Below are 144,179 nucleotides of genomic sequence, written 5' to 3' on the forward strand. Positions count from 1 at the left end.
ATCATCTTTCTACTTTTCTATGATCTGCTCCATGATCTCAGTCATCACAGTCATACTGACAATTCTGATCTTACCATCTTCAGATCTAAAAGGTCTTCACTCAATAAGATCTTTTGTCAAACTTCACAAACTCGCCAAAACTCCTCCTACCTTGCGGCTAAGAGCATCTGCTACAATGTTCGCCTTCTCTAGGTGGTAAGTGATCATGAACTCATAATCATTTATGAATTTGAGACATCTTTTTTGTCTCATGTTAACTATTTATGCACAAACAGATACTTGAGGCTTTTTATGGTATGTATAAATCTTGAACTGCTCACCATACAAGTAATGCCTATAAATCTTCAAGGTAAAGACCACTACTACTAATTCTAGGCCATGAATAGGGTAGTTTCACTCATGAACCTTCAGCTGACGAGATGCATAAGCAATGAATTTCTCGTGTTGCATCAAAACACACCCCAAACCAATACCCAAGTCATCTGTGTACACGATAAAACCACCTTACCCAAATAGCAAGGTCAACACTGGAGTAGTCGTAAGCTTCTCTTTCAATGTCTGAAAGCTCTTCTTGCACTTGGCGTCCCATATGAACTTCACTCTCTTACGCAGAAACTTTGTCATCGGCAAGGCGATTCGTGAGAAATCTTGGATAAAGCGTTTGTAATACCCTGTCAATCCAAGAAAACTCCTAATGTCACCAATATTCTTAAGTTGTTACAACTTAAGAACTGCATCTACCTATTAGGATACCAAAATTTATCTATTGGAATCTGAGAAATTTCAAAATTCATCCTAAGATTCATAGAAAATTCACTCACCTTAGAAGAATCCACTAAAATCTCATCCTTAGAGATAACATGGCCCAAAAACATCACATGATTAAGTCAGAACTCGCACTTAGAGAGCTTTACACATAATTGATGTTCTCTAAGGATTCCCAGCATGATCCTCAAGTGTTATTTGTACTCCTCCTCACTCTCTAAATAGATCAGGATATCATCGATAAAAACAATCACGAACATATATAAATATAATTTGAATATCATATTCATAAGATCCATGAATGTTGCTAGGCCATTTGTGAGTCTGAATGGCATAACCATGAACTTGTAATGCACGTATCGGGTCTTAAATGTCATCTTGGGGATGTCCTCTTCCCTAATCCTGAGCTGGTGATAGCCCGATCTTAGATCAATCTTGGAAAACACCTATGAACAACCAACAAATTGTGTTAAAAAATATTTATCTTAGTGATTCTTCCTTTCTTTCAAGGTATAAATTTGGAAGATCAAATCACAAAATTACAAGTCAGGATTTACCTTTGTGTTTTGTATTTGATCAAATAAATCCTTGATCTACTGCAAAGGGTATTTATTTTTTTATTGTGAATTGGTTCAGCATCTTGTAATCGATGCATAACTGCATGAAATCGTCATTCTTTTTTTATAAACAACACTGGTTCTCCCCATGGTGACACACTTGATCGAATGAAACCTTTTTCTGTCAATTCTTGTAACTGCTTCTTGAGCTCATCCAGCTCAGCTAGCGCTATCCTATATGGAGCTTTTGCGATTGGGGCCATTCCAGGCACCAATTCTATAACAAAGTCCATTTTTTGCATAAGGGGTAATCCAGGTAGCTCCTTGGGAAAAATATCTACAAACTCCTTCATGACCTCTATATCCTTTAACGAGGTCAATTTGGGTTCGACCAATGAAACACAAGCAAAGAAGGCCTCACAACTACACTCAACCATTTATTGAGCCTTTACCGTTGATAGCAACTTTGCCTTCTCCATCGGTTTAACTACTTTATATTAAAAAATGGATTGATCCTGGTGAATAAAAAGTATCCACCTCCCACGACACTCCATACAAGCATAGTGCTTGTGTAGCCAATCCATCCCCAAAATCACATCATAACTGATTATATCCAGAATGATCAGGTTGGCAGATAGGTTATGCTCTGTAATCAGTACCTCTACCTTAGACAAGTAATTATGAGTGATAGTCAAATCTCTTGACGGTGTAACTATCTCTAAAGTATAACCCAAAGTAATAGAAGGTAGATTTAATATGAAAGCAAAATTTGTGGCAACAAAAGAATGTGTTGCTTCTCTATCGAACAACACTCTAGCACTATAATCGATGATAGGGATGGTACCTTTAATGACATCCGCATCCTACTCCAACTCAGTTGTTGTGGTGGCATAGACACTACCAGTAACCTTTTTTGTTGAGGTTGTCCTCCAATTGTATGTCTTTCTCTATTGTTCTTCCTTTGAGGGCACTTCCTAATAAAGTGACCCATCTCGTTGCACTACAAGCAAGCTCCTATGTCTCATGGACACAGCTTCCGTTCATGAGCCCAATGACACTTCGGGCACTGAGTGTCCTTCTGCTACTAGTGCCTCTTGCCTGGTGGCATGAATTTCTTCTTGTCGGATCTCTTCTTGTCATCGCTCTTCTAGCCACCAGACTATTTTCGTGACCCGTGTAACGATCTTTAGGCCAGTGACTCTCAGGCCAGACGGCCTTAGAGCACTAGATACAGAGTATCTCTCAGACTTAATTGCTCGAGTCACTAGACCTTTCATTTTCATGGTTTATGTATAGTCTTCTTCTTGTCATGTGCAATGTCTATATCTATTAGGTTTTTCTATGAAGTTCATGTAATGGGCTTTCAAGTCGGTGGCTCCCAAACCATATGGCTTTAGGGCACCAGGTATAAACACCCTTCAGGCTCTACTCGCTCGAACCAAATAGGCCACAGATATTGACTAGACAAAGAAGCAATCTCTTTCGATATCCTTTTCATCATGAGACTCAAACACTTCAACTTGTTTTTAAGCTCCGCTATTGGAGATTCTGAAGCCATCAACAACTAAACGTATGCTCTTTTTCTTTTGAGCTCATATTTCTTTATATTTTTTATTTGCTTAGTTTTTTGAAAACATATTATGCATACTTATACTTGTAATTCAAAACAACTCTAACATTCAAATACTATCTTTTCTTTGGATTTTACATAAATAACCATTCTTTCTATATTAGTTCAGAAAAAAAATCACATGAGGCTTAAAAAAATTTAAAATGTCAGATTATGTAAAAACATTCATATGTGCTAAAAACTTGTTTCTTAAAGGCCTAATTTTATGAGTTTTTATCAAACAGCTATCTGAACAGAAAAAAAAATTGGGTGTGCATCTAATACCATCCCCCCATTCTTGAATGACATTGTCCCTAGTGCCATACAAAAAATGCAAACATGCAATTCATATACACACTAAAGAACATAAAACAAATATATACTGGGAGAAAAGAAAGATACAACTTGTTTACGTGCAGGGCTTTTTGAGCTGATAATTTCCTTGACTTTGCACCACCACTATGCATATACAAATGCATAGTGTTTTGCCGGTTTGGCCAATGGTATGCTTCTAAAACAGTGCCCTATGTTTAGTAACCTGCAACTCATACACTGAAGCATCAAATAATAAAGCATACTTGCATGACAAAAAGAAATCCAAGTAAAAATAAAATCAAAATAAATAAAATAAAATTTTATTCCTACTATGTACATATGATACACAATCTTCGCTCAGATCCTATCATGTTCTTCAATGGAGTTCTGGCATATTCAGCTCGAAATCCATAAGTTCCTTGCCATTGGGATTCATCACAGGTTAGCTCGGCAAACTACCATCGGTTCTCCTCGTTAATGCATTTGCTAACTAACCCATTTGTGTTTCAAGCTTGGCAATGGAATGGGTATGAGAGTTGAGCATTTGGTTACATTTCTCCATAGCATTATGACTGGAGGTTTTCACCTCCTGCAATGCTTGAAGAATTTTTTCCTCAAAACTTAAACTGTGGAGCTGTCTTCTGAGGGGTAACCATGGGAAAGGTAGGAGAGAGCTGAGGGTAATTCGGTATCTAATATGACTGAGTGAATGTATTGGGCCTAACTTGATGAGACGAAGGGGTAGGAATTGAGGCTTGTTGGTTCCTCCATAAAAAAATAGGGTGATTTTGCCAACCCGGATTGTATGTAGACAAAAATGGGTCATTCATGGATTTGGTGAACTCCTAAGTAGCCTGAACTTGTTCATGAACAAAATCAGGGTATTGAGATGTCGAAGGGCACTCAGTGACAACATGTGCTAGACTGACACAGAGAGCACACACTTGATGAATGGGTGATGGGCCTGCGAGAAGTTGATCCAGCTTCTGAGAAAGCATATCCACTTTGCTTTGTAGCTCGGCAGTCCGACCAATCTCTAAAACACTACCCCGCTTGGGAATGCTAGGTATGGGTCTCTCGGTACGAGAGCTAGAGGCATGATGTAGGGAGTTTTCGCTCAAAATATCAAATAACTTCTATGCCTCATCTTTGCTCTTCAACATGAATGTGCCCCTGCATGAAGAGTCGATCATCTAACGATTCTATTCAGATAGACCATCATAGAAGCATTGCACCAATTGCCATCTCAGCACTTGGTGATGGGGACACTTACGAAGAAAATCTTTCATTCTCTCCCAGGTCTCATGGAATTGCTCACCCTCTAGCTCTAAGAAGCTAGTGATGGATCGCCTAAACTAATTGGTTCTACCTATGGGAAAGTATTTCTTCAGAAACTCCTTCGGCATTTGATCTCAGCACCCTATTTCTATAGAATCTAAGGACTTTAGTCAATACTTGGCCTTGTCTTTCAATGAGAATGGGAAAAGGGTCAATTTCAAAGCATTGTCCTCAAAATTCTGAATCTTCATTGTAGAACATATTTTGAGGAACTCGTCAAGGTGCCTATAGGGATCCTCGTGACTAAGACCATAAAATGATGGAAGCATCTGAATCACACTGGCCTTAATCTCCTAATGTGGCACCCCGACATTGGGTCTCCTGATGTAAGATGCCTGAGTGTACTCTATGGGTAGGAAGTACTCCTGCAACGGACAGGTTTCGTTATGTTGCTCCATTTGCTTCGCCATCTGATCCAAACTTTTAGATCTTCTCAAAATATGCTCTGGTTCTAGATTAAATGGGTGAATAGGAGCCCCTAAAGTTCTCCGCCCCTGCATACACTGGTACCAAGACCAGGTGTGTGGGTTGACTAACTCTAACTATGCTAACCTATCTAACTAAACTAAACAAAATCACAAAAACACAAAGTAAATAACAGTAACTAAGTTAAGCAAAGTCAGAACAATTTAGATAATCTAAGAAATTTAAATAACACAATCTACACTAATTCACAAAATTAGCAAATACAGGAAATCACAAACTATATTCTCTAAAACCCACATGTCTATTCGCTCCTTTAGGCATGTAATTCAGTGAATCCTAGAAAAATAGTACGTGAATCCTATATGTACTAACTAAGTGAAAACCTATATTCACTTACTAATCCTACTAACTAAAAAAAATAAAATTAAAACAACTAAGTAACTAAATATTAATAAACTGAAATATTAAAAATAATAAATATCAATCACCGTTCTCCGGCAACAGTGCCAAAATTTGGTTGTACTTTTGCAATGGTATTTTTAAAATGATATTTTCAGTAAAAACTTTGGAAAATCATCAACCAAATGATATAAAAACCGACTTTCCACTTTCGTGGTGAGTATGGGTCGAATCCACAGGGAACATGATGATATTCAAAATTAAATCTAAATATTTTAATTTATTAATATTATAAAATGTCTATAATGAAATAAAACAACTACAATTAAGTCATACATTACTAAAAAATGAAAATTAACTAAAGCAAATTCTAAATTAGGTTGTTCAAGCTTCCTTCAAGTCTGCAAGGGCATTTTTGTCCTTTCACAAGCTATGGCTTTACACCTGTGGCGTAAATAGTCCTTTTGACCTGCAGTGTACTTGTCAACCTAAGATAAAATAAAATAAAAAGTCAGTAGTGAAATAACTATAATTAATTCAAAATTACCACTAATTCTAATAAAAAAATAACTCATAAAACTAAATCGTAATTTAAATAAAAATAATCTAAAATGTAAATTCTGATTAAACTAATTTATACTAAACTAACTGAACTAAATTCTGAAACTACACTAACTATTCTGTAGAAAAATCAGGATAATTACAAAAAACTAACTAACGAGTAAAATGTTTGTTTTGCCCTCACTATAGTGCATGAATCACTTTCTAACAGGTTTTCGAAAATAGGCAGTTTGAAGTGTCAAAACAAATCCAAAAATTCTAAAATTTAATTTGTTGGATTTCTGGCATGTACAGAAATTTGACTTTTTTTACAGATTTCAAAAATGCATCTGAAAACTCCAGATATAAGTGTTTTAAGATCAATCAAAATCTGGAAATTTGCCTGTCCCAAAATTTGAACTTCTGAAGAAGCAGTTTTTGAAAAATGTTTAAAAATCCAACCAAATCAACTCCAGATGAGTTGAATTTGGTTTACAAACAGAGGACACGTGAATGAATAAAATAGAAGCAGTTTTGCTTTAAAACTTGGAAATTTTTCACATAAAATAATGAGTGCCACAGACTGAAAATTTTGGGTTTTAAACTCAATTCAAAATCAAGTAAAAAGCACTCAATTCATGCACTACTGATTTAAGACACATGCAATTACAGCCAAATCAGTTCTACACTCTGCTAAAATTGCAGAAACAAAACTTAATTATATTAAAGAAATTAAATCTACAAATTAAGACCTAACTCACATTACGAAGCAACAAATTAATGCTAAGACGACAAGTAACTATAATAACTAAGCTAACTAACAAGTGAACTAATGCTATTGTTAACACCTAATATGTTAGTCGTCCATTATATGGAACCTATTCCAGATTACTAGAAAAAGTTATGTCTATGAAATAGAGAAATAAGCATAGAAGACCTACCTAATTCATCACACTTAAATTAATGAACCTACTTTTTAATGTGAATTGTCCCCTATGTGGGACCTACTTAGCATTTAAATAATTAACAAAATGAAATGAATCATGAAACATACATGCCTAACATAAATAATATGCAAGACTAATTATGATATGAAATGCAATATTAAAAATGTCTAAGTCAAATATTTCCTAATCTTAAAAAAAATGTGCAATTAACTATACTAAGCTAAGTAGTTAAATGAAAGGAGGCATTAATACGTATTTAGGTTAGATTGGATTCAGGTGGGGTCCATGACATCTTTCCTTGGGGAGGTACTTGCCTTTTAGAGCCAAAATTGTCAACCCCAAGTGGGCCCACATGTTTTTGGCTAAAATCTCTTCATTTAGAGATAATCCCCTTCTTAAAACAAGTGAATTCAATATTTAAATGAGGTGATTCAATTTTTGAATCACTTTACTTAAATAGTGAAGGAAAGGATCTCTCTAATCTGATGTTCTCAATAAATCCTCAGCCTTTCCACTTTGGCTCCCACAAAATACTTTGGCTCCCACAAAATTTAGAAACCTTCTAAATGCCCAAAAACGCCTATGACTTGAAATCCCAAGAATGCCCCTTATAAAAATTTGACTTCTTAACACTAAACTAAGCTAAATGACTACTTATATACTATATTCTAGATGTTATCTAATTATAATGCAATGGAAAAAATTGAAGTAAATAAGAAAAACATGAATGCTAAGTTTGACAAAAATAATATATGCATGCTATCTAATTAAATGCTATCTAATTAAGATAGGATGACCTAGCTATACTAAATACATAATTTAGGAATTTACTAAATCTAATGCAGACTTACTAAAACATACCAATAGCTTGGCTGAACCAACAATGATTGTCGTCCTCTTGGAGAAGATGACAGCCCTATAGACTCGATTTTATAAGTAATAAAAAACTAGCTTTAATTAACAAAATGAAGCAAGTCCAAAACCCAATTTTATTTATACCAAAACACTAACTAAACTCAATCTTAGGGGATTGAAAACTGAGATTTTAACCTATTGTAATCAACTAAAAAATTAGAATACAAAAAAAAATGGCTAGACTATGTCTAGCCGATTTTTACAAATTGGCTAAAAACAAGAATTAAAATGAGTTGACACTTAAATTAAGACCAAACTCGATCTTAAAACTGAAAGAACACATGAATTACAGATGCTTATTTGCTATAAAAAAATCAGAAAACAAAATGACTTGGGTATGACTTGACTCAACTAGGCTTGACTCGATCTAGTCTAGAAGAAGTGGATGAGAAAACACACCTCAAGGGTTGTCCGACGATGGAAGGGGGAGAAAGAGCGGTTGATGGAGTTGGAAAGCATGCCCAGCACACTCCTTGATGGTTTGCCATGTTCCCTTCGCTGTTGCACTCGTCCGGAAGCCGATTGAGAAAAGAGGTTGGAAAAAAGAAGAGAGACGTGTGGGGGAAGAGCACGGCTGCTCCTTGTTGATGCAGACGGCACACCACCAAGGAGAAGCTCAGTTTCGATCTGCAGCACATGCAAGACAATATAGCAGCCAACAAAGAAAAATAAGAAACAAAGTGGCAGAAAGAAAATGAGAAGGGAGAAGAGAAACAAGGAGAAAAGAAAAAATGAAAAGGGTGAAGAGGTGAGAGAATGGAAGGAGGAGAGAAAAGGGACTAGGGGGGGCAATTTTTCCAATGCCAAAAACGTCTAACCTAATTTTTTGACACTATTTAAATCTCTAGATTGTTGACTGATTCTAAAAACTACCTAATAGCTAAGTTATTTCTAACTAAATGCTAACATTAGTTAACATTTATAACTAGGTACTTAAATGCTTGATAACAAGAGGGTTTTCGGAAAAAGCTCATTAAAAACATATTGGATCATGTGGGTTTATAGATATGTAAGGTTTGGATCCAGTCCAAGATCTAAATTTGAGCTCTTGGGTCAAATATGGATCCCATTGGTCGTGAAAACTCTTCCAAAACCCTAAAAGTATTCTAATTCCCTCGTTTTAACTTCGATTCAAGTAAAATTCGAATAGTGGCTCTTTATACCTAAATACACCAATACATGGGTTCTAATCCTTCAAAACACGTAAAATGCATGAATATTATATGAAAATGATGTGCATTTCATGCATCATCACTATCACACATCAATTTCATACAATTCATATATTGTACACTGATTTACAAACTGACCATATACATAAAAGCATGATAAAAATTGAATCGTATAGGCTCATAATTCATTAATTAAAAGCAATAATTAGCAGAATCATACTATTGTTACAGACTCTGTCACAGTTCACACAAACCTCAGTCTGATAAACAAGAATTCTGGGTAATATCTATATGTGTTCCCTAGCATCTTTAATTTACAGATCCAAGAACCCTCTCATATTTTAACAGTAGAAATTTTCTTACTGAAATTGGGTTTTTTGTCAACAGACAAAGGCATGGAATGTTGTTCCCTAAAGAAACAATGATTCAATATCCTATCTAAAGGCCTATAATTTTCTTAATTTTTCTGATAATAGCCTTATGTTACCCTTCACCTGAATCCATTTTTGTTGCAAAACTCCTTACCAATATTTTTTTATTTATTCTAGACCGAACCCCTATTAGGGAATTTCACAGGTCCTAATTTTTTGTAAGTGACAGAATTCTACCGATTTGGATAAAGTTCTGGTACTCACTAGAAAATGTTATAATTTTTTCTTTATTTTTCATAGATTCCACATATTATCTTACAACACATCCAAAAATTAGCTGAAAATTCATAAGACAGATTTACTGGATTTTTTGTGCTAGCATCTACTAGATCATGCTTTGTACACAGGCTAAATTTCTTGGTTTATGTTACAGAAACAATAACTCTCAAATAATGAACCTTCTGGCCAAACCCTATTTACTGGGACTTCATATATATGTTTACACGACCCACGTAAAAGGATTTTGTCATAATCTAATTTGTTTGAGTGCTAGAATTTTTTCATTGACGTTGCTCAGTTAGAAAAATACAAACAGCATATATCCAATTTTCTAAATTAAAGCATTTATATAAATAAAAAAATTTAAATACATCTAACATGAATTATTATTTATGGTACACACATAATCTATCAAACATGATGTTGTAACATGTTAAAGAAATCAATACATGCTTTCAAACATAATTGAATTCATGTTTTGTCAAGATCTAATTCACACCTTTAGAAAAATACTATTTTTGTGAAACCACACGGGATTTAATAAAATTGATTTTATTCCAGATCATTTAAAACCTCTTACACATCATTTTTAACATCATACATCATTTAATCATGCATATAAATCAGTAACATGCACATTCAAAAATGACCCTAAATTGAATCTTGTTTTCAAAGAAATCAATATTTTTGAAACATATCATCATAAGGTATGTAATATACAAACATTTAAAACCTATCTAATGCAAGATTTATGTCCGATCCACCATGGATCACCCTAGATCTTGATTTCGCATTCTTTATGTACCCAAAATCCATTTATAAGCTTATACGATGGAGTTTCAACGGATTACATGTCTCCTCCACTTGATGAAACCCTCAAGTGCAGCTCTAATAGTTGTTGGAACAATCTCCACCCAAGAGGAAGAAGAGGAAAAAGAGAAAATAGGAGACTAGGGGGAGTTTTTTTTTAACTAGAAAGAGAAGATATAGGGAAGAGAGAGAGGTGAAGAAGGAAATATGAAAAGAAAGAGAGAGGCAAGAGGGTGGGGCATCTCCTCTTGTTTTATCTTTCCTTTGTTTCAAGCCATGTCACTGCCTTGGGTCCCACTTGGACTCAGGAAGCCCTTTTTCCCTGCTGAGGTGGCATCTAAATCCTAAAGCAACAAATCTAGTGAGTTCTCTGGATCTAGAATTGTAACAGCGCCATCACGCTCTGAATTACCTTGCCCCCAAGGTCTAAAATTTGAAAACATTTTTTTCAGATCAAATTCGCATTCCCATATAATTGAACCCTTTCCATCATAGTCCCATTTGACTAGGTATTTTTGCTTCATGCGATTGTATTTTTGCAGTCTCTTAGTCTTCAAGATGATAGTGAGTTGGGGCATAGTCTTCATCATGAGAAACATCCACAATGGTTGGAGGCTCACCACGAAATGGTTTAAGGCGAGATATGTGAAACATATGGTGGATTTTCACTTTTTTATGGAGTGCCAAATAGTAGGCCAGGTTTTCTACTCATTCTTCAACCAGGTATGGTCTATAGTACTTCAGCTAGAGCTTGTGATAATCTTAGCCCAATAAAGTATTTTGACCTCTAGGCCTTCTCTTCAGCTACACCCAATCTTCTACCTCAAATGCCCCAATCAGATCGACCCTTTTCATAGATCAGTTTTATGTGTTATTGAGCCTTCATAATGTTCTATGTCAAGATAGTGAGAATTTCATCTCGCATATTCAGCGCATGATCCACTTCAAGAGATGTAGCATTTTCGTGCTCATATACAGCCACTAACGGGGAAGGGAACTCATATAATGCCTTGAACAAAGTCATCTCTATAGAGGAGTGATGACTTGTGTTATAGGCATACTCCGCCCATGGCAAAAAGTGTCATTTGTTTGGGCAGTCTCCTACAAAGCAACAAAGATAAGTCTCTATTGCCTTGTTCACAATCTTCATTTGCCCATCCATTTAAGGGTGGTGAGTGGTGTTATAGTTCAATTTGATCCCACTTAACTTGAAGTATGTGGTCCAAAATTGACTCAAGAATATTGAGTCTCGATTGCTCATAATGTTCTTTGGCATCTCATAGAGTTTTACCACATGGCTCACAAATTGCTTTGCTACCAATTTAGCAAAATATTATCATGGCAATCTGATAAAGTGAGCATACTTAGAAAACCTATCCACCGTAGTCATAATGATCTCTTTTTGCTCACATAAGGGCAAGGCTTCCACAAAGTCCATGGATATATTGTGTCACGCTCGCTCAAAGAATGACAAAGGTCGTAAAAAACTGGGTGGTTTCATCGCCACATATTTATTGGTTTGACAAATCACATATTGACGCACATACTCACGAACACAACCCTTCATGTGCAACCAATAAAAGACAGCTTTCACCCTTCGGTATGTCTTGGATACGCCCCCATATTTTCCACAAGGCATGTCATGCACCTTGTGTAAAAGATCCTGAATCACATCGCTCTCCGGTGTCAAGTAAATTTGTCCCTTGTAGAACAATACTCCACCTCTGCCTGTGTGGTTAAGGTGACTTTCTGGGTTCTTATTCAACTCACACACAACTTTTTCGATTCTACTATGGCTTGTTTGGGCATTACATGCCTTACCCCATACATTACATTCAATAGTGGTGAGTGTGTACAAATTTCATGCATCTTCAAATCGCTAGAAAAGTGCATCGGTCGCTTTGTTCTTTAAGCCCTTCTTGTACTAGAATGCGAAGTCATATCCCATGAGCTTCGTGATTCATTTTTACTGGTTGACAGTGGTTATATGTTATATCAATAGATATTTGAGGCTTTGGTGATTGGTATACACAATGAACTTGCACCTAAGAAGGTAGGGATGTCACTTTTCTACCACAAGAACCATTGCAATCATTTCTTTGTCGTAGGTAGACAAGACATGACTCTGGTTGGGCAAGGTTTTGCTTATAAATGCAATGGGGTATTCCTCTTGAGAGAGGACAATACCTACCCTATTGCCACATGTATATCATGAAAACCTTAAAAAAATCAGCAAGGCAAGTACGGGAGCTTAGCACATAGCTTCCTTCAACCTCTAGAATGTGTCATTGGATTTATCGATCCACATAAGCTATCCTTCTTCAAGAGAGAGGTAAGGGGTTGGGATATGAGATCGTTGTCTCTCACAAATCTCCGGTAATACCCGATCAGCTCCAAGAATTCTATAAGTGCTCTTATTGTTTGTGGCTTGTGTCACACTCGCATAACATCAATTTTGTCTGGATCAGCTCAGACTCCTTGGCCGGTGACAATATGGCCAAGATAACTCACATGTTGTTCTTGCTGTTGTCCAAAAAAATACTTAGACATCTTGACATATAAGTGGTGCTATCATAGGTACTCAACACAACGTGTACATGTTGCAAATATGCATCTCAAGAACAGCCATATACCAATATGTCATCAAAATAAACACAAAATTTCAAAGCATAGTTTTGAAGACATCATTCATTATGTGTAACGCCCCAAAAATATTTAACTCAAAAAATTAGAGGGAAAAAATTTAACACAACAAAATTTTCTTATTAAGAGTTTTGCTAAATATCTTGGGCAGGTTACAGGTGGTTAATAGAAACTTTCATACCATAAAGAAAAATGTCTTAAACATCATTTTGATCAATTACATGCCAAGCAAAATTTTAAACAATAAAAATTTTTATTTAAAATAACATTCCACAAGATATAAGTAGAATTGCATGGTCCCATGGCACCACCCATAGCGATGTCTGTATCTGCTCCATGTTGATCATTCCTTATCTGAAAAATTTTAAATATTGGGGTCAAACTACAAATAGTCTGAGCAAGAAACATAGTAGCAATATAAGTGTTCATAGTGTGTGTACAAGTATACGTACAAAGCATCATAACACTAGGGTATAACATTTAAAACACATTCAAGTCATATGAAATTCACCCAATGTAACATCTAGTTATCTAGCAATTAAAAGCATCATTTATAGCTATGCATCATAGAACAGAATACAATCATGTTACAATAATCATAATATCAAGACATGTATCTCAAAAGATAAAAAAAAAATGACCAATTATATCTTTAGATTTCTCTTTTTAACTTTTCCTATGAGTACACACATGCTTAGACATAGTAGTGGACAGAGACCATATAGGGGTTTGTTATGCTTTTCTTAAATAACCCGAGTGACTAGTCATACAGATATTTAGAGGGAACGGTCTGTGACCGAGAGAGTACTCACCAATGGCAAAACCTAGAATAGGAAGCATCCCGAGACTTCTGCAAAAGACATGGATCTACCACCTAGAACACATTGATAGTCCTGACCCCCTAACTTCGAGGATTGAGGACCGGGTGTGACGCCTCCACGGTGTTTGTATCGTCTACCCTCTCCAAGGTAGACCACATGTTCGATAACATATATTGTCTTTCAGGTATACCCAGAATTCAGTAACTTAGGTTATATGTGCATATATTAATTTGTTTATTTCTTGGTGTGAGCCATAGCACCTCAAAGGATTATCGCAATCCCAAATCTACACCCGGGGTGATCTAAATGTATGCACACCATCAAACTCAATACACATAAGGCACCACCATAATTTTCTCATAATCATAGGCTCATATATGAGTCAAGCATCTGTGCATGTATATATGTAATAACAACATGCATATCTCAACAAAAAACTTCATATGATGCACGTTATGTGTTACAATTGAATTGATATACAGCATACTACACCTAATCATTGTTTAGGGTGCCTAATTCATTCTATAAAAATCATCAAAATTGCATGCACAATATATTTGCATGTACATCATATGCAACTAAAATATCATATGTGCTCATTTGCTTATATTACTTATTTATTTATCGCATGTATGTTTGGGTGAACATGATTTGCGTACATTCATATAACCTATCCTGTGAGCTTTTGGTGCTTTTAAACCAGTCGAGCGTCGAAAGAAAGCTTTGGTATCTTTAAACCAGCCAAGCATTAATTTAGGTTATATGTGCGTGCAATATTTAATTGTATAAGTTTAGGTGTACGTATTGTACCCCATTGGTCTTTTTCAACCATATGCCCAGTCTCGAGTAAAACACACAGGTGCAGGTATCACACCATTGCATCATAACACATTCATAGCATGTCACACATATAAATCTCATAAGTGCTTGTGTGACATCTCAAAGGTTCTGCGAAACTGCATGCTCAGTTTTGGGCTTTAGCATAATCATGACCCTGCAATTTTCATACTATGCAAATATCAAGAACATGCATTTAACAAAAGGTGGTCCATACCCTAGACATGGTCATGACATTCATATGTGAATCACATACCAAATTTATATGTGAAACAAATAGCATTATTGATATCTCATTTTTTTGCAATATCATGTTCATGCGATAAAATTTGCATTTTTGTGAAAATATACATGTGCACACTCATTCTAATAGCATAATCATCAGAATAATAAAATAAGCATAGTTTTATCATTTTATCGAGTTTCTAAATAGAACAACCACCTGATTGAGTGCACGACAACACTTTTGAGGATCCAATCGTGCAACCAATCCATACCAGTAATGTGTATTTCATTTCAAATATATTATTCAATTTTTCTAAAAGAATCTTGTGACTGAAATAAGTGACACACACACACACACACACACACACACACACACACACACACACACACACACATATATATATATATATTGTCTGGGCTGCGGCAGACCACCCTCGGTCCTATCGCTCACCCATCATGGATGTGTGTATTACACCAACGACCAGTAATGCATGTTATTGGTTACATATCTTTTTCCTTTTATCTATATGTATATATTTTTTTGAAACCGCAGTCGGGCTGTGGCAAAACACTGTCAGTCATACCGCGATACCATTGAGATTTAAACTTGCAAAGTTTCGACATATGGCAGTGTACACAACCTGTTTATTTACATACATTTTTTTTTTGAAAGGCAAACTAAGCTGCGGCAGACCCCTATCAGTTATGCAATATATTATTGGTCAGGGCCAGCAGCGCACCAGCAAGGTGACATGCCCTGCTGCTAACCCAAAAAAAAGAAGGCCGGCATCGGGCTGACCCCCACTGGAACCGTCCAGCCAATCAGATTTGTACTGACTAACCATTCCAAAGAATAGACATGCTTGGGTCGGGCAAACCCCTGCCTATCGCATTCCAACTACATGACCTGCATTACGGTCATGACCTCAATAGGTCGTAGGCAGCTGAATAGGTCGGGGAAAGACAGACCTCACCGTAATACGTCTCCACTAGGTGACGTGTTCGCAGTTGCAATGCACAAAGGCTAAAAAAAATGAAACCAAATAAATGGGCGGGGTCAAACAGACCCCTACCCATTCCCATTTGTAACTACACATAACATGTATATTTTTTTTCATAACAGCAAACCAAGGAAAATGCACTTCATGAAACAGACTATATATATAAATTTTCCAAAATCTAAATATGAAAGAACACTAGTAAAATCATGCATGATTCAATGAATGTATAAGTTGTCTTTAATCGGATTCTAAGTCATGACAGAAAATCACTCAGATCTAACGTCATTCATATTTAAATTTTTGAAATCTAATTGGAAGGAAAAACAAAACAAACTAATGCATGATTATATACTATTTAATCCATGGAACTAAATGTAAACATGCCTCCTATACGATAAACTGATTTTTTATTCTTTATTTGCTTCTTTTATTCACCTATTCTACATGCATATTAGTGTGATCTTACTCATGTACAATATGTTATCGATCTCACCATTTTAATAGACTTGCATATTGACATGTACCCCAGCACTATCATGCATGTTGGCCTCATTGATCACATGTGAGGCTCAAAGATCCTACATGAGCCATGGCTAAGACCCATGGTTGAATATATGTATTTTCATACATATATTCAGATGGAGTACAGCATACATGTGCCTCATGGCATCATGCACATGCACAGAGACACTATGCCCTTTACCTCAATCGACAAAGCGAGAAGCCAAAAAGGAGACCGTGTAGGTGGATCGGTTGGTTGATCACCCTCCTCCAAGCTTCACCTAATCTAGCACCTCCAAAACGTGTGGAGGAAGAAAAAGAATAAAAGAGAAAGAGAGAGAGAAAGAGAAGAATAAGATAAGAGAGAGAGAGAGGGGGGGGAGAAAGGTAGTTTAGCATGTGATGTTGTCCTTCCCTAGTGAGCTCACACTGAAAGGGAAAGGATGAGGGGGTGCAACACTCTCCTTCCCATTAGATGTTCCTCGATCAAGGTAAATATTGAATAACTTTATTTTGCTTATCTTTTGGTTTTTAATTGCTTACTTTGCTTTCTAGAATAAGATATATGCAGTTAAGGTAGGTTGAGTGTGTGAGTGTGGCCCTTTCCTTGAGGACCACTCACGTAAAATGGAAATAGAGAGGGGTGCCACCCCCTTTCTATTTCAGTATGCTTCTCACACTCAAGGTAACTCCTTGAATTTCTTTCTTTCTTTATTTATTTTTCCTCTTATTATTGTTGTAATTTCCTTTCTATATATATATATATATATATATATATATATATATATATTTTTTTTTTTTTTTTGAATTTCGTCTCACATGCCAAAATAAGAGAGAAGGGGGTCGATTTTCCCGTCTTTGGAAGGTGGGTCCCACTAGGGGGGCGATCCACCCTATCTTCTATAAATTTAAATTTTATGTTTAATTTTAGTATTAATTAAAACTCTCATTTTAAGTTTCCTAATTTATCCCAGATCCAAACTTGGATTCTATTCTATTTTGGATCAACCAAAAATCCAAATCCAATTCTAAAATGGATTTCGAATTTCTCCAAGATCCAATACCAAAACTCCAGATCCAATGTAATTGGATCGGATCCAAAACCAAAAATTACTAAATCTAATTTTCCATTACCCCCTAAAAAGAACAAGACTATATCCAAATTAATTTTTTTGCCTAACCTACTTGCCTTAAGTAGTTTTTCTTGATTTAATTAACAACAAAGAAACGTGGAGGGGCATCCCACTAGCGAACCCACTAATATTCAAAAATCCTAAATTTAACTCCCAATAAAAAAATCAAACTTTTAATTTTTGGTGAAATTTGAATTCTACAAAAATCCATATTTAAATTTTACATTTCATAGAAGTCCTTCTAATGACATGAATATCAAGTTTATACCCATTATCCTAAATTCAAATTTCTAAATGCAATTCCAAATTCTCACCAATTAAATTCTAAATCACACGAGATTAAATTTGAAATGCACCTCTAATGAGATTTAAATCCAATTTACTTCTTAAATTTTGAATTTTCCAAATTCAAACTCAAATGAAACTCCAAGTTAATTTCACTAAAATGCCAATTTAAATCAACTTTAAATGAAATTCATTTTTTTTTAAATTCCAATTCCTATGAAATTTAAATCAAACTAATTGCAAATTAAACCCAAATTTAATTGAATTAAAACCCTACTGAAATTGAGATTAAATTCACATTGAATGCTTGTTTTTAAAATGGATCGAAACACTTCGAATTCAATCTAGATTCAAATTTATTTTAGGTTTTCAAGTAGGGTTTTGGATTCTGAATCGAAATCCAGTCTGATGCAATTCATCAAGTAGTTCCTCGATGACCGAGATTAAAATCTTGTCTTTCACTGTGATGTCGTTCAAGGCCTGGTAATCCACACAAAATCTTTATGTGCCATTATTCTTCTTTGCCAAGAGCACCGCTGAGTAGAAAGGACTCACACTAGGACAGATGATCCCTTGGCCCAACACCTCTCCCACAAGTTTTTCAATATCATTTTTTTAGGAGTGGGCGTACTGATAGGGCCGCACATTTACTGATCATGTGCCCTCCTTCAAGGGTATTCGATGTTTTGGGGACCATCTAGGTGGTAGCCCATATAGCTCATCAAACACGTAAGAAAAATCAGCCAATGAATATGTCATATGAAAGGGAACATCCATGGGGGGCGAGGTGTTTTTCGACTCCACCGCTTGGGCGATGAGCAATTAGGTACATTGGGTGCCATGTAACAACTTTAAAGCCACTTTTTATTGCACTTTCTTCATAGTTGAAAGTTTGATAACAGTGAGTTTAACCTCCCCTCCATTCTTCCGAAAAGAAATATCCATATTGGATAAGTCTTAGGCTATTTTTTCCAATGATTATAGCCAATGCATTCCAAGGACCACACCATGAGTATTTAGGGCATGTAGATCCACTACAAGTTTAGTACCACGTCCATACCAATGCATTCTAAACACCATGGATAAGTAGGACGTCTAGATCCACTATCTTACATCCACATTATGAATAGGACCATATCCACGCCCATATATAGACATCTCCTTGGACATACCAGACTTGGATTGGCCACCCGTGAATTAGTTGTGGGCATCAGTAGGCCAGTTCGACTTCTACATTACTTGAAGTCTCCTTTGCTTCTCATCATGAAGTTGGACCACCTTGTAGGCCTCTTCGAGACTCCTTACAACTAGAATTAGGACCTCAATGTGAATGTCTTTACGCAGTTTGTTGATGTATGACCTGAGCAAGGTCTTCTCGTCGACTAGGGACAAAAGTGTGCACAGATTCTTGAAATCTGCATGATACTTGTCCAAGATGCCCTTTTTCTTGAGACTTTTTAGCTCTACATGGTGATTGGCCTGTGGGCCCAAATCTCCGCATGATTTACTCAACAAAAAATCAATCCAAAATGACTTTCTATGTACGGTGTCCAACCACTCATACCATCGAAGGGTGCTACCCTTAAGGCGGGCGACCACTTGTAAAACACATGTTTCTTGTAGCATGTTATTGCAAGTGAAGAAGTGCTTGAGTTTGAATACTCACTCATGCATGTTCTCAAAGAAAATAGAGGAATATCAAAACGAGGTTTCTTACCTATACACCGCGCTTGCTCAAATAGCAGCGCCCCAAAAATCAAGTTGTACGGGTCCTTCATGCAGCCATTGGCAAAAGCAAAGCCCTAGTTGGTTGCATTCTCCGGTGTGTTGAGCGGGATGGCCTCAATGCGATATGCAAGGTTTGCTTTTGCCTTTTCAATATGCTCCAAGCAGTTGCCTTGCTCCACGCTCGCTTGTGGTTGCCAAAAATATTATATTTCACTTATCTTGAAATGATTGTGGCCTCCACCTGTTATGATATGTTCTTGTTCTGCTTTGCTGGGTCCACTAACACACGTTGCAATGTCAGATGCAACGGCATACTATTTTTGTGCGATGTGATTGAACCTATCTAGGCTCACACAGGGGGAGAGATAGTTTGTTTGTGCTCTGGTACCAGTAGTCTATTGCAATTAGCTCATTGCATGCTTTGTTTGCATACATATATAACTCAAGCAAAGACTAACTATATATTCTTCTGTTATAAATATAGTTTGAGTCTCTAAACCATACTAGTTTTTATACAGGATGATCCCTACAACTCCTATTATAAATGATCTTCCTGACCACCTCCTAGCTACAATCCTCTCTCGTGTTCCCACTGAAGTTGCTGCAAGAACCTATTGTCTCTCCAAACGATGGAGAGATCTGTGGACAATGGCCACCACCTTAGAAGTAGATGAAACACTCATGTGTTCATCACAGAACAAAATGAAGGCTGCCGGCATTCTAAATAGATACATGCAACTCCATAAAGGCCTTGTGACAAGGTTCATTTTGAAGTTTATTACCAACAATGCTTTCGACCCGCAACTTGATCAATGGATCCAGTATGCAGCATCCAATGGGGCGAAAGAGCTCGACATCGATCTTCGGGTGCCGAAGTGGGGAGATGTAGTTCATCGGTATTGTCTACGCGAACACATACTTTCACGGGGATCTTCTGTAGAGATTCTCAAAATGAAGAATTGCACCATGGATCCCTTATTGAATCTCCATGCGCTCTATAATCTTAAGACAGTGGTCTTAGAAGACGTTCGATTGTCTGGTGACATGATCCAAACACTACTTCTTCAGTGTGAGAGTCTGTCACTAAACAATGCTATCTGTTATGGTGAAATGGGTAATGCAAACCAGCATATTGGTGCAAAGAGAATGAGTAGACTGACCATCCTTGATTGCTTTGACTCTTTGTTGGAGGGTTATGAGATCTATGCACCAAACCTTGAGGAGTTTAAGTTTAAAGGAAACATGGTGAAGTTCTCTCTAAGGAGTGTGCCCAAGTTGGAGAAGGCCACAATATCAGTCAATGAACAGATAGGGATCAACAGTGGTTTCAAAAGGGCCTTGAATGAAGTCTGTCATGTTAAGTATCTTTCACTGGGTTTCTTTATCAACTATTGTGACCTCTTAGCAGTAGAAGAAGGCCAACCACAAGGGCATGTACCCTTGAAACCATTTCCATATCTGAAGGAACTGACTGTGTTGAGTGGTCTTGAGACTTCCTACAAGAGTATAACTGACTTTTTGATAAGCAATGCTCCTTGTTTGGAGAAGTATGATGACTACCCTGAACTCATGCTCTTCAAGGGGCAATAGGGAGGAAAGTTGGTGAAGGTTTGTTCTGAGTGAGGTCATGAAGAGAATGTAAGAATAAGATGTGTTGTTTGGTTGCTTTCTTTGCTGTTATCATAAAAGAGAAAATACGTTGATTGTAAAACAATCCAAACCATTGAGCATGTTATTCAAGGTGTTTCTTTATTTCAATCAATATAATTATTTTCCAATAATTATGAAAAAAAATAAGTTTTAAATTTATCTGATGGCAGTGGTCTCACAATTAAGCTTAAAACAGGGATAGTATAATTGGATTAGCTTAAGTGCTCTACTAATGGACCATGTTAGGAAGTCTTTGACCAAATTGGGGGTTGTCTGAGTGGTCTGGGGCTTTGGCCGGGTGGCCAAGGTTTGATTTTCATCGCTCTCCTCTCTGCGTAAGTCGACACCTAGAATAGGCCTCAGGGACAGGGGTCCTAGTCTTAAGATTTACGCCACTAGCAGGTCTTCATGTCGAGTGCAGTTTCTTAGGGTTATAAATCAGAAGAAAAAAAAAGTCATCACCAAGGCTCACCTGGTCAAGGGCTTGAAAAAGGTTGGCCTTTTATTGAACCATAAAATTCCAAGAGCAGGAGTACAGGTGCAAATGGATCGGATTCAGTCGGTCCACTCTGTTTTCTTTTTTTTAAAGGCAAGCTGGGTTAGGCAGACCCCTACCAGTTATACAATGATACCATTGGGATTCGAACTTGCAACATCCCAACACAAGGTGATGTGCACTAGCTGCTCCTATCAGGGAATACTGGTTAAGTCGGTCCACTCTGATATGGCACAATACTACAAAAAATAAACTTTAGTATGGATTTAATATATAACCATCATGTATTCTCAAACTGATTTGGACTTACGTGGTCCGACTCTTTCTCGATTCAGATCAACGTTTTTATCGGGTCTATTTTTGGATCTGAAACACACAAATCCCTTTGTATTTTTTCATGTAAAATACCTGTTTATTTGAGATGCCACAAAGAGATTCAATAGTACCATACAAAAGTCAGATTGGGTCAAAATATAATTCACTTGGATCTATTTTTTATTCAGTTTTGGATTTGAATCTATTGCTTAAATGCCGATTCAGATCAACCATGATCTGGACGGTATTCAATCTGTTTGCACCCTTCAATAAGGGGAGACTCTTGTTAAACCCTTTTTATCGTTTTAAGGTGACCTGGGAGAGCTCGGAGGGGTTTGGCAAGTGGAGTTTCAAAATGAACAGAGTTTGACCGGTATAATCCGTCACCTTCTCGTCGACCGGCTCAACCAGTATCCCCTGATGCTGCGACTTTCAGAAGCAGCGTATATTACCTGAATTGCCACACATAATTACAAAACCACCACAAGACCAGGATCATGGATCGCGTTTGGTTCCGTTCTTTGACCCGAAGGACTTCTCTTCTAGTGATGCGAACGGTTCAGGTTGATCTTGATCCGATGTTAGATCCAAATTTTAAAGAATGGGTCTGGATCAAGAACTGGTTATGACTTGGCAACGTCGATATGGCAAGAGATGCCAAGAACCCTTATAAGATCCAGATCCTATTAGATTTTTTTTTATTCTATCCCATGGATCCTCGTGTATTTTGGGTTCAAAAGTCTGATGGACTTGAATCTAAATTTGCTGGAATTGGTCAGGTCTTACACAAACCGAGATCATACCAACCCAATAGTGTAAGGGTCTGGACTTACTTTGATCGACCCGGTTCTCTAATTGGGTCGGACTCGCAAGATACGGACCAGTATCTGGCTTGAAAATTTATAAGCTGGACCCATCTCCTACCCAACAACCAATTAACATGAATATTTTCTAGAGTTGCTACCAGCACCTGAAAGTTCAATATGGGACCAGACCCACTGCTAAGGACGTAAACCCTTCAGATTCTGACTAGCTTAAATAGCTAACCTAATATATATACATTTATTTTGGAATCTAAATGTAATAACTTCTTTTATCAAATCTAAAATTATTAATTTGGATGTTATTCGCTCTATCGAATTTGACTAAATAGATTAATTTTCAATTGGATATCTAACCTAAATCCGAACCGTCGACAGAATTTGGGTTGGATGTAACTTTGTGGGAAGCCCTACCGACCCCACATTTGATGAGGAAACTTTCTTGTCGTAATATCATTCAATGAAAAAGGATAAAATGGTACTTTGACATTAAAACCCCCGCTAAACCCATTGTCCTTCGCTCTCCATCTCTGAAATTCTCCTTCAAATAATCGCTGATTGTCGTTTATATCCACTTTTATGTTTCTAGATGTTTTTTTATCATTTGGATCATTTTTAATATTTTGGTTATTTTTTAATGGATCTTGAATCCAATATTCAAATTTATTCAATTAGGATTATTAATGCAGAAAATGAACATAGTGTACAATTAATTTGACACGATTCTCTAAAAAAATATAATTTTTTATATTCTTCTGATGTCCAAACTCGCAAATATCTGTTAGGACCTTTTTACCCTTTGCAACTACGAATTGAAGCATTAGTGCGATAAAATTGTACGGCCTGTCGGCTAGGTCCAACTCCCACTTTAGAGGTGTCAATGGGCCTGGTTTACTCAGACCGGACCCGAACCAAACCCTATCAGGTTCGGGTATGGTGATAAATAAGAAGACCCAATTAAGACTCGGGTCCAAACCCGAAGGTCCGATGAATACATGGGGTATGGGTTGTGAAATTTTATACGAGGCTCAGACCCGACCCGAGTTTCATTTAAGGCCCACAATTTTTCATTGTAAAAATGTAAAAAATATGGTTTATCAAGTTGGTTCATGTAATTTTTATGAGGTCCGAGTATGGTTTTTCTTATAGTGGACCCGATTAGACCCGAGTCTGCACCTGATACCATACCCGAAAATCTGGTCGAACACTAGTTTCACCTGGGTCTAAACCAAACCCGATCCGTTGATACTCCTATCCCACTTAAATTCAGAATCACACATTTTTTATGCTGACCTCACGAACTCACATAAATTTATTTATGCATTTGCGGTGAAGCTGAAACCACCAAAATCACAAATATCATACTATTTCGTATATACATTAATATTTTACATAAATATATTTGTGAAACACCTCTCATAAATATCCTACCTTTTTTCATATACTTCACGAAATGCCATAAATTTATCTGAAACTCTGCTTACCACTAAAATCACATAAATTTATTTGTGAAACTCCACTTACCACTAAATTCACAAATATCTTGCTTATTCGCATATACTTCACGAAATCGCATAAATTTATGTGTGAAACTCTACTTACCACAAATTTTCAAATAGCCTACTTATTTGCACATACTACATAATCTCGCATAAAATTATTTGAGAATTGCCTTATGTCATAAATATCTTAAGTATTTGCAAAATTATGACAAATATATGATATTTTTAATTTTTTATGAATTTCTCGAATCATATATAACCCCGTTATGGTCCCAAACCTGGTTATTTTTGCATAATCTAGGGCTTTTTTATCTTTTGTCCCCAACATGCTTCCCTTTCAGCAACTATTCATAGGAGACACTTTACTGTTGAACCATCTATGATATATTTTTTTGATAAGCATAGTGTTCCCTTTTATTTAACTGTTGAATCAAATATTGTTCATTTTTGTTTAATGGCTAAATCAAACAGTATTCCCTTTTATTTATTTATTTTAAATAAAATATTTTTTCAGTATTTTCGGTAAGCATAATGTTCTTTTTTTTAATATTTTTGAAACGCAAATAGTTTGTTTATTTTTTGCAGTGCTTGTTCAATATTCCATGTCTTGTTATTATAGAAAATTTTGAATATTTTTATTAATACAATATGGCCAATAAAAAGAAGATTGTGTCGAAGGGGTTTACACCCATATCATCTTTTAGTGTTGTAGTACAACAACAAAAATGTACCCCTGATAATCACATGCAATTGCGCTCAAACAGTGAGATGTAAAAAAAAACCTGAATTGATGTACAATGAACAACTATAAATTTCAAAGTGGCCCATATCTAAGGCAATATTTGTAGGCACATTTTTATCTTCCATCCCCAAAAGCATCTAAGGAAGGGAAAGGTGACCCATTGGCTGGCACTGAAGTTGTTGCTAACCTCAATGCCCGAATAAATAAAACTGGAGATACAACCACCTGCAGTGGTAGCGGTGAGAGGGCAGAGAAGGTACTTGACTAAGAAACTGAGATTAATGTGGACCCTCCACAAGAAGTAGATGTAAGTGAGGGTCATGTGGCTGGATCGGATGTGAACACTGTTCAGGAGTCCGATGCTGCTTCTCATGCGGAGAAGAAAGTGTGAGCTCCGACGAAGAGGTCATAGCGGGAAAGAAGGTTCACTACTCATGGATAAGTATTTTGTTAATTTGTTGTTTTGTAATAATCAGTTTCAACTTTTCTTTCAATCGATGATTAAATTATGATATAAATATATATATATATATATATATATATATTAAATCATTAATTAGTTTAATGTTGTCCCTATCTATTAATGTAATTGATTAGTTTGTCATATATGTGTGAAACATGTAGAAATTCATTAAAATTGATTTATTTCAGTAAAATTAATTTAGATTACAAGATTCTTAGGCAATTGATTTAGAAGAGCCCACATCTCGCATACACTGGTTTAGTTAGAAACAACCACATCAATGGTTTTTAACACTAACAGAGAAAGCGAAGGAGTTATTGGATCGAATGCATTTTTGCAAATTCTTGAAGATCACACCATAGAACATCAGTCACCCCCTCTTAGAGGTTGTTGTGTAGCTTTAGAATCCGGCAACCAACACATTCTAGTTTGAAGATCTTGAGATGACCATCACGTTGGAGGATGTGACACGAATCACCGGACTGAAGTGCCATGGGGAGCCAGTGAGTGGGCAGCGGTGGGGTGATTTTAAGCAGTTGTATAATATTTATTTGTAAGCAAATGATTGTATTCAAAGGTGATAAGATCATGTACTCATAGCTTAGGAGCTCATATGACCCCAATAAGGTGAAGAGGATAAAGGTAACACTACTGTGTATTGGAAAGAAGGGTAGTAGTAGGGTAGATCAGACAGTAAGAGCATTCTTACTATACTTCTTTAGCTTATGCTTATTTATCGTCACTAGTGAGAAGTCAATTCAGGCATCGTACATTGAGTTGTTGCAAGACCTAGATTACATCGATTAATATGCATGGGGAGCAGCCTCACTTTGTAAAACCCGCAATTTTCTTGATAATTAAAAATGACTATATGGTGGTATTGATGTGATTATGATTATATTTGAGCATTCTTAATGGTCGTGATTTTCTTGAAAATCTTGAATTGGTGATATTCTTGATTTTCTCAAATTTTTGGATTTTCTTGATTTTCTCAAATTTCTTGATTTCAATTAATTATAAATTTTCATCTTAAGTTATGAATATCATTTCAAGAATAATTGAAAAAACTAAAATATTTGGACTAAACAAGAAAGTAAATGATTTCAGACTATGGATTTTGGATTTGGATCTAATCTCATTGAATTGGACCAATAGTATCAGGTATCATTATTGTTTTGACAGAATTTTTGGCCGATCAGTGACTCATCTATTAAATCGAATTCAATCTTGACATTTCTCATTTTAAGGGCATCAAGATCGACTATTTACATACCTAAATTGGTATTGATTTGAGTATTTTATCATCGATCAAAGTTTATACCTAATTATAAGTCAAAAATTATCATTTTTCAATATCAACTAAATTTTTTTGCCAATCTGTATGCTTACGATTAAATCTAAGACCACCACGGTGATCTACATTTTGAGGGCTATCAAATATACTATTTAAACATCCAATTCTGATGAGTCTTTGGGTTTGTAGGCCTCTCAGAAGGTTATCATATCATTAGAGTGCAATTCAGGGTAAGAAGTCCCTATTTTTCTTTTATAGCTTAAGTAATTTCAAATTTTAATTTATTAGGTCCTATAATTTATTTTTATTTTTTTTAATAAATATTAACTTCTTATATTAGAGATGGGACTCTTGTCTAAGCTCATTTATAAATAGAGGCCCTCATAAAAATGATTAATAAGGTTAGTTCTCTCTCTTTCTTTTTTTCTTTTATTTTGGGTTTTCTCTCTCCTCCAAAACATGTAGGAACTTTGGAGAACCCTTGCTCAGCCATTACATCTGCATTGAGTCATTGGGTGGTGGTGGAATAAGAGTGGGATCATCCGTTTCTTCGTTCTAACCATGAAAATCGATCGTAGACAGGTAAGATTTACATAGCCGATGTTTTTACACCCTTGGAGTATGTATGATTGAAGTATTTTGATTTTCAACAACTTTTAATATGTTCTTGATTTGTTCTACATGTTTTTTTGGTGGAAGAAATAGTTTCTTGAAACAAAAAATTTAAATATTATATTTTTTCCCAAAAACAATTTTGAGAAACATGCGAAATTAGGGCTTTGTCATTATTTCGTATTAGATCTAAGCATATTATGATTCTTTATGGTGTTATTCATGTATTAAACTGTATTAAGTTATATCAAATAAAAAATAATCATATTCTAAAGGTTTTATAATCTTAAAAAGGGTTTTTACAAAATCATTTTCTGAGAAACCTAAAGCTATGATTCATGATAAACTTTTTTTGACCAGTTTTAGAAAAAAAATGATATCCCTATGAATACCAATCCAACAAATCTAAATAAAATCACTACAATTATATACACATCTTGATCTTGAATTTAGAATCTTGTTTTTTTTTATTTTGGATCTGTATTGATGCAGATATATCTATTTTAATAGAGCTTCAATTTCTGACTCTATTTATAAGATGATTTTGATCCATCTTTGATAAATATTATAAACGCCTATGAAAAATGACTTAAAATATTTTATAAAAATTTTGGGTGAATCTTAATACCTAATATCAAACTGTGTAAAAAGTGTTTTTTCAAAAACATCCTCAAAAAAATTTAAGAAATACTTTAATCTGATTAAAATCCTGCAGATTATAGATTCTGGACTGAAACTTTGTCAGAATAGGGTTTCGTAAAAGATTTTTAATTATTTATATATTTATTTATTTTATGAACGGTTTATTGGGTTGTGTTGTTGATAGGTACAGGTAACCACGATAAACATACTATAATTTTATTAGTATTTTGTTATGCTTGACAGATTTTATAAAATTGGGTTACCAGAGATCTGAATTTGTTTTAACAACTTATACTTGTTTTTAATTAGCAACGTGTTAGAAGCTTATGATTTTGATATATTTCTGACATGTATTGCATATTATTTGTGAGTTCATGTCATATTGCATCAAGATTAATGAGCTAGCCATGTGAGAAGATCTGATTGGGATGTTTATGTGAATCGTACGTGTAATACATGACTTCTTTCATATTGTTTTGCAAATATATTATTCTGATCGATCTTAAAAGGCATATTCCATTGAAATATAAATTATTGGTAGTTTGTATGGCATAAACTGAGTTTAAGTAATGTGTATTCATTTTGTTTAAGCATTATTACAATTGAACGTAATTAGAAATATGTAATTCTTTCCGGCTTGGGCTTATGAGGGCTTAGATCGGGGAAAAGGACTTATGTGTTTTTTTATTTACGGGCCAGTTATAATGAGTTCTTTAAATGTGTATGTTATCATAGATATTTTAATTAGGTTTAATATGATTTCGGGTCTGAAAGTTTAAAATATTAATTATAGTCATATCGATTTGATTGGTAAGGGTTTATGGGAGCTCTTATCAAGAAAGTTGAGTTATTGACTTCGATTATTTTTTAATGTTTACTTTAAATTTTTCATAAATTCAATGTTTGAATCATATTTGATCTGAGATAAATATTTATGATAGAGTTAATGGTAAGATTTGTTGTTTCTATACATATTGCAAGTGAGATTGTGGACCTGTTTAATTATAGCAGTTTGATTGTGTAAATTTTATGATAAATCAATTATGAGCATGATTGTAATTACAAAGCATGTAAAAAAATGAATAGTGCGCATGTTAATGTTATTTCATGTTGGCCATAGATGCAGATGCATAATGACGTATATGTGATATTTTTGCATGTTTATCCTAGAATATTGGAAATAATATAATACTGCATGAGTGGATTGTTATATAGCATGTTAACATGATTTTGGACTTTTGAGAATGCATGTTATGATTTTAGTATGCGATAATTGTAAATACATGTAGAAAGTGTGATATCCTACAGAGTTTGATGGGCACTTGGTGTGTTTGATGAAATTAAGATAATAATGGTTTCATAAGAGGGAACAATAAGATGAAAAGTGCACTAGCCTAAATGGTAGTTGCATGTGTTACTTGTGGCTTAAGTTAAAGATACCCTGTGATAGCCCTTTCGGGTATGCCTTGTTTCATCGAGGTATGCTTAACTGGTTGCTTGTCAACGATCTACCTTAGAGATGGTAGAAGGTATGAAATTCCCTAGACCCTTCAATTTGACTCGCGAGAGGCATTTCCTCATCAAGTCCTCCAACTAGGAAGATTAGGGGGACCAAGACTGTCAATTTGTCCTAAGTGGCAGTTTCTGGGTACTTCTGCAGAAGTGAGTGATCATGATCATCCTTATGACGCTGGTGTCACGCCTCTAAATAGAGTTCTCTTTGTGTGGTCGTTTTCTCTCACGGTTTTGGGCTCCGTCCTTGAGGGATACGACTCAGGGGGGTACTCGGGTATAATAAAATATATAGCATAATAAACACCCAAGCTAGTCAGCCTGTTTCGGGTTGGTCTACGTCATACCCAGGTAGACCAGAAAATCAAGATTAAACATAAATTTCTTTCTCATATTGTTTTATTGCACTTTGTTTTTCTTTACTTTACTTTATATTACTGCAAATTATTCTTGTTCTTAAAAGTTGGTGAATTCATGCTCATTGATATATGTCTTGTTCTCATTTGAAGTTTGATGTTAACATATTTAAGATGGTTATTCCATACTTGCTTATGAATTTAGAATTCATGAATAGCTGGTAGAAATTTTATATTTGCCTTGTTGGTAGTTGATGTAAATTCTGAGATACCTATATCATGCATGCTTTATGTGTTGTACATTGCATTAGTTGTGTGGACTTTACTAGGACTTTTTAAAGTCTCATTCTTTCAAAATAAAATATTTTTCAGAAGATATGCGATGGCCAAAGCGAGTGCAGAAAGCTGGAGAGGGTTGTGCACAATGATGCTTTTGATGATCCCAAAGGCTTCTTATTTTATTTGAATTTTAATATTTTTTGAATTGTTAAAGGACTATTTAATTTGATATTTGATTATTAGTTAAATTCTGAATTTTACTTACTTTGTGCATAGTCAATGTTTATTAGGATATGTGATGGTAGTAGTCTCTTAATGTAATGTGTTCGGAGATTTAACCAAGAAATCAATTTATAAAATTGATTTTAAAAATCAATGTTTTTTTGTTGTGTTTACTCACCTAATAAAAATATAAGGATTTTATAATTTGGATGCTTTAACTTTGAACCTTGTTCTACAGAGTTACTAAATGTCAGTGCATGCGCAAGCTGACTCCCTAGAGCTTGATTTAATTAAGGCGAAGCCAATGATGAAAAACTTAGTATATTAATAAATTCTTTTATGTAATGGTTCAATCAGATTCGTTAATAGATGATTTTGTACTGGATTTGGTACTAGGAGGCTAAGATAAGCTCCCGCTTGCACTCAAGTGGGTCGTCTAGTACTTGGTATGGTTGGAACGAGTCTGTTGATGAGACCGTTGCATTATTACATTTTAGAAAAAAGAAAACAGAGAAAAGAAAAGAATTGATTTGACCTTATAAAAAATTTTGATATTTTTGGTTTGAAATCGTTCGGGCCATTACACACTTACACATTTGTATGCAAGTTTGAGCAGCACAAAGAGTGAAGAAAAAAACCTTTTTGAGATGTTGGTGTTGTTGGAGGTATTTGTTCCTTTATTGTATCTAAACTTTTGATTTATAGTTATTCCTAAACTTAAATATTGTGTTTTGATACATATTGTGCATTAATCTGTGTTAATCATTGTTATGCAGGTTTGGATACGGGAGCACATATCCAGTGAAAGGCCCTAAATGTGTGACATTTCTCATGAATTTTCACGTGCCACAATGTGGAGTCGATTATGCAATGAAGAAGGCCGTGATCGAAGATTGGTGGGTCCTCGTATGTCACGTGTCGAATGCGCTACATCACTTCACAGGCTGACTATGACAAATATAAGTGTTGTTGTTGATATTTTGTATGTTTTTTTAATAAATATATGGATGTAGGACTTACTATAAAGAAAATGTAGGTAAATTGGTACTCCCATGAAGGGAAATTGGAGGAGGAGGAGAATGTCGATGTGGTTGTGTGGGTGAAGGCATTGCCAAAAAGGATATTTGGATGTACAACATGAATAAAATTGAGCATCAAATGGTCAACCGAGTAGTTCAACAGTTTAGGTTTGTTCAACAACCACCTAGTCCCCCTCACGCAATTAGCAAATTTTTATCGCATTCTATGAAGGATTGGACGAAGGATTACCCTATAGTATTCCTCTCTAAACTTCAAAACTGCTGCGAGGGTGGCGAAGATATCGGCTTTTCATCTATGACACATGCCACCAATAATGATTTTATAGCCACCTAGCAGGTTGCAAGTTCTTCAACGACAAAGTGAGGCATTCAGGGAGAGGACAAAGTTAGAGAGAAGCACAAAAAGATTGTAAGTGGATTAGAGGGAGAGTTGGCTATTGCACTTGAAGAAATTTGCATGTTGAAGAATATAATACATACTCAATAAGATATGATACATACTCAAGTTTCCCTTTTGATGAACGCAAATACAGTCATTAAGGAACTACGATCGTGCCAATCACAGCATCTTCAACTGTAGAAATTCATTTGATTGTTTTTTATATTTTTTGTATATATTTGAAGATCAACATTGATTACTCATTGATTTGTATATGTGTCATTGATTTGAATGTTTATATGTTTAGTTTAACAGTAGATTTCACCAAAACTAAAACCATTGATACTTGGTCAGAAGGATAAGAACAGATACTAAAATCAATCTTTTTGATCGGTCATAATATGCCCTGGTGATCATCGGCTAGCCTTCATCAGATGGTCCAAATAGGCATGAAACATCTTGAAAGACACTTCAAATGAACCATATAATGCAACCTTAGTGTATTCTCATCCATGCCATGCTTGTTTGTAAGTAACTTCCACACCTTTCTCACGAATGATATCATTCATGATTTCTCTTAGAGTTAACTTTGAATTATCGTGTATGTGCTTGTAAATAACACCTGAAATCCACTTGAAAGGCACTTTTCATTACAAGGTTGCCCAGTGATCTACCACATGTATGTGTACTATTATACTTCCTCACTTGAAAGAAGCATATTTTACTTTTATGCAATAGAATTTCTAGGGGAAATCAATTATCATATATGTGTTCTTTCTCGTGCATATGACAATGACTATTAATGCAGCTCTTTAAGAATTTTGCTTTAGAGTGATCGTTTAAGTTTGTTATTAACCATTGAAATTGTTTGCAATCATTAAGTCTTTCATTACGCAATTGCTCATACAAATCAGATGTCACTGATTCAATAATTTGAAATTGTTATTCATTGTATGAGAACTCATTGAATGAGAACCAAGGGTTAACATTCTCAAATGCCATTGGTGTATCGCTTTCACTCACTATTATTTATCCTATGTCATCACTTTCTCCATCCACTCTTATCAATATGGTATGCTCATCAGCATCGATATCATCTGATTCTTCACTATCAACATGATCATTGCTACCGCTAATTGATTATTCTTGTACACCAACTAAATCAAAATTTAATGTATCTATTGCTTCATTGGCTTCTATATATGCACCATTCCTACATTTTCAACATTCAAGAATAACCATCAAAATATCACATACATCTCAACCATAAATTACATCAAAATTACAACCTGTACCTACAATTGTCGTATGTCTGGTAAGGTTGCATGTCATTCAAATTACTGTGATAAAGATCATTGGCGCTTCTTTGCCCACGTGGTTTCATATCCTTTGCAGTGATTTGTTGATTATGTATAACATCAATATCATCCACTGTTTAAGATAGTTAGATAATCAGCAAAGGCCTTAGCTCAATAGATAGTGCCTGAAATACATGCACATTCTTCATGGGATTTGTATCATTTCATTGATCAACTACTCCTTGTTTAACTACTCATTGATTAACTTTACATACTTCTAAGTAAACATCACCACTAAATAACATCAATTCTATATCATCATTATCCTCAACATCTATCTGTATTTCTTGGTTGTTTAAGTTTAGAGAATAAATATATCGGAGGCTCAATAAGTCTACCACATATTCGGTTTTACGAGACATCAAAGCCGCAAATTCTTTAAAGGTAATATTTTTTGAGACCACTATAGATTTTCAATTAGTATAATGAGACTTACGTTAGTGTACTTTAGGCCTTTCAGACACTATCATTAACTGCCCACAACAACCACGATAGTGTACTTTAGCCCTTTCAGTGCTTCTGCACGGTGAATCTTAACCCCATTACACTAATACAAAAACAATAAATAATTAACTAATTGACAAGCAAACAATCATAAATCATTTATAATAATATATATTTCTATGGAAAAAAACGCAAACATAGTAAACCCTAAATGGTAAATTCAGTGGCTGAGAAAGTCGATGACAACACAAGAAAATATACAAAAATTATTCATAGCAACAACCAAATACAAATACGCATGGGAATATTCAATGATCATGAGTTGGATCCATTCACACAACTTATTGTAGGCTTCTATATTAAACAGAAATATGCATGGGGATACACATGTATATATTATACGAAAGTCACCTTTCGAACCTATAAATAGAAAAGTCGATCACAAGGATGATTGATACCACGACCTCCTCATAATGCAAAGCCAAATTACACAAAAATTGTTGCAAGGGTTCTATAGAGAAGTTTTTTGCAGAAACAAACAAAAGAAAGAAAACCTTGAATAAAAAATGAGTATATATATGATTCGAGAACTTCATAAATATTAAGAAAAATTGCATATAATAAAAAAATGGCAAATATTTAGGTTGGATATTTGTGATTTTGTTGTTTCCTTTTAAGTGGAGTTTTGCATATAAATTTATGTGATTTTGTTAAGTATATGTGAAAAAGTAGGATATTTATGAGAGGTATTTCGCAAATATATTTGTACAAAATATTGATGTATATGAAAAAGAGTAGGATATTTATGATTTTGGTGGTTTTAGTTTCACCAAAAAATCGTAAATAAATTTATGCAAGTTTGTGAGATCCGCATAAAAAATTATGTGCTTTTGGATTCGAGTGGGAGTTAGAACTAGTCGATCGGGGTACAATTTTATCCCAATAAGGCCTCAATTCGTAGTTGCAAAGGGTAAAACGGTCTTAATGATATCAAATATTTGCGATTTGGGTAAAAGGGTCCTAACAGGGTAAAAGGTTCTTAAAAATTATAGGGTTTTATGAAATCGGGTCAAATTATCTTTACAGTACTATCATTTTTCATAATTAAGAAGAGTTTTATTTTTAGGAGTTTATCAAATTAGGTAGTTTATTAGGTTTGAGATTTGGGAGACCTCATCCATAAAAAGATGAGACCCTGTCTAGTGTACATGCATAAAGTCAATTTCATAAATCAATTACTTTTCCAGTTTATTTGATTTATTTTTTGCTTTGCATTAATTTTTTATATTTTTTTAGCTATTTTTTATTATTTTCAGCTTTTCCTAGGAAAATCTCTTAGATTGTTAGAATTTTTTTGTAAATTGAGCCTTCCAGGTTTACATCAATTTGATCTCAGAGCAAGAGATCTCAATCTTATGATGATGTCATGAAGCTGTCAATTGGAGAACGTGAAAGAAATTGTGGCTAAAGTGAAGAGCGCAGTGATGGATTTGCTTGTGGAACTGATGTCTTTAAAAGTGACCATGGAGATCAACAAAAGTCTTACAATTCTAAGACGAGCGGTTCAATCCAACGACGAGAGGTTGGGGGTGATCTTACATTGATGGGATGAGACTCGTGGGAAGGCGCTCATCAATAAGATCAAAACTGCCTATGCACGTCCACCACCACCACCACCACCACCAATCCAGGCCGAAAGGGGAGGCTGTAAATCCCAAGTTGTTGCCCCTCCCCCTTTGTTTCCTCCTCAAAAACAGGCTGGGGAAGAGGCTGTCTTCGAGCACCCGCCTCCCAGTGATCGCGCACTGGGAAGTGGTGGCCGACTTGAGCCTATTTTCCCATGCGAGAAACATCGACGGTGAGCTGGCTCACCACCCCTTCATCCTCTTTCCAACCCTACTGGGTGGGAGAGGGGTTGCTCATCGGACCATCAGGCAATACTAGGTGGCAAGAGATCCCTTCCCGCATTGATGGCCGCCTTGCCACCACCGATGAGGGACACCTTGGCCACCGGTAGTGAAGAGCTGGCGAACTTGTTCCAGCCCTACTGTGTGGGAGACGAGTGGCCCACCAGTCATCCACCACCAACGCCAGGCGTCGTGGGCCGGCGAGGTCCCTTCCTGTTGCCGGTGGGACCTGTGTCATCACCGGCGGGAGGGTCTAGGCGGGTGGAAAACTCCACTTGGGGTTTCCCAAAACGGGTGGAGTCCCACATGATAGGGATTGAGGGCGAACCGATTCACACCATAAACCGAGTTATTACCCGGTTCTAGGTGTTTGGGTCTCAAATTCAAGTTGGTTTTCGCCGATTTTGACCCCCAAACACCTTGGTTTTGGGTACTATGGGTTCAGCTGAGGGTGTTGCACCCTGGATTGGGCTCAACTTCTTAATTTTGGAGTGTATCAACAACTATAGACAGAACGCGAGATAATAGAGCGAGAGGTCAAGATCTTGCATTCATGGACTTCTTTACATTTGATCAAGCTTACATTGGAGTCATTCGATCCGTTTGATCTGAATTAGAATCAGGACCTATATGATTATAGATGGTTCAGTAAGAACATTTCGGTATCTAGATACAAAATGGAGCAGATGCTGCATAGAGTTTTTAGAGCAAGAAAGCTATCCAAATTCATATTATGGATCTCTAGCCTACAAAGTGAAACAGAATTGGAAAAAACATAAGAGAGATCAAGACTTGAGAACAAGTCTTCTCCAACCCCGGAGAATGATGCAGGAGTGGAACAAAAAAACCTGGTTCATACGGATCCACTTTGATGTCTTTGGATTTTTTATCATTTGGATCATTTTTAATATTTTGATCATTTTGTAATAGATCTTGGATCCGATATTCAGATTTATTAGATTAGAATAATTAAAAATAGTTTTATCAAATTAGGTAGGGGTGTCAATGGGTCGGGTTTGGTTCGGGCCCAGATGAAACCAGACCTAGCCTTGATTTTTGAGTATGGTATCGGATCTGGACCCGGGTCTAATCAGACCTACCATAAGAAAAATAAGACCTGGAGCAAAGATTCTGTTGTCGAGCAAGATTCGGATGGGCCCAACTGGTCCAGAGAGATGGCCAGGCCCCCTGCACTAGGACAAACCATCCATCTAGTGGGTGGCTTATCCAGCCAACATTCTTGTGCTCTAACACCTGAAAAACTATTGAGGGTGAAAATAGCAACAGATTGAATGGAAAGTCTTGTGGAGGGGATGCAACGGACTTTGGACATGTACATCGATGGGGAGCAACATGACAAAGGCATGAGGTTCAAACATGATCATTATGGGTATTATTCTAGTGCTGGAGAATATGGTGTCTTGGTAGAAGAGGCCTTTGAGGAACTTGGGGTGTCCACCTCGAAGCCAGAATTCTTCGAGGCTAGATTCATTAGGAAATAATAAGTTTTGAGTTCTCATTCATTTCGGGGTATTAGGGACACAGATTCCCTGTTTTCAAGCAGAGAAGGCTTAGAAAGCCTTTCTGGCTATTCACCTAATCACAATCTTGTAAAGAATGTTCGTCGAATGCGTTGCCTAGAAAATCTTAAGCTGAAACTGCAGGAGTTTGATGCAGAATCATCCCTTACAGTGGAAAACTAAGTTGGTGATTGAAAAAAATGGTAGTTCAGGTAGAGAAGTCGATTCAGACTGTTGTATTGAATTATCCAATCTGGAAAAAATACAAGATGTTGTCCCATGGTAATTGAGATGTTATCGACGTTATCTCCACCGAATGTCTAGGTCTTGATTTTAGCTAAAAGGAATTCATAAAAATATGTGGCATGCTTCATGAAATGTATCTTTCTTGATATGCAACAAATGATATAGTAAAAAAATGAATAGTAAATGTGAATGGTAACTTCCAGTACTCTTCCTCAAGTTGGAGCATTTGGATCTAACATACCCAACTTTTATTTGATGCCCGGGCGTTGATATATAGATTTGCACACTGTGAGGTTGTAGGAACGAAGTGGATCCGGATCATGCCGTTTTGGACCTTCTCTCAGATGAGGTGGCAATCGATTTCAATATGTTATGTATGCTTGTAGTAGACCAGATTAACAACAATGTGCATAGCTGCTTGATTGTCACAAAATAAGAGCATAGATTGAAGATAAGGGATACTAAGATTCACCAATAAATACTTGACCTAAGTCAATTCACAACTTGCTAGTGCCATCGATCCATACTCGACTTTTGCTGAGGAGTAAACACAATGGTTTGTTTCTTAAATTTTTAAGATATAGGATTGTTCCTGATCATGACGCAATAGCCGAAAGTGGATCTGTGGGTCATGGGACGATATGCTCAATCTGAGTCAAAGTAACCTATAATTTTCGATGTGCCAGCTGACGACATGAGGACTTCATGTCCAAGAGTGCCTTTGATGTAACATAGTACTCTTAGTGATGCCTCAAATTGCAGCTTATGCGGTTGACTCAACATTTGACTTAAGATATGGACAACAAATAAAATATCTAGTCGTGTGATGGTGAGGTAAATGAGTTGCCCAATCAAACATCGATATTTGCTAGGATCCTCTAATGCAACACCATCCTCATTGTCGAATCTCAATTGTAGATCCATAAGTAAACTAATGGTCAATTTTTCGGATAACCCATGTCTTTTAAAATATCTAAAGCATATTGTTTTTAGATAAAAATATGCCCTGCCACTTCAATACTAAGGAAGTATTTGAGGTGACCAAGATCTTTGAGGCAAAACTAATGACGGATAAGAGATTTGAGCTCTTTGATGTGAACTTGATTCTCGCCAGCAATAATAATGTCATCGACATATACCAATACAAAAAATTGACTTTGATTCCTAATTCTGGAAAACAAAAAATAATATGCCTTTGACTTAACAAAACCAACTTGCTTCAAATAAGTGGAGAGTTTGGCAAACCAATTTTTAGAGAACTTCCTTAAGTCTATAGAGGGACTTCTTATGATGACAAACTCATTGCACCCCCTTACTAGAAAATTCAAGAGGCATTTACATGTAAACCTCTTCATCTAACTCTTCATGAAGAAACACATTATTTGGCAGCGACAGCAAAGAGGCAACGAACCATGATAAGCTTAGCTACCGGTGCATAGGTCTCGTTATAATCGAAACCTTTGGTCTAAGTTCATCCCTTTGCAACTAATCGTGCTTCATATCGTTCGATGAAATCATCATATCGATATTTAATGTTGTATATCCACTTACACCCAACTGGTTGTTTTTCTTCAGGTAAATCCACAACAAACCAAGTATAGTTTTCTTCAAGTACTCAAATTTTTTTGGCCATGGCATCACACCAATGTTGGTGCTTCATGGCTTGTATAAAGTATTTTGGTTCAAAATTGTGAGTGATGGCTGCTAGGAAGACTCGGTGGTGGTGAAAAAATTTATCATATGTAATGTAGTGACTAAGAAGATAGCGGGTACTTGGAGCTACAACACACTGAAGCACAGGGGCTGCATGATAACACTTGTAATCATAGAGATACGATGGTGGTTGGTAGATTCTTTTGGATTTTTGAACTCTGGGGTGGAAGATTCAGTATTGACGGGTATGGGATCCACAACGTCTGGGACAAATGGATTGGGCTGTAAAAGAGGATCTCATATTTGTGAGACGTTATGATTGGTAGGTGCGAGTGGATGGTATTGGTTTGGCACTTCATGTTCTTGGGGCTCAAAATTAGTATAGGCAAGATATTTCGATCATCATTATCAGGAGTTTTATGATCTTGAAACGGAAATTCAGTCTCATAAAACTTGACATCTTTGCTGACAAATATTTTATGAGTTTTAAAATAATAAACTCTATAACCCACTTGACCATAAGGGTATCCTACAAAAACGTATTTTCAAGCAAGATTGTCAAATTTGAGGATGTAATGAATATTAAAGCATAGCAAAGGCACCCAAATATTTTGAGGTGGTCATATTTGCATGTTTTGTTATGGAGAACTTCATATGGCGTTTTTTCCATCAACGGTTTGGAGAGAATGTGATTTATAAGATAAGTCACAGCGAGAATGCAGTCGCCCCAAAATTTGATGGATAAGTTAGCCTAAAAACGAAGAGCCTATGAGACATTTATTAAGTCCCTATGTTTGTGTTCGATGACCTCATTTTGTTGTGGGGGGTCGTGATGCCGCTGTGTTGATGATTAATCCCTTTTTCTCGAAGATATGATTTCATATCGTTCAAGAAAAAATTAGTACCATTATCAGATCTAAGATTTATATTAATATGGGTTTGAATTATCATAATAAATTTTTTAATGATATCATAGGTCTCAAACTTATATTTTATGAGGTAATACAAAATGCATCGATTGTAGTCAAAGGCGTAGCTAGGGGGGGGGGGGGGCAGGTGCCTCCCGAAACAGTTGAAAAATTTATTTTATTTTTGAAAGCCCAGTCCTAGCCCAGCCCTGATTCCATATGAAATAGATTTTTATCCATTTTTGTAGCCCAGCCCTGACTGCAGCAAATAGTTTGATTTGTCCATATGAAATAGATTTTTATTAATAATTGTAGCCATTTTTTATTTTATCTCAAAAAAAAATCGGGGGCACTGCCCCCAAACCCCCGACTATCACACAAATAATTTTTTTTTTGCTACACGCCTGTTTGCCCCCTCCCCCCCTCACATGAATCCTAGCTACGCCACTTATTGTAGTCATCAACTATGGTCAAGAAGTATTAAGCTCCTCACATTGCTGGAGTTTGATATCCTCCTCAGATGTCATGGTGAATTAACTCGAACAGTTTGAATATCATGCTGGAGTCGTACAAAACCAGGATTATCTTTCAGGTTGAAAGAAAGGTGGAGATTTTGAAGAGAAATCTTTTGGAAGGTTTTGTAGGTGCCTCAATACTGCACTTTTTACTTATAGAAATTCAGCCCATTTTTAAAAAAATAAAGAGGTTTAAATTGGTGATAGCTTTGAAATCTCACAAGGTACTTGGCAATCTGGATGTGAACAAGGACCAATGCAATCTGGATCTCACCATACCAGCACACACATGCACATGCACGCATTCACACACACACACACAAGAAGCTCATAGGGGCTGCAAGGCCTCAAGGAGGCATGCAAGCGTTAGTCAATGAAGAGGGCAATTGATTGAGTAACTACTCGAGCCAGTTATTTTGCTCGGCTTTTCCAGTTTTGCCAGTTTCCGTTCTTTGTTTCCAATAATATTGACATGGAGATGTATGCCTAGGTTGAGCCTTTTGAGGCTTAGGCCAAGGCTAGGGATGCACACGAGCCAGGCTCAAGCCGAGCTTGACCTGGCTTAGCTCAGTTCGTAAAGAAAAAATGGTTGTTCAAGCTTGGCTCGAGCTCGAGTCAAACTTGAACAACTGTGGCTAGGACTAGGAATCGACTCAACTCGAGCTGAAAACCTTCATTCTAAAAATGTTTTTAAACTTTTTGAAAGATGTGCAAAATGCTTTTTTGAAAGAAGAAAACAGTGATTTGAAACCATGCCGCTTCCAAAGATGATCAATGACTTATCCATTAGGGTAAGACCTTTCTTTGTGTCAACATTATGAACAAAATATACACATAAATCTATTTTTTTTTAACTATGTGAACCAAGCTTAATCAGACTTACCGAGCTTATTTGAGCTGGACTACTGCCTGTTCAAGCTTGGATCCTTTACGTGTACCCTTGTTCAAGCTCAGCTTATTTATTTTTTCGAACTAGTTCAAGCCGAACTAGCTAGGCTCGTTGTGCATACATAGCCAAGTCCATTCACACATGGAGCAACCAAGATATTAAAGGAACATGCCAAACCCGTTCAAGTTAGTCCTCACCAGAGTTACCGGAAGCTTCTTAGATAGGTGGGAAGCTCGCTTCCCAGAAACTCGCTTCGGAAGCACGATACTCCTCGCTTCCGAAACTTGATGAGAACCTCGATTCCCCCACGCTTCTCCTAGGCTTTCCACACACTTCATTTATTCATCTTATATGTTCTCTTACTCAACTTTTCGTGTTTTTTATGTGTTTTCTCTCACTCTTCTCACTCACTTCCATGTGCTTTCTCTAAATTGGTAATCATCATTTTTAGATTTTGTTAAAAATTTAATTCTTACACTAAAAAATCATGAAATTTAATATTAGTCACTTTTACTCGCTTCCCGCTTCCTATACATTTTAAAATGCATCGCTTCTCGCTTCCGCTTCCCGTATCGTTTCTCGCTTCTACTTCCTAGTCTGGCAACCTTGGTCCTCACCTATAAAACATGAAAAAAAGTACCGTCCATATAAATCACAAGAACCTTTTCATTTTTAGTACATAATACTCACCCTTTTTTTTTGGTCTACAAATACAATGAGATTTGAAGTAACAATTTCTTTAATCACAACAATAAAGAGAACTAAAATCTTGCATTCAGGTGCCAGCATAAACTACGGCATCTCATTGCTCTGCAAATCAGTACAACTGCCTCCATAAAGATGAGGAACTAGGCAATCTAGTCCGAACTCGTATTCAATCCCAACAATGATTCTCTTTGTTCAATATTTAAGCGAGGCAACAAAGTATCCAATTCAATAGCAGCCTGTTATGAATTTAGCATTAGTTAAATCCAACAACAAAATCAACCTGTTTTGTAGTAGAAATAAGATAATGGTATATGTATTTTTGAGAGAGACCTGTACTACCTCATATTGTATGCACTACAATGTGCATCTATTTCACTGTGTTAATCGAACAGGCCTGTGGGGCTTTGGAGCTGAAATTGAGAGAAAAAGTCAGGTAACATAAACACATCAGAGGTTCTGTCTGTGTTTGAATGTGATGGACATGCACATCCTGATATTTTGTATACATGTAGAATGTACATTTCACCATGAAAATGCATTTTTGTTTTTTTGAGTATCAGTTTGCAGTACATATTAGGGATAATCCATTAACCTACCATTAGGATTACCCTGCTCATAAAAGCTTCGGAAAAGAGAAACAGCCTCTGTTGCCATAATTCCTCCAGTACATTTGAAACCCTTCCCTTTCAAAGCCTTGCCACTGACAACAATGTCATTAGGTAAGGACAGAAAGATTGCTTATGATTTTACAAATAGTGCATATAGAGACAATAACGTAACTAAAAACAAAGAAGTAATATGGCCCAGCATGTTAAACAATAGCAAAAAAATGGAATCTACATTCAGTAAGTGGTCAATAAAAGAATAACTTATCCTGAAAATATTTGGGTACAAGATGGACATGAAATCAGGTTGAGATATAGCCGTTTTGAAATTCACCATTAAGAACAATACATGCAAGGATGTGAAAATGTCATTACATAAACGAATATCTACAATAAAAAGAGACAAGATGCCACCTAAAGCTAGTGTTTTACCATCCAAAAGTTTAAACCCCATCTTTTCAACCTTTCTTCATCAACCAGGTCCGGTCAGACACCTGATATGGACCAGAGAAGATATCCAATCCAATAATATCCTAGATAACTCACATTAGGACCTGTGTCCAGCTGGGTCTGTATACACTCCCAAACATGGTCCCTTTTCATCTTGGATTCTTTTTTCCCTTACCCAGATCCTTCAATAGATCAAGGTCCTCTCAGATACCCAACCCAGATCCAACCCATTGACAGCACCACCACACAACTGATCCATGTTCTGCCATGTTGAAATTTGGTAACATGAATTTTAGTATTACCTATGAACTCCTTAAAGCAACCCAAGAACATTTGCAGTTAAGAACCAAAGTGCAAAATAAACATGTAAATTATCAGCAGTCAGGAGCAATTCAAATACCTTGACAGCTGGTTAGAATCACTTGAATGCAATGATAAGACCGATCCACAGCCTCCAAACTTATCATTTGCACATCCATAGTAGATTGCCCTTATGCCTATGAGATATAAATGACAAGGTTATCAAGTGACCACATTAATGAACCCAAAACTGAATACAGTCAACTTCACAAACCGAGTATGGATAAAGCGGTTGCACACATTATACAAGGTTCACATGTAACATAAAGATCACATCTTGAAAACTTCTCTGCAACATCTGGTTGTGCAAGTCCAGATCTTTGCCATTGTTCCAGCAGCTTATCAATTGCTTCCATCTCAGCATGCCTTGTTGCCTGCAGTCATCACCAAAAAGAGGTTGAAAGCCCCAGAAATTGCTGCATGAAAATATACTATTTAGATGTTACTTGGATTGACCATGCACACAAACAAAATTGGCCATCAGTTAGTGAAATGATTTCCAAAGCCAAAAGGTAAGGCAAAAGGAAGCAGAACATCTTCTTTCAACTTCATATCTGACCAAGTGCAAATAAACTAACTAGAGTACCAGGTGTTTAATCATGGTGAGCACCTCATTATCAGTATTAACTGCAAATGTAAAGGCAACATCTCACATGAACGACCAGGACGGAGGGTGTACATCTAAACTCAGTATCTGTAATCACCAAACTGGTTAAATTAAAATTATATTGATTTTCTGATGCATCACAAATGTGCATTTCTTTGCTAGGGTATTAAATAGGCAAAGATTTCTTTGAGTGGACTGAATAAAGATAGTGTATTCCCTAGGATGGACTTAGCAGTCCATACAATAGGAATCTGTGTATGTGTGTCCACAGACTTATTATGAAACATGCCCTTGGTTTTTAAAACAATTGGAAAAGGAGTGCAACTTTTGAAAAAATAAGAAGCTAGAATTACACAGTAGAAAATAAAAGCTTTTAGAAAATAATGCCCTTCATAATGATTATCTTTTGTAAGATGTTAACTAAATATTACAGAAAGGCATAAAGAAGTAGGCCATACATTTCTTGTCTCGCTGGTGCGGTTGCTCCCACTAGCAACGATCTTTCCATCCTCAACAATCACACAACTGTCGAAAGAAATTCCAAAGGGATACCATAAGTATTGGGACAAAAAAAAAAAGAAAAAAAGTTGATAGCATAGTTGCATGACCATTTAAAAAAATATTTATAAAATCTACAACAAACAGATGCTGTCATTTTATTTAATAATCTGAAAAACAGTGCATATGCTAGTTTTTGAAATGCCTACTTTGATACATCTGCAAGTTCTGCATTAGAGAGATCCAGTTTCCAAACGTACTGATATTTACTAGTTACAACTATAGATAAAGTTGCAATAAGTAACAGGCTATGTCACAGGGATTCGGCCAGACAAGTGCCGCACCCGCGCCGGGGGGAGTCCCCGGACCCCCCTTCTATATATATATATTTGTTTTTTGCTGCACCCCCGCACCCAAGGTTTTTGAAAGTGCCGCACCCCCGCACCCTCACCCATGTGACATAGGTAACAGGTCTTTAAAGTGAACATTCATGTTTAATGCATCCTATACGTTCCAAGTTAAAATGTCACCAACATTGATTGCTTTCTGTTACTTATATGTCTAAATTTAGAACAGATCTCATAAGACTGACCACAACCATGATCGATAAATTGTTCAGAAAGTCATCCTGAGGCTGAGATTAGCAGCATAATAACCTCCACTTGAAAAAACCACAAGGCGTCAAAATAGCCATATAGAATGAGAAGGATCCAAAATCCAGTTTTTAACAAAATCCATAACTAACCCCTATAGAAATTGCAAACACATGCCAATAAAAACATCTTCCATAAACCTTCATCAAATTGATTTGGCAGTTATCTTATTCGGTGCTGAAAATATAGTTCAAAAATATAAATACAACAAAGAACACCATCATATGCCACCACTTACTCTTCACCAACATGACTGAAACTACTACATCCACTAAGGCTCGGATTGGGAGCCTAGAGTTGTGGGGTGTTGGAGACAATTTGTAGAATCACTCTCACCTATTTGGGATGAAGGAAATAGCAAGAAACATGAAATGATGGCATTTGGTTGCAAAATACCTCAACACCACCCCAACCCCCTGTTAAAATGTAAACTGCAATATATATATATATATATATATATATATATATATATATATATATATAATTTAATATTATTATATTTTCTTTTATTATTTTATTTTTCTATTTTTTATTTTCTTTTTTAGCATCTAGTTCAATAGAAACTAGATATTTTGATCCAGTCAAGTTCCTGTTGGAACTTGACTGTGCAAGTAGCTGTTGGACTGTAGTCCAACAGCTATAATAAATGCTGCTGGACTATAGTCGAACAGCTATAATAATAAATGCTGTTGGACTGTAGTCCAACAGCTATATTAAGAGACGTTGGAATCCAACGTCTCTTTTTGGAGAGCTCAAAATGAGCTCTCCTCTCTCTCCCATTTTTTTGTGAACCCCTTCAATGTAAAGTACTATGCTTCTTAAGCATTTTGTTCATGAATAAAGTATTATTTATTTTTTAAGTGTTCTTCCCTTTATACCCTTTCAAGGGTCATGCTTGTAGTGTCTCCAATAGACACTTGTTTGTGAGTTATTTGTGCATTTGTTGAAGACCACCATTTTATTACATGGTATCAGAGCTACGAAATCCTTAGATCTTGAAGTGCTTCCGCCTCGATTTCCGTGCCACATTTACAAAAGGTGTTTCATCACCTTGTTCTTGGCTCAAGAAGATTTGTTTGAAGAAAGGCGAACTTGTGCTACAAAAAAATTTGGTTTTGTATCCTCTCTTATTCCTTTGTCTACTTTTTTTGTTTTCTTTTTATTTTTCTCTCTCTCTCTCCTCCTATTTATTCCTCTCTTACCCTTGTAAAAGATGGATGACAATGATAAGATCACCATCATTCCTATGAAGCTAAATGATACTAACTATGTAATGTGGGCTTCGATTATGAAGCACCACATTTGGGGAAAAGGTTTATGGGGTATAGTGGATGGTTCCGATTTGGAACCTAAACTATCTCTTACCAAGAAAGAGGGTGATAAAGAGGTTCCTCTAACGGAAGAAGAGAAGAGTAAGGCGTTAGCCACTTATGAAAAGAAATGGAAAGAATGGAGGATAGGGCATGCAAAAATTATGTCATGGCTCATCAATAGCATAGACATTAAAAAATGCTCTAGTCTAGCTAAGTTTGAGCATGCCGATAAGGCTTGGGAATACCTCAAAAACATGTATTCCCTTAAAGATATTGCACATGTATGCAATTTACAAGATAAAGTTCGGACAATGACTCAAAAAGATAAAACTATTCGAGAATATTATAATGAGTTGTCCGAACTTTGGGAAGAGTTGGCTCTTCTTGAGCCCAAATGGCATTGTGCCGAAGACATCGAGCTTCGCCAAAAGCAACTCGATATGGAACATTTCTATCAATTTGTGAATGGTCTAAAGCCGGAGTTTGAATCCACCAAATCAGCCCTTTTACATCGTGGAAAAATTCCTTCTATTGTTGATACTATAGAAGAGCTCACTATGGAGGAAAATAGACTTAGAAAAAGTACTCCAAAAGTTGATGATGACTCCGTTTTAGCTGTATCTAGACCAGGGAATCATACTTGTACTTACAAGCCGCCTCATTTTGGAAGGCAAAACGGCGACTTTGATAAAAGAAAAGTTATTTGTCATCATTGTCATGAACCGGGGCACTATAGGCCTCAATGTCCAAAGTTAAAAAGAAGAGAAGAAAAAAGAGTTGCATCTGTTGAATCTGAGTCAAAAGATCAAGATGCACCTATGTCTATGGCTCAACTGATGGAAATCCTTCAACCTCTTCTCAAAGGGGTATCCTCCTCAACCGAAGCCTCAACTGGAGCGGCAGTTGCATCTTTCTCCGGTCCAGGTAACTTTCCTTGGCTTTTAGATTCTGGTGCTTCTTTTCATATGACCCCAAATGTTAATAGTCTATCCGAATGTCTTAAAAATAACTCAAGTGTGTCAAAGGTTTTTACAGCCGATGGCAAATCTCTCGAAGTAAAAGGAATAGGATGTTTTGAAAATCTTCAAAAATCCAAAAGATTTTTTATCCCAGAAGTTAGATATATCCCTAAACTTAATTTGAATCTCTTATCTGTCTCGCAAATATCTGATTATGGATGTAATATCTCCTTCTCTTCTCATGGTTGTTGGGTACAGGATCGCCAGTCAGGAAAGCTGATTGGGGAAGGCCATAGAGAAGGAGGACTTTATTACATGGACTTTTTGGAATTACCAAAGAATGCATTTTGTTATAATATTCAGAAATTAGAATTGGATTTATGGCACAAAAGGCTTGGCCATCCTCATATGTCTAAAATTCAATATTTTCCAAGTTTGGAAAAATTTTGTAATTCTGAAAATTTTTCTTGTAAAGACTGCATTCTTGGCAAAATGAAAAGGTTACCATTTCTTAGTAGAACTTTTGTTTCCTCACGACCACTTGAGTTAATACATTCGGATGTTTGGGGCCCCGCACCAGTTATTTCCAAAGGTGGTTATACATATTATGTCATTTTTGTTGATGACTTTTCTAGACATACTTGGATTTATTTTCTTAAACATAAATCTGATGTCTTTGCTAACTTCCAAATATTTCATAAAATGGTTAAAAATAAGTTTCAAAATGATATTTCTGTTTTTCGCACTGATTCAGGGAGAGAATTTATGTCCAACGAATTCAAAGACTATCTCAATTTACATGGTATTACACATCAAAGATCATGTCCACACACTCCACAACAGAATGGCCTAGCCGAACGCAAACATCGGCACATTATGGAAACTACTAGGACATTGCTAATTGCAAATCAAGTTCCAAAAAGTTTTTGGGCTGAAGCGGTCCTAACTGCCACCTACCTCATTAATAGGATGCCATCTTCCTCATTAAAGAATACAACTCCAATAGAAAAGCTTGTTAATTTAACTCCAGATTATTCTAGATTAAGAGTCTTTGGATGCAAATGTTTTGTTTTCACTAACAGAAATGATAAACTCTCTCCTCGTGCAATCCCATGTGGCTTTTTAGGATATGCTGATAATCAAAAAGGCTACAGGTGTTTCGATTTTCAAAATGACAAATTATATGTGTCAAGAAATGTATCTTTTTTGGAAAAAGAAAGCTTCTTTGAATTTGAAAAATCCAAGGATGTCACTGAATACTCGTTTTTAATTGATCCAACTTCAAAATCCAATGAATGTGATGTTGGATGTGACCTTGACAATGATCAAAGTCCTATTGTTGTTGAAAATGATGATAATGAAGAGCAAATCCATAGGGATGTTAGTCTACAATATTCAAGACGTAGAGAGCAAAATCTTCCATGTGCATTACAAAAATACTCTGAAGTCTCACCTAGAAGAACGTCTAGAATCTCTAAACCTCCAGAAAAATTTGTGTCTTATGAATCTTTTTCACCCACGTATAGGGCCGCCATTACATTAATACAATCATATGTTGAACCATCATCCTATTCTCAAGCAAAAAATCATATAGAATGGATAGAAGCCATGAAAATAGAATTGGATGCACTAGAAAAGGCCAATACTTGGACGATACAAGATATTCCTCCGGGTAAGAAACCTATAGGTTGTAGGTGGGTATACAAAGTCAAAACCAAAAGTGATGGGACCCTGGAAAGATATAAGGCCCGTTTAGTAGCAAAAGGATATGCCCAAGAGTATGGCATCGATTATGAAGAAACATTTGCTCATGTGGCCCGTATGACCACTGTTAGAACTTTAATAGCCTTGGCCTCCATTAGAACATGGCCTATTTTTCAATTAGATGTCAAAAATGCTTTCCTGAATGGGAATCTCGTTGAAGAAGTATACATGGAAGCCCCACCTGGTATTAGTATCCCTAAGGGTAAAGCTCTTCGTCTAGAAAAAGCTCTTTATGGTCTTAAACAGGCTCCAAAAGCCTGGTATGACCGATTTAGTCATGTTATGCTTGATATTGGTTTTCAACCTTGTTTAACTGACACTGCTTTGTTTGTTAAGAAATCTGATGCAGGCATCATTATTCTTCTTCTCTATGTGGACGATATGATCATCACCGGAGGCGACAAACAGGGAGTTGCAAATATCAAATCTCTTCTTAAAACTCACTTTGAAATGACTGACTTAGGTTTATTAAGATGTTTTTTAGGCATTGAAGTTGTTTATTCCTCTCGGGGGTATTTGATATCTCAATCTAAATTTGCTCTTGATATCGTTTCCAGGTCTGGAATTACAGATGATAAGAAAGTAGACACTCCAGAAGTGGTCAATGTTAAAATGAAAATTGATGATGGAGAACTTCTTGATGATCCTACTCCTTATAGACAACTTGTTGGAGCTCTTTCTTATCTTTCCATTACTAGGCCAGATATAACTCATGCGGTTCATACAGTCAGTCAGTTTCAGCATGCTCTCACCTCCGTGCACATGGGAGCGATTTTGCGTATTATTAGATACTTAAAATCCTCTCTTTCACGAGGACTCTTCTTGTCTGCTTCATCTTCATTAAATTTAATTGCATATACTGATGCTGACTGGGGAGGTGATCCCAATAATAGACACTCAACTACTGGTTTTTGTGTGTTCCTAGGTGAAACCTTAATTTCGTGGAGGTGCAAGAAGCAGCAGAAAGTCTCTCTTTCCTCCACCGAAGCTGAATACAGAGCCATGGCAACCACCACTATGGAGGTTGTTTGGCTCAGACGATTGCTAGCGGATATGGGAGCTAAAGCAACGCAAGCTTCAAAGATGTGTTGTGACAACAAAAGTGCGATCTACATTGCAAGCAACCGGACATTCCATGAGCGCACTAAACACATTGAGATGGACTGTCACTATGTCAGAGAGGAATACTTACATGGAACCATTGATCTGCCATATGTTACATCAGAATATCAATTAGCAGACTTCTTCACCAAGCCTCTCGCTGCTCCCAGATTTCACTTCCTCTTAGACAAACTTTCGCTCATTGTACCGTAAGTTTGAAGGGGAGTGTTAAAATGTAAACTGCAATATATATATATATATATATATATATATATATTATTTAATATTATTATATTTTCTTTTATTATTTTATTTTTCTATTTTTTATTTTCTTTTTTAGCATCTAGTTCAATAGAAACTAGATATTTTGATCCAGTCAAGTTCCTGTTGGAACTTGACTGTGCAAGTAGCTGTTGGACTGTAGTCCAACAACTATAATAAATGTTGTTGGACTATAGTCCAACAGCTATAATAATAAATGTTGTTGGACTGTAGTCCAACAGCTATATTAAGAGACGTTGGAATCCAACGTCTCTTTTTGGAGAGCTCAAAATGAGCTCTCCTCTCTCTCCCATTTTTTTGTATATATAGGGGTGAACCCCTTCAATGTAAAGTACTATGCTTCTTAAGCATTTTGTTCATGAATAAAGTATTATTTATTTTTCAAGTGTTCTTCCCTTTATACCCTTTCAAGCGTCATGCTTGTAGTGTCTCCAATAGACACTTGTTTGTGAGTTATTTGTGCATTTGTTGAAGACCACCATTTTATTACACCCCCCCACCCCACCCCAATTATACATTTTAACTGCTATAGTCTATAGGCAATCCTCAATAGAGTGCCTCTCTAACGCCTTCCTATGCTTCTTTCATGACTCTAGATCCTTCTATTTTTGCTGTAGAAAAGAAGTTGAAGTTGGCCCTTGAACAAACTTTGGCAGTTGATTGGAAACTGGATGGGAAGGAGATAAACATGCAAAAGAGAACGAAAGGGCATACTCGAGAGGAGCGTGAGAGATGAGCTCTCAGTTGAGTAGATAAAAGAAGAGGGTGTGAGATAGATGGCCTGGGAGTATCTGGACAGTCCATTGCTGCTGCTGCATGCACAATTTCACTGAAACATTGTTGCTGCAGGCAGCTTTGATGTACATTTTCACCAAACCACCAACACCTTCATTCAGAAACTTGTGTCATGCTTGAAGAGTTGACTTGCTTTACCATGTGGAAGGGGTGATTATGTGCCATGCTAATCAAAAGCTCCTGTCTGGCAGACACCTTATGAACTCACCCATTGAGTGAGGTTGGATCATCCCAATCCGACCCAATAACCAGTTTGATAAACTTGGGTGGAAAAGTATTTGCTCAGTCAAGACTTGCTTGGTCTTTGACCAAGTTTAGAGAGGGTCAAATTGGTCTGAAGGGGACTGATTTATGGTGACTAAACTGGTGGGACTGATTCAAGCATAACCCAAATCAATGATAAGCTTAAACTCTGTCTGATGACACATTAGCCACTATTCTTATAATGCATAGTCTTTATCCCCCATTCATTTCATATTGCACTTACAAATGAACCAACAAGTATAATATGAATATATATTGTCATTTCTGGTTCATAATTGTTCCTGTTTTGGGTTTCAAAAGCCTCACTCTGTTTGGGAGCTGCCACTAAATTCTGGTTGGAGTCCTATGAGAGCTTTCAAACAAAGAGGTGGAATTGCCAAAACCACCAAAGTTCAACTCCCTTATTTACCAAAACCTAAATTTTCCATTTTGATGCCAACTTTCAGCTCCCAAACACAACATAGATATGTTGCAGAATAGTGTGCATTGGTGATGATGATTGTAATACATAGCAGCAGTCATAATCATGCTAGCAGCAGTAGTAGAAGTAGTTTCTTTCTATACAATGTTCATAATGCCAACCTCGTTGTGATGCTTCTATTCCAAAGTTTAGCCTACAATATCATGTAGTCACACTGTATATTCCCACAAGTCGTCACATAGGAATCAAATTCATTGTACAGTTGAATAAGCAGTAAAAGATCCGCCTCTTTGAAATTTGAAGTGCACTTGGTGAAAAGAAAAACGTTCGCAGTGATAGATCAAGAAAGGGAAGCAGGCTTACCCGACAGGTACTTCAAGGTTGTCCATTGCATACTTTGCCTGTGAAGGGAAAGAAGCACTTAGGAAACCAGGAGGCAGGTACAAGAGCCACACAGATAATTGGCATTTCAAAACATACTTTGCCTATGAAGGCAATGAAGCACCAGACTACGAAAGATACAACACCACATAGACAATAGGCATTTCAAAATACTGCCTAGAAAGGGAGATAGATGTTCATAATAAACTCCAACCAAATAATAGATTGTGTAAATGAAGTGATATTTAAGATCAGAAGGCATTAATGCATGTTAGAATTATCAAGTGCCTTTGAGTGAAAAGAAAAAACAGTAAATTCTAATATATATATGAAGAGAAACATGATATACTACATCTGTATAAACACTATCTTGGGAAAATCTTACTGATTCCAAAAGTCTCATATATTGGATTACATGAACAAGTTTCTTCTGTGAAAACTAAGAATTAAAGAAAATTTTGAAGAATTCCTTTTTTTTCTCTTTTGAGACTTAAAAAAATCTTAAATGTGAAAGTGGAAAAACTAAACATGAATTAGTCTGTATCTAACATAATCAGATGTTGAAAAAACAGGAACCCAAGTTTGACATTCCAACCTAATTGGAAAAAATTTATGTGTATTGTCCTTATCAGCTTAATCAATTTGAACCATGGTTACCATGTTCTCTACCCTGGGCTGCTAACTGTTCCCCCTGATCCATCGCCCGTTCCAAACGTATCATGAACCCGGGGAAGTAGGCAACTCACAACATCGACCAGCATGACCTCGGCTCTAAATCACTTCGGATTAAACTTGGACTGATAGAATTGGCAAGACTTGATCCAACTTCGGTTAAACCAATACAGTGATCATATAATTCAAGCAATAAATCAGCATTCAACTCATGTCTACCGAAACGGCAAGACCTGATGCAGCTTCTATTGAACTGATACAGTGGTCACATAACTTAAGCAATAAGCCATCATCCTTACATTCCAAGAATGCAAATACATGCACATATTCTGCATTGCAATGATACCAAATACATAATTCATTCAATATAATAACAGGAAACCTTATCATCATACCATGTGATCATATATGGCATTGTCAATCACGAGTTTGGATGCACAGGCATGCTACCAAGCAACCAGATGAAATATCAGAGGCTCGTGAAAAAAAAGGGTAGCCACGAAGGTACCTCTCCAAGTGCACGCTCCATGAATGAAAGACGAGTCTGTGAGTCCTCCTCTCCCACCGAACCCATGATTCACCAACCAAGAAGATATCTGAATAGATGGGAAAAGAGGTAATAAGATCTATCAGAAAATATAGAGCAAGGATTTTCTGAAGGAAAACCAGAGAGAGCGGAGACTAGAAAGAGGGAGGAGAATTCCTGCCCGATAGTTATCGTTTCGGATCCGGGTCTCCCCTTGGTTAGGGCCTGTCTATGATTGTGCTTGATATTTGGGTGTCCACAAAAGTCACCACGACTATTCTTTTTGGTGGGAATCCTGTCAATGGGGGAAAGAATGGGTCTGGGGGAGAGATTTGATGATGGTGGGGAGATCGAATCTCACCCTTTGTTAGAAAATGGACGGAATCACAAGCAAGGTCAGCTTAACTCAATTGTTCTGTTTTTCTTGGTTTCCCGTGTTTCTGTTCGTCCGTGAATCAGCCAAACGCAGAATTCATTTTCCTCGTTTTGGGACAAGTGGGTGCCTCCAGGCATACCAAGATTGGTGAAAAAAAGGAAGAACATGTAGCTGGGTTTGAGATTTTCATTTTATACTTTTCAAAGGCTTATCTAGTACGAAAAAGTAAAGAGTCTGATCACGATATGGCCTTTTGAATGCGCATACTTATGTTGGGGTTTTGCCTATCTGTTATCTTACATTTAGTAAGTTTGTCATTCCCTTCAAAAGTTTGGTCTTAGATGAAGAGTTTACAGAACTTCACATGGTTTAAATAGTGTTGCATTTATGGTCCAAGTGAATTAGGGCACTTTGGATTTGGACTTAGACTTAGATTTGGGTTTCAATTTGATTCAGTTAGCTCAACTTGAATCGATTCAGCTTAATCTTCATCATGGTCATATTCTTGAACTTTGACCAAATTTTTTGCTCTTAGGGCAGTTTTATCCCCAAGGCCTTGACTGACCCTATTTATGAGGTTTGATTGACTATTTTGGATCTTAACTTGGTCTTATTACACATTGTTCCTCTTTGACCTTGATTAGAACCTACCCAACATCTTGGGCATGGGACATTTATGGTCAAACAGACTCTTGACTGTGACCCAAATTTTGTATGTTCTTAACCCTTGTAGGGTCTTTTTGGATTGGGGTTTTACCCTCTTGGTATGTTGAGCACACATAACCACTAGATTTGCTTTGACTAGCCGTTTGGGGCTTATATATATATCATAGCCCTCTCCCATTCTCTCTATCGCTCATTCATCATCGCTCTCTCATGTTTTCCTCTCTAGTGAGGTGTTTTAGGCATTAACTTAATCAAGAGTAAGCTTGTAGAGCTTAGAGTGTGCACAACCCTAACTAAGTCAATAAACTATTCAAAGTGATTCATGTCAAGTTGCTCGGTCTCACCCAGTGCAGGGAATGGACCGACCTTCGCAAGTAGAAAATGTTTGATTGTATTCTGAGAGCGAAGTTGTACAAATAACTTGATCCTAAGTAGAAAACTATCACTTGAAAGATAATGCATTTAACACGTGCCTTCGAGCACACATGGTTCAAGCTCAGTTACCATACTCACTGAGTTTTTTTTTTTTTAAATCAAATGATAGATTTGCAAAATAGCAACTGTGAAGGTTGGAAACCATGAGTTGCCCTAGTTGTCTCAATTCGATGGTATGAATTTCAAGAGGTGGCAACACAAACTTCATATTTTTCTCATAAGTGTGAATGTGGTGTATATGCTTACAAATGTGTGTCTAGAAGAATTGGAGAACGAGACCATTGTTGAGAACGAGAAAAAAATAAAATAAAAAGAGAATGACTTTGTATGTTACGGCCATATCCTGAATGTGCTTTCGAACACCCTGTTCAAACTACACTCAAAAGTCGGTACATTTAAAGAATTATGGCATGTGCTAGTGCAAAGTTGATTCATGTATCATATATGTAACTAGTGCAAGACCTATATCGCGTCGATGAAAATGCATGAAAAGCAGCTTCACTTGCATACATGTATGCAAGTTTGAGTCATGTGAAGTGTGGAGGAAAAAACTTGTGTGGCATGTTGGTGTTGTTGGAGGTACGAATATTGGTTTGATTTATTTGATATAAAAACATAATTCTTTTATCTTAAGCACTAGTTTATAAATTAATTTATATAATGATCCTTGCAGGTTTGGATATGGGAGCACATATCCATTATAAGGCTCCTTGAGCGCGACCTAATCCCTCAATTTTCACGTATTGCTATGTAAAATAGGGCATGTTCATAATGCAACCTAGACTCCGAAGAAGAGGAGGAAGCGAATGATAGATGGGGGATGAGTCCTTAGTTGGGAAGAGCCCAATGCACTACAAAGTTGCACTAGCTGACTAGAGTACATGTAAGTATACGTGAAAGAAGTGGTTATATTTTTATAACTAATGCAATATATAGCTGTAGTTATGAATGAAACTTGATTTTGTAGGTAATGTGGTGTCCCTATAGAGACTCTAATATATTGGAGGATGTGGTTGTCCAAGCCATAGACATCACAATAAAGGACATTTGGTTGCACAACATGAATGAAGTTGAATGCCAAATAGGCAACTGAATTTTTGATAGTTTGGGTATGCTCAACAACAACCTCGTTACCCTTTCATAGTTAGCAAAAGTGTATTAGCCTGTTTGAAGGATGATCGAACGATTACCCCATGTTGTTCTCCTCCGAACTTGAAAACTAGTGTGACGATAACGATGATATTAACTTACATTTCATAGCATGTGTCAGCCAGAAGAACGTAGTTGCTGCCAACCAAGTATTGCCAAACAATTTCAATGTAAAGAGGGGCATTGAGATGATAATGTGCTTATGCATATATTAATTATGTTTATAAATTTATTTTTATTGTTAATTTATTACCTTGTATATTTATATATACTTTGGTTACAAATAAAAGAAATAAGAGAAAATAGAGGCGAGGAGATAAAAGCTCAAAAAGACTGCAAGTTGAGATTATACAAACTTAACTCTTGCAAGAGCTAAAATCTGTAAGTTACAAGATTTGTTTGAAGCCAAGGATATGGTGCTCTCTAGTAAGAACATCATTATACATAGTCTATAAGAACTTTTGTGAACTCATACAGCATTGATCTCAAGCAAGGATAGGGAGCTTGAGGAGCTAAAACCACGAGGGTAGTAGTTGCATTATCCACAACAGTCGCTATCTTTAAATTTCTTGCAATTGTTATCAGATTCACAAATAGTTTTTTTTTTGTATAGATACATTCACACTAGTTGTAATTTGTATATTGTTTTGTTTGTATAAACTTTTGTTTCATTTTTTGAATGTATATATTGTGAATGTGTGAATATATACATAAATTTCTAACATTTCTTTTTATTGTTAATGTATAGATATATATAAAAATTATAACTATATTTTTTTATTATTCATGTATGGATGTAAATACAAATTGTAACTGGTTTTTTACTATTAATATGTAAATGTTTGAATGTATATATTGTGGATGTATGAATGTATATGCAAATTATAACAATAATGTATATACTGTGAATGTTTGCAATAAGTGATAATTACTATAATTGTAACAAATGTATTACCTTATACAAATTTTGAATAAATGAATGAATGATTGTAGGAGCAGGTTGTAACAGCCCGACAGATTTCAAACCAAAAATACCAAAAAATTTGTTTTTTCAAAGTTAACATGTTATTTATTTTTATTTTTTTCTAATATGTAATAATACAACAGTCTCACCAACGGACACGTTCTAACCATACCAAGTACTAGATGGCTTGCCTGAGCGCAAGCGCGAGTATGTCTTAGCCTTCTAGTACCAGATCAAGTACATAACTATCGTTAACAAATACAATTGAACCATTACATAGAAAAAATTATTAATTTAAGACTTTTATCATTGACATTGTCTTAATCGAATTAAGTTCTAAGGAGTTAGTCTGCACATACACCGATATTTAATAGCTTCTTACAACAAAGTTAAAAAATAAAGCATACAAATGACAAAATCCTTAAGTTATCATCTATGTGAGCAAACACAGTACAAAATATTGATTTGAAATCAATATAATATGCTACATTTTTTGTTAAACCTCCCAGATACATTACATTTTAAAAACATTGTCATTCAATCATCCATAAGAAAAATTAATTGAAATATAAAATAGTTTCATTAAATATTAAACCATTCAAGCCATTGTTCAAAATTAGATAAATAAATAGTCAATGAATATCAAATTTAAATAGACAAATAGCTACTGGGATCTCGAAAACATCAGCCCTCTCCAGTATCATGCACTCGCTTCATTGATCATATACCTAAAAAATATTTTATTTTGAAAGCATGAGACTTTGAAGAATCTCAATAAGATTCGCACAGATAATGTAAGATACAATACATAAAGCTTGCATAATAAACATCAATCACCGAAGACTGCATTCAACATTTAATCGACGGATAAACGATTTATAGGATATTCATGCATTCATGATTCTGAAAATATGTACAAGTATAATATAACAATTTCAAGCATACATAACTGCATTCTAAATGAAAACAGATATTTAATAATATGCATGAATCCACATAATTATATGAACATAAATAAAAGAGTGAAAAAGTAAAGTGAGCAAGTATTTTATGTTTCACTTGATTACCAAAAGTGTGTCAGGTATGCGTAGAATCAACATGAAACAAACTAGACTACTCGGGTGTTTATTATGTTATGTGTTTTAATTTCTCGAGTAGCTGACTAAGTCATCTTCCCTAGGAGCAGAGACACACTATTAAAAGTAACGATGTGCTTAGAGAGAATATACTCAGGGTGTTGCTTTGTGTCACAACAATGATCATAATTACTCACTTCAGCAGAATTCCAAGGGACATGCCCACCTAGGATATAAGAGAAAGTTCTAGTCTCCCTAAATTCTCTGGGTTGGGGAACCGCTAAGGCATTGCCCCTCATAGCATAATAAAAAAAAAGATTCAAAGAGTTTCGTACCGCCTACCCTCTTTAAGGTAGATCATCATCCATTCTGATTGAGCATACCTCGGTAAAGGCATACTAAAAAATACAACTCAGGGTTATCTTTATTAATTAGGTCATAGGTAAATGCATATACCATTTAGGTTAGTGCATTGTCATCTCATTGTTTCTCTCTTTAAAATCATAAATTATTATTTTATCGAGCACCCAAGTACCTATGCAACCCTGTGAGATTTATATCATCATGCATGCATTTCACAAATATTGTATTTCAAATCATAACATGCATTCTCATAAGCAATGAATCATGTCAACATGTTATTTCATAATTTATTCATACAGTATCACATAATTTCAATATTTAAAAATAAGCATGCAACATTATCACAAATATGAATCAATCTGAGAACTATAGTTCTAACATCACTGTTAAATTATTTAGGTCCTGTAGCTAAAGTAGTTCAAAACTGCACAACTAAAATATGTGCATACACAAAGCAACAAATATGTCTATATTCATTTTTTGGCATGCTTTACAAATGCAATCATGATCATACTCAGTTTATCATGAAAATAAAAATATTTAAGTTATCATAAATAAATTTACTCATAAATCTCAAATACCATTTATCTTAGAGCATTTTTCTCAAAAACAGACCATCCTTATACCACAACCATAACTTTCTAATTGCAATCTAACTCACATTTATCTCTATCATAAATATTTATATCAAATCTGATATAATTCAAGACTGCATTTCTGGAAATTTTTAATGAAAACATCAAAACATAACTAGAATCACAAAACCCTGACTTTTTTTATAAGAGCGCCCATAAACTCTCACCGAGCAAATCGACATGACTCTAATTAATATCTTGATTTTACAGTACTCAAATTATATCAGACCTAATTAAACATCCATGATAACATATTGAATCAAAGAATTTATTACAACTAACCCGTAACAAAAAACACATAAGTCAATTTTCTCGATCCAAGCCCCCATAAGCCCAAATCCGGAAGGCATATATATTTTTAATTATATTCAATTGTAGTCATGCACATAACTTAAAAAAATCATATCCTAACAACATATGCATTTAGAAGAATTGAATTTCAAGAAAGAGCCCAAAAACCTAAATCAATTTCTAAAAAATTTAAGAGTTTGATTCTCTCAAACACAAACTATTAAATCTTCATTAAGTCAAGCATGAATTCAGATATTAAACAAGCTAAACATGTTGAACAAATCATATAAATAAAAATACTCTATTTTGGAATCAACCAAAATAGTTAATTTACAAGACAATAAAAAATTTGTAATATCTTTCATTTACAACTTGCATGAACTTAAACTCAGATATTTCTAAATGTTTAGCCCTTTGTTTATGATTCAATATGGTTTTCAAACACTAATAATATATAGAATATAAAAGAAAAACAGTAAATTCACAAGATCCAAACACGTTAGTGACTAATCACAAGCATAAGTCATCAATAAAATTTGGATCCCTCATGACCTATTTTTATAAAATCTGTCAAAAATAACAGATCTTATATAAAATCGCCATATTTTTATTGTAGTTGCATGTACCTGTCAAAAATACAACCCAATAAACCGATATAAAAAATAATGAGTACAAACATAATTTAAAATCTTGTACAAAACCCCATTTTGATAAAGTTTCAATCCAGAATTTGTAAACTGCAAGATTTTCATCAGATTAATGATTTTTTTGGAATTTATAGAAAACTTTTTTGGCAAAACCCTTTTTACACAGTCCATTATTATATGTTCACCCATTTTTTTTGTAAAATAGCCAAAGTTGTTTTGCTTGGGCGTTTATACCTTTCATCAGAGATAGGTCGAAATAGTCCTATAACCAGAGCTAAAAACTGGATCTCTATTAGAATAGACGTTTATCCCTCAATACGAATCCAAATCGGGTAAAGCAAGATGTGTAGATTAACCCAATATTTTTATTTAGATTTTTCTGACTGATATTTGAAGTGATATCGATTTATTTTCGAAACTGATTAGGAATAACTTATCAAACATCTTAAGCTTGGGTTTCCCATAAAACGTTTTTGATAAAAAACTTCTTAAGACCATAAAACCTTTGAAAACTCAATATTTTGGATTTAATCAGATACAATATGGGTTAATTTATGAATATCACCAATAATAATAAAGTTATGACTAAATTTAATATGAATCAACAAAGAAACCCTATTTAGGCATGCTTTTCAAAATCGTTTTTATGAAAAACTCATAATTCATATTTTACGAATCCAAATAACAAAATTTCATAAAGAAAAAACATGTATAACAGATCCAGACATATAAATATACTATTGAAAATAAATATAACTTATATATGCATGCTTAATATACATAAAAAGCATTTACTACGTAAATCTTACCTGAAAAATCAATAGATACTTAAGACAAAGAAGAAATTAGGTAGTCTGATCTCTACACTACAACCACCAAAGTTTGTGTTGGTTTAATGACTGCACACACTACTCCAGCCCTCCTAGACATTTTTAGGAGGAGAGAAAGAAGAAAAACAAGAAGGGAAAGAAGAGAGAGAGAGTTTCGGAAAAAATGAGAGGAGTGTGTGAGAGGGGTTATATATAACCCTCTCGACAATCCCTAATCTAGTTAAGAAAGGACTCTCTCTCTCCAAAATCGTGTGGAGGGTAAAAGGAGTTCTTTCTAAAAAAAATATTATCTTCTAAACTCCTACCTCTTTAGCTATTTGATTTTTCTTAAATTTTATTTAATTATGATTATTAGGTTTGACTATTCAACAATTATCCATTAACAATTCTAACTAATATTAATTCTTCAAGAGGTGTGGGATGTCCCACCCCCTTTAAATTCTTAATTAGTAATTTAATTAAATTTTTTAATCAAAAATATTAATGATCACTTTTTTTATTTATTTGTTTATTTACCTGAATTAAAACTAGATATTATTTTAATTCATATAGACTCTTGGATACAAATGGAGGTCGACATAGGACGTCCTCTATGAAGGTCCAATTCATAATCATTGGGTCCAATAAATGTTTAAAATTGGATCCAAACCAAACAACACCCTATATCCATATTGGATCCAAATGTCGATTTTGGATCTAGAACCGAAGTTTAAGATTTAAAACCAATCTAACTCCTTTAGTCTTCATACTTTAGCCTTTTCAATTATTCTTAAAATATTCTTTATAACTTAAGACAAATGTTCATAATTAATTGAAATCAAGAAAATTATGAATTCACCTTAATAGTCATAAATGCATCAATAATTTATTATTTATTTATTTTAATTATTAAATAAAAATCTTGAGTTTTACACAAATTCATTCATTTTTCATTACATGAATCAATAATTGTATGAGCATACTCATTTTTTAATAAATAGAATGAATGATTGTATGTGTAGATTCATTTTTTAATGAATGAATGAATGAATATATATATATATATATGAGAATGCTTGTTTTTTAATAAATGAATGAATATATGTATGAGCATATTCATTTTTTAATAAATCTATGAATATAAATACACATCAGAGTGTGTGAAACTATGGACATTCACACATCATAGTTGTGAACCTTAATTAGGGCATTCGCAACTGATGGCAACCTTATCAATTGGAGGACATTCACACATCATAATATGCAAACCTGCGACATTCGCAATTGGGGATAAACTTATTAATTAGACAACATTCACATACCAGAATGTACGAACCTTAAGACATTTACAACTGAAGACTTAACCTTATCAATTGGATGACATTTACACATCAAAGTGCATGAACCTTGGGACATTTGCACAATCAACACATGTTTGTGAACCTGAAACTATATTTATGAATGTAAACACGTATTTGTGGGTGTCCATCTTCTAGAAGTGTGAAGGTCAAGACGTTCGCATAACATATTTATGAATTACAACATATATTTGCAGGTGCCATTTTTTAACTTTAGGGCTTGTCCAAGATTGGACATAATGAATAAACAAAATAGACAGAACACACATTTTGTCTATTCTGTAACAATTGTACTTCATCCAACGTTTGGTGGCTTGTTCATGGAAGTTATGTTCTTTATATCAAACATTTGTTTTACGTTGTGCAAACAACTTGGACACACATGGATAATGTGTTGGATAACTATGTTTTGGATCATATGACCTGATTTGCCCCAATATTATCCATGTTTTGACATGTTTATTATGGATTTTAGCCCTAAATATGGATTTTGAATTGGATCTAAATATGAAAATGTATAAAACTTATGTAAAACAAATACACACCATATTTTCGATATACAAATGTTATAATTGGTATCATATTGGATTCAATGATGAATGCATGTAAAAAATCATTGATGTTTGCCCTGAATATGGATCTAAATATCAAAAAGTATAAACCTTATGTAAAACAAATACACAACCAAATTTTTGATATCCTAATGTTATAATTAGTAGCCAATCGGATTCAATTATGAACATTATGTCAAAATTCATTGATTTTTGTTTCGAATATAGATCTGTAATTAGATCCAAATACAAAACAATATAAAACCTTGTTAAACAAATACGCAACCATATTTTTTATATTTTAATATTATAATTTCATTTATTCAAAAATGAATTTGCTTATACAACACATATATTGATTTCACTCATTCTAAAAATAAACATGCTCATACATTCATATATGCATTCCATTTATTCAAAAATGAACATGCACATACAATCATATATTTATTCTATTCATTCAAAAATGAAGTTGCTCTTACAATTCATATATTCATTTCATTCATTTCCAAATAAATTGGTGATACAATCATATATTCATTTCATTCATTTAACCTAATACCAATGACCATAAATGTGGCGAAGAGAGGGTTATCGTATTGTTGTTTGTAGGAGGGAGGCTTGCAAAAGTGGGGTTGAGAGAGTGGGGGAGGAAAGAGGTTAGGGAGAGAACAGAAGGAGGGTTTCACAATTTCTTCTTGAACTGAACATGAAATCTTTCAATTCATTTGGCTCTCATACTCAACTAATTTACTTACCGAACACAAAACCATACCGATGCCCTCAAAAGAACAAAAGATAGTGGAGCACCGCGAGGTGGGAGAGGACGGATTCAGTGTTTGGACTAAGTACTTTGCAAGGTATTTGGTCCCTTTAAAGGAGGATGGAGGTGGGGTCAGGTGATTCTTTTTGTTTTCATGAAGGACGGGGAAACTACTCTCAAAATTAGACCTAGTTGTGCTTAGCTAAGTCTGACTTACTTATGATTGTTGTCTCAACAGTGTAAACTTGTGGTGAACCCTTTGCCCTTAGGGAGTCGCCAAGCTTTGGTTGAAAAGGGGTTTATCTCTTACCCTCATTAGTACAAGGGGTTGATGCTCATGGGATGGAACCCTAATCACCTGTTTAGTGGCCAACACCCCTTCCACTCAGCCAAACCCTATGGGGCCAGATCATGTGATACTTCAAAAGACAAATTTTTTTGTGTTTTGAACTCATCACCCTCTCTTAGCCTTTTCACCACCATAAAAAAAAAAAAAACAGTGGGGCCCACCCGTTATAAATTATGATAAAGCTGTGTTGGGGACATTAAATGTCAGCCGTTCGTCGTTGTAAGCAAGCTGCATCCTGATACTACACCAATTAATGAAGCCCCTGCAGACTTACCAATGTCTCATTGCGAATCGGCAGAAAATCGATAAGCATCACCCTTGAAAATTTTTAATTTTTGTAATATTTTTAAATATTATTTTAATGGTTTTAATACCTGTCACGTAATATTTTTGTATTGTTTTTTGGCCAATACAAAATAATCAAATTGAGTATAGTTATCGGGTCGGGCAGATACAGCTGAATCGTTAGCCAAGCGATTCAGGTCCAATACCGATACTGACAACATTGAGCTTAACTTGTCCAGCTTGGACACGAATGTCACGTTACACATTATATATGGCTTGCATTCGTCCTCTTTCGTCCAAAACCTGTACCAATGAGATGTCCATCACTTGTTTGGACCACTCTTTTTTCTCATGTCCTTCATATTTCGGATGGACAACATTGGAATGGTTTAAAATGAACGGCTCACAATAAGCCTATTCACTGTTTTGATGGCTGTCGTTCACTGTTAAGATGGACAACATTCAAGGCACCCCACTCACTCGCATGGATCCCCCGAGCCAAGAATTCATATTTATTTGCCTCACTGGTCTCAGGGACTCGAGGCATAAGTGTAACCCATGCCAAAGCACAAATTTTGTGTTTTGAAATCACCACCGTCCATGGTATTCATCATCACCATTCATTCGTTCGTTGTGAAAACTGTGAGGTCCATTAAAAGTGTTGATATTATCATTAGATGAAGATGAAACTCTCAAACTGGTGATTTCAAAACATAAAAAGTTTATGCTTTGGCGTATCACCTGATCTGAGCTTATAACCCTCACGGCAACTATGATTACAAACGGGTCAGGTCTTGACCGGATTCTGGACTGAAGGTAGGATGAACAATATAAACAAAGATGTTTGTTCCATTTTCAAAAACAGATCAAATCAGGAGTCTATTTGGGTTTAGTCGAATCAAATCCAGATAAAATAAAAATTAATTAAAGGTAAGTCTGACCCGACCGACCCCTCCCAAGACTCTCATACAAGGTTGTACCTTTAGGCTTTGTAAAATGAAATGGGAAAGTGGGTATATATATATATATATATATATAGAGAGAGAGAGAGAGAGAGAGAGAGAGTAATGCTCTCGTTAGGCACTTTCAAATATCACATTTATAGTATTTTTTAGCTTTGTGAAATGAAATGGGAAAGTCGGTAGCTTAATATATACATATATATATATATATAGAGAGAGAGAGAGTAATGCTCTCGTTAGGCACTTTCAAAAATCATAGTTATAGTATTTTTTAGCTTTGTGAAATGAAATGGGAAAGTCGGTAGCTTAATATATATATATATAGAGAGAGAGAGAGAGAGTAATGCGTTTGTTAGGCTTTTTCAAAAATCATAGTTTTTAGTATTTTTTTACATATAACACCATAGATGTGATCTATAGGTTTTGTTTAGTGGGAACCAGCTTTTGGATAGTCTGAATCTGACCTATATACAAGTTTTTTCTGTGATAAAAAAAAAATCAATGGCTACAAAGAAAAAAAAATGAACAATTTTAAGTTCTTCTCAAACAAGAAAAAAAACATGTAGAGTACAAAAAATACAATAAAAATGATACCAGGATGTAAATTGCTCCCGTTTGAATTGGATATGGCCAAAAATCAAATTCAACTAATTGGTAACTAATTGATGTTGGCTAAACCGATTCAAATTCAAATTTAGATTCGGATGGTGAAAAGCTAATACCAGATCTCTGCTTTTTTACATAAAAATGGATTTAGATCTATCAAATTCACATATTTGTCAGATTCCATAGCAAAAATTCAAAACCCTATCCTCATCGGTTTATAATCGGATATGGTTTTGGCTTACCAAATGCAATTATACATAATCGAATTCGGTCAAATATTGAATAAAATCAAATTCATTGACATCCATATTTTCCATATAAACAAGGGTAAGTCCACCAAGTTTTAGGTTGCCAGGTAGTGACTGCTAAAGGGAAGTTGAGATCTTAAGCATATTTCATTGGAGGCTCATATTTCTCTATATGATTTTTTTATTGGAGACATGAGGGCACTCAGCATGTGCCATTGGAGGCCCATATTTCTCCATATGTTTTTTTTATTGGAAGCATGACATGTGCCATGTTTCATTGGAGGCCCTCAACATCTGAAATATAAGCGTCATATATATATATATATATTTCATTCGAGCCCTAGGCGGTGACCTCAAATCTCAAAGAGGTCAGCCAGCCCTCGCTGTCGGGACGGTGATTGTAAGTACGGCATATATATATATATATATATTTCATTTGAGCCCTAGGCGGTGGCCTCAAATCTCAAAGAGGTCAGCCAGCCCTCGCTGTAGGGACGGTGATTGTAAGTACGGCAGGCAGAGCAGCGCTGTAAGTACGGCAGGCAGAGCAGCGCGGCTAGGTCTCTCATTCTGAGAGTGGTTTCTGTGTAAATATCAAAAAAAGAAATCCTATTTTGGACTTACGATCTAGTATCATAGAAGCTGGATATTGTCCCAAATTCAGAACTCTATGTGAGTTTCGAGTCCGAGACCCACTAATCGAACCTTAAGTCTGATTTTACCTAGGTCCGACTCATATTCAATCCGTTTGCAACCCTGTTCATTTGCCGAATTACAGCGGGAAGACGCCGTATTAATAAAATGCGTAATTTCCTGATATAACCCATTTTTACCAGATATTTCACTTCAGGTACCACTTTTTCTGAAATTCTTGATATAAACTTATATTTTTTTGACAATGGTCAAAAAAAGACCTCGGTTTAACTTCACATCACAGGCAACCGTGTGGAACGCTTTAAAGTGCTCTAAAATTCCTATTCTGCCCTTCTTCATAAACGCTACATGGACGCCCTTCTAACACCTACCCTTACATCTTATATAAACATGCCTCCACCTATTTTCAGTTTTGGGTAATTTTTCCTAATTTGCATCATATCCATGTTAAATATATTTAGGATTATTTGGGTTTGGGTTGGACCCAAATTATCATTATAGTTGAATTAGAATCAGATCTAGTAAGTCTCTATGATGACCTTTGAGGAAGTAGGAAGTTGATTCAGAATTTTGTACCAACATCCATACTCTCCAACAGAAACTAACCTACCATACTAATACCTACTCACATATAGGGATGGCAGTAGACCGGGTTGGAGGTGAAGGACAAGGTCTCCACCCCCACCCCTTCTCAAAATTATGCTCCATCACCACCTTGCATGGTTTTTTATTTTAACCTTCATCCCAGTTCAAATGAGACGATGTGGGGCGGGGCTCCGTTTCTCCGTGGTCTATTGTCATCCTTAAAGGTATTTTAGTTATTATCAAGGACGGGGCGGGACAGGAGAAAGCTTAAGTCCATCCCTGAACAGGTTTTGATTTTAACCTTCATCCTCGCCTCTATCCCCGGTCCAAATCGGGCGAGACAGGGCGGGGCCCCGTTTTCCCCCGGTCCACTGCCATCCCTACTCACATACCAGACTTTCCGGAAATTGATGTATAAACTATAAATATTGATCTTGATCCATTGGTTAGGAGGGGGGATCAAAGACCCTGCATACGATACGACTGGGTGATTTCCACCCTTGCATATCCGTAAAACGTGCTCTCTCTAACATGAAACTCAACTTGAGGATCTGGTTATTTGTGAAACTTTTACCTTAAAAAATAATCTAACGATTTTCGGGTCTGGACTCAGGTTTAATTGGACCCACCATAAGGAAATCATACCCAGACCCGATAAAAACTACATGAATCAGACCCGAGCCATACCCAGTAAAACAATATTTTTTATCATTTTTATATTGAAAATTTGCGGGTCTTAATCAGAAATAGGATTGGGCCCAAGTCTGGTATAAAATTTCATAAATTATACTTGGATCCATGTATTAATCGGACCTTTGGGTCCGGAAACGGGTCTTCTTATTTATCACCATACCAAAAACCTATAGGGTTTGGTATGGGTCGGATCGGGGTAAACCCGACCCGTTGACACCCTAGACAGGTCCTTATTTGACTATTATTAGAAAAACGTAGGTATATGTCAGGAATTTCAGAAAAGTTAGCCCTGACATGAAATTTCAGGCAAAAGGTGGGTCTGTGCGAGAAAAATATCCTAAAAAAAAGGTCAAATAATCGGCGATCGGACGATTTTCACGTCTGTCCCGAGTAACTGAGGACCGTTTCTCTCACGAGAATAAATAGAAAATTAAATAGGTAAAATTCAATGTGAACATATAAATAAGAAAAATAACAATAGAAGAACAGGTGGGAGAGAGAATCGAGAAGGCGTCAATAAAAGCGGGCCGTTGAAGCAGCAGAAAACTCGAAGGCTCGAACATTCTAATTGCGTCTCAGATAGAGAGAGAGAGGGACCAATCCGATCGGAGTGTCGTTATCTACGGACGGGAAGATCTAATGCTAAAGGCATTTCTTCTTTTGCTTTTTTCCTTCTCCGTCCGTCAACCTCTTCCGAAGAAGACGGGAAGCGGCGGATTAATTCAGCTGGCTTTCAACGGTCCGACGAGCTCCCGGAAGAGATTTCACGTGAGGTGGGATCCTTTCCCGGTTTTCTGGTGGGTTTCTTGCCGGTCTTTGTGATAGTGGTCGGTCTTTTGGTGGTTTGATGGGTGTATTTGGTGGATGTTCGACGGAAAATGCAAGTTTCCGGCGTTTGTTTGGATTAGTCGTGGGCGCCGGTGGTCCTTTCGGTAGGATCTTCTTCTTTTTTTCTTGAGTGCTTCGTCGTTAGATCTGAAAAAATGCGTTTGGAGTTGTGGAAGATCATGGAGTTTGATTGATGTGAGCGGTTTTTGAGCCTTTTTCGTTTGAAGTTCAAGTGTTTCCTTTGTTGATGGTTCAACGAGGTCTGGTCGGTCTAGAATCTTCGATTCCTGAAGAATGGGCTAGCCGAACGGAGGATGTATCGAATCTTTTTTTTTTTTTGGCCGAAACCGCGGGGTTTCATTTGCTGATATGTTCACGGCCAAGATGTTGATTCCGGGTGATTTCTAGGGGTTTTGATCGCGCAGGCATCTTCTTTCATGAGCTTGTTCTTTTTTCTTTTTTACCTTTATTCTGATGATTTTGTTCAAGTTTTCTACTTTTCTTCCTTTGAACGTTGTTCCGATGTAATAGTTGATTTGATGTCTGTGTAGAAGAGGAGACGCAATGACAGCGTGTTTCCTTTCGAACTTGGCGCATGTTCCAGCTCGGCTTCTTGTAGAGGAGCGTTACTGTTGAATCGGAAGGTAACATGTCAAGTGAGTCTCTATGTTGCCTTATTTTCTCACTTAAATATTCATTTAATTTCTTTTCTTCCCATGATTTTTCTCCTCCCTCATTTTGTTGTCTGCTGGTATTCGATAGTTTTTTCCTACTTTCCCCTTTTTCTCGTCTTTTGCACTAAGGCTTGGTGCCATTTGTTTCCCCTTTTTCTTCTCTTGTTCACTAAGGCTTGGTGTCATTTGGATGACCATGGCCAGATATTTTGATCATTTATTCTTTTCAGAATACTTCAGATATGGATATAATAAATTAAATATGTGGGGAGATACAATATATTAATTCTTCAATTTTTTTGAAAATTTCCGGATGTGATTATGATCGCAATAACTTTCGTTATTCCATTACTCTCTGAATAATAGAAAAAGAAAATGGCTATTTTTTGCTTTAATTATTCATCTTATTTATGCTATTTTCTTCCATGTTCTTCCAAAGGCACAGGTCTAAGAGTGAGAACATACCCATCTGCATAAAACTGTCATAAAAATGTGGTAACTGTAGATAGTTGAGCATAGGGGAAGAACAAGGAAAAGGCTATCTCATAATCTAATTATTCTGCATATTATGTTTGTCATGGTTTTAATCGATAATAAAAAAAACAATTGTCTGATAGCATAGAGATTTTGATAGCAACTGCATTATAAGAAGCAAAAGAAGGGAGAGGAAATGAAGTGATGTTTCGTAATAAAAATATTCACATAAAAATCTTATTAATTAAAAATTGGGTTTTAAAAAATGCTTACTATTATATTTCTACCCACTTAAAAGAATTTCGTCTACGAAATTAGAACTTACCAAATAGGTGTGGATATCGCTCACATATATCGTTATCAGGTTTTCAGTTTTCAGGTGCGCTACTCTAATCTATGCCAACACACTTTCACCAACGAAATTGATCTTTCACAAAGTACTTTCTCCTTACGATCCACAATCTCCACCGGTCTCTGATCCATGATCCAATTTTCTTGTACATCAACCGCCTCGTACTAAATGATACATGAGGGATCTAGTACATACTTCCTTAACATCAAGACATACAAAATATTATGGATGTGGGAATTATAAGGTAAAAGCGTCACTTTATACGTCGATTTTCTATTCTTTTCTAGGATTTCAAAGAGACCCACGTATCGATGACTGAGTTTTCCCTTCTTACCGAATCTGAAAAGCTCTTTGATGGTGATACCCGAACGAAAACATAATCACCCACAGCAAAGCTGAGTTGGTAACAACAAGTCTTTTTACTTCTAATTAATGATTGATTTGATGATGCCACCGAGGGCTTCTTTTTGAAGTATGGTTGAGAGTATTGTGTGGTCAATGGAATCAACAAATGTGGGAGAATATTAATAGTTATTGTATTGTAGTCTCATGAGCTGTATTTTATGGATCAGGCATTGTTTTTTATTTTGAGAAACAATTAATGCACTATTCTTAGGTCTATAAGATTCAAGCATCGTAAAAGTAGTAAGAAATACAAAGAAAGCTATCATGAAAAAATTCAGGGTGATTGCAGGTATAGACCCTTTAAGGTCCTAGATTGCGCCTTCAGAGACTACTTGTTGCAAGTTTCATATAAATAGCAGTTATGGTTGTCACTTGTCATTCTAATGCTTGGTAATGACTAATGACCTTGCTTGGAGCTACTGAATATATGACAGTTTTTTCTGTTATTTTTATTGCATTAAATGAACAAAGCATTCTTCTAGTGATTCTGAACCAGTCTTACCATCTTTGCTTATTCATTTGAAGGTCTGGATGGAGTCCCTCATGATGAAAGAAGGGAAAGGCGATCAGACATTGATAACTCTGAAGATGAGAGGAGGAGAACAAAAATTGGAGCTCTTAAGAAGAAAGCCATAAATGCATCTAACAAGCTTACACACTCCTTGAAGAAAAGGGGAAAGAGAAAAGTCGGTTGTGGTGTGCCTTCAATCTCAATCGAGGATGTTCGAGATGCAGAGGAGGAGAAGTCTGTTTATTCATTCCGTCAGGCACTTCTTGCTGCTGATCTGCTGCATCCTAGGCATGACGATTATCACACTTTGCTCAGGTCAGTTGCTTCTGCTTAAGGGAGAATTGATGGGATCTTCTGTCATACTTCTTCCCAAGTATACTTTTTCAGTTTTTAGCTATGGTAAAATTACTGAAGAAGAGGACTTGTTATGAAATATTAGATACATGCACAAACAATTAGGTTATGTCATTCCTAGAAAGATGGAGACCTTGGTGTTATATTTTCATTTCTGCAACGCTTATGGTATCTAACAATAGAACCATTCTTTTAGGTATTGTAAGGTTGCGACCAGTTTGAATCTTGAAGAAATCTGATAATATGTCACCATTCCTCTTGAGAATTGCATTTCTCAATTTATAATTTGATGCTTCCAGTACTATTCTTATGTCTAAAGCATAGTCACTGGTATCGACGATATTTTGAAAATATTGCCATATCATCAGTAATAATACCGGCAAAATATTACCAAAAATAAATAACACAATATTATCGTGCTATTTTCATAAGATTTTTTATTTTTTTCTTATTTTTATATATTTTAATCCTTTTTTGTTTCTTTTGGATTTTAAGAACTATGTTTTCATTGTAGCAAGAAAAATTAATACAAAATCTTTATGCTTATTTCTTTTTTTTTTAAATTTTCATAATTCCGAGATTTTCCCAAAGAAAACCCTCTGGGAGAAATTGTGGAGACCAATACTGGTGTCTATGGTCTAAAGATGGTATGACATTAAACTTATGATGTTTGGTAATATGCACAGGTTTCTGAAAGCCAGGAAATTTGACACCGAAAAAGCAATGCAAATGTGGGCAGATATGCTCCAGTGGAGAAAAGATTATGGAACAGAAACTATCATCGAGGTGAGGAATCTTGACTCCTTTAGTGAACCATAAAAGGAGATCAGTTGTTTTTTCAACAAGGAATGTACTTCACCCACTTATGCATGTACTATGTCTAACTTAATACATGTAAAGCGCCCAAATGTTTATGAGATTTCAGTGAGGGTAGTTAGTTTTATAATTACCTGGTGGAGAAAAAATTGGTATTTTCTTAGCTTAGGTCAAAAATTATAGTAAACTATCGATTAAAAGATAAAATAAAGTTTTTTCCCCATAAGTGCATCATATTTTGTCATTTGACATGTGATCCAGTTAGGTTGTATAGACTCTGCATCCTGCAAAGCTTTATTTCTTCATACCTGTTGGGCATTTCTGCTGAGCATCTTTGTTTTTGTTGCTTTTCTGATTCCTTTTTCTTTTTTAAGGGAATAAATTATATGGTTCCATTGCTGATATGATCTCAATCATTTCTTACACAAGCACAGTGCTTGAACTGTATGCAGGACTTCAATTTTGAAGAGCTAGATGAAGTACTCAAGTACTATCCTCAAGGGTATCATGGAGTTGATAAAGAAGGCAGACCAATTTACATTGAAAGGCTGGGTAAAGTTGAACCAAATATGCTTATGCACATTACTACCCTGAACCGCTACTTAAAGTATCATGTGCAAGAGTTTGAAAAGGCTCTGAATGAGAAGTTTCCAGCATGTTCTATTGCAGCCAAAAAGCATATTGGATCATCAACTACCATATTGGATGTGCATGATTTGGTATGTTGCCAACTTGATTTTGGTGTCCATGTGTATCATATGTTCTGGTCTGCATGAAAAGTATTCTTTTTCTTTAATTAGTTTGATGATGTTTTTGTTGTAAAATCCATGTGCAGAAGTGTTTCTGCCTATGTAACATCGACACACCTAAAAGGGTGCCGTACCCGTGTCGACACGGGTACCGCCACCTGGGGCAGTGAGGGTACGCTGGGTCGCACTGCGCCAGCTCGGGTCCAACAATGGCCCGACCTGTTCAGGTCTTTTTTTAACATGGCCCGATGAAAACCCTCTCTCTCGGCTCTCTCCTCGTGCCCTAACCCCCTCGCAGCCTCTCTCCCCCTCTTTATCTCCATCTCTCATCTTCCCCCTTTCTCTATCTCGTCGAGAGAGAAGAGGAGAAGAGAGAGAGAGAGAGAGAGAGAGAGAGAGGATCAACATTAATACTCATGAAGATCAACAAAAATGTTGAACCCATGAACCAAACAAAATAGAAAACAAAACTAAAATATAGAAAAAACAAAAGCTAAAGAAAAAGAAACTACAGACAACTAGCAACAAACAACAAAGCCAGCTCAACCAGGATCCGCTGGATTAGAAGAAACCACCGTTGAGTGAACGTTGTTCAGATGAAAGGAGAGGTCTCTAAGATGCATACGTAAAATCGCATATACGTAAATCAGGATTTATGGACAAGATGATTAAAGATGACCAGAATTTGACGGAAAGTAGCATCATTGCGTGCCATCCAAACAAACCACTAAGTAGTAAGCAACCATGTCTTCCAGATCAGTCTCCACCGCTTGCAACGTCTAATTTCAATAGGACCTAGGAGCAGATCAAGCGCAAAAGACTCCTCTTTGACAATTACGTTCGGAGATCTGCACGTCCTATTAAATAGGGCCACAAAGATTGGGCAGGACCAAAATAAATGAAAAGTAGTTTTTTCAGCAGCTTGACACAACACACACCAACTTGGAAACTGAAAGCCCAACTTCTTTAAATAACTGTGAGTCTGAACCCTATCATGCAAAATTAACCAAGCCAAGACCCGAGATCTTGGTGAAGGGCCCTTACCCCATAACGCACACTCAGGAAACCAATCTGTCCCTGGGGGGAGCAACGATCTATACACTTTGTGGGTGTGGAACGCACCATTTGGTGCAATCGCCCATTGCAACCACGGATCATAATTTCCAGCATCCCCAGTTTGATCTATGAAGGACGATAAGGCTCTCAGCCACATGCTTCGCAAGTGCGAGATCGCCAACCCCCGGGTTCCATGGTGAAAATGAGATGAATCAGGAGCACCATATTTAGCATGAAGCAAGTGAGCACATGGAGAGCCTGGTTGATGGGCCATCCAACATTGCTTGGCCACAAGAGCAATACTCCTCTGTCTTGGAGCAAAAACACCTAAGCCAGCCATACGCCTAGGTAACACCACCGTTCGCCAACCAACCAAATGGCGCTTACTCCTAAGTTGGCACCCAGACCAAAGAAAATCTGTCATTAAACGACAAATTTGTTTCTCCACGCCCACAGGCATCACGAACATTGACATAAAGAATTCAGGGATAGAAGAAAGAACATGTCTGATTAAAGTCAAACAGCCAGAAATAGAGAGATAAGACGCCTGCCACGAAAAAAGCTTGCTTTTCACTTTTTGAATAGTTGGAGCCCAAGCAGCTGAAGAGAGGCGCTTCACTTGTAACGGCAGACTCAAATACGTCATCGGCAACTCAGAGATTGCACAATTAAAAATCTGTTGACCCACTGCAAGCATAGGAGACTGAACATTGAACATAGTAAGAGAGCATTTGCTATCATTTAGGGAAAGCCCAGAAAGAGAAAGAAAGAACTGGAGAATAAGCTTGAATTTAAGCATCTGCTGCACGTTTGCTCGCCCAAAAATAATCATATCATCAACATAGATAAGAATACAACAACAACAACTACTACGCCTTCATCCCAAAACAATTGGGGTCAGCGACAACATAGATAAGAATATGGTCCGAAAAGTCCGGAACATCTAGAGGATCTATCAGGCGCTTCTCCGCAGCACGCTTGAGCAACACCACGAGGCCCTCAACAATGGCATTGAACAACAAAGGCTAGAGAGGGCAGCCTTGCCTTAATCCACGCCCCAACTTGATCCGGCCACCTTTAGTGTCGTTAATCTTAATCATAGCATGAGCATTAGAGACTGATTCCCTCACCTACCCAGAAAAACGACGACCAATGCCAAAATTGGATAACATTTGAAATAAGAAGGGCCAATGCACAGAATCAAAGGCTTTATGAAAATCTAATTTAAGAGAAAAATAGGGCTGGCCACTAAGATGTAAGGAGTGAATGACTTCAGAGGCCAAGATGAATGAGTGGTGAATCCTCTTATTGTGGATAAAGACGAACTGAGAGTTCGAAAAAATTTGGTGAGCCACGACCTTCAACCTATTAGCCAATACCTTAGCAATCATCCGATAAAGGGCACTCATAACAGAAATCGGGCGAAACCTAGAGATATCAGTGGCAGCATCCTCTTTCGGAATTAAAGAAATAATTGTCAAGTGGGTTTGAATAGGCAATCTGGAGTTGCGATAGAACTCATCAAACATGTTAATAATATCAGGCTTCACACAAGACCAAAAAATTCTGAAGAAATCCACATGAAACCCATCGGCACCTGGAGCTTTCCACCCCGACAAACCTTTGATGGCCCTAAAAATCTCATCTTCAGAGAACTTCATTTGCATAATTCTGGCTTGATCTTGCCGAATCGAACCAACAGAAACAGGACCAATGACACCCTTCGCAGTAAGTGAAACAGAATATAAATCTTTAAAATACTGAGTGACAGCTGAAATAACGTGTTGATTAAGGTACGAAACACTCCCAATGGTGATTGATGGGACGACATTCCTCCTATGACGATGAGAAGCATATGAGTGAAAAAAAAATTAGTATTATCGTCTCTGGCCGCAAGCCATTTCACCCTTGCCCGTTGTTTCCATCTAATTTTCTCTTTGACCCTCCAGCTCTTCAAAAGCGTTGATAACTCAATAGATTTGTCCTGCAAACTCTGCAGGAGAGAGAGAGAGAGAAGAAGGTGAGAGAGAAGAAAAAGAGGAGGAGAGAGAAAGAAAGAAGAAGGTGAGAGAGATGTGTACCCCTTCCGCTTTTTTCTTCTTCTCCTCCTTCGGACTCCTCTCTTCCTTTTCTTCTTAGGTTTCAGACCCACAGAGATAGAGGCAGTGGCTTCTTCAGTTTCAGACCCAGAGAGAGAGGCAGTGGGACAAATGCCCCCTCTCCCGGTTCTTTTTTTATACGCACGTTTTAAAATTTTTTAATATTATACTTTTTTTACCTTTTTTATTGAAAATATCAGTTGACCCGTTTTGTAACACCCCGATCTGAGACCTCAGGAGTCCGAGTTCGGTTGGTATTACTTCCCAGAGGGAAGAGTGCAAAGCTTACACAGTGAAAACGTGGCTAAAAAAAAACTTTTTATTTTATTTTCATAATCAATTTTTTCCTTACAATTGTTCATCATTCATAACAGAATAAAAGCAATTACAATGTATTCTCAATGACAAGGAAAGTAAAAATACCAATGCTCTGCTGTAAACTGAAAAAGCTGCTCCCAAACGACTGATCTAATGCCTGAAACCTACAGTTGTAATTAAACAAAAATGGAGGTGAGTCTACAACCCAGTAAAGAATAATTATAAGTAAATAAACAATAATTTACAACTGTAGTGGGCTCTAAGCCCCTAGTCTTATTTTAATTCTCGACACACCACACATGTTTGTATATTTTAATTTCCCCCATTATCATTCTCAAAAACTCTTTCTCTCTTTCACACAACTATCACTAGGTTGGCTATACCGGTAATAGCCATCTATGGGCGTAGCAACCCTGTAGAACACCCCAATTTTACATGTTGGCCAGACTATGAACCATACACTCCCAGTGGTCCCCAGACCACCAGGCACTGCAGTGAACCACCACGGGGACCCCACCGGTAGCTAGCCGGGAGGTCAAGCTCTCAATCTCGGCATGGTTCATGCTACATCCTAACCATGATGGTTATTAACCATCCATGGTCCTCTAGAGTCTCAAACCAGTGTGAGTGAAATCCTAAGTCATAACCAAGTTCACACATTGAACAATATTCTCAAATTCAAAGTTCACTCGTTCCCTCACGAGTGGTGTCATGACTAATCACAACAATCTCATTCTCAATCTCATGATGACGTTAGGACTCACACCGCTCTCACTTAGCACGCAATGATGTAGTGTCTCTACATCATTAAATCACCGACGGCCCACTCTCCATGGTGGCTGCACTCTGGCCGCGAACCAGGTAGCCCTTGCCACAGTTCGCCACTTCCGGGATTTAAGGGGTACTGCATGCTGAACTCTTAAATATCCATTCACACCACATGAATGAAAATGAGACTCTAATCTAACTCAATCTCATCACAATGCATGATATAAATGCTCAATTAACATGCAATCTTAAACACAATCTCTTTCTATTATGCATGACATATTAACACTAACATGCATCTCAAAATAAACATGTATTTAAAGTAACTCATAACCGTCAAGCATGGAATTTATGCATGTCATGGTCTAACTCAAAGCTATCATGCTAATTACATCACCTCTATAGCACTACGATAACAAGCAACGTGTAAAGGGTTTATTCATATCTAAAATTACTTATAACATCCCTTACCTCAAGTGCGAATCTGTACTTTCACCAAGAGTGAGTCTCAAGATGCTCTAACAGTAGGATCTGGTAATTAAAGCAATATATTTGAATTAATCACAAAACCTCTTACTAACATTACCAAAATACCCTTCCCGAATCTTATTAAATAAACCACGGTTTCTGTATTACTATTTTGACTGAAGTTCATAGACCAATGGATTCCTCTCTTTATACGAATCCAACGCACCAAACCTCGCTCGATTCCGAGTTCGGAGTGCGAAGATATGTCCATTTTACTGAAATGGATCTCACGAATCCAAATGGATCTCTTGGCACATTTCGGATTTCGGGCCAATCCGAGACTATCTTATGATCCAATTCTGATCTGGATCCACACTCTGTTGGTTTAGATTCGGGTCCATCACCTAACTGGATCCAAAACTGTTTGACTGGATCCATAAAAGACTGACTGGATCCAGAATATTCAACTGGATCCAGAACAGGATCCATGCTCTCTGACTGGGTCTAGGTCTGTCAGACTGGATCTGAATCCGTCTGTCTGGATCCAGAGCATTCAGACTGGATCCAGACCTGCCTGACTGGATCCGGGACAGTCTGACTGGATCCAAATCTGATTGTCTGGGTCTAGACCCGGGACTGATCCAATTGGATCCAGAACTGATCTGGTTCAGTTCAGTTGGATCCAGACTGAACCAATCCAAACAGACCCGGTTTGGATCAAACCGGTTTGGCCCAACTGGTTTGGGTCTGAACCGGTTCGACCCGAACCGGTTTACCCAACAGGTTCGGGTCTGAATCGGTTCGACCCGAACCGGTCCATCAAACCGGTTTGGGTCTGAACCGGTTTGACCCGACTCGGTTTACCCAACTAGGTCGGGTCTGAACCGGTTCGACCCGAACCGGTTCACCCCAAACATTTTTTTTTTGTTTTTTTTAGAGGGACTCGGTCTGGGTCGCACCCAGACCGACCCGGTTTGGTCCGGGTGACCGGACCGAACCGGTCCCCTCGATAAAAAGGGGCGGAAGGGGTTGTGCCCCTTCCGAAAACAGTGGCAGAGGGTCGGCCCCTGCCGACCCTTTCTCTGCATCCACCCACCTGGGTCGGCATCCGGGGCCGGCCATCGGTGTTGGTCGGTCGCCGGATGCCGGCCATCAGTGTTGGTCGGTCGCCGGATGCCGGCCGTCGGAGTCAGCCGCCATAGGGGCCGGCCGACTCCCCCCCCTCTAACTCTGTTTATTTTTTTTTTATTATTATTATTTTTTTTTTCTGTAGCTCGCCGGCAGCCATGGCTGCCAGCCCCCCCTTGCTTTGACGGAAAAGAAAAACGAAGAAGAAGATGAGGGAAGGGGCTTACCTCACCGCCGTCGCCGCCGCCGTCGCCGGTAAGTTCTCTCTCTCTCTTTCTCTCCCCCTTCACTCTCTGTCTCTCTCCCTCTGCCGCTCGTTTGGGTGCGGTGGAGGGAGGCTGCGTGAGGGTTTTTATAACTCTCACGCAGGGTGACGATAACCCTCACCACCCCGCGGATATCGGGGGGTGAGGCTTATCCTCCCCCTTCCGTTCGCAGTTACCAATTTTTTTTTTTTTTTAAACTCATCCCCTCCGGTGACTTTGCTGTAGGGGGTTTTACAATTCTACCCCCCTTAAAAGAAGATTTGTCCCGAATCTTACCTAGAAACAAATGTGGAAATTGCTCGCGGATATCAGATTCACGCTCCCAAGTAGCCTCCTTATTGTTGTGGTGGCTCCACTTGACCAAAACCAAAGATAACTCTTTGTTTCTGAGCTTTTGCACTTTCGTGTCCAGGATCTCGATGGGCTTTTCCCTCATACTCAAATCATCTTGCAAGTCTAATACAGTCTCAACTGTATCCAATATATGGGAGGGATCTGGTACGTACTTCCGCAACATGGAAACATGGAATACGTTGTGAATTCGAGATAAAGAAGGTGGTAGAGCTAACCGGTATGCTGCCTGACCAACCCTCGCAAGTATCTCAAACGGTCCAATATATCTGGGGTTCAACTTTCCTCTTCGACCAAAACGCATTACTCCCTTAAACGGAGATATCTTTAAAAACACGTGATCACCTTGCTCAAATTTTAACTCACGACGTCTTTTATCCGCATAACTCTTCTGGCGACTTTGTGCTGTGAGAAAACGCTCTCGAATGAATCTCACTTGATCTGCCATTCGTTGAACCATCTCTGGTCCTAACAGCCTCCTTTCTCCGACTTCATCCCAACACAAAGGAGTTCGACATCGTCGACCATACAATGCCTCAAATGGAGCCATGCCTATACTTGCTTGAAAGCTGTTGTTGTAGGCAAACTCCATTAATGGCAAAATATCATTCCACGAGTCGCTATACTCCAAACTACATGCCCTGAGCATGTCCTCGAGGGTCTGAATGGTTCGCTCTGACTGACCATCTGACTGAGGGTGAAAAGCTGTACTCATTTTCAGTTGTGTCCCCATAGCTTCTTGAAAACTTTGCCAAAATCGCGATGTGAACTTTGAGTCTCTATCTGAAACAATTGAATCTGGTACTCCATGAAGTCTCGCAATCTCTCTAATAAACAATAGAGCTAGTTGATCACACGAGTGGGTTGTCTTACAAACTAAAAAGTGCGCTGACTTAGTTAGCCTATCGACAATCACCCATACCGAATCCATCCCATTCTTCGTCTTAGGAAGCCCCGAGACGAAGTCCATTGATATATCCGCCCACTTCCACTCGGGTATGGGGAGTGGTTGCAAAAGACCACCTGGTCTTTGGTGCTCAATCTTCACCTGCTGACATACTAAACATTTGCTAACAAACTCAGCAATGTCTCTCTTCATACCACTCCACCAAAACGTATCTTTCAGATCTCGATACATTTTAGTGCTACCAGGATGGATGGCATATCTAGAATGATGTGTCTCTTCCATCAACATATTTATAAGTTGATCATCCTTGGGAATGCACACTCTCTGACGAAATCTAATAAGTCCTTGATCATCAATTTTGAATTCTGACTCCTCACTTTCTGAAATCTTCTTTCTTACTTGCATTAATTCTGGGTCTAAGGGTTGTTTTTCCTTAATCTGATCCCATGATTCTGACTTCAATGTGGTTTGCACGAATAATAATCGACCTGGTAAGCATTGAGCTTCTGCCTTCTGCTGAGTCATCGAGGAAAATAACTCCCAATCTGCAAGTCTAGCTAAAGCTCCTGCCTTTCTGCTAAGAGCATCAGCGACAACATTCGCCTTACCCGGATGGTATTTTAGCTCGAAATCATAATCTTTCAGGAATTCTAACCATCTCCTTTGCCTCAAGTTCAAATCTTTCTGAGAAAACAGATACTTGAGACTTTGATGGTCGGTAAAGACCTCAAATTGCTCGTCATAGAGGTAGTGCCTCCATATCTTAAGGGCAAAAACTACTGCTGCTAACTCCAGATCATGTGTGGGGTAGTTGACTTCATGTGTTTTGAGCTGACGAGATGCATAAGCTATCACCTTTCCGTGTTGCATCAGAACACAACTCAAACCTTTGTGAGAGGCATCGCTATAAATAGTGAAACCTCCAGATCCAGAAGGTAAGACCAACACTGGAGCAGTGGTCAAACGCTTCTTTATCTCCTGAAAACTTTGCTCGCATTTCTCATTCCACTCGAACTTTACATCTTTCTTTGTGAGTTTCGTCATAGGAGCCGTCAACAACGAAAATCCTTCAACGAATCTCCGATAGTACCCAGCTAATCCCAAAAAGCTGCGAATCTCAGTAGGATTCTGAGGTCTTGACCAATTGGTGACTGCTTCAATCTTTGCAGGGTCTACCATAATCCCATCTTTAGAAACAATGTGTTCAAGGAATGACACTTGTTCTAACCAAAAAGCACACTTAGAGAATTTGGCATAGAGCTTATGTTCTCTAAGTGTCTGCAGGACAATCCTCAGATGCTCTTCATGTTGCTCCTTCGAGGTAGAGTATATGAGGATGTCATCAACGAATACCACAACGAACTTATCCAAATAGGGTCTGAAAACTCTATTCATCATGTCCATGAAGGCAGCTGGCGCGTTGGTCAGACCAAACGGCATGACCATAAATTCATAATGGTCATATCTTGATCTGAATGTTGTCTTGGCCACATCTTCCTTCTTAATTCTCAATTGATGATAACCTGATCTCAAATCCAACTTTGAGAAGCATGCCGCTCCTTGCAGTTGATCGAACAAATCGTCAATTCTCGGCAAAGGGTATTTATTCTTTATGGTTACTGCATTCAATTGACGATAGTCTATACACATACGCAGTGATCCGTCCTTCTTCTTCACGAACAAAATTGGAGCACCCCAAGGAGATACTGAAGGTCGAATAAATCCTTTCTCCAATAACTCTTGTATTTGCTTCTTGAGTTCCTTGAGTTCCGCAGGGCCCATCCTATAGGGAGCCTTCGAAATGGGTGTTGTTCCCGGAACTAGATCGATTTGGAACTCAGTCTCCCGATCAGGAGGGAGACCTGGAAGATCTTCTGAAAAGACATCATTATATTCACAGACTATGTCTACATCTGATATTGAGAGATCTTCTTTCTCTTCGGTTTTCATGTACGCCAAGAATCCCATGCATCCTTTTTTAATATATATATATATATATATATATATATATATATATATATATATATATATATATATATATATATATATTGGCCTTCAAACACGATATGATAGCTGGCTTATGTAACTTTCTAACACCCTGGTATGTGAAAGTTGGAGTATGGGGTATCTGAAACTGACACACTTTCTTCTACAATCGATAGTAGCATGATGGTCCGACAACCAACCCATGCCTAGAACAACATCTAGATCTTTGAAGTCGAGTGCAACAAGTTCACAGGCAACTCTCGATCTTCAATATTTACAACGCAATTAGGATACATAGTATCCACAATAGTGGTTTCTCCTATAGAGGTCTCTATTAAGTAAGAAACACTCAATCGAGAAGGTGTCACTGGCAACCGCTTTCTAAAAGTTGAAATGGTAAAACTATGTGTAGCTACATTAAATTAATCGCGTAATAGGCTTCTTATTTGATTCATTTATACTCGTATAAAAATTCTATCACATATTAACGATTACGTCACTCAGTTGCTTAAAAATGTCTTATTTCATTGCTCATCCAAGTACACATAAATAAAATATTACTAAGCAAACAAGAAGAACACAAAGCAACGTAATAGATAATCGAACTAGACTAAATAAAGCTAAGTATCCCTAAATTCATCGTCATGTTCCTCTTCGATCTATCTGAAGCTTGGTTCTCTTCTTAAACTCTTTTGCATTGATTGAAGGTGGGTCGGAGGAGAAGTATTCAAGTCATATTGTGTCTATGGTCTGAATTATTCATCTCCTATTTTCTTCAGCAATAAACTCCTCGATCAGATTTACAATTCCTCAATTGGTTGCACTCATGACAGTCACCTAAATGGCTCGAAACATATGTTATGTCCTTGCACTAGCCATACAAAACCCTCCCTGAAACGCAAAGTTTGCGCTAAGGGATGATCTCCTTGTAACTCTTCATCAAGCCATCATCTAATCTCTCGTCATCTGACCACATACTGACTGAGATCTCTGACGGTGGGATTGGTGAGTCTCACACCCATAGGGCTATGACTATTGCCCGAAAGTAGTGTCGATGTAGTCATGTCCATACGTATCTCTTCTCCTAAATATGATGTAAATTGGTGACGTCGTGGTGTAAGATCTATAACAATTTGAGACATGCTTGTCATGACTTCGATAGTCATCACCATTGCAGTGATGAACACTTTTCTCTCTCTGACGGAAGGCTCAGCATGGTCTTGAGCCCTTGGGTCTTCGTGGTTTCCTCATTCGCTAGCTATTCCTAATCACGCAACAATCTAATCATTAACGTGCCTAATTCGAGCAGAGACTTATATCTTGTCATTGAATCTTATTATGAATGATGAACAATTTTTCTATGTAAACCTGACTCTGATACCACTTTGTAACACCCCGATCTGAGACCTCAGGAGTCCGAGTTCGGTTGGTATTACTTCCCAGAGGGAAGAGTGCAAAGCTTACACAGTGAAAACGTGGCTAAAAAAAACTTTTTATTTTATTTCCATAATCAACTTTTTCCTTACAATTGTTCATCATTCATAACATAATAAAAGCAATTACAATGTATTCTCAATGACAAGGAAAATTAAAATACCAATGCTCTGCTGTAAACTGAAAAAGCTGCTCCCAAACGACTGATCTAATGCCTGAAACCTACAGTTGTAATTAAACAAAAATGGAGGTGAGTCTACAACCCAGTAAAGAATAATTATAAGTAAATAAACAATAATTTACAACTGTAGTGGGCTCTAAGCCCCTAGTCTTATTTTAATTCTCGACACACCACACATGTTTGTATATTTTAATTTCCCCCACTATCATTCTCAAAAATTCTTTCTCTCTTTCACACAACTATCACTAGGTTGGCTATACCGGTAATAGCCATCTATGGGCGTAGCAACCCTGTAGAACACTCCAATTCTACATGTTGGCCAGACTATGAACCATACACTCCCAGTGGTCCCCAGACCACCAGGCACTGCAGTGAACCACCACGGGGACCCCACCGGTAGCTAGCCGGGAGGTCAAGCTCTCAATCTCGGCATGGTTCATGCTACATCCTAACCATGATGGTTATTAACCATCCATGGTCCTCTAGAGTCTCGAACCAGTGTGAGTGAAATCCTAAGTCATAACCAAGTTCACACATTGAACAATATTCTCAAATTCAAAGTTCACTCGTTCCCTCACGAGTGGTGTCATGACTAATCACAACAATCTCATTCTCAATCTCATGATGACGTTAGGACTCACACCGCTCTCACTTAGCACGCAATGATGTAGTGTCTCTACATCATTAAATCACCGGCGGCCCACTCTCCATGGTGGCTGCACTCTGGCCGCGAACCAGGTAGCCCTTGCCACAGTTCGCCACTTCCGGGATTTAAGGGGTACTGCATGCTGAACTCTTAAATATCCATTCACACCACATGAATGAAAATGAGACTCTAATCTAACTCAATCTCATCACAATGCATGATATAAATGCTCAATTAACATGCAATCTTAAACACAATCTCTTTCTATTATGCATGACATATTAACACTAACATGCATCTCAAAATAAACATGTATTTAAAGTAACTCATAACCGTCAAGCATGGAATTTATGCATGTCATGGTCTAACTCAAAGCTATCATGCTAATTACATCACCTCTATAGCACTACGATAACAAGCAACGTGTAAAGGGTTTATTCATATCTAAAATTACTTATAACATCCCTTACCTCAAGTGCGAATCTGTACTTTCACCAAGAGTGAGTCTCAAGATGCTCTAACAGTAGGATCTGGTAATTAAAGCAATATATTTGAATTAATCACAAAACCTCTTACTAACATTACCAAAATACCCTTCCCGAATCTTATTAAATAAACCACGGTTTCTGTATTACTATTTTGACTGAAGTTCATAGACCAATGGATTCCTCTCTTTATACGAATCCAACGCACCAAACCTCGCTCGATTCCGAGTTCGGAGTGCGAAGATATGTCCATTTTACTGAAATGGATCTCACGAATCCAAATGGATCTCTTGGCACATTTCGGATTTCGGGCCAATCCGAGACTATCTTATGATCCAATTCTGATCTGGATCCACACTCTGTTGGTTTAGATTCGGGTCCATCACCTAACTGGATCCAAAACTGTTTGACTGGATCCATAAAAGACTGACTGGATCCAGAATATTCAACTGGATCCAGAACAGGATCCATGCTCTCTGACTGGGTCTAGGTCTGTCAGACTGGATCTGAATCCGTCTGTCTGGATCCAGAGCATTCAGACTGGATCCAGACCTGCCTGACTGGATCCGGGACAGTCTGACTGGATCCAAATCTGATTGTCTGGGTCTAGACCCGGGACTGATCCAATTGGATCCAGAACTGATCTGGTTCAGTTCAGTTGGATCCAGACTGAACCAATCCAAACAGACCCGGTTTGGATCAAACCGGTTTGGCCCAACTGGTTTGGGTCTGAACCGGTTCGACCCGAACCGGTTTACCCAACAGGTTCGGGTCTGAATCGGTTCGACCCGAACCGGCCCATCAAACCGGTTTGGGTCTGAACCGGTTTGACCCGACTCGGTTTACCCAACTAGGTCGGGTCTGAACCGGTTCGACCCGAACCGGTTCACCCCAAACATTTTTTTTTGTTTTTTTTAGAGGGACTCGGTCTGGGCACGACCCAGACCGGATGGCTCGGTCTGGGTCGCACCCAGACCGACCCGGTTCGGTCCGGGTGACCGGACCGAACCGGTCCCCTCGATAAAAAGGGGCGGAAGGGGCTGTGCCCCTTCCGAAAACAGTGGCAGAGGGTCGGCCCCTGCTGACCCTTTCTCTGCATCCACCCACCTGGGTCGGCATCCGGGGCCGGCCATCGGTGTTGGTCGGTCGCCGGATGCCGGCCATCGGTGTTGGTCGGTCGCCGGATGCCGGCCGACTCCCCCCCCTCTAACTCTGTTTATTTTTTTTTATTATTTTTTTTTTCTGTAGCTCGCCGGCAGCCATGGCTGCCAGCCCCCCCTTGCTTTGACGGAAAAGAAAAACGAAGAAGAAGATGAGGGAAGGGGCTTACCTCACCGCCGTCGCCGCCGCCGTCGCCGGTAAGTTCTCTCTCTCTTTCTCTCCCCCTTCACTCTCTGTCTCTCTCCCTCTGCCGCTCGTTTGGGTGCGGTGGAGGGAGGCTGCGTGAGGGTTTTTATAACCCTCACGCAGGGTGAGGATAACCCTCACCCCCCCCCCCCCCCCCCCCCCCCCCCCCGCGGATATCGGGGGGTGAGGCTTATCCTCCCCCTTCCGTTACGCGGTTTCCCCTTTGGGGAAACCGCAGTTACCAATTTTTTTTTTTTTTTTTTTAAACTCATCCCCTCCGGCGACTTTGCTGGAGGGGGTTTTACACTTTTCTTTATCAAAAATATCAGTCTGCTTCTCACATTTATTAAAAACATCAATAAATTTATTTTTTTACTAAAAACCGTCTTTTTTACTAAAAACTACATTGAATTATATGGATCTTACATTGAACCATGAATATATATAATTATATATATATATATATAATTATATATATATATATAGTCATGTCTCCATACCCTCATTTTTTGAAATTATCGTGTCATACCCTCCGTACCCGTACCCATGTGACATAGGTTTCTACTTTATCAATTTTAGACATGCAAATAACTGTCTATTAGTCCCTGCAGGTGGTTGCAATTTTTTATGTATAAAGTAGATTATTATCCAAATTTGAACGTGTGCTAGTTTTAAAAGGAAAGCATTTCTGTGGAACTGACATTCCAAATTGAGGAGAACAGGGAAAAATCACTTTCTTACTCATCAAGAATGGCAGCATTTTATATATCATTTTTTTCAAGTGACGATAGATGTAATCTAGTTATTTTATCTGATGATTATGACATGTGGACGACTATGCATGTATATTGTTGAACCTTTGGTCTCATCCATTCAACCTACCCACTGTGAAAATCTAAATCTCCTTCTATGTGTTATATTTATGAATGAGTTGTTGGTCCAACTGCATACCTAGAACATTAAGTTTGCAAGTTCTGTTGTCTTCATGATGCATCTATCCAACCTAGATTAGTGCCTTGCCCTCTCTATACATGCTTTTTAGTGGATTGCAGGACACATGTTGCTTAAACTTTTGCAGGCAACATTTAAACAATTGTTTTAATGTTTTCTTTCATTGTCTTGTTTCTCAATCGAGAAAATTTTGCTTGCAATGTTTATGTTCCTGGCCTTTTCGCAAGAAATATTCAATAAAATATTTATGGAGATTTTGATTAACATGTTTTATGTAATGATTCCATAATAACTGAACAGGGTTGGAAGAATTTTAGTAAGAATGCAAGAGAGCTCCTGATGGGCATTCAAAAAATTGATAGTAATTATTATCCAGAGGTATTTATCCCATCACATAGAATACACTGAGAATGGTGCCTTCACAAAAGTTAGCTTTCTTATATTCTTATGTTCATTCATCTGTGCAGACATTACATCAAATGTTCATTGTCAACGCAGGACCTGGTTTTAAGCTGGTCTGGAACACTGTTAAGGGTTTTCTCGACCCAATGACTGCTGCAAAGATAAACGTATGAACATTGTTTGGTTCTACAATCATTTTGTCAGAAGTATCTAGGCCGTTGCATAGTAACTAAACTTGTCTGAGTTGCAGGTATTGGGTCCCAAATACCATACAAAACTACTTGAAATCATTGATTCGAGGTATGTTCATTTCTCTGTTATCTTTCTAGTCTACAGAAGAACGGATAATTGAGCTGCTAATTTGTTTTCCCTTCTTTTCTTATAATTTTCTCCAGCCAGCTACCAGAATTCTTGGGTGGATCTTGCACATGTTCCACTGAAGGAGGTTGTCTTAAATCTGGCAAAGGGCCATGGAATGACCCTGAAATTATAAAGGTGGTTTTGTGTATATTACGTTAGGTTGCAACTGTTTCTTGCTGTTGCTAGTATAGCTTTAAGAATTATTGAAAGTTCGATGCTGAAATTTCAAAATTCTCTTCTTTTGCTTGTTTAGCTTGTACGTGATGGGGGAGCAATAGTTGGGCAAGTCAATAGACCATCAGATGCTGGACGAAAAACAAACTCATCTTCTAAGATGTCATATTCAAAGGTAGAATATTGAGTATTTGAAACTTTTCCATGCACTTTTTGCACTTCTAATGTGTTCTGCACTCCATTGAGAAACAGGGAAGAATCTGTGATACTTCTACAGCCGAGTCTGGATCAGATGTTGAAGATATTGCTTCTCCAGATGGTTTGCAGGGTTCTTCATTCATTCCATTGGATCCAATTCTTGAAGAGGTGGGTTTCTTTTTAAGTTTGGTGTCTTAGATTTATGCCAACCTGACCTATTCCTGTGGATTTCCTGCTGTCATTTGTGCACAAGGGATTCATAGGCTGTGAGTTTTGTTGATGAAATACAGTATATTCCATTTGTGAGAATGTTCTTATCATATGATTCAAATTTCATCCACAAAATTGTTTTGTTCTCACCATCTTCATTTTATTTACCGCGGAATTTATGTTACAGTGTCCTTATCCCTTCCCTGTTATTGCAGGTTCGATCGACTGACACAACTACTTATCACAGTTGTGATGATCATTTTGCTGTAGCTGACAAGGCTGTAGACTGTGGGCAAAGAGTAGAATTTGCAAGAAAGCCATCACGTTGTAAAAACATGGATTCCCCCTGTGCTGATGGTATAATATGTACATCTTGTTTATATTTTCGGACCTGTGATTCCCAATAGATCACTTGCATTATCCGCAGAGTATTTTTTGCAAGTTAATGGGGTCAGATTTCTGGATGTTGCGCAAATGACAGTTGTGGAGTTGTTGGTTGTGTCATTTGTATCATGGGTCAAACCAGATTATGGTCACATAATCAATGTCTTTGCATTTTTTTCTTCTCTTTTAATAGGTTTTTTCCTTTTCTGTTTTTGATGTTCTGTTCCATTTTCTTTACTGTTTCTGAAAATTATTCGACCACTTGAAACTGTTTCCTTTTTTTTTCTCATGTTTGAGTATTCATGGGCATCTATGACTTGCAGAATTCCCTGATTTTGTCTTTTCAGGGCATATCATTTTTCTTGACTTGATTTCACGTTCTTGTTCTCCCTTCCACTCTATTCCTGATATCTAAAGCAGGCTTTAGCCATGAGTGTGGAGCATATGATAATAAGGCTCACATTTAGATATTTTGTTGGTTTTTCAGGTACTAAAGATGTCCATACTGTTGATAATAAGTCGGAGAGTTATTTCTCATGTGTGATGAAAGCGATCATCAAATTTATTAAATTGTTTGCACTATTTCGTGTAAGTGTTAGTGGGCAGAAACAAGGAGCCGGAACCGTTCACTGCCTAAATTCATCTAAGCATAACCCTGCGTGTGATCATCATGCCATCGTGGAATAACGTACTTGTCCATGTTTAGAACGTCTCCAAAGACTAGAGATGATGATCACTGAACTAAGCACAAGGCCATGTGAGATTCCCCAAGACAAGGAGGATTTACTCCTGGATTCACTTGATCGGATCAAATCCTTGGAATTTAACCTGGAGATGACAAAGAAAGTAAGTCCATTCTGACCTTTTGGTAATCTTAAAGTCTACTTTGAGTTGCAATAGATTTTACTGTCAGTTGAAGTATGTTTCTTAGTTTTTCATTTGTCAGCCAAAAAGTAGCATATTCAGAACTTCAAGCCCCAATGCGGTAGTTGCTTACAGAAAAAGTGTAATCATTGACACTATGTATTCTCATGCCATATAGACATTTCCTTTCCAGTGAAGGAAAGGACCACAAGTTAGTATCATTTATATGGGTCGTTTATAAACTTTAAATCACATTAGTCTGGTGCAATCGGCATCTCACTGGTTGTATTGAGCCATATTTCACATCTGGTCTACCTACAAATATATACTGCTTGAATTCGAAGTTTTCAAATGTAGGAAGCTATTCTTCTTCGATGGGCTAAATCAGAAGTTAAAAGCTTGAATCTGATCTTATTGTTTCCAAACATGCAGGCATTACAAGGTATGGTGCTGAAGCAATTAGAACTTGCGGATTCCATTGAGACCGTCCACAATTCCAAGGCACAGGTAAGGAAATCTGTTTCTATTACTGTACTGATGATAAAAAACTCATTCATGTTAGTGTGCTCCAACGCAAAAATGTAAGCACAGAGAGTGTGGGGTTGTGGGATATTGGTGGGGGCTGATATGTGGCTTATGGTGGCAGAAAAAGGCACTTTGTTGGTAGAGGACATCAGGAGGCGACTACACAGACCCCCATTCAAACTGGCTTCACCATGATGCATCAAGTGGTTTTCTTTGCCCAAACAACATCCCTGTCTGGAGAGTGGCATTCTTATAGTCGCAGAGTTTTGTGCCATACACGTTTTTTAAGGGCGGCAAGTATATCAAAATCTTTCGAGTATACACACACACACAGGTTTCTCCTGTACATGGTCTTTGTCAATTGGGTCATCGCGGCTTACTGATGAGCTCGTTCGTACTCAAAATAAGCTGATATGTAGATCACATTTTCAAATTCAATGGGTCCAATAGATGGTTATTATAAAACCAAGCATTACATTATATCTATAAGATTAAAAAAAATAAAAAAAGGCTATAAAGATTTTGGTTCATGCGAAAGTTTACATATATCTGGTTTAAACGGGAGTTATGCACGTGAAGACTGAACTTCGTGTGAATTGGACATTTCTTATACTTTTTTTCACAAATACAATCTTGCAGATATTTTTGGCGTGTCTATTTGCTATAATGAATTGTTGAATTACGTCTTTCAATGGAATGGTTGAATATTTATCAAAAATCTGGGTCATTGATTTTCATGCCCTAAAGATCTTACTTGTGTCACAAATCGAACGATCCATGAGTGTTCCTAAAATTGAGCATGTTAATCATATATGTGTGGTCAGCTATTTCAAAAAAAAGAAAACTTATACGTGTGCGTGTTTTCCGTTTACATGTTTGAGTTACTTCAGATATATATATATATATATAGCGCAATAATAAGTTATGCTCCTAAGGCGCTGATAAAGTCCTTGGTCGATGTGTGGTGTGCTACCGAGCATATATATATATATATATATATGAGAATGTTTGTTACAGACGTTTATATGTACAAATGCCTCTAAATCACTGTCATAAGTTGTTCGATCCAATCAGATCTCATTGACGGAATTAGTGTGTTTAAAATAATAGGTATTGACTTTTGAATTGTGTTTTTTCAATGGAAAAAATATGATTTTATGAGTCTGTAAAGTATTTATAGGCTGTTAATTTTCGAAGCCTTGTAAAAGCCTACATCATGATCAGACAACTTAAGAGTCTGATTTCTACTAAAAAAACGTGGATCACATCTGTAAGGTTTGGTTTATGAAACAATCAAAAACTTAAAAAAAAAAGAGGCATTTGTACTTGGGAATAACTATAGTGATACGACCCACGTGGCCGACCGCCCTTACACTGCGCAGGTTAATGCGCACTGAAGATGCTTCTAGGCAGGAGGCTACGCCTGTCCTTTTGTCAGACCACCTTTCCTGCAGCAGGCGTGCCGCAGGGATCGTTTTACATTTCACAAATACCCCTGCGGCAGACACGCCGCTGGGGGTATTAGTTGTAAACTGACGCACGTTTTTTGCACCAGTGTACAACCCCTGCCAACTGGAAGGGGTCCGGTCACACGGGTAAGCCGTTATGGCTACTCGTGCTTTCCTAATTGCTGGGCATGAAATGAATTAATTTGCTTTTCCTCTCCTTGCTTGCCTCTTCTCTCCTTTCCCTTTTCTTCTTCCCCATTTGATGCACAACACCTTGGGAGCGATTCAGCATAGGGCTGAACCGCTTGGAGCATGGTTCTCTTCGAACTGATAGGAGGTCACGTGGTTCTCGATCCCCCTGAGTTCATGTTCGGTTGGAGTAGTAAGGCCATCAGCATCTCTCATTCACAACAGGAGTTACCGTTGGCAGCCTCTCTCAGATCAGGCCGCACACACGTCTTAGTGCGTGATTGGTGCTAACACGATAGCATACCCCCGCTATGCATCCATCATCCCTTCCGCCATCTTCAATCTCCCCTCAGTCCTCTGCAGTCTTCCGCAACAAGCAACAAGTGTTTTTAAGGTCTGGAAAACCCAATCTATATCAATTGGTATCAGAGAACTTGCGCTCTTTGCAACTATTTCTCTGAGCGTGCTTACAAGTGCATCTGCACCCCCTCACCATGTGCACACTCTTGCTATGGTTTCTGCCGCACTTCATCACATGCCTACCTTATGCCGCGCACCTCTGTAACCCCCGCCATGCGAGGCCTACCCGCACAAGCCATGTGTCGTACCCAACGGTCAACAACCGCACGCATATGCATGTGCTCTGGAAAGCGAAAAGCAGGCCTATGAAGGCAAAGTGTTGCTGAGATGCTCGTGCATAGCTTTGCGCCCCACGCATCCGAGAGCCTTCACCTTCATGTGTGTCTGCGCACTACTGTTGTTTCCCTGTTGCCGATGCCGCTCAAAGCGCACCTGCCTGTGCTTCCACTGCGCTCCTCGTGCGCCCGCTTCTTTCTTGCCCCTGCAACGCACGTGCCTCTCGACCGCATGCCTGCAGCTTTGCCGAATGCATGCTCTGCGCAGCGTCTGCCTCGCATGCGTGATCCAGCATCCGTTGCTGCGACAGGCAACCATAGGCAGACATCTGCACACAGCCGCACGTTGTGCCTCACGTGCCCATGCGACTGTGCTACACATCGCCACAGTCGCTCCTGCATCCGCTCGCACCCTCGCGTCGCTCGTCGCTCGACTGTGCCATGCGCAGCACGCACCCACAAGCTCGCATCACATGCGCCTCTGCACGCACCCCCACACACCTTCCGTCGTGCACCTCAGTAGGGGTGGCAATTTCTGACACGACCCGCCAACCCGCCTCTTAGGCGGATTCGGGTTGGGCTTAAGCCAACCCGTTTAATAAACGGGTTGACCCTCGTAACCCGTTTATTAAACAGGTCGGGTTCGGGTTGGGGGTATGCCAACCCGGCTGACCCGTTTAATAAACGGGTTAGGCGGGTGGCTCAACCCGCCAACCCGACCCGCCAACCCGACCCGCCAACCCATCTGCCCGACCCGCCAACCTGACCCATCAACCCGACCCGCCAACCTGCCTACCCGCCAACCCGACCTGCCAACCTGACCCGCGAACCTGAAAACCCGTTTACCCGACCCAACCCATTTATTAAATGGGTTGGCGGGTCGTGTCGGGTTACCCGTTTATTAAACGGGTCGGGTTTGTGTTTGCCACAGCCGACCCGTTTAATAAACGGGTCGGGTTTGGGTTCGGGTTGCGGTATGCTGACCCGCCAACCCGACCCGATTGCCACCCCTACACCTCAGACATCCTTGTTTCAGCACTACGCTGCATGCACGCTCCCAGTCGCACTGGCTGCCATGTTGCCGCACTCTCCAACCGCTCCCTCGGGCACCGTACGCGCCTGGGCACGCCGTATGCGCCTGGGCACGCCGTACGCGCCTGGGCACATCATACGTGTCTGGGTGCGCCTCTTCACAAAATTCCTGCACTGCATGCCCCCGTGTGCTTTCCGCTCATGCGCCCTTCAATTTTGCTTGCACCCTCACTACGCCCTCCGTCGCGCGCACTTACATTCCCGCACAAGCAAGTGGGGCGATGCCTTGGCATTTCGAGACCAATGTTATAGTAGGAGTGTAGCCACCCAAGAAGTGAGAGCCTCCCCTCGTAACACAAGTTCTGCAATAGAACTGTAGTAGGAGTTCAAAACTGAAGAGCACGAAAACATACCTTTTTCGTTGTTGCGGAAGCGGAAAAACAGCGGATCGATGATGCTCGCTTTTGCTCAACGGATGCGTGCTCTCACTTGGAGAGAACGATGATTCCACGAGTCCAAATGCTAATCACGTTGATTCACCACAAAAACGCACTATCTTCTTCTTCTTACTGTTTCTTTTCTCTGTGCACAGATCTCCTTATTGAGATCTCTCTTTTGTAGACACAATATAATGTCATCCACTGTGTACCAACGTACACAGTATTTCCTCTTTACTTAAACACACAAAGGTCCAACCTTTTTTATCTTCCTATGTCTCACACAGACTCTCTTCTCTCTCAAACACTCAATGCTCTGTATTTTTCTGTTTCCCGTTCTTCTACAGTGTTCATTCCCTCCACTGTACACCCAACATAAAACATTGCCCTAGAAGTGGGGGAAATGGGCGGTTTTCAAACTGCCCCCTTTCTTTAACGTGGGTTGGGTCCGAATCTCGCCCATCATGGGTGGACCCGGTACCCAAACCAACATTCTCCCACTCACACATGATGGGAAGAGATCTTAGAAGAAGGAACACCAAACGTGCTCATATGGTGAATAACATCGTGTATTCATACTGGAAAATGGACCGTGCGACCCGTGAGCTTAGGGAGTGGAGGCATATTATGTACCGGTTAGTGTAACATAATAGCCTAAACCTGCAAATAATAAGATAACACAAGGTATACCTACACAAGTCAAGTAAGAAGCTCACTGTGTCCTAGATCAAATACATTTTTCATATTCTAGCATACTGAATCCCTCTGCACATATTATAATGCTAAGCTATGCTAGACAAGGCATTTCATTATGCCACATGTTTCATTATAAACCCAAACATCCCCAGGATGCGGTAAAATAAGCTAGCTTTTAACATGTGCATAATCTGAAAATGCCAAATGATCTTCATTTCCAATTCTTATTCTTTGAATCAGGATAAGTTGTTTTTTCAGACATGTTCTTTTAGACCGAATCATGCATGGTCTTAAGCAACATGCTAAAGTAGCAACACTCATCTTTCTCCTTAAAATAAGGTTAAAAGTCAATAAGGACATCAAAATATATATTTCTATATATATATATATTAAGGACTCACACAATAATGAAGCAGGAATCATTCTTCATTTCCTTTTGTGGTCGACTTATAGTCATGGTGCGACATACGTGGTATGACTCACGTATTACGGCAAGACTTTCTCGCTTCAGTGAGTGTATGCATACACCATAAATTCTTTGTCGTACAGATCTTTACTAGTTCAGTTCCTCCCCGAGAAACTAACTTGAGTCCTTCAGGATGCACATTCTCATGCAATGTCTATCCAAGTCCTCAGATCTGGTCAACCAAGTTACCCTTGACATTTAGATATCAAGGTCGGTCTCTCCATGTAGTTAAATATACACAAGACCTCATCCTAACCCAGTTAGGGTGATGTATCCCATATACGTATATATGGCGGATATCATGACTCATTGTACTTCCACTCTTTTAAGTTATTATCACATGATATTCCCAAAATCCGACATGCTTCTTAATTCAGCAATCCTGGATTTTGTTACATCTCATCTCAGCCCGCCCACAAGCAGTGTCTGAGGCGATAAATCTGTGTGAGAAGATTTATCTAAAACCTGATAGCATACTCATATAGATGTGCAACATGCTATACAATGATCATAGAAAGAAAATATAAATAACATTAGCATATCAAATCTTACAAATACTCATAGATTTTACATGTTTAACATAAGAATCCCTATTGATTGGCTTAGTAAAAGGATCTGCCACCATATCTTGGGTATTAACATATGTCAAGGCAACCTTGCCTTTAGATATAATATCGCGCATATACTTGCATCTCGTATCAATATGTTTGGTTTTATTGTGAAACTTGGGATCCTTAGCAAACGCAATTGTCGCTTGATTATCACGGAATAAAGTCACTGGCAGTTTTGCTTCAGAAGAGAGTCCCAAATGTTTGATGAATCTCCTTAACCAAACACATTCCTGCACTACAAACGATCCTGCAACAAATTCAGCTTCCATTGTGGACAAGGCTACACACGTCTATTTCTTGCTACACCAAGATATAACACCATTATTCATCAAGAACACATAGTCAGACATAGACTTATGCTCATCAGGGTCCCCGCCCCAATCTGCGTCAGTATAGCCTACCACACGCATGTTACCACCATGGTAACAAAGAACTGAATCTGATGTGCCTTTAAGATATCTCATAATCCTCTTGACAGCCTTCCAATGGGCTTGTCCTGGATTAACTTGATATCTACTCACCAACCCTACTGCATAACATATGTCAGGTCGGGTGCACATCATAAGGTACATAAGGCTGCCTACTGCACTGGAGTAAGGGACTTTGGACATAGCTTATATTTTTTTGGATTCCTTTGGACATATCTTAAGACTTAAATCATCCCCTTTTGCAACAGGAGTATCTATGGGTTTACTATCTTGCATATAAAATCGTTTTAAGACCTTCTTTATATATGACTCTTGTGAAAGAGAAAGAAGTCTTTTTGAACAATCTCTTTTTATCTCTATGTCCATCATAAAGCATGCTTCACCCATGTCTTTTATTTCAAAATGAATAGACAACCATTCTTTAATGGTTTTTAGAAACTCCAAATGATTACTAGCCAATAAAATATCATCCACATATAGAGTTAGAATTACAAATTTTTGACTTTGACGCTTAAGATAAACACAGTGGTCATCATCAATCATAGCAAAATTATTGCTCATGATGGTCTCATGAAATCTTAAATACCACTGTCTGGATGACTGCTTTAATCCATAAATAGATCGTTTGAGTTTGCACACTTTGCACTCAAAACCAGCAGTAACAAACCCCTCAGGTTGTTCCATATATATATATATATATATATATATATATATATATATATATATATATATATATATATATATATATATATATATATTCATCCAATTTTCTATTAAGGAATGCAGTTTTAACGTCCATCTGATGTAATTCTAAATCCATATGTGACACTATGGCTAAAAAAAGGCGAATAGAGGTCAATTTTACCACAGGTGAGAATGTTTCATCATAGTCTATCCCTGCCATCTGTGTGTATCCTTTAGCAACCAAACGAGCTTTATATTGCTCGATAGATCCATAGCATTCCTTTTAATATTGAGAACCCATTTTCTCCCAATAGGTTTTCTTTCTTTTGAAAGATTAACAAGATCCCAGACCTCGTTGGATGTCATCGATTTCATTTCCTCTTTCATCGCCTTGTGCCATTCATTCTTTTTAGGACAAGATAGAGCATCTCTAACACTCTTAGATATCTTATCATCTTGGGGCAAAACCACAAAGGCCTCCCCTTCGATTTGGAATCTCCGACGAGGAATTCTCTTCCTCATACTCTTTCGAGTTGCCAGATCTTCATCAAAATCAATATCCACTTGAGTGTTACTCTCACTATCCAATAGTGGTATAGACACATCCTCTTGTGTCTCTAAAACATGATGATCAATCTCTTTAGATTGATCTTCATCATCCAATTCATAGAATTGGAAGTGACACTCTATCTCTCCCCTTTTAGGAAAGTCACTTTCAATAAATATGGCATCTCTAGAATCTATTTCAGAAACACTCCCATCAGTATTCTCTCCTAAGAATACATATCCTTTTGAATGTTCACAGTATCTTATAAAGATACACTTCTTTCCCCTAGGACCCAATTTTCCATATTGATGGGAAAGATTATAGACATATGCAGCAGACCCCCAGGGTCTGAGATAAGCCAAATCTGGCTTTCTGCCTTTCCACAATTTATAGGGAGTTGAAGAAATAGATTTAGATGGTACACGATTTAATACATGAGCGGCAGTCAATAAGAAATCACCTCAAAAGAAAATAGGTAAATTTGCCTACGCCATCATGGACCTGACCATCTCTAAGAGGGTCCTATTCCTCCTTTCTGCAACACCATTTTGTTGCGGAGTTCAAGGAGTAGTTAATTGTCTATCTATCACGCAATTCCTTGAATTGTTCGGATAGATATTCACGTCCACGATCTGTTCTCAAAACCTTGATCCTACGATCAAGTTGATTCTCCACCATGTTCATAAAAGATCTAAAGCAATCCAATGCTTCAGATTTATGCGTAATTAAATACACATGGCTAAATCATGTATAATCATCAATAAAAGTGATGAAATATGAAGCTCCATGCCTCGTTGTCACATTCATTGGCCCACATATATCTGAATGAATTAATTGAAGAGGATAGGTTGCTCTAATTGACTTTCCAAAATGTAATTGAGTTGCCTTTCCAGCAAGGCAATGCTCACATATAGGCATTTCAATCTTCGCATGGGATCCCAAAAGACCCTCTCATGCGAGCCTATCCATTCTCTTTTGCCCTATATGTCCAAGCCGAGCATGCCATACAGATACATCCACATCCATATTATTAGCAGTTGAAACAAGTGAAAAACATTCATCATTAACATTCAAATTAATAAGTTCTGTGTCCAACACATAGAAACCATTCATCAAGAAACCAGAAGCAACTAAAGTTTGCCCACAAATGATGTCAACATTGACATCCCCAAACACAAATTTATAGTTTAACATAGACAAAGCAGAAACTGAAATCAAATTTCGTCGAATCTCTGGAACATGCAGAACATCATATAATAATAGAGATCGTCTTCCTCGCAAATCCAATTTGCAAGTCCCTATTTCTTTGACTTCTGCTCTAGTGTTATTCCCCAGGAACAACCAATTCGAACTAGATGACATCTTCCTATATTCGACGAAGTTTGTGCGATCTTTGGTCACATGGTCAGTGGCTCCTAAGTCTACAATCCACATAGGATTAGATTCAATAATTAGTGCACAACTACAAACATTTTCATAAAAAACAGGAGTCATAAGAAAATGTACTTTCTCCTGCTCATGACATTCACGAGCATAGTGACCCAAATTGCCACATTTAAAGCATTTTGCATTTGCCTTATTTTTCTTGCTTCCACGCTTCTCAGAGCGCTGATAAGGCTTCTTTTCTTTCTCTTTGTCTTGTCCCTTCTTGAACCTCCTTGGTCCATAGAATTTCTTCTTAAAAGAATTTGGCCTTTTAGAGCTTTCTGCTACATATGCCCTCATGCTAGATGATTGAGTCGCCTCAAGGCGATCATTTTTCACCTCTACATGACGGGCGATATCATCGAAAGTCTTAATACTTTCGTTATGAGTCATATTAATTTTCATATGTTCCCAACTATGTGACAGGGAACGAATCACAACCTGGACCTGTTGTTCATCTGTAAAGGTATGCCCTACACTATTGAGCTCTCTAATCATGTTTGCCATCTCTCTGAGATGTTGGCTCATGGTATGCTGAGGGGACTTTCTGTATGAATCGAACCTGATGGTCAACCTCCTTAGTTTTGTAACTGGTGTTCCCCCAAACTTATCTTTAAGGGTCATCCACATCTGTTGAGCAGTCTTATAATGCTCAAATTGGCACATGATGTCATCCTACATAGAACATAGCATGGTGACACACGCAACAGTATTCATGCGTTTCCATTTCTCATAGGTTTCCATGTCCTTACGAGATTGTGCCCCAGTACCAATTTCAGGTCATTTCACAGTATGGTTGAGAACCTCCAAGGCCTCAGCCTCCTCCAGTGTAAATTTAATCTTTCTATGCCATATATCATAGTTATCATCATTCAGTTTTTCAATTCGTGCCAAGTCCATTATTGATTTATTTGGTGCAACCATATCCTTTTTAGATAAGAGTAAAGCAATGCGCAAAAAAAATAATGTTATTCAAGCATGTTATGATCTAATCATTAGCACATCTATATGCAGTTATAATCACACGATTAGGTAACATATAATTTTTCATAGGGTGTGGAATCGAAAGATCACTACGTTCACAATCATCTCCCACTTTTCTTAAAATAATTATATTCACCTAAACTGTATTATGACTGTTTAAACAAGATATCAACACATAGAGTAAGTACTTCCAAAGTACTTCGATCTCCTTATATGATCAATATGATTATATTACATGCATTTAAATTCAAAATATATATATATATTAAGTTATACGGATCTGGGTATCTCCGGCCTAGTAGTGGCTTAACTAAGGGAGTTTGCAGCTCCAGCCACTAGCTATTGGCCTCGACCCACATGGACCCTGGCCATGCCAGGGTTCAGCCAAAAAATTTCTCAGCTCGTGCCGCAGTTCCATGAACTCGGCCCACGGCTTGTGCTGCAGGGCCAAGAGCTAGGCCTGCAGCCTATGCCGCAAAGCTGGGTCAAGCTGGGCTAAGCCTGCGGCCTATGCCGCAAGAACAGGTTCAGGTCGGGCTACGCCTGCAGCCTATGCCATAGGGATGGGTCTCGGCCTGCGGCCTGTGCCGCAGAGCCTCACCCAAAATCAGGCCCGCGTCACAGGAGCCCATCGGGCCAAAAAAACTAGGTACGGCCTAGTCGTAGAGCCTGCGGCTGCAGCAACCCGCATGATCTGTAGGGTCCCGAATCTGACCTGGGCACAAGAGTCGACCGATCCCATGCCTTGATCGTGTGTGGCATCAGCTACACGGTAAAATACAATCATGCATTGATTGACGCCTCGCCGCAAGCGACCACCAAGAACGAGAATACATCCACAAGTAAAAACGGCATCCTTAAAACCTGTTGCTCTGATACCAATGAAGAGCATGAAAACATACCTTTTTCGTTGTTGCAGAAGCGGAAAAACAGCGGATCAATGATGCTCGCTTTTGCTCAACGAATGTGTGCTCTCACTTGAAGAGAACGATGATTCCACGAGTCCAGATACTAATCACGTTGATTCACCACAAAAATGCACTATCTTCTTCTTCTTACTGTTTCTTTTCTCTGTGCACAGATCTCCTTATTGAGATCTCTCTTTTGTAGACATAATATAATGTCATCCACTATGTACCACACAGTATTTCCTCTTTACTTAAACACACAAAGGTCCAACCTTTTTTATCTTCCTGTGTCTCACACGGACTCTCTTCTCTCTCAAACACCCAATGCTCTGTATTTTTCTGTTTCTCGTTCTTCTACAGTGTTCATTCCCTCCACTGTACACCCAACAGAAAACATTGCCCTAGAAGTGGGGGAAATGGGCGGTTTTCAAACCGCCCCCTTTCTTTAACGTGGGTCGGGTCCGAATCTCGCCCTTCATGGGTGGACCCGGTACCCAAACCAACATAAACAAAAGTGCGTGAGGCATGGGAGAATTTTCCTTTTGACCTAGGTAAGAGGAGAAAAGAACGGGGGAGGCGAGGGGTGAAGGGGTCTAGATGATGCCAACCCTTCCCCACTTGCATGCCTAGGTCCAGGTGCACAAGCCCAATTATGCACTGGATTGTGAAAGCAGCCTGTGCAGACAATGGCAGGAGGCAACAAGCCAACTTCAACTTCCACCCGTGTCCATGCCTTGGCAAGCTTGTGTTTTGCGCACCTGCTTACGCCACACTCAACCGCGCGAGACCAGCACACTGCGGTGCAAAGCAATGCAGCGCCTTGAGGACAATGTGGAATGAAAGAATAGTGGAGTTGATACGACCTGCAGCTGGAGACCCACATGGCGAACTGCCCTCACACCGCATGGGTCAACGCGCACCGAAGATGCTTCTAGGCATGGCAGGAGGCCACGCTCGTCCTTTTGTCAGACCACCTCCCTGCCACGTGCCCCGTTTTACATTTCACAAATACCATGTGGCAGGCACACCATAGGGGGTATTAGTTGTAAACTAGTGCACGTTCTTTGCGCCAGTGTACGACCTCTGCCAACTAGCAGGGGTCCGATCGCACGGGTAAGCCCCCTAAATGGTGCCCCATCTTTGGGGACCACCTTTTGTAAGGGCCTATAAGACCCCCCCCCCCCCCCCCTCCTTATGTAATTGCTGGGGCATGAACTGAATTAGTCTGTTTTTCCTCCCCTTGCGAATTTCTCGCCTCTTTTCTTTTTCTCTTTTTCTTCTTCCCCATTTGGTGTGCAACACCTTGTGAAAGGCTCAGCGTAGGGCTAAACCGCTTGGAGCGTAGTTCTCTCTAAGTCGGCAGGAGGTCACGTGGTTCTCGACACCCTGAGTTCACGTTCGGTTGGAGTAGCAAGGCCGTCGGCATCTCTCCTTCACAATGAGAGTCATTGTTGGCACCCTCTCTCAGACCAGACCACACCAGTGGCGGAGCCACGGGTGGGCATGGGTGGGCGGTCGCCCACCCTAGATTTCGAAACCGAGTTGACTCGCGACTCGGGAAACCGAGTCGACTCGGGACTCGTGAAACCGAGTCGACTCGGGACCCGGGCTCTCGATGAGTCTAGAGCCTGCCGAATGGGAGCAAGGGGTAAAACCCTCGCCACTTTTTCTCTTTCCTATGTGCTCTGCCCTTCTGTTCCGGCGTTCCGTCACCGGCAACCCCATTCGCCGGCTCTCCTCCCCTGTCCTCTGCAGCCACCGTCGACTGTCGTCGGCCTCCCTTCGGTGAACCCGCGGTGCCCCCCAAGCTCCGACGACGCGAGGCACGGGTGTAGCAGTCGGACCTTCCTCCTCGTTCGCCGACGACCATCGCTAGCCGGCGTAACCGCCGACCGTCGCACTGTCGCAGGTAACTTCCCCTCTCTCTTGCTTTTCTAGTCGATCGGCAGACACCGCTCCGACATTGGTACTACTGTTTCTTGGTTTATCCCAAATTAGGGACAGTTCATTTGCTGCCTTGCCTTTTATTCACGGCTTAATGCATGATTCATCTTTCATCAAGGAAGCAAATCTGTTCATGACATGGTGGATTCTTTTTGTTTGGTCTGCTTTCACCTTCGTGTGTAGTGCACTTCATCATTTTGGCATTATATTTGTTTCTTAATATATTTTATTATATTAATCACAATTGTCAATTCAAGAATTTTATCCTTGTAGCATTTGGTTTCTTACCTTGACCTTGAACTGTGGCAATGATTTTTTTCTGTCTAGATGAAGTCTCTGGAGGTGATTTTCATTAAAGATGTTTGATTTATGTATAGGTTTCATGTGGTGAAAATTCATTCATAATTGATATAAAGGCAATATGTTATTTCAGTTGTTGATCGTACCAAATGTGATTGCAGTTCATAAAAGTCATTCAATCTTAACAACCAACAGCAACCAAAAGCATAACAGACACCACAAATGGCAAAAACTACAAATTCAAAGAACTATCAGATATTGTGTCCTTTAGTTCATGTAGCTTAGCATGAAATAGAATTTTGACAAAGTATGCAAAGCTGGGCCTAAAGAACGTTTCCTGCATTGATGAAGAAAAGCTAGGATATAAGGGATTTGAACTGATGATTGTGTGGTTACAACTGGTCTGTGGCTTTCTCTTTTCTCATGTTGTTCAGATTTTGTCCATTTTTTACCTTTTCAGCCTACAACATATGCCCATAAGAGAATTATTTGACCCCTTTTCTCTCCTTGAAATATCAAGTAGCTACTAGTTAGGAACTTGCAATGCTATCGCCATGAACTCATGACTCTCATTGCTTGTGTATCAAGAGTAGTACAGTCAGGACCACTTGGCTATTTTGTTCATACTTTTGTTGGTTGATTGTTGTCAAGTTTGGTTGACACTTTTCTCAACCATTTGTGAATTCATTCCCTCAGATAACTTGAGAAACCCACCCACTAAAGCCTTGCTATGCTGCTGCTTTTTCTGGTCTTTTCTCTTAAGAAGACACCACGATAATTCTTGAGGCTAGTCTAGTTAGAATTGAGGCTGCAATGATTGTGTGCGCTTAGAGGAAACCCATTTGCCAGGATTAATTTAGCTCTGGGCTTTTTGGTGGCAGCAAATTGCTCAATGTGTCATAGACTGGTGTTAGAATGGAGCTCCTTTGTCAAGTTTTTAGGCGATTTCTGTTGGTTCTTTTGCACAAGTAGACTGCCTAAGGGTCTGAATGTTGTAGGCTCCATGTTATCAAAACTGGAAGGTGCATACTGTAAAGCAAAAGAGGTTGACAAAATCTACAGAAAAGTTGAGGCCCAAATAACAGGTAACCAAGAACTAAATATCCTGCTTGGAGAGGTGCCTCTTCAAAAGGTCATGAATATGGGGAACTCAATGGAAATAACTATTGCAGCTTTCTATTAGTCATAGTGGATGACTGCTTATTATGCCACACTAAGTACTTTGCTTGTAAGCAAACTTAAGACAAATTGCAAGAAATATACTCGTTAATCGAGTCATGTATCTGTTTCCTATAGTATATACAGAGTTACAATAAGGTGTTTTTTTCCCATCTTTTTGGAGACAAAACCAAATATTATGTAGAAACAATCCCATAATGACACTTAAAATTTTTGGATATGACAGGCTAAAGATAATGGTGATAGCTTTGACTTTAAATTCTGATAACTTTGTTTCATATCCCTTTGATTTCACCATTTGCTGAAAAGAACCAAAGCTAACTTAACCAAACTAAATCTACTGCATGAGATAATGATGCATAAAGTTTTGAGAATTGTCCGTGTGTGTGACCATGTTGTTGTTTCTCTTCTGTAGTCTCTTGAATTAAATGCTTCATGTTATGCAATACATTGTCATTTAAACTGCCCAACTCCTAGCTTGATTGCAGTCAAGATAGTTGGCAGGGAATATTTCATAGGATTTATGCCTCAACGGGGTCTCTTAGGATAATACTAGTGCTGTTATTATGAAGGATTAGCAAGAGTTTCAGTTATCTCAGAGTTCTTGAATGAAAGGAATCGGGTACACATGCACACACACACACACACACAATTGATCCTTAAGTATAGGACTATAATTCTCTGAGACTTCTGCTAGGTACTATTTGTGGTGTCAATGTTTTGCTTGGGGCTTAGGTTGGCCAGTGTGAATGCTTTCTGCTTGGTTGTGCTATCTGAGTAGGAAGATGTATAAGATTTATCCTGTCAGGTCATTGAATGGAAATGGTAGTTCATACATCATCTGGGTCGCTTGACTTTCCCAACTTGTGTTTTTCTGGTGGGGGGCTTCATCCCCCTTGCCTCTGCGATCCCTTCCCGACAGGGGGCTTTGCCCTCTATCCCTCGATTATCGGTTGGGGCTTTGCTTTTGATTGCCAACAGGGGGCTTCGCCCCCTGCCTTGTTCTTGTTGTCATTTCATTTTACTCGATCATTTTTTGCAATGAGATTTGGCTTATATAACATTGTCATATTTTTTTTCGTTGCGTAGGAATGGATAAGTTTATAACGAAAGGGTCAATCTTTGATAAATCTTCTGTAACTCGAGATGGAGAACCAAGTCAAAAAATATGTAAAACAGAAAATGATGAATCAGAGTTACCTGCAGACCCTGCACTTCGTCCTTCTATTTCTAGTTATCATCCTAATATCCAAGATAATGTTCGTAGAGCATATATGATCTGAGGTCCTTGTCAACCTCGAGATTGTATGTTTCAACTAAACCATCAAAAACGAAGGTTCATTCCAGCTTGGTATAATGAGTATAAGGATTGGTTGGAGTATAGTACAAGTAAGCATAAAGCATATTGTTTGCAGTGTTATCTTTTCAGGCCAAAAAGCACAGAGAAGATTAGTTTAGAGGCATTCGTATCTGAAGGATTTGATAACTGGAAAGACAAGAAGAGGTTTGATAAACATGTTGGAAGCTCTGGCAGTTTTCACAATTCAGCACGAATGAAGTGTCAAAATTTGATGCAACAAAAACAACATATTGATTCTATACTTTATCAACAAAGTGTTCGACAGAAAGATGAATATAGACTTCGCCTTTGGGCAACTGTTAGTGCAATCAGATACTTGTTAAGTCAAGGATTGACATTTCGAGGGCATGATGAAGCTGAAGAATCTCTTAATAGAGGAAATTTTATTGAGTTGTTGAAGATATTTGCAAAGATCAATGATGACATAAATAAAGTTGTATTGAAAAGTGCTCCAGAAAATAACAAATTGATATCTCCTGATATACAAAAGGATATTGTCAAGGCTGCTTCTATACAAACCACAAATGCTATTATCATGGAACTTGGAGATACTTTTTTTTCTATTTTACTTGATGATTCTCGTGATATATCAACTAAAGAACAAATGGCTATTGTTTTACGGTTTGTTAATGAAAAAGGTCGAGTGGTTGAGAGATTTCTTACACTTGTGCATGTTCTTGAAACAAGTTCTCAGTCACTCAAACAAGCAGTTGAAGAAGCATTCTGTAAGAATAAATTAAGCATATCAAGTTTGCGTGGACAGGGTTATGATGGAGCAAGTAATATGAGAGGGGAGTTTAATGGATTGAAAAGTCTTATATTACATGAAAATGCATCTGCATATTATATTCATTGTTTTGCACATCAACTTCAATTGGCATTAGTTGGTGTTGCTAAAAAAAATTCATTGCTTGATGTGTTTTTCAATATATTAGGCAGGTTGTCAACTTTTTTCTCCACTTCATGCAAGAGATCTGAGCTTATTCGAGAAGCAGAATTTATGCGAATTGCTGAAGCACTTGCATTGGGTGAACTTGAAACAGGACGAGGATTAAATCAAGAAATAAGTTCCAAACGACCTGGTGATACTCGGTGGGGTTCTCATTACGATGCTTTGGTTAATTTACTCAGTATGTATTCTTCTGTTATTCAAGTGTTAGATTTCATTACAGAAGATACATATTCAGGAAAAAGTTCAGATGCAATTATTTTATATCATCAGTTGCAAGATTTTGAATTTGTGTTTTGCTTATATTTGATGTGTAAAGTTTTGGGAATAACTGATGATCTTTCACAAGTACTTCAGCGAAAAGATCAAGACATTGTGAATGCTATGAGTTTAGTCACTATATCAAAACAATGCCTTCAAGGTCTGAGAGACAATGGATGTGACTCTCTCATAAACAAAGTGTTCATATTTTGTAAGAGATTTGATATTCTGATTCCTGATCTAGGGGACTCATATACACCTCAAGGACGACCAAGACGTAAGGTTGAAAAGATCACCACATTGCATCATTATCGTATTGATGTGTTTTATGTTATTATTGATTTGCAACTTCAAGAGTTGAATGATCGTTTCACTGAAGCAAATACAGAGCTCCTCCTTTCAATGGCATGCTTGAGTCCAAAGAATTCTTTTTCTGCTTTTAATAAAGATAAGTTTATTCGTCTTGCTGAGCTTTACCCTAAGGACTTTTCTAACGTAAACATAATTAGACTGGAAAATCAATTGGATATATATATTGCAGACATGCAAAACAGTGATCAGTTTTCAAATTTAAAATCTTTAGCAGAGCTAGCAGAGATGATGGTAGCAACTCAAAAGCACATTGTATTTTCTCATGTGTATCTATTGATTAAGTTGGCATTAACTTTGTCAGTTGCAACAGCAAGTGTTGAAAGAGCATTTTCAGCTATGAACAATATCAAAAGTCGTCTACGTAATAGAATGGGAGATGAATGGATCAATGATGCTTTGGTTACTTACATAGAGAAGGAGACATTTGATACCATCAGTGATGATGCAATTATGAATTGCTTTCAAAATATGAAAAATAGAAGATTCCAATTGTAAAATTTTCATGAATTTAGTTGTTTGTATTTCTTAAGTGAACAATTTTTATTTTAGTTTAAAAGTACAATTTAAGGTTTTATCTTATTATGTTCATAAATTTAGTTGTTTGTGTTTGTAACAATTGTTATTTTAATTCAAAGGCTTATTTAAGTTTTATCTCTCCACGAATGACTGTTCCTCCAGCGAATTTTTTTTGGCTCCGCCACTGGTCCGAATAAATGGATCGTCCTTCAAGACCATAGCATTGTCTCCGAGACCCGAAGTCTGCCCACCCAAGGAAAAACTTCTGGCTCCGCCACTGGGCCACACACACGTCTTAGTGATGCGCGATTGGTGCTGACACGGCAGCACACCCCTGCTAGGCATCCTTCATCCTTTCCTCCATCTCCAATCTCCCCTGCAGTCCTCCGCAGCAAGCAACAAGTATTTTTAAGGTTTGGAAAACCCAGGCTATATCAATAGCAAATATGGTCCCTATTAATGGGGCCCTTTGGGTTCAATCTAGGTTAATCGAATCTTCTTCTTTATCACCAAACCCTGACCCTATAGGGTTTGGTATGGGTCGGGTCTAGGTCAAACTTGACCAGTTGACACCCCAGCTGCAGGCCTCAAAGTTTCACATTTGGAGTGCTAAGACAGAAACACACACACGTGTGGGTCCAGGTTTGAGATCCTATTTTTGTGACTTGACAAAACCCAAACCCGGTTATTAGATACATGGGTGGGTCTGGGTCAGGGTTGACCTATCCCTGACCCAACCCGTTGACAGCGCTAAGTGTTCATAGGGCTCATGCACATATTTCATGGTAAGGCAAGCAAGCAGTTCATATACAAATCACATGATGACGATGACCCTAGAGGGTTTCCCTTCTAATCCGAATGGTTATAGACGGGTGCGTAGATGAGGAGAACCCTTGAATCTCGCTTGAAACTTGCAAAAACATTTATGAAAACAGGACTCGTAACAAGCACAATTTGATATGCTACACAGCGCAGCAATTCAAACCGGGCAGACTTATAGGCCCAATGAAACAGTTGCATAAATACACACGGTATCATATGTAAATGAGTTGGACTCGGGTTGGATGTAGGCAATACCATGTCCGACCTAATCAGATGTGATCTGATCCAACCTGAATTCAGACTCAGAGTTGGATAGAATAAGCTAAAACCGAATCCAAATTATATTAACTTAAAATCTGACATTCACATGTTTCCGGATTCGGATCTTAGTCGGATCCAAACTTTGAATCTGGAATCCATTACCAATCGGATCCTACTTTGGCTACCGGATCTGACTGATCAGACTTTGATTGAGGTTGGATATAGGACAATGTCCTACCTGTTGACACCCATAGTTCTAAGAAAACTCCAAAGGGGTTTTTTCTTTTGGTTTTGTTGACTACTCATTTACACCGAGATGGGAAGAGGTACTTCTTAAGGCTGAGTTTGCCTACAACAGACGAGCAGGACAACCAACGGGAGAGACACCTTTTGAAAACTCTCATATCCGTGAAGAGGAGAGGGATCATTGTCCGCGGGGGCAGGGTCAGGGTCAGGAATTTAAACCAAGGTGGGCACGCATGTATAGTGAAAAGGAAAAATAATTCCTAATAAACTATACTAACAATATTTCTAAAAAATCAATTAATCAAAAGCATGACTTTTACAAAAAACCCTAATTCTTACAAATATTATAATTATGCATGTATATTAATTGATTAAAAATAATACCCTTAATCTTTTAATTAAAATCAAGCATTTATTATTGATTATTCATGGATTCATGTCTAATTGCCATTGGAAAAAAAAAAACCTGAAACCATAAAAGCATTCATGTCATTTTATAAAAACTAAATCAAAACTTTAAATCCTAACAAGCATCACTCATTTATAGGTTATTTGATAAAAAAAAAACTTAAATTTCTTAGTAAAAACAAGCATGTGGAATCATGTTTAATGTTAATTTAAAAAAAACAAAAATACCTAATTAAATATTCAATTTATTAAAAAAAATCACCCCAAAAGAAGTTTGGCATAGTGAGATGGAAGCTAGGCCACTATGCATTTGGTCTAGGTTCAAATCCCATGGGCATCCCCTTGCGCAAGCTGAAGCATGGATACTTCTTGGGGGCAAGGGGTAAGCCCACAAAGTTTTACGTTGTCGAGACAACAACCATAAGTACGGCAGACAAAGCCAACGTGGCTAGGTCTCTAATCTTTGGGTGGCTTTTTCGTGTAAATATAAAAAAACTCATTAAAAAATCAAAAACCAAAATGCTAATTAAAAAATATATCAAAAAAAAGCCAAAAACCTAATTAAATATTCATGTTACTAAAAAAATAAAAAAACTATTTTCTAACAAACAATATATATACACAATTGATAAAAAAACATTATATATATATATATATGCTAATTGAGAAAAAATACAAAACTTTTAAAAGTTTCACTAAATTCAAGCATGTGGAATACCTAATTAAATATTCATCTCATTTAAAAAACCAAAATAAAAAACCTAAATGCTAATTAAAAAATAAAAGACCCTAAAATCTGATTATATATTCATGTTTTTAAAAAAAATTATCCAAAAACCTATTCGCTAACAAAAATAAATCATATATGTATGCTAAGTGAGGAAAAAAATTAAACCCTTAAAATTATAGCTAAAAATCAAGCTTGTAAAAACAACATAAAAAATACCTAATTATACATTCATCTCATTACAAAAGCCACAATAAATAACCCAAATGCTAATTAGACAAAAAGCACTAAACCCTAGAGAAAAAAAAAAAGCATAAGAAAAAGAAGAAAACTAAATGATATACCTGAGATGACCGGATGCAGGTGGCATGACTACTGCCCTAACCCCTGAGTAGCCAAGAGAGAGAGAGAGAGAGAGAGGTGGGGTCGGGGTTGGGCAAGGGCACATCGTTTTTACATGGTGGGTCCAACTCGGGTGGCACCCACCCTGACCTGGCCTGACATGCACATGGTGGGGGATTTTCAAGGTTAGGCACGTGCCCACCCTGGCTACAATGTAGCTCCGCCCCTGACTGTCTCTGGAACAGCATATCATCGAAGACTTTCTATTGTCACCCTAGCTAAAGTGAGGCAACACTATCAGCTTTCAGTAAAGTCTCGCCTTTCTTTCCAACCTTTGAGGCTTGTAGGCACAATAGTAGAAGTAGTAGGCTCCATAAAAGAAGAGTCGCTTAGCAGTTGTAGGCTCTCCCCCTTGTAGTCTCAGTTGTGGTTCCATTGACCTCGGCCCACTCTAACCAAAGTGTCACGACTACGACGACGGCTCGATGGAATGCAACGAGAGGCAGCCAATTGCAGGCTCTGAATAACCAGCCAAGCAGTCGATTTTTTAGGCTTTGCTCCTTCCACGAAGCATAGTGAATGAAGGTTTGACATCATTGAACACTCTTTCTGCGGACTTTCTAACGATGAGGTTATTTGGGGAATAGTTTGAAACCCATAAAAGGGTGATTTTTACCGTGGGCTCTCTCATGAGAGGAAAAACCAAGAGATTCGAGAAGAAAAAGTTGGAGAGAGGCTTTGGCTATTGGGGACTTTTCTTGAACAAGGCTGTGAATGCTCAAAGACGGCTTATTGGGCTTGCAACAAAAGAAGAAGAAACAAGGTATGGACTTGGGTTTTGTTAGAAGGTTTCAGATTGTTGGGTTGAAAGTAACCAACTTGACTACGTATTTAGTATAAAGCATAAACTAAAGCACAAAGTAAAATGGCAAGCTTTTACACACGTGTGCAGAAAAGTAAAATTATCAAAATATTCTGATAAACTATGAGGTTGAACCATGGCCTAACAGCAGTAAAAAAAACTGTTGGTTTCAGAGGCATCACTTCAATATGGGACACTAAAACATTGAACAAAAAGGCAAGCAATCTCTTATACTTCTTCCACAACCAAGACATAGCCTGACTTATCATTTCAACAGACCAAAATCCCCTGAAATTGCATTCATTATCAGTTTTCTTTAGCAAAGATGCACCAACTTTGCCCTTTCATCTTATCACAATGGTGACATTACTCCTTTTTGCATTACCTGGAACCTTGGCATCAGGTCAGACACCACCTTCTCTAGAGACACGGATTAGGTTGTCTCAGACACTATTTATACTGCTCTTGAAGAGGATAATGAACTCCTCAACAATAAATTCTCCAGATTCAGACCTGAGGTCTTCAGAAGCTCTATACTCTCTCCAAGATGGCTGCATTACTTGTAAAAGATTGAACATCTCTTATAAATCTACTGCATTCTAACAGCGGGCAAATATGGTCATGTAAAATATGAAGTGCCTCAAGGAGTTCTGAGCAGGCCGAGAATGTGAATTTCTTATTCACTGAAATCTTAGACAAATAGTTGAGGACAAAACTATCCAACAAATGACAAACAAAGACTTCTGAATAATATAGCAACTGAGTTAAAACAATAATTAACTATTCTATTAACCCTAAACTAAAAAAATTCATTTGTTTCAGGTGTCTAATTTTTCCTCTTTCACATTCCCAACCTTTGTTAGGGATGTCGTTTAGGCAAACCATTTGTGCTTTCATTCTATCACATTGAATTAAGACTGGTACATAATACACCAGAATGCTGCTAAGTTGTCCAACAAACTACTATCCTGAACAGGAATACAACTGAATGAAACAGGAAGGAACATACCCAGCTAGTCAATTCCTTGACAAGAAGTTGACACTAATAGAAACCAGAATAGCAAGATTAGAAGAAACAAGAGTTTTTGATAAATACTCATATAAGCCCTTCAAAACCTGCACTTTGAGAATAAGCAATCATACCATAATTGCAGAAGGAAAGAATGGTGTATAAGTGATTCAATGTTTAGATGATAATCCAAACTGACCATCATATATTAGACACATGCATTGAACACACTCCAAACATACACCTACTTGGAGGGTCATTTTAATGTCAATGCCCAAATGACTCAATTAAACAAGTTGAATTGGAAGGATCAAAACCACATTCTGTGAGACTCAACTACTTAGCAAAAGTCAATGGTACACGGATGTTAGTTGTGTATGTATGTGAGTGCGCACGTGCGAGAGAGAGAGAAAGAGAGAGAGAGAGAGATGTGAATCCAATACAAAAAATCCTTGCAAAACAAAAGTTGACTTTAACAACACAGTACAGTAGAGAACATTGTCCAATCAAGAAAGACAAAAAAAAGACTAAAATCTCATTCCTCATCTCCTCATAACCTAAAGAGCTACGGATCTATTCCATGAAAGAAAACTGAAGAGGATATTTATTAAGTTTGGAGGTAAACAACTTGAACAAACCCCTAGCCAACTTTTCTGTCGTATGTCGGATAACCCAGTAAGCAGGAGCTAGGACCCAAGTGCTGTGTCTTTTTTTTGGAAAAGGCAACCATAACAGCTTTTACAAGGATTTTGCAACTGCGATGACATTATCAACCGTTAAACCAAACTCCTTGTAGAGCGTTCCTGCAGGAGCACTGGCACCAAAGCGGTCTATCCCAACAGCCTTCCCCTTCTTACCTACAATCTTTTCCCACCCGAATGTGGATCCTGCCTCAACACTTACTCTAGCAGTAACAGACTCGGGGAAAACACTCTCCTTATACTCGTCCGACTGTTCATCGAACAGCTCCCATGAGACAAGGGATACTACGCGAACAGTTTTCCCCTCCTTTCGGAGGGCATCAGCTGCTTTTGCAGCAATCTCCAACTCAGAACCAGTGCCAGTCAGAATGATATCTGGCTTGTTACCCGTAGAGTTGTCACTAATAATGTAGCCACCCTTCTCAACTCCCTCAATGCTCGTTCCAGGAAGTTGTGGAAGCTTTTGACGCGAGAGGGCAAGGATTGAAGGTCTCTTCCTGTTGAGAACTGCAACCTTGTATGCACCAGCAGTCTCATTACCATCTGCTGGACGGAGCATTAGAATGTTCGGCATCGCTCTGAAGCTTGCCAAATGCTCAATAGGTTGGTGGGTTGGACCATCTTCTCCGAGACCAATGGAATCATGGGTCATCACGTAAATCACTCCTGCCTCACTCAAGGCGGAGATTCTCATGGCTGCCCTCATATAATCAGTGAAGACAAAGAAAGTTGCACAGTATGGTAGCAGGCCACTGCCGTGAAGAGCAATTCCATTGCAGATGGCCCCCATACCATGTTCTCTTACCCCAAAACGGACATTGCGCTCCTCGGGTGTGTCCTTTTGAAAGTCCCCAAACATCTTCAGCAATGTCATGTTTGAAGATGCAAGATCTGCACTACCACCAAGGAGACCAGGGAGTGCCTTTGCAAGTGCATTGAGGCATTGTTGAGATAGATTTCTGGTTGCATCAGCAGGACTCTCTGGGGTGTAAACCTGGAAATAGAAAGGTAAATGAGCCAATTAATGTCACAGAAGGCTACACATTAGTGTCTGAAATTCTCTCTTTTTCTTTTTCTTTTTGACATCGAAGTGCTAAGAAAAAGTTCAGAAATAGTGGCAGAACAAAGGAACAGCTAAAAGTAGCTAGGTTCGTCCTACTCACAGGAAGCGCCTTCTCCCAGCCATCTGGAAGTTGACCGGAAATAAGTTGCTTAAGTTCAGATGCTTCTTCTTTGTATTTCTTCTCATACTCTGTGAATTTAGCCTGCCATTCAGCTTCCAGTGCAGCCCCCTGAGGGATGTGATGGCTCCAATGACTGAAAAAATAAAAAAACAGAGGGAGAAGTAAATCCAAGTTCAGATTCTTAGTAGAAAGTTCTACCACACAATAATTGCAATCTTTTGCCACAGAGATACTTCTCAATAAGCAAAGTTACCTCTTCACATCATCAGGCACATGGAAAGGCTCGTAAGGCCATCCAAGATTCTGCCTAGTTGCTTCAACTTCTTTGCTACCCAAGGCACTACCATGTACACTGTATGTGTTAGACTTATTTGGTGAACCATATCCTATGGTCGTCGTCACCTGCAACAGGAACATGTTATCAACAAACCTCTAGAAGTTGGACTTGAAACATTCAAAACACTTCCAGTTAAAAAAATAGCCAGGGTAGCGGCAAGCGCCAAGCATATGCTCTCCGCAATCACGTCCCCACGAACCTTGATCAAGGTGGGTTTGTCCTTAACAGCCTTCGCCTCTTCGATGGCGGCTCTGATATCATCAAATCCAGTATTTCCATTCTTCACCCAGATAACATGCCAACCCAATCCCTCGAAGCGAGTATCAACACTCTCAGTAAACGCGATCTCCGTATCTCCGTCAATGGAGATATGGTTGTCATCATAAAACGCGATCAGCTTCCCAAGTCCCCAGTGCGCAGCCAGGGAGCAAGCTTCATTAGAAATGCCCTCCATTTGACATCCATCCCCAAGTATCGCGTATCTGGCAGCAGCATCAATACACCACAAATCCATGAGAAACTAACCAACCATGGGGAAATATCACAAGCTACGCCCAAGGAATCACTAGGGAAAATGAGAGCATGAACATTACGTGTAGTGATCGACGATCTCAATATCAGGCTTGTTATAACGAGCAGCTAAGTGCTTTTCAGCAAGTGCCAATCCAACAGCGTTGGCGATACCCTGACCCAGAGGACCTACACGGAAAGGAAATAAAGCATTGTTTTCAGCAACAACCAAGCTCTGTTCTTCCTTTTCCGCTTACTTAGAAAATTTTTATCTGTGGTGTAAAAGAGATGCAAACCTGTTGTAACCTCGATTCCAGGGGTCTCGAAATTCTCCGGATGCCCAGGCGTTCTGCTCCCCCACTGTCGGAAAGCCTTCAAATCCTCTTCCTGAAAAGATTTGGGTTAAAAAAAAACAGCATGTTTGAAACTCTAGCAACCAAGAAACACCAGCACAGACAAAAAAGATATCTCCAGAGATCGATGCCTTTAGATCCGAAAACAAACGATCTATAAAAGCAGAAAAGGGTTCCGATTCGCCACAACCAGGAAAAGAGGAAGGTGCAAATAGAGAAATCGATATTTATTTTTCTTCCAAAAGTTGGATCTCTGATTCACAATCTCAATTTTCACCAGAAATGAACAGAAACGCGCTTTCATATCAGCAATAACGAATCAATCAAACAAAGAAAGAGAAGTGAGAAGAAAAGAAGAGAACCTTGACGCTGTCGTAGCCAGCGAGGTGGAGAAGAGCATAGTGAAGCATGCAGCCGTGGCCGGCGGAGAGGACGAAGCGGTCCCTGTTGAACCAGTAAGGATTCTTGGGGTTGTAGCGCATGACCTCGTCGAAGATGATGTGACCCATGGGAGCGCAGCCCATGGGGAGACCCGGGTGTCCCGAGTTCGCCTTCTCCACGGCATCGACGGCCAGGAACCGGATGGTGTTGACCGACTTCTCGACCAGGGAATCGCTGGCCTTCTGAACCGCAGGCGAGGTCGTCTGGACCGCCGTGGCATTGGGTGCTAGCAGACGTTTGTTGCCGCTCACGCTAGCGACCTTCATCGCGCTCGTCGACCCGCTGCTGCGCAGTGATTTGAGGTTGGAGCCGAAGATGGAGGTGGTCAGGCTGAAGCCACCAGCGCGCCTCTCCTGCTGCGGCCGCTGGATGCAGCGACTCACCACCGATCCGCCGGAGACGGTCAGAGAGGAGCAAGCCATGCTTTCCTTGTTGTTCCTGTGACTGATCGATCGAACGGCCGCCGGCTAAATAGAAAGAGAACGGCTGATCTCCGAGGAAAAAAAGCAAACAGGCCTTGCAAAGACTCCTCCGCTGCTTGACTTATTACCGGATCAGTGAGGGGGCAAATATAATTAGCCTTTGTTGCTCTGCCGACTCTTCTTCCACACACCCAACCAATCCTAATCTGTGCCTCTGTTCTCTACCTCGATCCACCGTCCAAACGGAACATTCGTTTGTGAATCTCAAATCTCCACCGTTGGGAAAGGGTAGGGAACACCTACCCTTCGTTTTTCTTTCTGCCTCGCTTTTTTGCCTTTTTTATTTCTCTTTATATATATATATATATATATATATATATATATATATATATATATATATATATATATATATATATAAGGGTTTGTTTGGTGTGTGGGCTCGGCTCAGGCCGCCTCACCTCGTAGTCAAAATCTGCTCGTTAACAAGTCGTTAGGTGGGTTGCCTTAGCACATCGAGGGTAGGTGAATCGGGTACCAAGTTTGTCAATCCCAATGTTGTCAGGTGAATGGTCGATACCGATTCTCGTGTCAATCAAAACGTGACACGTATTAAACTATTAAAATAATATTAAAATTTAATTTTTAAGTATTTTTTTATATTTATTAATAAATAGCCGATTCAGGTTAGTATCCGTATCAATTTTTTGCTGATACAATACGCACCGATACTGCCAGCATTGGTCAATCCAACAGCTTATATTATTTCCTTGATTCTTAGTGGTTGGTTGGTGACTTGGGGCATAACTTGATTCCACCATTCATTCTGTGATCACACTAACCATTCTTTTGACTTCAGGGTCAAGTCCCATATGCCCAAGACGTGAACCGTTAAGGTATCGAAAGGTCAGTAGCTTTTCCGTAAATCAGGAGGGCGCCCAATGGGATTTCCAACCGGCAACAACATCAACTTGGTACACGAACCGAGCTTGGACTAGTAGGCTCGACAAGCCCAGCTTGGCTTGTTAGAATAGAGCTCGAGCTCGAGCTCGACGAGCTCAGCCTGAACAGACACTCGGCTTGATCAAGTTTGAGTTAAGCTGGACTCGGCTCGAACCTAAAGTTTTTGGAATTTATGTAAAAAGATAAGGTAATTTTCAAGTAACTATCAAAGTTTTGCCTCTATCTAATATAACTACCAAACCTATTTGCATTTTCAAATGGTCCTCACCTTTGAGCAAATTCAGTAATGCACCCAACCGTCAACCACCGGTAGCTTAACCATGATTGTCCATTTAACTCATGGTTTGAGATTCTCATTTATAGCCTTAAAAAAGTTGCAACGTATTGCCTATCCTTTTTTTCCCTTAAACACAAGATTCTTTCTTTGTTTGATGCATAACAAATTAAAATGGGTGGGAGTTTTCACCCAGGTTCAAACTGGATTCAATTCACATTAACCGATTCGGATGGATAGTGCATATCTGAATCTTGTTCGGAACTAAAATAGATAAAGTTAGGGTATATCAAGATCCATGGTTGAAATTAAATAAGCATGCACTGCATACCTGGATTAGGGGTGTTAATGGGTCGGGTTTACCCAGACCAAACCCTATAGGGTCTGGGTTTGGTGACAAATAAGAAGGCCCGATTAACACCTGAATCTGAACCCAAAGGTCCGATTAATACATGGACCCGAGTATACTTTGTGAAATTTTATACCAGACTCGGGCCCGACAAGAGTTTCAATTAAGACTCGCAATTTTTCAATGTCAAACTTGAGTCGTTTATCTTTTCTCTTGGAAATCAGTTTGTTTTATCCATTTTCTTAGATCAAGTAATTATGGCCCGTTTTTAGACTGGATCCTAAGCTTTATTTTATTGTATGGTTCAAGTTGGACTCAGATTTAGAACCTAACCCACCCTTCAAAAGTTTAAACCAGTATTGGATCTATCCTATCTTCAACCATATTCATCATATTTTCAACTCTATTATTTGTGAGGGGTGTAACTAGGTTCGATCAAGTAGATCTCATCAGACCCATACCTAAATCAGTTCTAAAAACTAATCATGCACAATGAACCGAGTTGACCCAAGCTCAGCACAATTAAGCTCCGCCCAAAGCTCATTCATCCTTTTGAATAAGTCGAGTTCAAACATGGCTCCAAGGCTCGAACTAGCAAACCAGCCCAACTTGGTCAGCCTACTAAGTTCAAGGAGCTCAATAAAGTTCAGTGTTGCAACCGCTACCTACAACCCCAAGATCTATGTCATGGTACATCTTAACAATTTAGGAGGTAAAAAAATAGGGTCAAATGACTAAATCGGGTAGGTGCAATTTGTGTTCCAACAAGCGTTTCAGGTTTAGTTTTGGTCCAAAACTAAGAGGCTTTAGTCTAGGGGTTCTAGAGATACCTAGGAACATATATGAGGGTCTGATATATGATCTAAAAATGAAAAAGATTGTTGAGGGGTTATGGTTAGAGAATTCGGGTGTTTTGGGCACTCGACAAGATACAATTTCAAATTTCGGTCTTTAAGAAGACAATGAAAGTTAATCTAAGGCTAAAGAGGGATTGTGGAGGTACTTTGGAGGCATGTAGCAAGTCGGGATGTAGTTCCTCACATTCTAAAACTCGGATACAAGATATGCAACGCAGAGAAGCCATATGGATCACCGAAAAGGCAAAACGCATGATCCAGGTGTTGGGGGAGGTCGGGCTCGAGTGAAGGGCTTGAACGTCCAGCTCTTGTGTGACAGAGATGTTGCATGATCCAAGGAAGACCAGATGTCTTGAGGGAGGAAAGAGAAACAAGAAAGAGAGAAGAGAGAGAAAGAAACATTAGAAAGAGGTACGACTAGAGAGAGAGTTGTGAGAACTTCAATTCAATTCCATAATAAAAAATAGTTCCCTCAGACCTCCTTAAATAAAGAGAGCTAGGGTTGAGTTCTAATTATTCATACTTTATCTAATTAGAAAAGATAATAACCCAACTAAACTAGGACTCCTACTAACTAAAGACTCGACACTAATTAACTAATTTAATTATAGACTCTTAATTAAAAGCAATTAAACTTAATTAACTTCTAAAAAGGGGGACGTCCCCTAGGACTCTCTTAATTCATGCCCCCCTCATGTGAGGCCCTTCTGCTAATTGACATGTCTCCTGATGATGTCAGGTGTCCGGCTTCTCTTCTTCCTAACTGAGATTATGGACAATTAGTCTTTCCATAATTAAAAAAATCATGTCATCATCTTGGGACTCACACACTATTGGTCGACCCTCCTGGGGCTCTGGAGGTGGCGTCTGAATCTTGAACACTGGATCTGGATTAACTTCTAAATTTTCGGTTGTAACACTCGATTCCTATACATGTTAATAATATAAAATATATATTATATGTATATTATATAAAAAAAAAATCAGCCTTGTCCCTTCGCCTTTACTCTTTAGAGTTTCAGTTTAGGATTTTTCATTTTTTTTCTTTTTGATCTCCCCCTCGCCCCTTCCTCCCCTTCTCCTTTTGTGCCATGCAGTTGCCTTCTCCTTCCTCGCCACCAGTCGACAGTCACCCCTTCGTGGCTTTGTCACCTTCTCGGCTTCTCCTTCCTTGCCAATCACCCCTCAGACTCAAAGTTTACAGCCACCCCGTGCAGCCTCATCCCCTTCTCCTTCCTCATGGTCGCAGCCTCCAGTTAACCTCTCCCCATGTTAGTCTCCTACCAATCCACCACCAGCACTAAGGATTCCCGTGAGGACAGGGTTCCTGGTCAGGTTCAAATAACCACAGCTCTGTTTCTCTATCAAACCATGATCCCTAGGATATGGGTTGGGTACCAATTACCAAGCCTCCCTGAGGATTCATGTAATGACGCTAACTAGGTGGGCTCGAACCCACCTAGTTCGATTGGGTTAGACTAGGTGGGACCTCCTCCCCCCACTAAATTCCTGGTGGGGAGAGGAAGGGGGGCCCCACCTTCTCTCTCAATTAAGAAGGTAACCCCTCTCCCCCATGTATGAGTAGTAGGGAGCAACCCCTCTTAATGAGGAGGGGTTACGGAGGGGGAAACGCCCCTCACCCATGGATTATAAAAGCCATGGGTCCACCTCTTTCTCAATCTCATTTGGAGTGAGAAAGAGAAAAATCGAGTGAAAGAGAGGAGATGAGAAGGAGGCGTCGCAAGAAAATTGACCACCCTCGGTGTAAGGTAAGCCCTCTCTCTTCCACCTTGTTTTGGAAAAAAATAGAGATAGAGGGGTGTCCTCTGTCTTCATCAGGAAGGAACCACCAGCAACCTGCTGGTTGTCGGTGGTGGGCAGTCAAGAGAGAGGGGGGGTGGGGGACAGGGAGTTGCCCCTGTCCTTGTCGTCCTCATAGAGGTGAAGCAGAGAGAGGTTACTCCCTCTGTTCCCACTACCGGCAACTATTATTGTCGACGACATCCACCTTACGAGAAGAGGGAGACGGGGGTGCCCCTACCTCAGCCTCCAGCAGCCACTGTCAGTGGCAATGAAAAAAAAGGACAAACTCGGTCTGGGTTGGCCCAGACTGAGCCTGATCATAACTGAGGGCTCAGACAGAGAGTTTCAGCCTCAAGTAGACCGGCTCAGTCTGAGCACACCGAACCAAGTTAGGTTTTAGTGAGAGCAGGACAGAGCCAGCTTAGTTTTCAGACCAACCCAGTCTAGTTACCCAGGCCGAGTTGGATCTGAAGTGGAAAAAAAGAAAGAAAGAGAGCACACGAGTCTCGATTTTATTTTTTTAGAAGATGAATCGACTCGGTTTGAGAGTCGACCAGCCTGCTTACTCTGATTGAGATCCTGACCGAGTCAGGTCGATCTTAACCTAGGTCGATTCAGTCTGGGTGTGCCCAAGACTGAGTCGAAGTATTTTGGCTAACCAACTCAATTCGAGAGTCAAACTGAACCAAGTTGGTCAGTCAACTCGGTCTGGGTGTGACCCAAACGAGCTGGGGAGGTTAGAACTAGACTGACTCAGTCTGGGTGCACTCCAAACCGAGTTGGGTCTGTCAGTCACATACTAACTCAGTCTAGACCGAGTCAGGTCTGTCTTTGACAGACCGACTCGGTCTGGACCGAGTCAAGTCTATCGGTCACAGACCGTCTCGGTCTGGACCGAGTCAATCAAGGTTTATATACATGTATTGGACAGTAGGGAGTAGTAGGGAGAGAGGGAGCAACCCCTCTTAATGAGGAGGGGTTACGGAGGGGGAAACGCCCCTCACCCATGGATTATAAAAGCCATGGGTCCACCTCTTTCTCAATCTCATTTGCAGTGAGAAAGAGAAAAAATGAGTGAAAGAGAGGAGATGAGAAGGAGGGGTCGCAAGAAAATTGACCACCCTCGGTGTAAGGTAAGCCCTCTCTCTTCCACCTTGTTTTGGAAAAAAATAGAGATAGAGGGGTGTCATCTGTCTTCATCAGGAAGGAACCACCAGCAACTTGTTGGTTGTCGGTGGTGGGCAGTCAAGAGAGAGAGAGGGGGCGGGGGACAGGGAGTTGCCCCTGTCCTTGTCGTCCTCATAGAGGTGAAGCAGAGAGAGGTTACTCCCTCTGTTCCCACTACCAGCAACTATTATTGTCGACCACATCCGCCTTATGAGAAGAGGGAGGCAGGGGGTGCCCCTACCTCAGCCTCCGGCAGCCACTGTCGGTGGCAATGAAAAAAAAGGACAAACTCGGTCTGGGTTGGCCCAGACTGAGTCTGATCATAACAGAGGGCTCAGACAGAGAGTTTCAACCTCAAGTAGACCGGCTCGGTCTGAGCACACCGAACCAAGTTAGGTTTTAGTGAGAGCAGGACAGAGCCAGCTTAGTTTTCAGACCAACCTGGTCTAGTTACCCAGGCCGAGTTGGATCTAAAGTGGAAAAAAAAAAGAAAGAGACCACATGAGTCTTGATTTTATTTTTTTTAGAAGATGAATTGACTCGGTTTGAGAGTCGCATCAGACAGAGTCGACCAGCCTGCTTACTCTGATTGAGATCCTGACCGAGTCAGGTCGATCTTAACCTAGGTCGATTCAGTCTGGGCGTGCCCAAGACTGAGTCGAAGTATTTTGGCTAACCAACTCAGTTCGGGAGTCAAACCGAACCAAGTTGGTCAGTCAACTCGGTCTGGATGTGACCCAAACGAGCTGGGGAGGTTAAAACTAGACCGACTCAGTCTGGGTGCACTCCAAACCGAGTTGGGTCTGTCAGTCACAGACTAACTTAGTCTAGACCGAGTCAGGTCTATCTTTGACGAACCGACTCGATCCAGACTGAGTCAAGTCTATCGATCACAGACCGACTCGGTCTGGACCGAGTCAATCAAGGTTTATATATAGAGAGAGAGAGACAGACACATGTATTGGACAGTGAAAACTGAGACGATGACTATCTCAGTTTTTCAATATAAGTTGGATTTGGTTGGATCCAAACTTAGAATGGATCTCGTTCATATCCAATAGACCAAACAAGTTTCCTTCGGATCTGATGGACTCAACCACAACGGATCAGATTTTGATCCAATAAAACCAAATTAGAATGAAGCAAGTCTAGATTCAATACAACCAAACCTAATTGGATCTAGTTTAGGTCTAGTTCGATCCCAAACCTATTTTATTATTGGTACCAATTATTTACCAAACCCAGTGTGAATTAGCTACTAGTGGATATTTTGGGGCTCTCGACTTGCAACCGGTGAGCGAAATTGCAGCGATTATGAGTCCATAGTCTAAGCTAGTTTGGACTATGTTGTTGTGAGTGGTTTATATATTTGGCCCGTAGACTCTAGAGTTATCTACATGGGTTACTACGCTCAATGTGGTTATTTTCAAAACAGCCGATTAGTGTAGAGTTTGACATTGAGAATGTTTACCTTGAGCATGAGGATAAGGGATCAGTAAAAAGATAAAATTCATAAATAACATGTGTGCTTAGTTAGTGAACTAAACTAAGAATAAAAGCTTAGAGTTCACTATAGTTGTAACAGTCATGACTTACCCCCGTTTGGTTACAACTCTAGGTTCAGAGGTTGTTGCCGACAAGAGGACTTGACTTGGACTTGGACTCGACTGTTGACGTATCTCGAAGTATTGGGAGCACTTTACTTTCATCCTTGCATTCTTTTTAATTGAGACATGTAATGTATGTACATTATAAATATGGATGGTTATTATTATTATTATTAATGGATTAATGGACCTTGTTAAAAAACAAAAAAAAATCATGACATGATTTTGAGGTTGTTTTAATAATTTTCTCTGAGAACTAACGTCCACGAACCAGGACTCGAGAGCCCCCAGTTTGAGTCATTATAATTGGTATGAGAGTTGGGTTATGAAAAAAAAAATATTATCGATTAAGGATTATCCAGATTACAAGGTCTTATAAAAAAAGGATTTGCTCCATCCAAGTTTGAATTAATAGCATCGAGTCATAAAAAAGTCCATGTAATCAGTTAAATCATGAGCTTATAAGTTGACTCATGTTAGCAGGTATAAATGCAAATAGCAACATAAATGATCATGGAGATGGCAAGAATATAGAAAGAAGAGAGCATCATGAAATCATTCACAAGGAGCGGATGGTTACTATCTTAACATACATCATGGCAGCCTTGATGAATGTCCTCCCTTGACACCAGTTGTTATAGTAATCAACGACAGCGATTACGGAAACCAAGGGTTTGGAGCAGAAGTGGTAGAACCACCCCAACCAACCGTTGAGAAAATGCCAGCATCGCAGGGACGGTCTCCTCATATAAGAAGATGACCAATGAGGAACTGTGATGCAAGGGTGCAGCAGCATGTGGTGCAAGTTATAGTAAACCCCGCTACGACCACTTTGTGGTAAGAGCAAGCATCTTTGCACCTGTCAGAAGCAGTAGTAGGAGTCAAGAACAGCAAGGGGCATCTTGTCACTTGGATGCTAGGTGGACAACAGTGCAACAAGTCAGAGGCATTGCCACCACATAAAAAGAGCAAGCAAGAGGAATGGCATGGTCCCTTACGGGGCACGTCTATACCTAGGATAGGTAATGGACATATGAACATGCACTTATATCTTTGTCTCTTTTGCAACACAGCAGCACCAATACTAATAAGGGTTCCTTCAAACTCAGAGGACGAGGAGGAACCCTCATACACCCCAAGTACCCCTTAGTGGGCGAGTGGGGTTTTATGATGTTCATAATAGAAGGTGTTTTGTTTATGCTATGTTGTGTAATAAAGGTCGGTTATGGCCTAATTGTCATTAGAAAATTCACAGGTTATATTACTAAAGAACCCGTGAAAAGATATGTTAGTCTCTTTATTTTTGTAAAGATGAGTTTATTAAGATAATAGTTTGTGTGACGGATGTGTCTACTTGCATATTATAATGAATGCTTATATATATATATATATATATATATATATATATATATATATATATATATATTCTTTTAGTAGCTTACTCTACTATTAAATGCAGTATGAAGACTCGCCAAGGCACATATTACAAATCTAATGGCTCGCAAGCAAGTGAGAGTCAAACTGCACCTTCGTGAGCGAGGCAGGCAAATGATGGTCCTGCAAGTAGGAGCAATGCAAGCCCCAGTATTTTGGTAACTCTACGAGCATCAAGAAGTCCACATCCTCGTAGTGTGAGAGGTAAGGGTAGAGGAGCACCACTAGCATCTGAGGAGCAAGGGTAGGCTAGTGTGAGGAGTGGTGTGCCTCTTGACTATACTACAAAAAGAATTTTGTATGAATTATTACAGAATTCACTTCAACAAAGCAAAAACCAAGTAGTACCGGGAAGCAGTGAGAAATTCAAGAATATGAGGGTATCCACTTTTGACAGAACTCGTGATAGAAATGCAATGGAGAAATGGATGATGCAGGCAGAAAAGGAACTAGATGTTATGTGCTCGAAGGACCAGAAGGTTTGGATTGCAGCATCAAACCTGCTGGGAGACGCAGAGTATTGGTGTTGGTCCATCAGAGATGTCCTTAGTAATGGAGAATTTGTTCCCTTCACAACTTTCAAGAACAAGTTCTACCGACAGTTCTTCCCCATGATCGAGAGAATGGAAAAAGAAGAAAAATTGAAGAAGAGAAATATGAGTGTGGCGGCCTACACCGCCAAGTTTAATTTATTGTCTAGATTCGCAAAGGCTTTAGTATAAATCGCGAAGCAGAAATGGCGGACTAAAGCCTGAGATTTTGAGGATGATGAGACCACTGCAAATATGAAAGTTCGTCAGGCTGATAGAGATGACATCTCGTTATGAGTTTTGGGAAGCCCGAACATCAAAGGCAAAGGCAGAGGAGAAACCGAAGCAAGTATAACAAGGACAATCTAGTTCTTCATCCCAGGGTTTCTTTAATAAGAGAAAAAATAACAGATTTCAGAAGTTGCACGAAGGAAGCAGTGGGGGAAACAACAACAAACAACAAGGAAAGAAGCTTGAACAACAGGAAGAAAAGAAGCCCCGACACCAAGGGCCAGCTTCCAAAAACAATGGCAATCGTAGAACCTACAGCCTCAAGCATGAAGGATGTTGTGAAGAGAAAAATATTAAGTGTTATAATTGCAAACAGACGGGGCACATCATCAGAAAGTGCCCCAAACAGTGTCAGGAGACGGATCAAGATCCAAAGACAAACCAATTGCGCCAAGCCGAGTGCATGCGGCAACTCTTCAAGAAACTCTGGCTAGTCCGAACGTTATTGAAGGTATACTACTTATTTCTAGTGTTTGTGCTCATGTTCTTTTCGACTCATAAGCAACACATAGCTTTACTACCCAGACTTTTGTTGCATAGTTGCATGTTTCACCTACACCTCTAGATATAAATTATCAAGTAGAAACACCAATGGAGAAAATTGTTTATGTGGATAAAGTCATTAAAGGATGCATGGTGCAAATTGAAGAACGTCTATTGCCGATAAAACTATTGATATTGGAATTTAATGGAGTAGACGTTATCTTAGGCATGGATTGGTTATCTAACCATCATGCAACTATCAATTGTCAAAGAAAAAGTGTCAGTTTTCAACACCCCGAGATCTCAATATTAACTTTTCAGGGTGTTAGAAAACTAGCAAAATCGGCAATTATTTCATGTCTTCAAGTCAATTGTTACCTAAAAAAGTGTTGCCTTGGGTATTTGGCCTATGTGAAGACAGAAGTTGGGGATAACCCTATGATCGCAGAGGTAGATATTGTACGGGAATTCATGAATATTTTCCCTGATGAATTACCAGGACTTTCACAGAAAAAGAAAGTCGAGTTCCAGATCAACTTAGTTCCTGACACGACACTCATCTTCATTGCACCTTTCAGGATGGGACCTGCAGAACTTAAGGATCAGCTGCAATAGTTGTTGAATATTGGATTTATCCGACCCTCGGTGTCACCTTGTGGCACACCGATTTTGTTTGTGAAGAAGGACGGGTCACTGCGAATGTATATCGACTATAGAAAATTAAATACAGTGACAGTGAAAAACAAGTACCCACTGCCAAGGATAGATGATTTATTTGATCAACTCTAAAGGGTAGCGAATTTTTCTAAGTTGGATCTATACTCTTTGCATCACTAGTTAAAAATCAGGGAGGAGGATGTTGCCAAGACAACTTTTCGCTCAAGATATTGGCATTATGAATTCTTGGTCATGCCCTTCGATCTGACGAACACCCCAGCTGCAAATCAACTTTCTCCTCCCACTCCAAAACCCTTGCTTTCCTTCCTCATTCTCCATTTGACCATTGTTCAAACTCAACGAAAGTGCATTACTGCATTCCCAACAAGTATGCCAGCACAAGAGTTGAGCTCCTCCTCTATCTCTTCTTCTTCCTCCACTTCTTTGGCTTTTCATGCACAAAACAATAAGTATCAGCCACATTATGCCCTTTTACCCTTTGAGTGTAGTGCTTAATTTCATTCACAATAGTGGCTCAACTCCAACTCTCCTCTGCAAACTTATATCTAATCAATATAGATAATAAAGATCTCTCATCCTATGGCCAATCATCTACAGTAGTTAATCAGTTGAGTCTTTGAATCAAGCTCTGCTATATATATATATATATATATATATATATATATATATATATATATGCTGCTAAAACACATTTTTTTAGTGTAATGAAGATGTTGAATTGTTGAGTTTTTCATGGTTTTGGATATATTATTAAGGTGTTTTCTTTACTTATTCATTAACCCAAAAGACAAGAACCATAACGCTAAAAAGTCTAGATCAACTGATGGGAGATCTTGCTATGAGGCAACAAAGGAGACCATTTTACTTAGTCTCCCTTCTTATTCTTCATTCAACCCTCATTCGAGATCACGATAGTGCATTACTGCATTCCCAACAAGCACGTCATTAGTACAAGAGGTGAGTTCATTCTCCTCTGGTATCTCCTTTTCTTCTTCTTCTTCCACTTAGTCTTTTCCTCCACAAAACAGTGTCAACCACAATATGTTGGATGCCCTGAAATTTCTAATCCTAAAATTTTGAAATTCTTCTTTTTAACCTTTAAGTAGCCACTGCAACAAACAGTCAAAAACTGCTGTTGTAGGCTCATGTAAATGCCACTGAAGCAAACAGCGGCAGTTCACTGATGGCACTGTAGGTACTGCCGATGTTTGGTAACAGTGGCATTTTTTTGGATCTACAGCGGCAAGTATAGCTTCCGCTGTAGGTCACCTATAGAAGCATTAGGTAATTGTCGCTGTTACCCTACAGTGGCATTTACAACTGCCACTATAGGTCCTACTTGGGGCCTGTCTTGAGTTGTCACTAGTACCTACAACGACAGTTTAAACTGCGCTGTAGGTACCCTAATAGCAGCTCTTATAAACTGTCACTGTTGACTCAACAGTTGCAATTGCGGACTGCCACTAATGGCATAGCATCAGTCGAACAATGGCAATTTTCCAAAACTGCCACTATTTCCAACCTAAACATTTTTTTAAATAATTTACTGTAAAAAATTAATACATAAAAAACACATAAACATAACATAAACAATTTACAAATATCTAGAGGATTACAATTTAAAAATGTCTAGAGGAAACTTATTGGAATGCAAACAACTTGTGAAGAAAACTCTAAACCTCTGAATTAAGATGAGAACCAAAATTTACAGCGTAGCATAGCAGTATGACAAGTTGACTCGTTTTGGCAGCTTTGAACATGGACTGAGATGTTCGTAAGTGTTCACAGTTAACATAAACATGAAAAACATAGGCCACAAGAAAGTAAGTTGAGCCAGAGCAGATGCATGTTTCATGAGTGTTAACAGTTAACAGACATGAAAAAGATAAACTAAAGGGTCATGATACCTGTTACACGAGTACCATAGATTTAGTTCAATTTTTGCAAAGCAAAATATTTTATAAGAGAATACACCTTTTTGATGCAGCAAAAACATCAAAATTACCACTTTTCCAGTGAAGGTCCTTTCTTTTGTCGCTTACAATATATAAGAGCAACAGACAACTGGCCATGATGCTCACATAGGAGACAAAATGAATTCCACCATTTCTAGCTATCAATCACGTTATTTGCCCTGTACACAAATACAATAACGTAAATACAACAAAAAGTAAAGACACATCCAAGTATTCACTAAAAGATATTTTAATATTGGAAGTTACTTGTTAATAACTAAATTTTTACACCAAATAGGCAAAGCATTTCATGCAGATCATACAAAGGCATACTATGACAAGTTGATAGAAGTTTTTGGTTCGAGAATTAGGGATACCACCTTGACAACAACAAGAAACTAACAACACAATTTTTACTCTTTCAACTGAAATTCGAATGAGCTCAACCTGAATTCCCCGAAGTTAAAAAGGAGCAATGTATTTGAACTAGTTGGACCAGCTAACAGTGCCAAATGTCTATTAGTCAAGCAACATACGTATTCTCTAAAACTGGCTCTACATGAGAAAGAAGAGCAACCAAAGGGCTCATTATCAAGAAACCAGTTCTTGGGATATGGCTACTTCTGGTGGATTTTTCCTCTGACATGTATGGGAACATGGAGTGGGACCAATGAAAAGGATAACGAAAAAATGAATCTGTGTGTCATGCACAATGAAAAGGAACTTTTAAAAAGAGGCACAGATCATACTACAATTTCATAACACCACTGTCTGCTAATAGACCAGACAATGCACTCAAAAGAGACACAGATCATACAACAATAGTAACACAATAAACAAACCAGTGCTTCAGTACAAAACTGTCCACAAATAACAGTAAATGGATTCTATACATGTGAATGCAAACAGTAACTGGTGACACATGGAATTGCAACCATAATTTTCACCTAAAGTATAATAGTTACCAGCTTAAATAAACTAAGATAAATCAAACAACTAGAAAATATGAAAGTAGTGTCATAACCTACAACAGTTCTAATGTCTGTGAATGGGATATCCAATAAACTGAAAGAGCCCTGAATAATATCCAGCAGGCCAAAATATGATCTTCCCCTCTACCTCAAACTCTACAGTTAAGTTCAGATATTCGAGAATAGGATTCAAAATCACATCACAAAGGGTTATGTCCCTAGTGTTAAATATGTATATGTAAATGAATATATTTCTGTACTGTATTGTACCACTTGTACAGCATACTGTACTGTATTGTACTACTGTACTGTATTGTACTGTATTGTACAGCATACTGTACTGTATTGTACTATTGTACTGTATTGTACTGTATTGTACAGCATATTGTACTGTATTGTACTATTGTACTGTATTGTACCACTCGTACAACATATAAATATCAATGGAAAGGGGAGAAGACATCATTGCCGCCCAACATTTTTTTCTCTCTTCCCTCTTACCTCTCTCTCTATCTCTTGCTACGATAGTAAGGTGACTCCCACATCTGATTTCTCACATGGTATCAGAGCCAAGGGCGTGGTAATCACGATCATCTGGAAGGCCCCTAAGGACCTTGACGTGCGTTTTTGGGCGTTCTCAAGGAAAGTGTTTTTTTTTTCATCTTTTCTCTGTTGTTTCTCCGTTGAATCACTATATTTCGACGTCGTTTCTTCATTTCCTCATATCGTGCATCTTTTCCTTCTTACATATTCTGTTATCCCCAATTTTATCAACCCTAATTTCTGTTTTCCCCAAATTTGGGAACCCTCATTTCTCAAAAGTGCCTCTTTTCTCAAACTTCTTGTGATTTCTTATCTATTTCTTGCAATATAGTTGATAAATCGTACATTCTGCACGATTAACTAAAAAATCGTGATTTCCAAAACTCAAAAATTTCTGTCCGTACAACCTACGAATTTCTGTCGTGTTGTTTGATTCATCTTTGATCTTCTTCCTTATGGATTCTAAAATCAGCCCCGGATTTCTTTCTCAACTTGTTTCTCACAAATTAACTCATGATAACTACTTACTTTGGAAACGCCAAATTCTGCCGTTTATCCGAAGTCATGGTCTTTCCGGGCATCTGGATGGGGGATCACCCGCCCCACCTATGACTATTACGCAAGAGGTAACTGGTAATGATGGGAAGGTGAGTTGCATTGCTATTCCAAATCCTGCGTATGATGTTTGGTTTCAGAAGGACCAATCTGTGGTTGCCTATTTGACTGCCACGTTATCTGATCGTATATTACAAACTATCTCTGACCATTTTACTGCTGCAGAACTATGGAGACATCTTGCTCACTCTTATTCACAGGTTTCTGAATCACGTGCACTTCAACTGAAATGGCAGTTCCAATCTATGCGAAAGGGAACTAAGACCATTACTGAATTTCTAGGGGATATCAAAATTATCATTGATCAGTTGGCCGCTATTGGATATCCTGTTTCTGACAGAGATGTTATTCAGCAGGTATTGGGAAGCCTTGGGCCCCAATATCGTATGTTTTGCACTGCATTACAGGTTGCCTCTACACTTCCATGCTTTGAGGATTTACAGGCCAAACTCCTACAGTATGAAGTTAGTTTGACTCAAGATCATCTTATTGATGATCCTCATCCTGTCATGTTTACATCTGGGTCTACCTCATTTCGTCCACCTGCTGCTCATATGGGCCGTGGAGGACTCCTTCCTACTCCTACTGCTCCACCTGCCACTAGAGGTACCCGTGTCCCTACTTGCTTCCATTGCAACAAGCGTGGCCATGTGAAAGCAGATTGTTGGCACAACCCACAGAATCGCAACAAGGCAGGGAGGCCAGGACCAAGAGCTGGACAGATGAATGTTAGACAGTTTCAGGGGCAGCCGCAGGGAAATTTTCGAGCACATCAGGGTACTGATCAGGGACAGAGTGCAGGGTTGCCACATGATGTGCAACAAATTCTGATGACTGCATTTAACAACATGAATTTGCGTCAGAATAATGATGGAGTTTGGTATATTGATTCTGGAGCAGCCGCACATGTTACTTCTGATGTAGGTAAACTTTCCAACATGGTTCCTTATATTGGCAGTGGCACTATTGTCACGGGAGATGGTTCCCACCACCCTATTTCTCATACTGGAAATGCATCTCTCTCTTTGTCACAATCTACACTACCATTGAAAAATGTCTTACTCACTCCTGCCATTGAGAAAAACATTTTATCTGTTTCTAAATTGGTTGATGAAACAAATTCATCCATGGAATTTACTCCGTCTTCTGTTTGTCTTAAGGACCTTCGAACCAAGAAGATGCTCGCTAAGGGTGAACGACGCGGAAACATGTACGTCTTCGAAGCAGCCCCCGGGACTTTGAAGACGTCATCTACCGTGTCTCCATCTTTTCCTGCTTATTTGAGTCAGTCTTCTTCTGTTATGCAATGTAATAAGCCAGTTTCTTGGCATCGTCGGTTAGGTCATTGTAGTCAAGGGTTCCTTGACAAATTGTCTTCTCAGGGTTTTATTCCCAAAGTCAAATTAGATCATAAGTGTCCTAGTTGTAATGTCTGCAAGAGTCATGTACTTCCCTTTCAAAGTATCAATAAAAGAGCTTCCAAGCCATTTGAAATTATTCACTCTGATGTTTGGGGCCCAGCTCATGTTTCATCTCTATCTGGCTCTCGTTATTATGTGTTATTTCTTGACTCTTTCACTCGTTACACTTGGATTTACTTTATGAAATCTAAATCTGAAGTGTTCAAACTTTTCAAACAATTCCATGCTCTTGTTCAGAACCTTTTCAATTCAAATATCACTTATTTCCAGTGTGATGGTGGTGGAGAATACATATCTCATGATTTTAGTGAATATTTAAAGGACCATGGCATCACACGTAACTCCTCTTGTACTTACACTCCACAACAGAATGGAGTAGCAGAACGTAAGCATCGGCATATTGTTGAAACCGCGTTAAGTATGATGCACAATATTGATATTTCTTTCTCTCTTTGGACTGAGGCCTTTCACACTGCAGTGCATATCATTAACAGGTTGCCTATGGAATTATTAGGAGATCAGTCTCCTTATTATTTGCTTCACGGTTCTCACCCTTCTTATGATGATTTGCATGCTTTCGGATGCATTTGTTATGTCCATGTGGATCATTCTTTACGTAACAAGTTTCAGGACAGAGCAGTTCAGTGCAGATTTTTGGGATATGCCGATGGGTATAAAGGATATAGATGTTATGATCCTATTTTGGGTAAGATTAAGGTGTCTAGAAATGTTGTTTTTGATGATGACCATTTCAGCACTTGTGATACTTCTCAGGTATATGAGCAAACTACTTATGATCCATGGCTTTGTGATACTTTGCTATATGACTCTATCAGAGATCCTGTTGTTGATGAACCAATTCAGTTTGAAGCAGACAACTCCATCATCCAGGATACACCTTCACGGTTTTCAGGTTTGGTTTATGCCCGTCGAGGAGCCCCTTCAACTCCATCTCACGAGGCTCCCCCTCTTCGACGATCCACACGTGAAAGGCATCCTATCCATCGTTGGGTTAGTTACAACAATTTTTCTCTTGACTTTCAGTTGTTTCTAACCAATGTGGCCAAAGAGAAAGAGCCGTCTACTTTACATCAGGCAGCCCATTCTCGAGCTTGGGTTGAAGCTATGAACGAAGAAATGGCAGCACTTCATGAATGTCATACATGGGATATTGTTCCTCGACCTGTTGATAGAAATGTTGTTGGTTCCAAATGGGTTTACAAGATCAAGCGTAAACCAGATGGTAGCATTGAAAGATATAAAGCTCGCCTTGTTGCACGCGGATTCACACAACAATATGGGCAAGATTATGAGGAAACTTTTAGCCCTGTTGTCAAAATTGGCACCATTCGTGTGATCCTCACTTTGGCACTTCAGCATGGTTGGTCTCTTAGCCAGTTGGATGTCAAGAATGCGTTCCTACATGGAGACTTGAAGGAAGAGGTGTATATGGAGCAACCTCCTGGATATAGTGAACATGATGCGGCTACATGGGTTTGTAAATTGAGAAGGTCTCTTTATGGTTTAAAACAGGCATCTCGGTCTTGGTTTGAGAGTTTCTCCATGGAAATTCAGCAACATGGTTTTTCTAAGAGTATACTTGATCATTCTTTATTTATGTATAAGAATGATCATGTTACTACTTGGGTTCTTATATATGTTGATGACATCATTATCACTGGGAGTGATGATGCACATATTGCCTTGGTCAAGTCTTTACTCATGGCCAAATTCAAGATGAAGGACTTAGGCCCATTGCGATACTTCTTGGGAGTTGAAGTCGATAGACAAGATGATCGACTCACTCTAAGTCAACACAAGTATACTCTTGACATTCTTCACACTACTGGTATGATTAATTGTAAACCTCTCAGCACCCCATCTGTCTTAAATCATAAGTTTAGTGCAAAAGAAGGACAATTATATCATGATTCCACTTTATATCGCCGCATTGTTGGTATGTTGCAATATCTTACATTTACAAGACCTGACATTGCTTATGCTGTAAATCAAGCATCTCAGTTTATGCATGCTCCCACTGATTGTCATATGGAATGTATTAAGTGTATTCTCAGATATCTGAAAGAGACTATTGGAGATGGATTGCTCTATCACAAAGATGAAAGCTTCACTACAGGACACCGTTTACTTACATATTGTGATGCAGATTGGGGTGGGGACCCTGATGAGCGTAGGTCGGTTTCAGGATATTGTGTTTTTATTGGCCCAAATATTGTCACTTGGAGTAGTAAGAAACAAAAGGCCATTGCTAAATCCAGCACTGAGGCAGAGTACAGGGCAATGGCAGCAGGGACAGCTGATGTCACTTGGGTACGGCATCTTCTTCAAGAGTTGAATGAACCTATCTCTTCCTCTCTGCTTTTATGTGATAATCAAAGTGCCATTAATATTTCTTTTAACCCTATTCATCATTATCGCACGAAGCACATTGAGATTGATCAGCATTTTGTTAGACAAAAGATTGAAACAGAAGAAATTGAGGCTTTGTATGTCAGATCAGAAGACCAAGTAGCAGACATCTTCACCAAAGGATTGGTTAGTCATCAATTTTGGTTACTTAAGGGCAAGTTGAGCATGATTGAAGATCATCCTCAACTTGAGGGAGGCTGTTAAATATGTATATGTAAATGAATATATTTCTGTACTGTATTGTACCACTTGTACAGCATACTGTATTGTATTGTACTACTGTACTGTATTGTACTACTGTACTGTATTGTACTGTATTGTACAGCATACTGTACTGTATTGTACTATTATACTGTATTATACAGCATACTGTACTGTATTGTACTATTGTACTGTATTGTACCACTCGTACAACATATAAATATCAATGGAAAGGGGAGAAGACATCATTGCCGCCCAACATTTTTTTTCTCGCTTCCCTCTTACCTCTCTCTCTATCTCTTGCTACGATAGTAAGGTGACTCCCACATCTGATTTCTCACACCTAGGACATCTTAACATAAAGCCTTCTAAGGCCTGGTTAAACAAAGAAAACCAAGCACAGCATCAAGAGAATAAAAGCTACATGTTTCCATGATAGAAAATTCAAGGACATTTGAGTTGGTATTTACAACAGAATCTAAAAAGCATGTATATGCACCACATACCTGTAAGTTGTATTCACGAAGTTCTTCATCAACTTCTCTTGCATTTTTACAGTAGCCAATCAGCAGGGGTACACAGTCACAAAGATGAGGCTCAAATCGATATCCAATAGCTCGACTGTAACACCATAAGATTCTCGATTGTAACATACAATTTTCTGAGCTAAGATTTCTTCGATTTCAGCTTGAACTCATATGCTACAAGCACCCAACAAAGCCCCACTCTGAAGGTCCAGACAAAGGCAGTCCCAAAAACATGACTAGGTGTAACGCCCCGGATTTTCAAAACAAAGCTAAGTTAAAATTTTCATGGATTTCTTTTTTTTTTCTTTGCAGCGGAACTTAGAAAAGTTTTTAGCAGCGGAATAAGACGATAATGAGTCGTCGGTTTTAGAAAACTCCGAGCACGTTGCAGGTATGTGGCCAAGCAACTCATTGACCACCAAAGTGTTCCATTTTATCGAAAGCACATGTTTATTACAACACTACTGCTTAGAAAAGCAGTGAAGGTTCAATAAAAAGGAAGCAATACAACTCTGTCTAGAGAAACCCTGGAACTTGATGCCGCCTTGCTCCGCATATCGCCACGCAGGTTCAACACCTGAAATCCCCATTAAACGGGGTCAAAACCACTGATGGTCTGGTAAGTAGGCAAACACCTATCTATTCAACTCAAGTAAATGCATAGACCACTCAGGGTCGCAGTTCGTAATACGACGCTCAAGCCTCCATGACTTAGCGTATATCGCACAAGCCTCATCAGGGCTATGAGTTGAACATCCACGCAAGTCGTCATGACTTCGCATAAGCCTCTTCAGGGCTGTGAGTTAGAATAACCTCTCAAGTCTCTACGACTTAGCCTTGACTTCCTCAGAGTCACGAATGGATGTCTAGCTCAAGCCTTTATGCTTGGCACATCCGTATCCTACGAATCTAAGGACAGCTCTCCGAGCTTCACTTAGTCGTACGGATATCAATGGGGTTCTTTCCCAATCGGTCCAGTAGTATACCGACTATGACACATTCACAAAGGTTATGCAGAACTGACTCAACAACGTCATCCACTCATACATTCAAAATAGCGCTGTACCTAAGCTAATGCTTTGTTTCGATAATTGCACCTCCCCCTGGGCTTAGGGGACTCATATCTGGGCGACAACGCGACGATCTGGGGGTTGATTATTCTATGTATTTTAGATACCCCAGAGGCCTGTTGACCCCATCCCCCTAGTAGGACGGTACAGCATACCGGAAGAGATCCTTACTAGGTATCCGAATGCATTCTGCTACTGCAGTAGTTGGGTTCAATCTTTAGATATTTAAGGATAACCACGACCTCCATACCTCTGAGTGACGAAGGCCATCAATGAACTCTATCAGGTTCGGGTGAAATATATGTCACTCAAGGCTGCGCCATCACCGTCTTCCTCGGTGAGAAATTCTGAAAGGGGCCTGCCGGTCTTACAATTACTTGACGAACATTGCATGCCTATAGGGCAGCCTTTGAGAAGTATGTACCCGACCCCAATCAACCACACGGTTTTCACCGTGGAACAAAGGTTTTATTCATATGCATGCTTAACTCTGCTCTCGGCACTTCGGCCTTGACGAGCACTTCACCTCTTTCGGTGGAAACAACACACTCCGGCTCAGCGGCCCTTACGAGTCTGGTTGTCTGATAATTCTTAATGAGCATGCACATGACTCGATCTCTACGGATCGGCTACTCGGCGTATTTTTACGCAACGAGCTCAGGACCTTGTCAAGGCGCTACCACTACTTTGGCGCAACGGCTCTTACAAGTATGATGCCCTTGCAGGTGTCAGGGAGACGAGTCATTCTGACATCGTTCCAACAAAGGACATCATTGTGCCACTTAACTGGTTTTGGCAGCTCTTCTGCCAACCATTCTGTCAACACCTTCTCTGCTCTACCGGCAGTGGTGCGACGAACCTTTCTACATCGTAGAAGGCGTTCTATAACTGGGTAGCACTTCTGCTACGTTCTTTCTGAGCCATTCTTAGCTCCTTCAGGAATTTCAGCAACACTTCCTCTCTTTTACGGAAAAAGCGTGCGTTTCTTTTATCCATTTCAGCGGCATCTCCCCTCTTTGGTGGGAAATCGCTACGCTTAACTCGGGAAATGGATGTGCACCGTTGTGCGTACTTTGCATCCATCAAGGTTGCAGGAACCTTGGGCCATAGCCAGGCCATACGTAATTGATTTAGTCTTTACGTAAAGAGCATTTTGCCAAAAGGCGAAGCCTTTCCAATAGGGGCTTCATTCGTCAAGCAGAATCTTGTACGAGGAGCGGTAAGGGAATCGCATGGGCGATTTTGGAGTTGATCTCCGTTTGAACGCTCACTTGCGCGCCATATATGTAATATAAGCAGAAGCATGTGCTTTATACAGCGGTGGCGTAAAGGAAATGCATATACTATTGTTCAGGGTGTGTAACTGAACGAAATATTCTACATATATAACAAAACAGGAGCCTTGGCATCGTTCGACGCGACGGCGTAAGTAAATACATTGCAGAAAGCATGAGTCTTGGCATCGTTCGACGCGACGGCGTAAGTAAATGCATAATCGGAAGTGCAGTAATCGGAAGTACAGAAAGCAGGGAGCCTTGGCATCATACGACGCGACGGCAAAGGTAAATTACATGGCCTGTGCGATATAAGACGCGTCGGCAGTATCAGCAGATATACACCTAGATCTGTATCAAACGATAGTTACGAGGCGAGCGAGTGAACACCGAAGTGTCCTAGAGGGCTCAACCAAGAACTAGGGTGAGATACTATTTTGAAGAACGCATATACTGCGTATTCGAACATATATATCCGACGATAGTTACGAGGCGAGCGCGTGAACACCGAAGTGTCCTAGAGAGCTCAACCAAGAACTAAAGCAAGATACTACTTCAGAAAGTATATGCTATATACAAACAATCAAATACTTGAGAGAGATGGTTTAATGAAGCGAACTTACTTCAAATCGTGGAAGAAACGGCTCCGGGTTGCTTCGTTGGCTTTGAGCCTTCCTTCGAGAGGTCAGACTAAGTCAGATGAAGCTGACTTAGTTGAGAAAGAGGTAGAGTAGGTCAAGCTACTCAACCTAAGTGGTTTGAACCAAACAGGGTTCGATCCAAGTCAACTGGGTTCAGCAGGTTCGAACTCAGCTCAAGTAGGCTAAGTCTGGGTTCAGAAATCCAAACCAAAAGCTGGACCAAAAAGGACTTTGACTTTGACTTCCAACCCAACTAGGTTCAAGTCAAGTCAACTGGGTTTGAGCTAGGTCAGGTGGGTTCAGACCTAGGTCAGGTGGGTTAGGACCAGGTCAGGCAGGCTCAGGCTAAGTCAGGCAGGCTCAGACCAGGTCAGGTGGGTTCAGGTGGGCTAAGCTAGGTAGGGGAGGTTTGGAAAAGGAGGAGAGAGAGAGGGCTAGACGATTTTTCAAAGGAGGGGGGCTCCTCTATTTATAGATTCTGAAACTTGAGCCCCAAGTTTCAGAATTTCCATTTTAGTCCATACCTTTTTCAGAAATTCTCTTTGATCTTATCCATCTGACTGTTTGATCTTATCCATCTGACTGTTTGTTCTTATCCATCTGAGATATTTCCATGAGATATTTTCGTGGGTCCCACCGGATATTTTCTGAAGAATATTTATGTGGGTCCCACCAACATTTTCGTGGGTCCCGCAAAAAAGTTGAGTTTTCGGCATTTTTTCCGAAAAATTCTGAGTAGGCCATTATCTTCGTATTTATGCAACTAAGAAAGTTGGCTCGCAGGAATCTCTTGATTTCGAGCAGGGAGGAAGTTATGATCTCCAGAGCGTTTGAGCATATATTCGTGAAGATACGAATATCCTAAGTATATTTGGATCGCAGGAATCAGTTTGATTCGCTTTACGATAAAAATGTTATTTTTCACTGAAGAATGCCTCAGGAATTTATTCAGAGTTATCTGAAAAATTGCGGGTCTTACATCATTACCCCCTTAAAGGAATTTCGTCCGCGAAATTCAGTTAAGAGTACTAAGTGCGTAACTCGGGATATTTCTCCCATATGTTAGATTCATAATGTTGTTCACTTAGTTCAACATCGTATTCATTTCAATCATAACCTCATATCATGATTCATGATCGATGAGGTATGTTTCTCATATCTGAGTTCAAATCATGCTACAACCACGATAGTTTGTTGAATCAACGTTCTTCCAACCGGCTATCAACATAGCCATCTCGTGTAACTATTTCATACACAGATCCTTCTTACTAGGATTTAACCATTTTGGAACAAGTCCCCTGTCAGACTACCTGGTATTGGAAACGTACCTCCTCACAGGTTCGCCTTCGTCAGACTTACCTGATATTGGATCAGTACACCCTCACAGAATCATACTAGCCAAGCTACTGGTTTTGGAACATATACACTCGCACGGAGCTGTATACCCTCACAGGCTCACTCTGGCTAGACGATCTGATCTTGAATATGTAAAACCTCACAGGACTCTCTTCTTGAGAACAATTCCTCGATGGTTTATTTTATTAAGTAACTTTTAACGTTCTAATTACGCAAACTTAATTTCTCAATCATGGAGTCTATAGCCATCATTTTCTGGGTATAAGCACTTAAGATTTTAATTTGACAAATCCAAAATTACTTTAGAGAGCAAGGATACATATCGATCCAGATGACCGTACACAAGGTCATAAGCCACTTGTCTCAAGCATTCATTGGATCGTGTCTTTCAATCGCTTTTTACCCATTACAACTCTATCTATCAAGGTATTCAGATTCCTTGATACGATCATTATCCGTGAGTTGTTCGGCTGTCACCGCATAAACACGACCTGCCACAGGTTTCTGCTCTATCCTGGGTAGTGACAGTCGTTGTTGTTGTATTTGTTGAAAGGGTCCTCCAGATCCCATATTTCTCTGTTGAAGATCTGAGGCCTTCTTGCGACATTCTCTCACACGATGCCCTGGTTTGCCGCAATACAGGCAACCTCCCGTATCGCGAGGACAAACTCCTCCGGGATGATCTGAGCTACACCTCGGGCATCGAAAATTAGGCTATTGGTAGGGCTGATTAGCTTCTACCATCTGTAATGGCTGCTCGGTCGGTGGAGTAAAGTTGTTCTCCTGAAAATACTTCTTATAAAAAGGTGGTCGTAAGTCCTGGCCACCTGAGAACGTCCTCTTATTGTTCCCATTACTTGTTACCAATCTCTTTACTACGACCCCTTTGCATCACTCCCAGTCTGCGCTAATCTTTGAAGCTGCTGCCACAGCGGCTTGAAATGTTTGGGGCATGCTAGTTATCACTCGAGATCGTAGCCCTTCCCGAAATCCATTGATATATTTATCGGCCCTCTCTTGGTCAGTATCGAATAACCGAGAGCAGTACCGCTCAAGGTTCTGAAACTTGGTAGTATAGTCGATAAGACTCATACCACCCTGCTCTAGTTCGAGAAACTCCATCTTCTTCTTATTTCTGGAGTGTATCGAAAAGTAGTTATCCAAAAATTCCCTCCGAAAATCATTCCAAGGGATGACTTCGTGATGTGAGAACTGGATAATCCTAGTGGTATCCCACCACTTTCGTGCATTATCCTTCAGCCTATATGTGCCGAAGTTAGTCTTTCTATCCTCTGGTACTCTCAATACCAGGAATGCACGCTCTGTTTCCTCGATCCAGCTTTCTGCAAGCTCTGGATCGGCACTGCCAACAAAAACAGGTGGGTCGAGTTTGAGGAACTTCTCATAAGTTATTCCTCCAAGGTTCTCATTGCGAGGTAGGGCTGGTGCTTGCCTTGATTCATGAATGGCAGACACAAGCATGTTGAGTGTCTCCAGCAGAAAGCCCTGCGTATGGGACTCCTCGCTCGGCATGGTTCTCCTCGTCCTAGGAGCCATTTTATCTATTCACACAAATACACCCAAATCAGAGAAAGTATAAAATTTATACTTACAGTGCGATACCGCAAACACGACGGATCTTGAACCAGGTTTCTCAGACTCATGCTTTGATACCAATTCTGTAACGCCCCGGATTTTCAAAACAAAGCTAAGTTAAAATTTTCATGGATTTCTTTTTTTTTTTCTTTGCAGCGGAACTTAGAAAAGTTTTTAGCAGCGGAATAAGACGATAATGAGTCGTCGGTTTTAGAAAACTCCGAGCACGTTGCAGGTATGTGGCCAAGCAACTCATTGACCACCAAAGTGTTCCATTTTATCGAAAGCACATGTTTATTACAACACTACTGCTTAGAAAAGCAGTGAAGGTTCAATAAAAAGGAAGCAATACAACTCTGTCTAGAGAAACCCTGGAACTTGATGCCGCCTTGCTCCGCATATCGCCACGCAGGTTCAACACCTGAAATCCCCATTAAACGGGGTCAAAACCACTGATGGTCTGGTAAGTAGGCAAACACCTATCTATTCAACTCAAGTAAATGCATAGACCACTCAGGGTCGCAGTTCGTAATACGACGCTCAAGCCTCCATGACTTAGCGTATATCGCACAAGCCTCATCAGGGCTATGAGTTGAACATCCACGCAAGTCGTCATGACTTCGCATAAGCCTCTTCAGGGCTGTGAGTTAGAATAACCTCTCAAGTCTCTACGACTTAGCCTTGACTTCCTCAGAGTCACGAATGGATGTCTAGCTCAAGCCTTTATGCTTGGCACATCCGTATCCTACGAATCTAAGGACAGCTCTCCGAGCTTCACTTAGTCGTACGGATATCAATGGGGTTCTTTCCCAATCGGTCCAGTAGTATACCGACTATGACACATTCACAAAGGTTATGCAGGACTGACTCAACAACGTCATCCACTCATACATTCAAAATAGCGCTGTACCTAAGCTAATGCTTTGTTTCGATAATTGCACCTCCCCCTGGGCTTAGGGGACTCATATCTGGGCGACAACGCGACGATCTGGGGGTTGATTATTCTATGTATTTTAGATACCCCAGAGGCCTGTTGACCCCATCCCCCTAGTAGGACGGTACAGCATACCGGAAGAGATCCTTACTAGGTATCCGAATGCATTCTGCTACTGCAGTAGTTGGGTTCAATCTTTAGATATTTAAGGATAACCACGACCTCCATACCTCTGAGTGACGAAGGCCATCAATGAACTCTATCAGGTTCGGGTGAAATATATGTCACTCAAGGTTGCGCCATCACCGTCTTCCTCGGTGAGAAATTCTGAAAGGGGCCTGCCGGTCTTACAATTACTTGACGAACATTGCATGCCTATAGGGCAGCCTTTGAGAAGTATGTACCCGACCCCAATCAACCACACGGTTTTCACCGTGGAACAAAGGTTTTATTCATATGCATGCTTAACTCTGCTCTCGGCACTTCGGCCTTGACGAGCACTTCACCTCTTTCGGTGGAAACAACACACTCCGGCTCAGCGGCCCTTACGAGTCTGGCTGTCTGATAATTCTTAATGAGCATGCACATGACTCGATCTCTACAGATCGGCTACTCGGCGTATTTTTACGCAACGAGCTCAGGACCTTGTCAAGGCGCTACCACTACTTTGGCGCAACGGCTCTTACAAGTATGATGCCCTTGCAGGTGTCAGGGAGACGAGTCATTCTGACATCGTTCCAACAAAGGACATCATTGTGCCACTTAACTGGTTTTGGCAGCTCTTCTGCCAACCATTCTGTCAACACCTTCTCTGCTCTACCGGCAGTGGTGCGACGAACCTTTCTACATCGTAGAAGGCGTTCTATAACTGGGTAGCACTTCTGCTACGTTCTTTCTGAGTCATTCTTAGCTCCTTCAGGAATTTCAGCAGCACTTTCTCTCTTTTACGGAGAAAGCGTGCGTTTCTTTTATCCATTTCAGCGGCATCTCCCCTCTTTGGTGGGAAATCGCTACGCTTAACTCGGGAAATGAATGCGCACCGTTGTGCGTACTTTGCATCCATCAAGGTTGCAGGAACCTTGGGCCATAGCCAGGCCATACGTAATTGATTTAGTCTTTACGTAAAGAGCATTTTGCCAAAAGGCGAAGCCTTTCCAATAGGGGCTTCATTCGTCAAGCAGAATCTTGTACGAGGAGCGGTAAGAGAATCGTATGGGCGATTTTGGAGTTGATCTCCGTTTGAACGCTCACTTACGCGCCATATATGTAATATAAGCAGAAGCCTGTGCTTTATACAGCGGCGGCGTAAAGGAAATGCATATACTATTGTTCAGGGTGT

At 38.8% G+C, this 144,179-nt stretch overlaps 3 protein-coding genes and 1 long non-coding RNA gene across 5 annotated transcripts in view; 1 reads left to right on the plus strand and 3 right to left on the minus strand.

Annotated features, from left to right (window-relative positions):
* Positions 1-42,036: 42,036 nt before the first annotated feature.
* Positions 42,037-53,811, minus strand: EMB2191 (Cytidine/deoxycytidylate deaminase family protein). 2 transcript variants are annotated; one of them, XM_090007438.1, is made up of 8 exons: positions 53,724-53,811; positions 52,526-52,563; positions 44,571-44,637; positions 43,720-43,879; positions 43,546-43,642; positions 42,687-42,790; positions 42,430-42,500; positions 42,037-42,326 (listed from the first exon to the last, which is right to left on the minus strand). In XM_090007438.1, the coding sequence occupies exons 1-7, from the start codon at positions 53,787-53,789 to the stop codon at positions 42,463-42,465; spliced, it is 570 nt and encodes a 189-aa protein (XP_089863564.1). In that variant the 5' UTR covers positions 53,790-53,811; the 3' UTR covers positions 42,037-42,326; positions 42,430-42,462. The 2 variants fall into 2 exon arrangements, with proteins under 2 accessions (XP_089863564.1, XP_089863565.1); XM_090007439.1 differs by lacking the exons at positions 42,037-42,326; positions 42,430-42,500; positions 42,687-42,790 and adding an exon at positions 43,134-43,407.
* A 14,875-nt stretch (positions 53,812-68,686) lies between these two features.
* Positions 68,687-91,423, plus strand: LOC149837603 (phosphatidylinositol/phosphatidylcholine transfer protein SFH13-like). Its single transcript, XM_090008075.1, has 16 exons — positions 68,687-69,138; positions 69,586-69,690; positions 71,465-71,765; positions 72,491-72,590; positions 73,073-73,339; positions 88,061-88,138; positions 88,228-88,329; positions 88,413-88,462; positions 88,558-88,657; positions 88,776-88,871; positions 88,949-89,062; positions 89,320-89,461; positions 89,976-90,157; positions 90,188-90,334; positions 90,785-90,859; positions 90,999-91,423. Exons 2-16 carry the CDS (start codon positions 69,684-69,686, stop codon positions 91,017-91,019), a joined length of 1,782 nt encoding a protein of 593 aa, XP_089864201.1. The 5' UTR covers positions 68,687-69,138; positions 69,586-69,683; the 3' UTR covers positions 91,020-91,423.
* A 21,954-nt stretch (positions 91,424-113,377) lies between these two features.
* LOC149837604 (transketolase, chloroplastic) lies at positions 113,378-117,051 on the minus strand. Its single transcript, XM_090006137.1, has 7 exons — positions 116,373-117,051; positions 115,954-116,044; positions 115,741-115,846; positions 115,347-115,629; positions 115,064-115,212; positions 114,790-114,943; positions 113,378-114,620 (listed from the first exon to the last, which is right to left on the minus strand). The coding sequence occupies exons 1-7, from the start codon at positions 116,871-116,873 to the stop codon at positions 113,664-113,666; spliced, it is 2,241 nt and encodes a 746-aa protein (XP_089862263.1). The 5' UTR covers positions 116,874-117,051; the 3' UTR covers positions 113,378-113,663.
* A 12,083-nt stretch (positions 117,052-129,134) lies between these two features.
* LOC149837605 (uncharacterized) overlaps positions 129,135-144,179 on the minus strand; it is a 17,597-nt gene continuing 2,552 nt past the window's right edge. Inside the window, exon 2 of the long non-coding RNA XR_016432120.1 lies at positions 129,135-129,440. This is a non-coding gene — a long non-coding RNA (uncharacterized LOC149837605). The remainder of the gene's footprint in view (positions 129,441-144,179) is intronic.

The sequence above is a fragment of the Nuphar pumila genome, chromosome 5, assembly GCF_984573655.1.
Source record: "Nuphar pumila chromosome 5, dmNupPumi1.hap1.1, whole genome shotgun sequence".
In the NCBI taxonomy this organism is placed as follows: Eukaryota; Viridiplantae; Streptophyta; class Magnoliopsida; order Nymphaeales; family Nymphaeaceae; genus Nuphar; species Nuphar pumila.

Coding starts and splice junctions, on each gene's coding strand:
- EMB2191 (XM_090007438.1), bottom strand. CDS start 53,789: ATGGGTTCGGTGGGAGAGGAGGACTCACAGACTCGTCTTTCATTCATG. Junction 52,564..53,723: donor TGGAGCGTGCACTTGGAGAG/GTACCTTCGTGG, acceptor TTCCCTTCACAG/GCAAAGTATGCAATGGACAA. Junction 43,643..43,719: donor AACCGCTTTATCCATACTCG/GTTTGTGAAGTT, acceptor TATATCTCATAG/GCATAAGGGCAATCTACTAT.
- LOC149837603 (XM_090008075.1), top strand. Junction 88,463..88,557: donor CTTGAAATCATTGATTCGAG/GTATGTTCATTT, acceptor AATTTTCTCCAG/CCAGCTACCAGAATTCTTGG. Junction 88,872..88,948: donor CTAAGATGTCATATTCAAAG/GTAGAATATTGA, acceptor ATTGAGAAACAG/GGAAGAATCTGTGATACTTC.
- LOC149837604 (XM_090006137.1), bottom strand. CDS start 116,873: ATGGCTTGCTCCTCTCTGACCGTCTCCGGCGGATCGGTGGTGAGTCGC. Junction 115,847..115,953: donor TGGAATCGAGGTTACAACAG/GTTTGCATCTCT, acceptor CTTTCCGTGTAG/GTCCTCTGGGTCAGGGTATC. Junction 114,621..114,789: donor GCTGGGAGAAGGCGCTTCCT/GTGAGTAGGACG, acceptor TTCTATTTCCAG/GTTTACACCCCAGAGAGTCC.